The sequence below is a fragment of the Salmo trutta genome, chromosome 15 (assembly GCF_901001165.1).
Source record: "Salmo trutta chromosome 15, fSalTru1.1, whole genome shotgun sequence".
Lineage (NCBI taxonomy): Eukaryota > Metazoa > Chordata > Actinopteri > Salmoniformes > Salmonidae > Salmo > Salmo trutta.
In genome coordinates, this window is record NC_042971.1 from 10,042,037 (window position 1) to 10,186,215 (window position 144,179).

The 144,179-nt window shown below is 43.1% G+C and overlaps 3 protein-coding genes and 2 long non-coding RNA genes across 10 annotated transcripts; 2 read left to right on the forward strand and 3 right to left on the reverse strand.

Annotated features, from left to right (window-relative positions):
- Positions 1-13,416: 13,416 nt before the first annotated feature.
- On the reverse strand, positions 13,417-68,792 carry zzef1 (zinc finger, ZZ-type with EF hand domain 1). 6 transcript variants are annotated; one of them, XM_029690346.1, is made up of 56 exons: positions 68,226-68,792; positions 67,219-67,363; positions 66,795-66,989; positions 66,403-66,586; positions 65,823-66,022; positions 64,991-65,201; positions 64,462-64,578; positions 63,614-63,792; positions 62,983-63,084; positions 62,775-62,866; positions 62,440-62,585; positions 62,083-62,188; positions 60,077-60,295; positions 53,512-53,582; positions 52,999-53,231; positions 52,677-52,810; positions 52,481-52,551; positions 52,231-52,345; positions 51,833-52,001; positions 50,967-51,088; positions 50,558-50,680; positions 50,107-50,276; positions 49,769-49,850; positions 48,518-48,719; positions 48,169-48,287; positions 47,734-47,983; positions 45,992-46,071; positions 45,674-45,767; positions 44,993-45,551; positions 44,610-44,774; positions 44,304-44,423; positions 43,912-44,073; positions 43,442-43,574; positions 42,390-42,528; positions 42,101-42,266; positions 41,723-41,856; positions 41,452-41,580; positions 41,165-41,334; positions 40,775-40,979; positions 40,252-40,445; positions 39,667-39,953; positions 38,963-39,137; positions 34,462-34,594; positions 34,024-34,271; positions 33,494-33,808; positions 33,156-33,256; positions 32,771-32,906; positions 32,482-32,667; positions 32,033-32,206; positions 31,711-31,854; positions 28,870-29,038; positions 28,452-28,550; positions 28,007-28,172; positions 26,933-27,083; positions 20,749-20,820; positions 13,417-15,564 (listed from the first exon to the last, which is right to left on the reverse strand). In XM_029690346.1, exons 1-56 carry the CDS (start codon positions 68,637-68,639, stop codon positions 15,484-15,486), a joined length of 9,258 nt encoding a protein of 3,085 aa, XP_029546206.1. In that variant the 5' UTR covers positions 68,640-68,792; the 3' UTR covers positions 13,417-15,483. The 6 variants fall into 6 exon arrangements, with proteins under 6 accessions (XP_029546206.1, XP_029546204.1, XP_029546205.1 ...); XM_029690344.1 differs by having other exon boundaries at positions 53,512-53,603; XM_029690345.1 differs by having other exon boundaries at positions 60,068-60,295.
- Positions 68,793-69,079: 287 nt separating this feature from the next.
- Positions 69,080-71,536, forward strand: LOC115148448 (uncharacterized). The gene is made up of 2 exons (XR_003866676.1): positions 69,080-70,340; positions 70,727-71,536. It is a non-coding gene; the product is annotated as an uncharacterized LOC115148448 (long non-coding RNA).
- A 2,294-nt stretch (positions 71,537-73,830) lies between these two features.
- On the reverse strand, positions 73,831-113,477 carry LOC115148449 (rabankyrin-5). Its single transcript, XM_029690347.1, has 25 exons — positions 113,424-113,477; positions 109,252-109,468; positions 108,814-108,932; positions 108,400-108,535; positions 108,008-108,131; positions 105,302-105,451; positions 102,514-102,679; positions 102,011-102,215; positions 101,707-101,775; positions 101,317-101,522; positions 101,030-101,127; positions 100,591-100,804; positions 100,360-100,458; positions 99,086-99,239; positions 98,642-98,810; positions 98,261-98,379; positions 88,634-88,790; positions 88,148-88,348; positions 87,089-87,265; positions 86,397-86,544; positions 86,018-86,108; positions 85,703-85,827; positions 79,747-79,893; positions 76,561-76,651; positions 73,831-76,017 (listed from the first exon to the last, which is right to left on the reverse strand). The coding sequence occupies exons 1-25, from the start codon at positions 113,431-113,433 to the stop codon at positions 75,885-75,887; spliced, it is 3,525 nt and encodes a 1,174-aa protein (XP_029546207.1). The 5' UTR covers positions 113,434-113,477; the 3' UTR covers positions 73,831-75,884.
- A 7,961-nt stretch (positions 113,478-121,438) lies between these two features.
- LOC115148450 (uncharacterized) lies at positions 121,439-127,022 on the forward strand. The gene is made up of 3 exons (XR_003866677.1): positions 121,439-121,487; positions 126,149-126,254; positions 126,416-127,022. It is a non-coding gene; the product is annotated as an uncharacterized LOC115148450 (long non-coding RNA).
- Positions 127,023-128,843: 1,821 nt separating this feature from the next.
- On the reverse strand, positions 128,844-137,733 carry LOC115148451 (ubiquitin-conjugating enzyme E2 G1). Its single transcript, XM_029690348.1, has 6 exons — positions 137,528-137,733; positions 133,586-133,688; positions 131,523-131,620; positions 131,090-131,268; positions 130,498-130,621; positions 128,844-130,264 (listed from the first exon to the last, which is right to left on the reverse strand). The coding sequence occupies exons 1-5, from the start codon at positions 137,571-137,573 to the stop codon at positions 130,535-130,537; spliced, it is 513 nt and encodes a 170-aa protein (XP_029546208.1). The 5' UTR covers positions 137,574-137,733; the 3' UTR covers positions 128,844-130,264; positions 130,498-130,534.
- Positions 137,734-144,179: the final 6,446 nt, after the last annotated feature.

Consider the following 144,179-nt stretch of genomic DNA (forward strand, 5'->3'; position numbering starts at 1 on the left):
TCCCCCCCCTCTCTCTTGGGTGAACAGTGGGTGAGAGAGTTGGGATGAGGAGGGGGGAGATGGTGCCAGAGCACTGATTCACCCCTAGTGTGGGGCTATATTGTGTGTGTGTGTGTTTTGCAAAAGGGCAGTGAATCACCCCTCTGGAACCATTATTGAATATTTCCTCCATTTTATGTCATTATCGCCCGGACGATCATCATTCCCATCATCACCGGTGTCCCTGAAATTGTGAATCGTGCAGACAGAAGCGAAAGAGAGAGGAAGAGAGCGAGAGGTAGAGGAAGGGAGAGAGAGAGAGAGAGAGAGAGGTAGAGGAAGGGAGAGAGAGAGAGAGAGAGAGGTAGAGAGAAAGTAAGAGGGGAGCAGCTGGCCTGTGGACAGAAGCGAAAGAGAGGCATGGGAAAAAAGAGGGAGAGGGGGAGAGAGAAAGAGAAAAGAGAGATGTATAGAAAGAGGGAGCAAGAGGGAGAGATAAAGAGAGAGAGAGGAGGGGAGCAGCTGAGGTAATACTGAACGAGGTAATGACCTTCTTCCTTCACTTTAAAGGCTGAGAAATGAGTTTAATTAATGTTAGGAAGTTGCATGTCCTGCCAAGACACAAAGAAAAAGGACAGCAGATTTCTAGAAATGGAATGGCAAGATAGGGCTCCAGATTCCAGAAAAATCAAAGAATGGTTACTTGGAGGAAAATGGGGGAAGGTCATGCTTTTTCAATTTCAGTTAAGGGGAGGGTTTAGTATTTTTTAAATCTAGTCATGTAATTTGTAAATTATGACATTTCTACATTTCTCAGTGTTTGATTCTCCGCTGGTCGTGCAATATCAAGTGTGCCTATAGGCTATTTAGTGTGGTTTCAATCAAATTATCCATAGCCTATAGGCTACAAAGTGCATGCTCAGAGAAGCACATAGCAAAGTTATAGTCTAAGATAGCTGCTGGGATGGTGTAAATACAACTAGGCTGCATTACACACTACAATGGATATTCCAACCCTGAGCCCCGGTCTGCTCTGCTCTTGCTAATCAACAACGTTTTTGTCTGCTGCCTAACCAATGGCTGTGCTGTGTAGACCTACAGTGGCAGTTCAGGAGCAGAGTCAAAGGCTTCTTCCATATTTTTTGTTTGATTAGGCCTAGTCCAAAAAATGTTGCGCGGTCTAGCCTATAACCTATGTTCTGTTAAGTTTGAGGAGAGTGCGAAGATGAGAAGAAGGACCGGAGGTCAACTTTGATAGCTTGCTACTACTATGTTTCTTGCCCATGATGTATTTATCAGAGTAAGACAGATTCGAGTAACTTACATTGTGGCGCTGAAACTTGAAGCAGCAGCCGCGGCACAATCAATTGGAAATGGACAGCTTGTGTTGCTGAAAGTAGACAAATTTGAGTAGGCATAATTCATTTCAACCGTCTACATTTTAATTAGACTTTAACAACAAGAGGGCTTTGTGTTGGAGCCTATTTCTTCCTATTTAAGAAATAATAGGTACGCCTACCTGTTTTACAGATTAAATTAGGCTATAAGCTGCTATATCCATAGATTTGTTAGTCAATTCCTCCACCCACAATGCACTCTTTAAATAGCCTACCTCTGTCAATGAAGGGCTGTTAAGTTAAAACCAAGACTAGAATTGAGGGTGTAAGAGAGGGTATGCCATAGGCCTACGTTTTATTAAAGAACATTTCAAAAAAGCACAGGCCTACCCCTTGTTAGCTTAAGATTTTAAAGAACAGAAAATGGATCCGATAATATAAAGTGGTCAATCACAGCGCTTTGGTCCACGATACTTTATGTTAGAAACCACCTGTAAAATACCTGGGAAAGACTCAGAAGCAAATGGGGATATTTGTTTAGTTTCTTAAACATTCAGAGGCTGAGCTACAACCTTCGATAGCCAAGGAGCCCAAAAATGTGCTTTGCAGGTAAAATGGTGCCGACAGATAGGGCTGCCGTGCTTCGAGCTCTTAGGAAACTTTGCAGTATTTCGTATTTTTTTTCTGTATTATTTCTTACATTATTGGCCAAGGATTTTTTTTTGTGTTATTACATACAGTCGGGAAGAACTTTTGGATATCAGAGCGGCGGTAACTCACCAGCATTACCAGCATTACAACCAGGAATACGACTTTCCCGAACCTATGTTCGTATCCCCCAGGGCAATTGAACTGATCCCAGAGGCTGTTCTAAATCTCAGCCAGCGGAAAAGAGGCACTCGGAGCTGACTTTAAGTCCGACTCAGGAGGCGCGCACACAACCCACCACTTCCGAGTATATTACTCGCTAATGTTCAGTCTATGGATAATAAAGTTGATGAGCTCAGGGCAAGGACTTCATTCCAGAGAGACATCAGGGATGGTAACATAATCCGTTTCACGAAAACATGGCTCTCTCGGGATATACTGTCTGAGTCCGTTCAGCCAGTTGGGTTCTCAGTTCATCGCGCAGACAGGATAAATATCTCTCCGGGAAGAAGAAGGGCGGGGGTGTATGTTTCATGATTAACTACTCATGGTATAATTGTGATAACATAGAGGAACTCAAGTCCTTTTGTTCACCCGACTTAGAATACCTCACAATCCAATGACGACCGTATTACCTCCCAAGAGAATTCTCTTTGGTTATAGTCACAGCCGTGTATATTCCCCCTCAAGCCGATACCACGACGGCCCTCAAAGGACTTCACTGGACTTTATGCAAACTGGAAACCACATATCCTGAGGTCGCATTTATTGTAGCTGGGGATTTTAACAATGCAAATTTGAGGAAAATGGTACCAAAGTTTTATCAACACATTGACTGTAGTACTCGCACTGCCAAAACACTCCACTACTGCTACTCCAACTTCCGGGATGCCTACAAGGCCCTCCCTTTGGGAAATTTGATTTTGCTCCTCCCTTCCTATAGGCAGAAACTCAAACAGGAAGTACCTGTTCTAAAAACTATTCAACGCTGGTCTGACCAATTGGAATCCATGCTTCAAGATTGTTTTTATCACGCGGACTGTGATAAGTTCCAGGTAGCCTCCGAGAACAATATAGACGAATATACTGATACGGTGTATAGGAAGTGTTTAGAAGATGTGGTACCCACTGTGACTATTAAAACCTGTATGTGGCAGGGTCTACAGACAATCACAGACTACAAAGGAAAAACCAGCCACGTTGTGGACACCAACATCTTGCCTCCTGGACAAGCTAAACACCTACTTCGCCTGCTGTGATTGATTGTCTGTAGACCCTGCCACATCCAGGTTTTAATAGTCACACACATTGTTAGTGCTGGGCTGGAATAGAATCCTGCACACTCAGCATATACATCCAGGAGAAGGATTTGCCTGCTACAGTTGTAATACATTTGTAGCCTACATTGTGTGTGACTTTAAAACGGTATTGTTGTACAAAACATTTGCTAACATAAGTACACATACTGTACAACCCATGGCATACAAGGATGTGTCAGCAGTCTCTTGGGGCATTCCCTGAGACCTCATCTGCAGACAGGCTTTCACAGCTCTCCATAGTCCCGTGTGGCTCAGTTGGTTGAGCATGGTGTTTGCAACGCCAGTGTTGTGGGTTCAATTCCTACGGGGGATCAGTACGGGGGGAAAAAATTTATGAAATGTATGCATTCACTACTGTAAGTCGCTCTGGATAAGAGTGTCTGCTAAATGTAAAAAATGACAGACATCAAAGAAACCAGCTTAATTGTATTACAAGTAGTCAGCCCTGACTTTTATCTCTCTGTCATAGTTTTCCTCTTTAGGGACTAAAACTGGAGAATATTTTCATAATGTCATCCCACAACCTGCCCTATATTAACCAGGACACCTACTCCCTTTTTTGACAGCTGGAGCAGGAAATCCTTTCACCCTCCTCCATTGCTGATTTCTACAAATGCATTTGGAGCATCAGTTTTTAATTTACAATGATAAATAGGCCTATATCAAGATAACAAGCTAACATGAAGTTAGCTAAGTGAAATATCATCATCATTAGCTAACAAGCAGCTTATTAGCCTACACACAGTAGTAGTCTGCTGTAGTTAGCCAATAATACAGTTTCTTTTTAATGTGAACATGTATTTACTTACTTAAATAGGTTCACGCCTATGCCCACGAAGCAGCCAATCTTTTGGAGAGGTGGCACCGCTTCTGGTTGAAACGTATGGTAAAAGTGCTGCCAACTCCAAGCTGAAGCCATGTGAGCACTGCTTTGATCCCAGCTGCCTGGAGAAACACAGCGAGATCAGGGCCCGTATCCACAAAGCATCTATGACACCACCAAGCTCCGGCTCAAGGGCACCGACCTGGCCGGCTACATCAAGCGATCCGTGGTGTGATGCACCAAGGGACCTGGCCTGGGTCTGTCTGAAAATTACCACTCTTGTAATTTTGATTGAATAGACTGACAGACAGACAAGTGGAATTAGACGGGACAGAGGAAGAGCAGTGGGGATGGGATTCGAGAACATGCAAAACAAAGACGTGCATTACACATGTAATACACAAGATGTGTAATGTTGTACCGCTTATTCACGAAATTCATGCTAATGATGGGTTTTTCAGCTAGCGCTAAATTGTCTCCAATTCACTCTTTGAAGAAGAGTTCGCCTTGTCACAGAATTGCACAGAATGCAATGTGCGGCACATTGACGACACATGGCAACGTACATAATGTACACAATGGGCGTTAATACGATTCCAATGGAGTTTACCATCTCCTCAAAATAATCTCTGGTACTACTAGGAGGCAGTAGTATTGTATCTAGAACCATAAAAATTGAGTGTGTTCAGAAGTTCCTCAAATCCACAGAAACACCTATAGTTCTTTAATAAAATAATAAATCCAAATAACTCAATGTTTTCATTCAAATTTTTGATAGTGACAAGTAGAGGAAATTCAATTATAAGGGAATGTATTTGTCAAATTTAAATATAAAAGTATTGTGTTTTCATAGGATATGTAAAAGTCAACAACAAAAAATGAATTGGATTTTTTTTTTAAAAGATTAATAAAAGAGTATAAACTAACAAAATCTAATCTAAGTTCCTGGTCCATAGTCTCACACTATGTACTAGCGATCCTTCTGTATATGTTTTTACATTTTTTTTAACTTGGCAAGTTTGTTAAGAACACATTCTTATTTACAATGATGGCCTAGGAACAGTGGGTAAATTGACATCTCCAGTTCAAGAACACTGTTGCAATATGTTTTGAATAATGTATCATTTAAAATAGATGCCCTCTTTAACAGTGTTGGTGTTGCCAACTCCGCAGTAAAGGAAAGTAGCTATTGGCTGTCCTAAAAGTCGCTAGAAGTTGCTAAATGACGTCATCACCTAATTTACATAATTGGCCATGTAATTGTGATGGACGCTGAAGAAGAGAGGAATATCGTCGTGGGAGAGACAAAAAGTGAGTAAAAAACACCCTAAATATGTTTAGAACTACAAATGAGAAAGCTGCAGAGAGTGGCACACACAGCGAATAAGAACCAGATATTTGAGGCCATACTCCTCCTTCAGCACTTTATGGACCCCATTGTTAATCTCCGTCATAAAAGAGGCATTGTCAGTCCCTATCCCCAGGAGTTTCTCTTTTTTTAAGACAACACTTCTCGAGGAAAGCCACAACAGCACAGGCTATAGATTTGGCATCTCCTCCCTCCAACTCAACAAGCCCCAGAAATGTTGATACAATTGTCTGCTTGGTGTCACTAAAGTACCTTATCACAACCCCCAGGTACTTAGAAACACTTACATCCATGGACTCATCTAGGAGGAGGCTGAAATGCTGGTCACCCACATCTGCAACCAACCATATACGACCATCTGCTAGAACACCATTAATCATTTCTGTGCACTTTGTCCTGTGCATTTTGAAGTGGGTAGCAGCAGTGGAGTCTGAGAAAGCAGCTCTACATGCTTCTCCAATGTGATCACATGCCAGCATGGAAGAGTGTTCAGCGATAGCTAATGCCATGGTGGCCTTAGCGTTTTTTGCAGAGTTAACTTTTTTAACCATAAATGGTATGAAATGTATGCATTCACTACTGTAAGTCGCTCTGGATAAGAGCGTCTGCTAAATGACTAAAATGTAAATGTAAAATGCAGCTTGTTTTGGGTGAGGCTTTGCCTTTTGAGTATGTTTTGAGTTGTCATGTGTTTTTTTACATCACTAAGTTTGGCGTAGTAATCAGCCTTACAATACAGGCAGTATGCCTGTGTATCATCTCCAATAAACGGCTTCAACCAGCCTTTGAATTCAGGGTTTGATTCCCACTCCTTTCTGTATTTTTAAGTGTACAGTTTAGACTGAGACATGATGAGCTAGCCAGCTAGATGTTTAACTTACGTCACAGAGAGGCACACACACAGTGAGTAAGTGACTGAGACTGTGTGAGTCAAATGCAGTGATTTATTTTAGACAAAGAACATTTTACATTTACATCCCGCCCTGAATGTAAGCCAGGGCGGGATCAGCCAGCGGCGGCTTCCCGCATGCGCGATTCATTTGCAGTCTGGACACGGAGGGGTGAACATCTCCTGCTCTGACTGCAGCTGGGAGGGACAGGGCCGCCTGTGAGTGCTTTGGGACAGGGGTGGGGCCCACGGCCGCACCCGCTGCTTGTTGAGAAGAGTAAGAACGATACGTGCTTTCACGTCAGTCTCCAAAAATCTCCACTAACACCAGAAAAAGTCGCTAGATAAGCCGCTAGTCAATTTTTTGAAAATGTGTCGCTAGAGGGGTCTGAATACTCGCTAAATATAGCGGCAAAGTCGCTAAGTTGGCAACACTGCCTCACATAGTATATGCACATGTGCATGGGTTTGCTTCACGTGGTTCAAAGCATGGTAGCCAGGCCACTAAAACAGCGGAGAAGTTGAGCCTTGCGCTTCAACGCTCTTAGTTGTTGTGGAAATTGACCCACTATGCTGTTTACATCTACATCATATCGAGTCTACCTGTTAGTCCTTTTTCACAGTTACTTGCGATTGAAAAATGTATGCATTTAACATTTTTGGCCTCCCATCCTATTCTAACCACCTCTCGCAGCTTTGTTACCTGATGAAATTGCTGTACAATATGATCTTGTTGCCATCTGATGCGCATTCAGATGTCATAAATCAGCACTGCAGAGCTCTACCTGTTGTATTACTGTTGATGATATCTGGAAATGTGCATGTACACGCTGGCCCATCTACAGTTGCTAGCCCCAATTCTGACTTCTGCTGTGATATCTGCTTTACTGATTTCTGCTATCATAAAAGCCTGGGTTTTCTGCACGTTAACACAAAAAGCGTATTACCTAAAATGGATCAATTGAAAGTGTGGGTTCACAGGTCCAATCCAGATGTGTTGGTCATTACTGAGACGTGGTTAACTTCTTTGGGATAGGGGGCAGTATTTTGACGTCCGGATGAAAAGCGTGCCCAAAATAAACTGCCTGCTACTCAGGCCCAGAAGCTAGGATATGCATATAATTGGTAGGTTTGGATAGACAACCCTCTAAAGTTTCTAAAACTGTTAAAATAATGTCTGTGAGTAAAACAGAACTGAAATGGCAAGCGAAACCCTGAGGACAAACCATCCCCCCCCCAAAAAAATCATCCTACCACTGATTTCAATTGCTGGCACTTTTATAATAGGGCGAAAATCGTGCCCGATTGCAGTTCCTAGGGCTTTCACTATTTCCAGTATTTATGCTGCGGTAGTTTATGTGTCGGGGGGCTGTAGTTTATGTGTCGGGGGGCTAGGGTGTTATTGTCCTACTGTTGCTGGGTGCTATTGTCCTCCATCAGCACCAGCCTGTACCCTACCTGCCCTAAGCTCTCTCCTGGCCCCTTACACTAAGTCTGAATTTGTCCTGCTAGGTGACCTAAACTGGGACATGCTTAATCCACCTGACCTGAAGTCCTAAAGCAATGGGACTCCCTAAATCTTTCTCAGGTTATTACCAATCCCACAAGGTATGACTCCAAACACCCAGAAAAAGCTACTCTCCTCAATGTTATCCTCACAAACGATCCGGACAGGTATCAGTCAGGTGTTTTCTGTAATGACCGTAGTGATCACTGATTCTTGAGGTAGAGTAACGCTGCAAGATCACGATCGAACCAGGGGCTGAACCTGTTTTTAATTTAAATGTTCTTTATGTGGGCGTGTTTGTTAACAATACCACTGAAAATATAGAGCACTACGGTTCATAATGGCTGCTCAGTGAAATGACCTGTCCTGATTTGTCATAGACGGTTGCTAAAAAACTTTAATGAGCATGAACTGGCCTCTGTAAAATGGTATAGAATCAGCTTGATCCCCTCTGTCGAAGATGCTTGGACCTTCTTTTTTAAATTTTCAGTGGTATTGTTAACAAACACGCCCACATAAAGAAAATTAAAATTAAAAACAGGTTCAGCCCCTCGTTCGATCGTGATCTTGCAGCGTTACTCTACCTCAAGAATTGCATTTGGCGAAAGGCTCGGCACACGTATACTCAGGCTGACTGGCTCTTGTTCAGGAAAATGAGAAATAAGTGCACTCAGGCTATCTGGAAGGCCAAAGTTAGTTACTTTAGGGAGTGGCAAGTCAGGGTCAGCAACCGAAAGGTTGCTAGATCGAATCCCTGAGCTGACAAGGTAAAAATATGTTGTTCTGCCCCTGAACAAGGGAGTTAAACCCACTGTTCCTAGGCCGTCATTGTAAATACGAATTTGTTCTTAATCAACTTGCCTAGTTAAAGAAAAAGGAGCAGTTCTCTCTCTGTGGATTTAACCCCAAGAAGTCCGGGAAAATGGTAAAAGATCTGGAGAACAAACCCTCCTCACAGCTGCCCATGTCCCTTAATGTTGGTGATCTGGTTGTTACTGACAAGAAGCACATGGCTGAGTTCTTTAAGTAAGGATTCCTATTTGATGCCTCCTTGCCCGTCCAACATTTCCTCATCTCCCACCTCTTCTAATGGACTATCCCTGATGCTCCTCCCTCTTTTTCCCCTGCCCCGCTACAAAGTTTCGCCCCGCAGGCATTCACTGAGTCCGAGGTGCTAAAGGTGTTGCTGAAACTTGACCCCAAAAAAAACATCTGGGTCAGATGGTTTAGGCCCTTTAAGGTTGCTGCCCCTATCATGGCCAAGCCTATCTCCAACCTTTTTAACCTCTCTCTCCTTTTTGGGAAGGTTACCATTGCTTGGAAGGCAGCCACAGTTCATCCTTTATTTAAAGGGGGAGATCAAGCTGATCCTAACTGTTATAGGGCCATTTCTATTTTGCCCTGTTTATCAAGTGTTGCAAAACCTTATCAATAATCAACTGACTGGCTTTCTTGATGTCTAAGGTATTCTCTCTGATATGCTTAGGTTATATTTCAGCTTAGGTTATGGATGTGTCACCGCAACCTTAAAAGGTCCTCAATGATGTCACCATTGCCCTTGATTCTAAGCAATGTGCTGCTATTTTTATTTACTTGGCAAAAGCTTTTGATACAGTAGAACATTCCGGCTAAGGAGTATTGGTGTCTCTGAGGGGTCTTTGTCCTGGTAAGTGACCCCAAACTTTTGAACGGTAGTGTATATATATTTTTTTTATCCCCCGTCCCCGCAGGAGGCCTTTTGGTAGGCCGTTATTGTAAATAAGAATTTGTTCTTAACTGACTTATCTAGTTAAATAAAAGAATACAAAAAAAAAAAAAATCCAGTGACACGGAGGCTGTAATAATGTGGTATGACAGCTCCAATTTAATGCTGCCGAGTCTGACTTGTCTCAGAAAATATTTCAAAGTTTAGTTTCAAAATAAGTCCCTATTGAGTAGAAGCATCTAAGACAGAAAAAAAGACAGAGACAAACACGTCCCGCATCAAAATTGTGTTTTAATTAAAAACGGATAACAATTCAATCCAAGCAGTACTCCCCCCCCCTTCTCCAATGTGCCACTCATACAAAACCAAAAGAATCAAAGTGTCTAGTCTTCAGAGAACAATAGAATATATTATAATTCTTCTTTGTATGGGGGTTGATATGAAATACTTTCCTCTTTTTCCCCTGCATTATTATTACTATGTGCAATTAACAATATTCACAACTATGTACATTCAAACCAAAGTCAGTTTCAAATAAACTTCACCAACAAAAAAAACAACAAAAACCTTTAAAAGTAAAAAGATAGAAAAAAGCTAAAATTAAACAATATATTTATCTTTAAAAATATAATTGAAGACATTTACAATAATATGAGAGTTCAATTATGATTTCTTCATTTTTTATTTTACTGTAGGCACATTGTAGATATACTCCCCTACATATGTATTTGGACATTGAAGCTAAAAACGTTTAATTTGGCTCTATACTCCAGCATTTTGGATTTGAGATGAAATGTTATGAGGCCACGTCACCGTTTTGAGAGTATTATCCTACATATCTGTTTTACAGTTTATAAATGAAAGCACTTTATGTATCCAGTGCCCCCATTTGAAGGTGACATAAGTATTTGGACAAATTCACTTACAGGGTACTCTTTAGCTGACAACCGCTTTGCACTGTTTTACTATGGCTGTATTCATCAATCTAGCAAGACGACCCAGAAAGCTATGGCCTTTGGCTTTTTTAAAAACTTTTCAACCCATACGATCTAGTAGTACATAAAAGTATAATAAGCCATATACAAATATGATGATATCACAGTAAATTCATGACATGTCAATGAATAATAATTTTCATACGTTATAATCCATCTATACATAGTTAATCAGTTTTAGGAACATCTACCCAAAATATTTCACCTTTATTACTTTACCCAAAATATTGTGACATTAGTGATGTCTTACCAACATTTTGGCCATTTAAACGGCACGCGTCCTCCGTATCAACAAGGGGAGATTCTCTGCAAAAAGGCATTTTTATTGGTTTTACTGATGTGCTTTGTGTCGGTCTTCGACATAAAAAAAACTGTTTAACTCATTTTAGGTTTAAGGAAGTGTGTAAGTCGCATTCTTTATCATACAGCTATATATATATATATGACTAATTTCAGGAAACTAGGCATATGTCACGCATCACTACTTAACAGGAGAGCCAATTCAACGTAAGCAAAATATTATTTACAACCATCTGCTCGATAGGAATCCAGCGTTGTCCGTGTCATGAGCAAGTGAGGTCGGGCACTGACGTTGAGCGTTTAGGCCTGGGTAACAGTAGACGTTCCAATTCATCCCAAAGGTGTTCGATGGGGTTAAGGCCAGGGCTTTGTGCAGGCCAGTCAAGTTCTTCCACACCGATCTCAACCAACCATTTCTGTATGGACCTCGCTTTGTGCACGGGGCATTGTCATGCTGAAACAGGACAGGGCCTTCCCTACAAAGCTGCAAGCACAGAATTGTCTACAACGTCATTGTACACTGAAGCATTAAGATTTCCCTTCAGTGAAACTAAGGGGCCTAGCCCGAACCATGAAAAACAGCCCCAGGCCATTATTCCTCCTCCACCAAACTGGCACTATACATTCGTTGGCACGATGCATTCGGGCAGGTAGCGTTCTACTGGCATCTGCCAAACCCAGACTACCAGATGTTGAAGCGTGATTTATCACTCCAGAGAACGCGTTTCCACTGCTCCACAGTCCAATGGCGGCGAGCTTTACACCACTCCAGCTGACGCTTGGCATTGCGCATGGTGACCTTAGGCTTGTGTGTGGCTGCTCAGCCATGGAAACCCATTTCATGAAGCTCGAGACGATCAGTACTTGTGCTGACATTGATTCCAGAGGAAGTTTGGAACTCGGTAGTGAGTGCTAAAACCGAGGACAGATGATTTTTAAGCGCTATGCCCTTCAGCACTCGGCGGCCCCGTTCTGTGAGTTTGTGTGGCCTAACACGTCGCAGACGAGCCATTGTTGCTCCTAGATGTGTTCACTTCACAATAACAGCACTTACAGTTGCCCGGGGCAGCTCTAGCAGGGCAGAAATTTGACGAACTGACTTGTTGGAAAGGTGGCATCCTATGACGGTGCCACGTTGAATGTCACGATGCTATTCAGTAAGGCCATTCTACTGCCAATGTTTGTCTACGTTTGCATGGCTGTGTGCTCAATTTTATACACCTGTCAGCAACGGGTGTGGCTGAAATAGCCGAATCCACACATTTTAAGAGGTGTCCACATGCTTTTGTATTTATAGTGTATAAAACGATGGGAAATCAATAAAATAAGTCATGTTAATAAGTATTATCAGTAATTTCTTGTCTTAGTATTTGGTCCCATATTACTAGCATGCGATGACTACGTCAAGCTAGTGACTACAAACTTCTTGGATGCATTTGCAGTTTGTTTTGGTTGTGTTTCAGTTAAGGTTGTGACCAAGAGAAATTCATGTAAATAATGAACTGTGTGATTTTGGAATCACTTATTGTAAAAAAAGAATATAAAATGTTTCTGAACACTTCTACATTAATGTGAATGTGACTATGATTACGGATAATTATACATTAAATCGTTAATAATGATGAGCGACAAAAGTTACAGAGGAACAAACATCATACCACCAAAACATGCTAACCTCTCACCATTACCAATAAAAGGGGAGTTAGTATTTTTGGGGGAATATAATATTGGTGCCTCTAATTTCTTATTCATGATTCATTCACGATTATCTGTAATCCATCATTAGTGTGTTCAGAAACCTACTCTATTCTTATTTACAATTAAAGTGAATTCATTACTCATAATAATTCATTATTTACCATTCATTTCTATTGCACACAACAGAAACAACCTAAACAAATTGTAAACGCATCCAACACATTTGTAGAGTCACAAGCTTGATGTAGTCATTGAGTGCTAGGAATATGGGACCAAAGTACTAAACTTCGGACTACTTTAATACACTAAGTGAATTTGGCCTAATTTGTATGGTATTTTCAAATGGGGCAGATGAGATACATTAAGTGCTTTCATTTCTAAACGGTGAAACAGATACGTATGAAAATAATCTCAAATAGAAGGTGATATTCTGTACTGTCGCCTCATAAAACATTTGATCTCAAATCCAAAATTCGGGAATATAGAGACAAATTAAACTTTTAGCTTCCCTGTCCAAATAAAGATGTTCGGGGAGTGTACGTGAGGCGCTGTTGAACTGGATTCTCTGGGAGGGAAGAGACGCCCATGTCGGCGGTCATCTTGGTGGCCATGTGACGGCCATTTTTAGATGCTCAACACTGGCTGACGCTCATGTAAACAAAAACACTGGAGACCCAGCAGCCTGTGTCATCGTCAGCTAGCACCCAGCTAACCCTCTCTAACCTGTTCTCAATAACAGTACAGGACATCCAAAATAAAAGAACACATCTTGTAGGTTTCCTTCCTTTCCCCTATTTCCACACAATACAGAGCAGTTATGTGATAACACATCCATAAAGTGCTCTGGTTGGAAGAGATATCATATCAGACACATTTAATGATTTGACAAAAAGGGTATTCTTTGGCATCCGTCGTCTTCCCTATTAAATTATGCCACACGCATAAAACAAAAACAAAAATAGAACTCTGAATATTGCAATGAATTTCCATCACCATACTATATAACACTGCAATAGAATCGTCGATCCAATTCACCTCAAGGAAGCTGTTTTAAAATAAAGGGCTTTCGTCTTTTAATCTATTTGATCAGGAGAATTTATCAAAAGGAAAAAAGGAATAAAAACAAAAAATAAAAAAACTAAAGATCTAAAGAACTAAAACAAAAACAATTTAATTCTAAATGTGATCATGAAACATTAGAAGTTCATACGTTTCTGATAAGAACCAATCACACTCCAGAAAGCTCACACACCTATCTGACCACAACCAATCACATCCCCACATCAATATCTCAATCTGGCATGTCATTCAGGTCAAATACTCACTATTTAATAGAGAGGTCCACATACTGTATGTGTTATAGCCAATTCTCAAGTAGTTTTAGCATGACAATGAAGGAACACAAGCTAGAGGTTGGTTATGGCACATTAAGCATGGACCGCCAGGCTACTATAATAAACTAGCCACATTATACGGTGTGTGTGTGTGTGTGTGTGCGCGTGTGTTTGCTGTACAATGGGCTTCATATCACACAGCTGACTGACCCTGTTCTCCCTTAGCTTTGAACAGAAATGTCAAGAACACACTTTTCCCTCATGTGTGTCCTTATAAGCTACAGTACAGTATAAAGCCAGCGTGTGAATATATAATATAACACCATCAATACATGACCAGTGTCATGCAGACAACTCTACAGTGGTGCGTGGTGGTGGAGCATTTCACTCGTGTCATAATTAGCCAACACCAGTGACTGTCGACAAAATTGAGTTCCCCTGTTAACCATTGGTGCCATGTCCATGCACTGTGTCATTTTACCATGTCAACAGGTGCATATACCTATAGTCTGTGTGAATATACTGAAATCCAATATACTGAAATCCAATATATAGTGGAACCTAGATTACAATTTCTCCCATTACATCGCTGCGTGAAAATACTGAAATCCAATATACTGAAATCCAATATATAGAGGAATCTAGATTGCAACTTCTCCCATTCTGTTTCTGAGTGAATGAGACTAGGAAGTATGACAACATGAGACTGTTTCCAGAGTAACCTGTATGACCCTCTAAATGAAGTACTGTGATATAGACAGATGACACTGGGGCCAAAAACAGTTGTCCTCTATGTTCACAAAAAGGAGGAAGCTGTGGAGAAAACACAGTGGAGATGTTAGGTCGGAGCTCAGTTCTCTATCCCCATGGTGACAAATCTGAGGCTCAGGAGCCTAAACAGAAATGTTCTCTCCTGTTCTGGGTTGTAGCTGTATTTTTAGTTCTGCTCTACATTGTCCACAGAGAGACAGGGATTCAGGGAGCTAGGCAAGGTGACCCGCTTTCTCCATGAGCGACTGATTTTCTAAAACCAAGGTGGCTTTTGTTTAAAAAATAAAAAAGAATAAACAGAAAATAAACAGAAAATAAACTTATATTTCTCCACAGAAAGGTGACAAATTTGGCACACTTAATTTGCTTTAGCACGGCATCTTAATCCTAAACAAAGAGACACAGCTAGGCCATCTTCTTTCTCTGAAACCCACACGATGCTGATACATTGTATTCACCTAAGGCAAAAAGGATTGTGATAGAGTGATGTGTTGTAGTCGAGTTAGCCCCCCTTCTCCCCAGTCAGTAGAAATAGTACAAAGAGATGGAGAGGGAAAACAGGGGGATTGAGAGAGGATAGAAATGGGGATTGAGAAAGAATAGAAGCAGGGAAGGAAGGAGTGAATCCCTTTTACAGTTCTGCTGTTGTAGGAAGACATTCAGAGGGTGTTTCTTCCTTTCTCTCCATCCCCTTCATCCCTCTTTCAGAGCTGGCAGAGACAGGATGTGAGGATATCCACCCCTCCAAGTCGCTAGCTTTAATTTTCTCTTCTCTCTCTCCACTGTTCCGTCTCTCTCTCTCTCCATTCTCAGGGGGATGTATTGAGCAGCTTGGTGGATTTATTGGGGTAATTGATAGCCAGACTGATGGCTGCGATGTTCTTCAGAGCCTGTGAGATAATAAAAAAAAGAGAGGAGAGTGAGTGAATGAGCAAGTGAGTGAGAGAGGAGGGGATGTGGAAGTGAGAGAGAGCGAGTGAGAGGGGAGGAGTTGAGCAAGGAGAGAAGAGTAACAGTGCATTCGGAAAGTATTCAGACCCCTTGACTTTTTCCACATTTTTGTGACGTTACAGCCTTATTCTAAAATGTATTAAATTGATTCATCAATTTACACACGTCACCCCATAATGACAAAGCGAAAACTGGTTTTTAGATTTTTTTGCAAAAGAACCCAAAATACCTTATTTACATAAGTATTCAGACCCTTTGCTATGCGACTTGAAATTGAGCACAGCTGCATCCTGTTTCCATTGAGCATCCTTGAGATGTTTCTACAACTTGGAGTCCACCTGCGGTAAATTCAGTTGATTGGACATGACTTGGAATGGCACACACCAGTCTATACAAGGCCCCAAAGTTGATAGTGCATGTCAGAGCAAAAACCAAGCCATGAGGTCGAAGGAATTGGCCATAGAGCTCTGTGACAGAATTGTGTCGAGGCACAGATCTGGGGAAGGGTACCAAAATATGTCCGCAGCAATGAAGGTCCCCAAGAACACAGTGGCCTCCATCATTCTAAAATGGAAGAAGTTTGGAACCACCAAGAGTCTTCCTAGAGCTGGCCGCCTGGCCAAACTGAGCAAGGCCTTGGTCAGGGAGGTTACCAAGAACCCGATGGTCACTCTGACAGAGCTCCAGAGGTCCCCTGTGGAGATGGGAGAACCTTCCAGAAGGACAACCATCTCTGCAACACTCCACCAATCAGGTCTTTATGATAGAGTGGCCAGACAGAAGCCACTCCTCTGTAAAAGGCACATGACAGCCCGCTTGGAGTTTGCCTAAAGACTCTCAGACCATGAGAAACAAGATTCTCTGGTCTGATGAACTTTTTGGCCTGAACACCAAGCATCAGGTCTGGAGGAAACCTGGCACCATCCCTACAGTGAAGCGTGGTAGTGGCAGTGTCATGCTGTGGGGATGTTTTTCCCCATCGGCAGGGACTGGGAGACTAGTCAGGATCGAGGGAAAGATGAACAGAGCAAAGTACAGAGAGATCCTTGATGAAAACCTGCTCCAGAGCGCTCAGGACCTCAGACTGGGTCAAAGGTTCATCTTCCAACAGGACAACGACCCTAAGCACACAGCCAAGACAACACAGGAGTGGCTTTGGGACAAGTCTCTGAATGTCCTTGAGTGGCCTAGCCAGAGCCCAGACTTGAACCCGATTGAACATCTCTGGAGAGACCTGAAAACAGCTGTGCAGCGACGCTCCCCATCCAACGTGATATAGCTTGAGAGGATCTGCAGAGAAGAATGGGAGAAACTCCCCAAATACAGGTGTGCCAAGCTTGTAGCGTCATACCCAAGAAGACTCAAGGCTGTAATCACTGCCAAAGATGCTTCAACAAAGTGCTGAGTAAAGGGGTCTTAATACTTATGTAAATGTGATTTCAGTTTTCTATTTTGAATAAACGTGCAAAAATGTATACAAATCTGTTTTTGCTTTGTCATTATGGGGTATTGTGTGTAGATTGATGAGGTGAAAAAACTATTTAATACATTTTAGAATATGTCTGTAATGTAACAAAATGTGGAAAAAGTCAAGGGGTCTGAATACTTTCCGAATGCACTGTATAACCTTCCAGTGTACCTACCTAGCTAATCCAAATATATATTAGCATTTATTGATTAACCTCAGCTTGAATTCATGGTTCTAGCAGCTGCACATAATTGGTTTTTAATGGACATAAATGAGCACGTGAGAGCAATAAATTATAAATGTAATAAAAACTGTTGCACCTACAAATGTAGTCAATCTGGCATTTAAGTCCAATTGTCACTTTAAGGAGGCTATAGTCTTGTTTTAATCCGATGTCTAAAATTTTAGCTAGGTAGGCGCAAGAAATACTCTTAAAAATTAATTGCTAACGACCCTGTCAAAAAAATCTGGTATGTGGTTCTCGGTAATGGCCGGACGGTTCATGACGAGAGACGGGAGTGTATTGTGTACCTCCAATCAAGTTGATTTGCGAATTTTAATCAAGATTGGTGTCATATTGGAATAGATATGATGGTAGGGAGATTTGAATTGAACACTGAGCTTTCAACCAATGCCGATAATAGACTAAGATCAATGAGGTTTTAGACATCTTTAGACAGGTAAACCCTTCTCAGCTCTGACAATCAGACATTATAATTTTAATCGTGCATCTCCCACCCCCAGAATCCCCCCACCCTTCACACTGCTTGCCTGCTGCCCCCTTGCACCTCTGCCCTGTTCGGGATCACAGCATAGCGGGGCGGAGATGATGTTCGCTAAGCCACGCATGATAATGAGGGGTAATTACCAGATACATTAGTACAGAATGCAGCAGCAGCCCACATACAGAGCACCGGAAGGGGTTTGTGTGTGTGCAGCCTGCTATGTGTCACTAGCATTATGATTCACCATTAGAGGAGGAAATGAAGAACAGCTGAATATCATAACTAAAGACCACCGGTATTCTCACTCTGGGACTCATCACACCCTGATTGACAAATGTGAAAACAGATCAAATCAAATTATTTGTCACATGCGCCGAATACAACAGGTGTAGACATTACTGTGAAATGCTTACTTACAAGCCCTTAACCAACAATGCAGTTCAAGAAATAGAGTTAAAAAAAATATTTACTAAATAAACTAAAGTAAAAAATAAAATAAAAAAAGTTACACAAAATAACAAGGCTATATACAGGGGGTAGCGGTACAGAGTCAATGTGCGGGGATACAGGTTAGTCGAGGTAATTTGTACATCTAGGTAGGGGTAAAGTGACTATGCATAGATAATAAACAGTGAGTAGATAATAAACAGCAAGTAGCAGCAGCATAAAAACAAAGGGGGGGGGGGGTGTCAATGTAAATAGTCTGGGTGGCCATTTGATTAATTGTTCAGTCGTCTTGTGGCTAGAAGATGTTCAGGAGCCTTTTGGAACTAGAACTGGTGCGCCGGCACCACTTGCCGTGCGGTAGCAGAGAGAACAGTCTATGACCTGGGTGACTGGTTTTTGAAAAATTTTTGGGCCTTCCGCCCAAAACACCGCCTAGTATATAGGTCCTGGATGTCAGGAAGCTTGGCCCCAGTGATGTACTGGTCTGTAGCGCTACCCTCTGTAGCGCCTTACGTTCGAATGCCGAGCAGTTGCCATAACAGGCGGTGATGCAACCGGTCAGGATGCTCTCGATGATGCCGCTGTATAACTTTTTGAGGATCTGGGGGCACATGCCAAATCTTTTCAGTCTCTTGAGGGGGAAAAGGCGTTGTCATTCCCTCTTTACGACTTTCTCGGTATGTTTGGACCATGATAGTTTGTTGGTGATGTGGACACCAAGGAACTTGAAACTCTAGACCTGCTCCACTACAACCCCGTTGTAGTGTTCGACCATCCTTTTCCTGTAGTCCACAATTATCTCCTTAGTCTTGCTCATGTTGGAGGGAGATCAGGCCTACCACTGTTGTCAGCAAACTTAAATTATGGTGTTGGAGTCGTGCATGGCCACGCAGTCGTGGGTGAACAGGGAGTACAGGAGGGGACTCGGCATGCACCCCTGAGGGGCCCCCGTGTTGAGGATCAACGTACAGATGTCTTGTTACAAACCCTTACCACCTGGGGGCAGCCTGTCAGGAAGTCCAGGATCCAGTTGCAGAGGGAGGTGTTTAGTTCCAGGGGTCCTTAGCTTAGTGCCCACAAAGCTCATCACTATGGTGTTGAACGCTGAGCTGTAGTCAATGAACAGAATTCTCACGTGTTCCTTTTGTCCATGTAGGAAAGGGCAGTGGTGAGTGCGATTGTATCATCTGTGGATCTTTTGGGGCGGAAGAGGAATTGGAGTGAGTCAAAGGTTTCCGGGATGATGGTGTTGATGTGAGCCATGACCAGCCTTTCAAAGCACTTCATGGCTACCGACGTGAGTGGTACGGGCAGAAGTCATTTAGGCAGGTTACCTTAGTGTTCTTGGGCACAGGGACTATGGTGGTCTGCTTGAAACATGTAGGTATTACAGACTCGGCCAGGGAGAGGTTGAAAATGTCAGTGAAGACACTTGCCAGTTGGTCCACGCATGCTTTGAGTATACGTCATGGTAATCCATCTGGTCCCGCGGCCTTGTGAATGTTGACCTGTTTAAAAGTCTTGCTCACATTGGCTACGGAGAGAGTGATCACGCAGTCATCCGGAACAGCTGGTGCTCTCATGCATGCGTCAGTGTTGCTTGCCACAAAGTGAGCATAAAAGGCATTTAGCCTGTCTGGTAGGCTCACGTCTCTGGGCAGCTTGCGGCTGGGTTTCCCTTTGTAGTCTGTAATAGTTTGCAAGCCCTGCCAGATCTAACGAGCATCAGAGCCGGTGTAGTAGGATCCAATCTTAGTTCTGTATTGACGCTTTGCCTGTTTGATGGTTCGCCTGAGGGCATAGCGGGATCTCTTCTAAGCGTCCGGATTAGTGTCCCGCTCCTTGAAAGCGGCCGCTCTAGCCTTTAGCTCGGTGCAGATGTTGCCTGTAATCCATGGCTTCCGATTGGGAAATGTACAGTCACTGTGGGGATGACGTCGCCGATGCACTTATTGATGAAGCGCCATTGACTGATGTGGTATAGTCCTCAATGCCATTGGATGAATCCCAGAACATATTCCAGTTTGTGCTCGTAAAACAGTCCTGTAGCGTAGCATCCACGTCATCTGACCACTTCCGTATTGACAGCAGTCTTAAAAGTGGTATGTCAACGTCATTTGTATAGCATGGATGGAGTATGTTTTGGAATATTATGGAGATCTGGGTCTGGAGGCACAGTGAGAATGTTATCTAACCTATATGTTTGAGCCCACATTCCAAAATGCATCATTCATGATATTGATAACCATCTAGGTCACAGAGTAGTCCTAGGCAAAGTGTAAGTACTTAGAAGATATTTGAAATAATAGTTTAAGCATTACCATCCCGGGTGAGTAGAATATGTAGTTACAGCTCTAAATCTTTATATGAGATGAAAAAAGAATGTCGCTTTCTACATTGCTAGCATCATGATTCTGGTGGTCAATCCCTGTCTTCAACATTACCAAGTACAAAGTGGTGCAAGTCTAACTGTAAGTTCTTACCAGTGCTGTGCGGGCTAGGAGCTGCTCATTGGTGGTCAGGGCTAATAGGTACTCCTGGAGAATGCCTTCCTCCTGGAAAACAAAGACAATGGTTTGTAGTCCTTCTCAATAAGACCTTGTTCATCCGTCCTTACATGCTTGCTACACTGTGACTTCCACTCACAGGACATACATTGAGCAATAAAACTGAGATACAAACAGTGAATATGCTATGGCTTTCAAATCATTGATTTCTGCCAAAAGTGCCCATACAACCTACAGTACACATTCACTGGAAAGAGTTCATGAAACATTCCAGAGACAATCTCATTTGTCACTGGGAGAGTTTCTGACCACTTAACTCAAGAGTACTGAGAACAGCTTTCTGTGGTATGTAGAATTTAGCGTAGGAAAATCCTTCAAAATTACTAACAAATAAAATAGAGCTTCCAGCAGAAGAAGCCAATTCTGAGAAAGAATAACTCTGTCATGAAGACCTGGGTTCAAATAGTATTAGTTTTCTGTCAGATACTTCAGCTGCGCTTAATTGAGCATGTCTGGCGCAATGGAACTCATGTAATCGTCCCCAGAAGTGCAACTCCAAACCTCGCCCACCTGGCACTCCAGACAGGCTCAACCACACTCTGGAATTAGACAAAAAAACAAATCCTATTTGAACCCAGGCAGGTCTGGTGTTACTGTTATTATGTAACCGTGGAGAGAGAGAGAAGAGTTCCAGAACATAGATAAGACTGTGACTGGCCAAATGGAGCTTTTATGGTGTAGCTAGTAGGAGAGGGAGACACAATCCAGACCCTCATACCTCCATCCCTCAGTCTCGCAAGCTGCTAAATGTGACCCTATTCCCGATTTAGTGCACTACTTTTGACAAGGGTCCATAAGGCTTTGGTCAAAAGTAGTGCACTATATAGGGACTAGGGTGTATTTTGGGACATATCCTCACTCTCCCTATCCCAGCCTGCTGTTTATACCAAGGTAACATCTTAGACTATATGTACAGCTGACAGTGCACGACCATCCCTGACATATATACTTCAGGAGATATAGGCGAATATAACTAAAGGATCCATTTGATGATGTTAGAAACGCCTTTATACAAGTCACTTCCTGTCTGAAGTACATTGTGTGCGTACCAAATAGCACCCTACTCACTACATAGTGAACTGCTTTTGAAAAGCAAAAGTAGTGCACTATACAGGAAAAAGGGTGCTATTTGGGATGTAACCTATGTCTTAGAGATTAACATCTTCCCAAGGTGCTCTCATGCACATAGAACAAACGTCTCGGAAGTTGGGAACCCAGACCCAAATCTCCCATGCACGCCAGCCAGCTCTGTCACGTGACACTACATAAGACACTGTTTGGGGATGCAGCAGAAGTGACTGTATATAAACCACTGAGCCTTGGCAGTTCATACAGTATGTCTACTGGTTCTGGATGATAAAGTCCTGCACCAGATAGACCAGACAGGCTACAGTTGACAACTAGTCAAGCTGGCTTTATTTGGCACATTAACAGACATGTTGATTCAGGTCTATTGTTTCTGTCAAATTAACCTCAAATATGAGGAGCGTGCTATTTGGGAGGCTTACATAATGTACTTGGGTCCTCCTTGTTTGTTTTTTTGAAAACCTAATAAAGTAAAGGCTCTGAAACCTGACGCGTCAACATGTTCAACAGCACGCCATGCTCGCTGCATCAGTGTCAACATGGAACTGTGAACTACGCTGAATGTCATCACCTTACTGGGAACTGCCCCATTCGTCAACACACTGACAAAGCAGATTCAATGCTCATAATTATTTATAGGACAAAAGGTGACGACATATCTATTACACCTTCACAACTCCTGTAGTCTGGTCTGAGCATAGACATCTGTATAATATATTGTCAGGATGTGTGTGTGTGTGTCTGTGCACGCGTGTGTGTCATAGGACAGAGTTCATGAAGTCCATCGTGATAATGTCTAAGGTTAAGACACACACACACAAACTAGTGCATGCTGAGGCTATGGTCAGTGTTTCCCCTCTGATTTTTTCAGTGGTAGTGGCAAGGGAAGTGGGGGTCATTTGGGACACACAATAGTGTGCAATATGTATGACAAGGCCCTGCACACCTCTGGTATGCCCCTCCTCCTCTGTTCTTTCGCAGAACACAACACTTCACTACCCACCAGTTCAGATATGGAGAGTGAGTCAGCAGTAAATAGGCTTTGCAGCAAACAAACACATTTAGGTGTTTGTGAGAGTGTTTGTAAAAAAACAAGTATTTTTCTGTGGGTTGATTATACAGAGAGAGATGAATTATATACAGTACCAGTCAAAAGTTTGGACACACCTACTCGTTCAAGGGTTTTTATTATTTTTTACTATTTTCTACATTGTAGAATAATAGTGAAGACATCAAAACTATGAAATAACACATATGGAATCATGTAGTAACCAAAAAGGTCATAAACAAATCAAAATATACTTTATATTTGAGATTCTTCAAAGTTGCCACCCATTGCCTTGATGACAGCTTTGCACAATCTTGGCATACTCTCAACCAGCTTTATGCGGCAGTCACCTGGAATGCATTTCAATGAACTGGTGTACCTTGTTAAAAGTTCATTTGTGGATTTTTTATTATTTTATGCATTTGAGCCAATCAGTTGTGTTGTGAGAAGGTAGAGGAGGTATACAGAAGACAGCCCTATTTGGAAATAGACCAAGTCCATATTATGGAAAGAACAGCTCAAATAAGCAAATAGAAATGACAGTCCATCATTACTTTAAGACATGAAGGTCAGTCAATACGGAACATTTCAAGAACTTTTTGAAGAAAGTTTCTTCAAGTGCAGTCGCAAAAACCATCAAGCGCAATGATGAAACTGGCTTTCATGAGGACCGCCACAGGAAAGGCAGACCCAGAGTTACCTCTACTGCAGAGGATAAGTTCATTAGAGTTAAATGCACCTCAGATTGCAGCCCAAATAAATGCTTCACAGAGTTCAAGTAACACACATTTCAACATCAACTGTTCAGAGGAGACTGCGTGAATCAGGCCTTCATGGTCAAATTGCTGCAAAGAAACCATTACTAAAGGACACCAACAAGAAGAAGAGACTTGCTTGGGCCAAGAAACACAAATTTGAGATTTTTGGTTCCAACCGCCGTATCTTTGTGAGACGCAGAGTAAGTGAACAGATGATCTCTGCATGCGTGGTTCCACTGTGAAGCATGGAGGAGGTGGTGTGATGGTGCTTTGCTGGTGACACTGACTGTGATTTATTTAGAATTCAAGGCACACTTAACCAGCATGGCTACCACAGCATTTTGCAGCGATACACCATCCTATCTGGTTTGCACTTAGTGGGAATATTATTTGTTTTTCAACAGGACATTGACCCAAAACACACCACCAGGCTGTGTAAGGGTTATTTGACCAAGAAGGACAGTGATGAAGTGCTGCATCAGATGACCTGGCCTCCACAATCCCCAGACCTCAACCAAATTGAGATGGTTTGGGATGAGTTGGACCACAGAGTGAAGGAAAAGCAGCCAACAAGTGCTCTGCATTTGTGGGAACTCCTTCAAGAGTGTTGGAAAAGCATTCCTCATGAAGCTGGTTGAGAGAATGCCAAGAGTGTGCAAAGCTGTCATCAAGGCAAAGGGTGGCTAATTTGAAGGTGGCTACTTTGAAGAATCTCAAATATATTTTGATTTGTTTAACACGTTTTTGGTTACTACATGATTCGATGTGTTATTTGATAGTTTTGATGTCTTCACTATTATTCTACAATGTAGAAAATAGTCAAAATAAAAACACTTGAATGAGTAGGTGTTCTAAAACTTTTGACTGGTACTCTATATATACACACACAGTATATCCAACAAGTCAGTTGGTCAAATGTCTGCCCTGCTAGAGCTGCCCCAGTCAACTGGAAGTACTGTTATTGTGAAGTGGAACCGTTTAGGCGCAACAACGGCTCAGCTGCGAAATGGTAGGCCACACAAGCTCATGGCCCGCTGAGTGCTTAAGCGCATAGCGCGTAAAAATCGTCTGCTCTCAGTTGCGACGTTCGATGAGCAGGTGTGCACATACTTTTGGTCATGTAGTGTATATAGTTAGATAGATAGATGGATGGATGGATGGATGGATTCCTCTTAGGTGAATCAGTGTCTGTGTGTGGACTGCGTGTCGATCTCAGGCCATCACTATGGTACCCAGTGTAACTGCGTGAGTGCTAGTGAGAACTCCTACTGCCCCCTGCTGGTAGAACCACATAACACTCCCACATGAAAACAAATCAACCTTAGTTTGAAGCCCACACACTAACACACACACACACACACACACACACATCAACAACAAAAACAACAGCAACACATCCACCATAGGCATTAGCCCAAACCAGACAGACAGACACCCAGACATACTCATTTCCTCTCATCTCCCCAACAGCCAGCGGTGGAGATCCATCTCTGTGACAAGTAAACAGATCACTCATTTCAGTCATTTCACTGTTGGACTGTCAGCTTAAGCCTCATTCATTCAGTGGGGAGAGGAGAGGGAACTGGTCTAGTCGAGAGCCTTTATAGCCAGTCAGGTTGAATGGGTATCTATTTTTAAATAAGTAGACGTGACGGCTCCGTCTGCACTAGCTCATTTTAAGAAAAAAAAAATGTCTCCACCTGTCAGAAGACAATGTAGATGTGACTGGCTCAATTTAAGGGACACCAAGCTGGAAGGATCATTTCCTGCTGGACTGCAAAGCACATGCACTCCTTCATTCAGAATTCAAGGCAGATTAAAGAGCGACTGGTCACCCACGCACCTATTGAAGGTTTCAGGTGGGCATCTCTCTCTCTCTCTCTCTCTCTCTCTCTCTCTCTCTCTCTCTCTCTCCTCTCTCTCTCTCTCCTCTCTCTCTCTCTCCTCTCTCTCTCTCTCTCTCTCTCTCTCTCTCTCTCTCTCCTCTCTCTCTCTCTCCTCTCTCTCTCTCTCTCTCTCTCTCTCTCTCTCTCCTCTCTCTCTCTCTCTCTCTCTCTCTCTCTCTCTCTCTCTCTCTCTCTCTCTCTCTCTCTCTCTCTCTCTCTCTCTCTCTCTCTCTCTCTCTCTACACTCTCTCTCTCTCTCTACACTCTCTCTCTCTCTCTCCACTCTACTCTCTCCACTCTACTCTCTCCACTCTACTCTCTCCACTCCACTCTCTCCACTCCACTCTACTCTCTCCACTCTACTCTCTCTCTCCACTCTACTCTCTCTCTCTCTCTCTCTCTCTCCACTCTACTCTCTCTCTCTCTCTCTCTCCACTCTACTCTCTCTCTCTCTCCACTCTACTCTCTCTCTCTCTCTCTCTCCACTCTACTCTCTCTCTCTCTCCACTCTACTCTCTCCACTCTACTCTCTCCACTCTACTCTCTCCACTCTACTCTCTCCACTCTACTCTCTCCACTCTACTCTCTCCACTCTACTCTCTCCACTCTACTCTCTCCACTCTACTCTCTCCACTCTACTCTCTCCACTCTACTCTACTCTCTCCACTCTACTCTCTCCACTCTACTCTCTCCACTCTCCCTCCCTCCACTCTCCCTCCCTCCACTCTCCCTCCCTCCACTCTCCCTCCCTCCACTCTCTCTCCCTCCCTCCACTCTCCCTCCCTCCCCCTTTCTTTCTCTCCCCCTCCCAGGCTCCATCCCTCTCTCTCCACCATCAAGCTAGAGAGATAATAAATAGTGGTGTGCCAGCCAGGTAGCAGGTGCCAGGGGCTGTGTTGTGTGACAGATGGCAGACCTGCTGCTCTCTGCCTTGGGCCTGGACTGGGCCCAGCAGGTGAACAGGTGGGCTGAATAACACACTGTGGGGTCAGGGCTATGTGACAGTGCTATATTAACCTTCCTAGGTGGAGACAGGCAGGCTAGCTGACAACACAGATTATCACATGTTAACACACACACACACACACATATATTGAGAAGAGCATTAACACAGCTAGAGTGCCAGCACTATCCATAGACTGGTAACTGGTTCTTCACATTGACATGTCTGATAAAAAAGGACGAGCTCCTTCGGTATTAGTAAACTACGTATGAACCTGTACAACCTTTTACTTACTACCCTCCTGTCATAGAACGTTATGTCCTCTAATTGGACAGCAGCAAGCGTGTCTGTGTGTGTATGCTGTGTGTGTGTTTCTCACCATGGCCCTGGCTTCAGCAATGAAGAAGAGCTCAGTGAGTGCTCTGTGTAGGGGCAGCAGTACAGTGATACTGGTGGGGTCCTGACTCAGACCACTCTCCATGGTCATGAACAGCTGCCATAGAGGCCTCAGCAGGGTCAGCTCACAGCCCCTACACACACACAGAGATATAAGAGTTAGAGACTAGCACACACTCAAACACACACACACACACAGTTGTTTACTTGTTCAGTGTTTTTCCAGTGAGATGTGAACCTGCAAGTTGGGTCAAGTTAAGCTCCGTTAGTTCTCACCATTAGACGACAATCATACATCTGTAGGATAGTGGGTTCGGTTCCTGGGATTACCCATTCGTAAAATGTATGCATGCATGTCCGGAAGTCGCTCTGGATAAAAGCGTCTGCTAAATCACATGTATTATTATTATTATTATTATTATTATAATAACACACTGTATATTCTATTTAGTCAGGGTGATGTCACTACGGCCAGACCGGGGCCAGCGGCATGGAAAATATGCAAATCCTCCAATAGATATGTGACCTCATCTCCATGGCAACTATCAGGACATTAGGCTTCTCTGGAATACTCTTAAGCAAAAACTCTTTTCTCTAGCTCTAGGGGGAAACACAGACGCAGAGGATATTCTCTCTCTAGGGGGAAACACAGACGCAGAGGATGTAGATGTGTTCGTAATCTTCATACGGAGCCTTGAAATTGGGTACAAAAAGGGTCACCAGAATATCATCCTAGGAAACGATTAAATGGTTTCAGCTGCTAATCAGTAGGTTTTACCAATGTTTCAAGTATAATAGTGTACCCCAATATTTGTGACAAGTTTGCTTTATGGTTCTAGTAGGCAAAGAGTGCGGTTGAGTCGTGTGTTTGGGAGTGTGAATCCTGCTTGTTACTTTAGGTACCTGATCCTAAACTAGGTAGTGCCTGAAGTCCCTGAAAGCCTTGAGCAGGTGACAGAATGAGGTGTGTGTGTGTGCATACTGTGTGGATATACAGTGTGTGTGTGTATGCGTTCAAGATGGATGCGAGAGACAGGGACACTGGGCGGAGTCTCACCTCTGTGATTGACACTGCAGGAGGCGGAGCAACAGATGGATGGCCTTCAGTCTTTGGTTCCCGGTCTGGCGGCAGGCCACGCCCACCTGCCACTCCCAGATGTCAGCCAATGGGAGGTGGCTGAGCACTTGGTCGTCAGCCAACATTTGTTTTAGGATCTCAAAACCTGTTTGAGGAAGAGACAAAGAGAGATTTAGACGTGAAAGGATAGTTTCTATTTCCCTCTATGATCAGACAGAGCACTCAGTAGCTCTTTTTCTCGTGTGTCTGTGTGTGTCTGTGTGTTCAGTCAGCTGCATTAGACTCCCATTATAAAAGCTTAACCACATGTGACAGGTCCTCAGCTGATGCTATCCCCGGCCCACTTCGTTCATCAGTCTCACTCTCCCAATACCGCTGCAGTGTGTGTATGTAAGTGTGCGTACATGCGTGTGTGTAGACCGACCTGTCTGGAAGCGGCCCCTGTGTCCCCCGGTGACAGTGAATTTGTATCCCCACTCTGTGTTGCTCATGTCTGAGATGAACCTGTAGTGCAGAGTATCCCCTGTGGAGAAAACAGAACACACATCAGTAATCAACAGATCATGAGACTACACACACACACACACACACACACGGTGAAACTATGTAGATAGAAACCACATTGTGGAAACATCTTTAATACCAACCCCGAAGCGATTCACTTAATTGGGTGACATACTTACCCCTAGTCCACTCTCCCTCTCCCAGCCCCTCTCCTAGTCTCCCCACCACCTCTCTTCCAGACCCCTCTCTCTCTCCCTGCCCTTTGTCCCTGTCCCAGCCCCCTCTCCCCCAGACAGTCCCTCTCCCAGCCCCCTCTCTCCATGCCCCTGTCCCCTCACCAGGGATCTCGAAGTCAGTCCATTTCTGTGGGGAGCCGCTGAAGTTGTGCAGGTCCTGGAGAAAGTCAGAGCTGCTGCCCATGATAAGTTCATCACAGCCCTCCTCAGTGTAACAGCGGGAGTCAAACTTCACAGATAGGTAGATGGCCCCCGGGATGTGCACCTTGTCCTACAGAGAGAGAACGAGAGAGAGAGAGAGAGAGAGAGAGAGAGAAGCTCTACAACGTCATTGCTCGGCTGCAGAACAGTCAGTCCAACGCAAGCTTCCTCCAGTAAGCCACACAGGAAGGCCACAGTACATATCTGGTGTGGAATTATCTTAATATCAAAAGAATAAAAACCACTTCCACATGCTTATATTTGAAGTTATGTATCATTTTCTTGCAAATGCTCATTGATACTGATATACAGTTGAAGTTGGAAGTTTACATACACCTTAGCCAAATACATTTAAACTCAGTTTTTCACAATTCCTGACATTTAATCTGAGTAAAAATTCCCTATCTTAGATCAGTTAGGATCACCACTTCATTTTAAGAATGTGAAATGTCAGAATAATAGTAGAGAGAATGATTTATTTCAGCTTTTATTTCTTTCATCACATTCCCAGAGGGTCAGAAGTTTACATACACTCAATTAGTATTTGGTAGCATTGCCTTTAAATTGTTTAACTTGGGTAAAACGTTTCAGGTAGCCTTCCACAAGCTTCCCACAATAAGTTAGGTGAATTTTGGCCCATTCCTCCTGACAGAGCTGGTGTAACTGAGTCAGGTTTGTAGGCTTCCTTGCTCGCACACGCTTCCTCAGTTCTGCCCACATATTTTCGATAGGATTGAGGTCAGGGCTTTGTGATGGCCACTCCAATACCTTGACTTTGTTGTCCTTAAGCCATTTTGCAACAACTTTGGAAGTTTGCTTGGGGTCATTGTCCATTTGGAAGACCCATTTGCGACCAAGCTTTAACTTCCTGACTGATGTCTAGAGATGTCGCTTCAATATATCCACATAATTTTCCTCCCTCATGATGCCATCTATTTTGTGAAGTGCACCAGTCCCTCCTGCAACAAAGCACCCCCACAACATGACGTTGCCACCCCCATGCTTCACGGTTGGGATGGTGTTCTTCAGCTTACAAACCTCCCCCTTTTTCCTCCAAACATAATGATGGTAATTATGGACAAACAGTTCTATTTTTGTTACATCAGACCAGAGGACATTTCTCCAAAAAGTACGATCTTTGTCCCCATGTGCAGTTGCAAACCGTAGTCTGGCTATTTTATGGCGGTTTTGGAGCAGTGGCTTCTTCCTTGCTGAGCGACCTTTCAGGTTATTTCGATAGGCCTTGGATGATTTCTTTTGATTTTCCCATGATGTCAAGCAAAGAGGCACTGAGGTTGAAGTTAGGCCTTGAAATACATCCACAGGTACACCTCCAATTGACTCAAATGATGTCAATTAGCCTATCAGAAGCTTCTAAAGCCATGATCATTTTCTGGAATTTTCCAAGCTGTTTAAAAGGCACAGTCAACTTAGTGTATATGTAAACTTCTGACCCACTGGAATTGTCATACAGTGAATTATAAGTGAAATAATCTGTCTGTAAACAATTGTTGAAAAAAAAAAAAATTACTAGCCGACTTGCCAAAACTATAGTTTGTTAACCTTCGCGCGCCAATCCCATTAACGGGATTGATTTGACAACATCCAGTGAAATAGCAGCGTGCCAAATTCAAAAACAGAAATACTCATAATAATAATTCATAAATCATACAAGTGTTATACTTCGGTTTAAAGATGAACTTCTTGTTAATCCAGCCAGTGTCAGATTTCAAAAAGGCTTTACGGCGAAAGCAAACTTTTATCTGAGGACAGCACCCCATCAAACAAACACATGACATTCATAATTCAACCCGCCAGGCGCGACACAAAAGTCAGAAATAACGATATAATTCATGCCTTACCTTTGAAGATCTTCTTCTGTTGGCACTCCAATATGTCCCATAAACATCATAAATGGTCCTTTTGTTCGATAAATTCTGTCTTTATAGTCCCAAAATGTCCATTTATTTGGCGTGTTTCATTGCGAAAATACACCGGTTCCAACTCGCGCAACATGACTACAAAGTATCTAATATAGTTACCTGTAAACTTGATCCAAACAACTTTCCTAATCCAGCTTTAGGTATTTTTAAACATAAATTATCGATACAATTTAAGCCAGAATAAACTGTGTTCAATACAGGACGAAAACAAAGTGGAGCAAGCTTTCAGGTCGCGCGCCCCAACCACAACAGTACACTTGACTCGACCCTCGTTCTGAACAGCCATAGTTCTAAAGACTGTTGACATCTAGTGGAAGCGATAGGAACTGCAAGCAAGTGCCTTAGAAATCTAGATCCACATAGAAAACCCATTGAAAGGAGAGTGACCTCAAATTGTTTTTTTCCTGGATGGTTTGTCCTCGGGGTTTCGCCTGCCAAATAAGTTCTGTTATACTCACAGACATAATTTTAACCGTTTTAGAAACTTTACAGTGTTTTCTATCCAAATCCACCAATTATATGCATATCCTAGCCTCTGGGCCTGAGTAGCTGGCAGTTTACTTTGGGCACGCTTTTCATCTGGACGTGAAAGTAGTGCCCTCTAGCCTTAAGAAATTTATGAAGAAATTTGTGGAGTGGTTGCAAAACGAGTTTTAATGACTCCTACCTAAGTGTATCTAAACTTCCAACTTCAACTGTATATCCTATATTGAGAAACTTGTAGACTTTCTAGTGTGCCTGTAGAAAGTGAGATGTGGTAAGAGTTCTCAGTGGGGAATTAGATCTATGTGGTACCCACCTCAAAATTAGTGTTGTTGTCGTAGGGGTGTTTGGACTCCCTGACTTGCACGGCCATGCCAGGCTCCTCCATGAACTGACACGCTGTCAGAGACAAACTACCCAGCATGCTCTGGCTGCAGCCAACCAGCACTTTCTGTAGAATCTGGTGACCAGAGGAATGAGTTAACCCACATCAACATGTAGACACCCTACACACTTCCATACCACTCACTCACACACAAATTTGTGCACCCCCTCTCACCCATTTCCAGAGTGGAAGCTCAATAACTCCCAGTGTGAAACATCACACACACACACACACACACACACCACACACTTACCCTCTCCCAGAGTGGTCTCTCTTCCAGCTGCATCAGCATGTCCAGGATGTAGGCCATGTGTGATGCCCCACTTAGCTCCAGAGCCTCCTCACTCAGTGGCGCCCCCTGGGGCCAGTCAGCCAGCAGCGACGCCAGCACGTGGCGGGCATACAGGGTGGCGATGGCCTGGTTCACCTGAACATAATGATATCATCATATCATTTAGAAGACCATTTTATCCAAATCCACTTGCAATACAGTGACTGCATACATCTTGAGAAGGTACAGATTAAGACAAGTCCTGGCCTAAAAAAGCATGTTCAATGGCTTAATATGTGTCCGGGAAACAAGCCTGTTTAGTAAACGTGATCCTTGCAGGAATCGAACCCATAACACTGGCATTGCTAGCTAATGCCATGCTCTTACAGTACCAACTGAACCAGACAGACAGGACCTCCACCTCCACCTACCTTGACTAGGTACTGTCTGACAGAGCGGTTGCTGCGTGCGTCAAGCTCCTTGTGTAGCAGGGCGGAGGACTTGGTGCGGCGCTGCTTGGCGTAGCTCAGCTGGAGGTCAGTCTCCGTGTTGGTGATCAGCTTTTGAGTCACCACCGTGGTCTCCTCCGTAGCCTTCTCACAGTGACTGGGCTTGGACTGGGAGAGGAAGGGGGAAGGGGAGTGGGTTATTTATCAACTTGTTCTATTATCTTACTGACACCAATTCTTCAAAGTACGTCATATGTAATGCAGTGCTCACCACACAGGGCACGACGATCATGTCAGTGTCCACAGCCTTGGTGCTCCTCTCCTCAGAGCGAGGTCTCTTGGTGGGCTGCCACTTCTGAGCCAGCGTCCTAATCGTCTCGTCCGTCTTTATCACGTCTCCATCAAACCTGCGGGTCGTCAACCAAGTCAGCCACCACCACGCAACGTCATAGCAAAACATTGTCTGGGATGGATGAAAGCTACACAAGTCAGGCATGAAAATGACATTGGTGCAATGGTATTCAAAACACATTCTTTATGAAGCATATCTTTTTTTATTTCTGTAAAGTGTGTTGTGACTGTTAAATGCACTTTAACTCAATTGTGATTTGATTTGTATGGAAGAATGTATGACAGGAATGTGATCTAATTCTCACCTCTTCTGCACCTCCAGAAAGAAGGAGTCCGTTCTCTTCATCTGCAGCTCGTACATGGCCCGCAGGATGTGCAGGGGCGCGTTTAAGGCATCATGGGTAATCTGAAACAGACACAATTCAGAGAGATTGTTACAATCCAGAGAGAGATAGATCGTTACTTTCTCATCCAAGTGGTTTAGTGCTATTAAAGCAGTGGTTAACAAGTTTGCCTACAGACTGGAAACCCGGGTTTGAGACCGGAGATCCAAGGGGATGTTGCCCTTCGATACATTAGAGTCAAAAGAACGATTTAAAAAAAACTAAAACAGTACAATGAGGATGTGGGCATCCCTGCTGACCTGGAAGCAAATCTTAGTCTCTTCGTCGAGCCCCTCCAATGGGTCAGGCCGGTTGGGGTCGGGGTCATCGGCACAACAACTAGAGTGGTCCGAGTCATGCTCCTTGTCTTGCTCCTTCTCCTCCCTCTCCCCGTCCTGGCCCTGGGCCATGCTGTGGATCTCTCTCTTGGAGGAGTAGAGCATTATGGAGAGGATCTCCAGGTCTCGGAGCAGCCACAGCTTACTGAAGCCTGTCCCCTTACTGCACTTCCTCACCAGAAGCTGGGTCAGACCGGATTGTTGGATGGCCTCCTGGGCCTCGGCAACACCGTGCTTCTACAGGGAAGGAACACAACAGGAAATGTTAGACAAAGTCTTCAAGGTCAACCACTAGAGGACGGAAATGGACATTCAATAAAAAGACTAAAAATCTAGAAGAAAAACACAGCACAGGTGATTAACATAAAATGTCATATTGAAAAGAGAGAGAAAGGGACATACTGTAGAAGTTGAGTGATGATAACCAAAAGGTGGCTTTGTTTCTGAGGTACCTTGAGTGTGTTGTAGAGGCCCTTGAGGGCCAGTGAGACGACCCAGGAGGCCTCCACAGCGTCGGGGGTGCTGCTGTCCTGACTGCTCTGCAGCAGGTGGCTGATGATGGAGGTGAAGTTACTGAGGTAGCGGGTTAGCTGGGCCTGGGGGGGTCCCTGACCCTGACCTACGCCCTGGACCTGGGACCCTGGGCTGTGGGAGCCTGTAGCACTGGAGTCCTGCGGCTGGATCAGCTGGTAGTCCTTCACTGTAAGGACAGGAGAGGGGTGGCATACAGATTCAGAAAATCTTTATTGCCCCGTTGCTGGGCAATTTGGTTGCAGCAGTATAAAAACATCAAAACATACACACAAATGTGTGAGGGTTTAAAATACAGCTCTACTGTGTGCACCATGAGCAAAATGTATGAAATTAACTTTGACAGTCCGTCCTCTCACCTGTCTTTCTCTTGCGGGTCTTGACATCCACCACAGCAGCGTGGTTCTTCTCGGTGAAGTGCTTGAGTAGGATCATATGATGCTGCTCGTTGGCATTGTCTATGAACACTGACTGGGTGCCCATACACAGCACCTAGGATAGCAGAAAGAGCCAGGGTCAGACAGAGGGCACAACAGTGCAGGGCAGGTCTACAAGCCCCTTGAATGGTGGACTACTGGAGGAGACAGCAGCAGGTTGAGTGATGCAGTATGAAGACACCAACACCATCATCAAGTTTGCTGAAGACAACGGTGGTAGGCCTGATCACTGACTACGCTGAGACAGCCTATAGGGAGGTCAGAGACCTAGCAGTGTGGTACCAGGACAACAATCCCTCCCTCAATGTCAGCCAGACAATCGCGATGATCGTGGACTACAGGAAATGGAGGTACGAGCACGGGTCGGGAGCTTCAAGTTCCTCGATGTCAACATCACTAAAAGATCTATGGTATCATGGTTCACACAAGCCAACACAGTTGTGAAGAGAGTACGCTTCTTCTCCCTCAGGAGGCTGAACATTTTTTGGCACGGGCCCTCGGATCCATAAAAAGATCTACAGCTTCACCATTTGAGAGCATCTTGACTGGCTGCCTCACCGATTGGTATGGCAACTACTTGGCATCTGACCGCAAGGCACTACAGAGGGTATTGCTTACAGCCCAGTATATCACTGGGGCCGAGCTCCCTGCCATCCAACCCAAGTCATAGACTGTTCTCTCTGACACCACACAGCAAGCAGTACCGATGCACTAAGTCTGGAACCAACAGGACCCTGAACAGCTTCTACCCCCAAGCCATACGTCTGCTAAATAATAAAATAGTTTACCCATACTAACTTTTGACTCATCACATACAGTGTATTTGGAAAGTATTCAGACCCCTTGAGTTTTTCCACATTTTGTTACGTTACAGCCTTATTCTAAAAATGATTTAATAGTCCCCCCCCCCCCTCAATCTACACACAATACCCCGTAATTACAAAGCAAAAACATGTTCTTAGAAGTTTTGGGAAATATCACGTTTACATAAGTATTCAGACCCTTTACTCAGTACTTTGTTGAAGACCTTTGGCAGCGATTATAGCCTTGACTCTTCTTGGGTATGACAATACAAGCTTGGCACACCTGTATTTGGGGAGTTACTCCCATTCTTCTCTGCAGATCGAGTTCAAGTCCAGGCTCTGGCTGGTCACTCAAGGACATTTAGAGACTTGTCCCGAAGCCACTCCTGTGTTGTCTTGGCTGTGTGCTTAGAGTTGTTGTCCTGTTGGAAGGTGAACATTTGTCCCAGTCTGAGGTCCTGAGCACTCTGGATCGCTCTGTACTTTGCTCCGTTCATCATTCCCTCGATCCTGACTAGTCTCCCAGTCCCTGCCACTGAAAAACATCCCCACAGCATGATGCTGCCACCACCATGCTTCACCGTAGGGATGGTGACAATTTTCCCCGAGACGTGACACTTGGTATTCAGGCCAAAGAGTTCAATCTTGGTTTCATCTGACCAGAGAATCTTGTTTCTCATGGTCTGAGTTTCCTTTAGGTGCCTTTTGGCAAACTCTAAGCAGGCGGTCATGTGCCTTTTACTGAGGAGTGGCTTCTGTCTGGCCACTCTACCACAAAGGCCTGATTGGTGCAGTGCTCAAAGATGGTTGTCTTTCTGGAAGGTTCTCCCATCTCCACAGAGGACCTCTGGAGCTCTGTCAGAGTGACCATCTGGTTCTTGGTCACTCACTGACCAAGGTCCTACTCCCCCGATTGCGCAGTTTGGCCGGGCGGCAACTAGGAACAGTCTTGGTGGTTCCAAAGTTCTTCCATCTTCCACTGTGTTCCACTGTGTTCTTGGGGACCTACAATGCTACAGAAATGTTTTGGTACCCTTCCCCAGATCTGTCCCTCAACACAATCCTGTCTCGGAGCTCTACGGACAATTCCTTCAACCTCACGGCTTGGTTTTTGCACTGACATACACTGTAAACTGCGGGACCTTACATAGACAGCTGTGTGCCTTTCCAAATCATGTCCAATCAATTGAATTTACAGGTGGCCTCCAATCAAGTTGTAGAAACATATCAAGGATGATCAATGGAAACAGGATGCACCTGAGCTCAATTTCGAGTCTCATACCAAAGGGTCTGAATACTTGTGTAAATAAGTTCTGTTTTTTATTTTTAAGAAATTTGCAAAAAAATCTAAAACCTGTTTTCACTTTGTTAATATGGGGTATTGTGTGTAGATTGATGAGGATTTGTTTTTATTTAATCCATTTTAGAATAACGCAACTAAATGTGGAAAAAGGCAAGTGGTCTGAATTCTTCCCGAATACACTGTTTGCTGCTGCTACTGTTTATTATCGATCCTGTTGCCTTGTCACTCTATTTCTAGTTATATGTACGTATCTAATTCAATTACCTTGTACCCCTGCACATAGACTTGGTACTGATACCCCGTGTATATAGCAAAGTTATCGTTACTCATTGTGTATTTATTATTACTATTCTATAATTTCTCAAGTTTCTTTCTCTCTGCATTGTTGGGAAGGGCCCGTAAGTAAGCATTTCACTGTTAGTCTACACCTGTTGTTTACAAAGCATTCAAGGAATAAAATTAGATTTTAGATTGAGTTCCAGTAAATTATTGTCAATAGTATGTAGGTATATAGCATTGGATGCTCCTCAGAGGACCAAATAAAAATGAAAATAGTGAAACATAAAAAAAGTTATCCTTTTTAGAGATATATATATAGTTTTATTTAAGCCACCAAATAATTGATTCAAACACACTGTTTGCAATGAAGGTCTACAGTAGCTTCAACGGCACTCTGTAGGGTAGCACCATGGTGTAGCCGGAGGACAGCTAGTTTCCGTCCTCCTCTGGGTACATTGACTTAATACAAAACCTAGGAGGCTCGTGATTCTCACCCCCTTCTATAGACTTACACAGTAATTATGACAATTTCTGGAGGACGTCCTCCAACCTATCAGAGTTCTTGCAGCATGAACTGACATGTTGTCCACCCAATCAAAGGATCAGAGAATGAATCTAGTACTGAAAGCATAAGCTACAGCCTACAACTAGCTAGCACTACAGTGCAAAAAATGGTGAGTAGCTGAAAGATAGTCGAACAGTTAACAAATGAAATTCTTCAAAAATTAAGGAGAAGCAATTAAGTTAGCTGTATTTTGTTGTATTTTTCACAATTTCAATTAGCTAGCGAATGCAGCGAGCTAGTTCAGCCTACTCAAACACTCGACTCAAACAGAGAGGAATGTTATGTTAGTTAGCGGGATATGGCTATCCAACACTGGAACTCTTCCAAGTTAAGGTAAGCTTTTGGTTTTATTAATTTATTGCCACCGGGGGCCCCTGCTGTAGCTGTTAAACTGCTTGCTGCTGACAGTACACTGTACTGCATGATTGTAGCGGGTTTGCTAACGCGTTAGTTCTAGTAGGTATGTTGACAATGATTGTAATAGGGTGACAACAATGTAGGCTGTGTGTAGCGATTATGATGAAGGTTTGGCTTGGAAAGGTTTTGCGCCTGGTCACAGACAGCTGATGTGTGGTGCACTGAAGTCCACAAGTGACGGGAAAAGGTGAGAGGAGAATAGCGCATAGATGCGAGAAGGAATTATACAAGTCAAAGGGATCATGCTGTTTGTATGTGGCTGCTATGAAAGTCAACTGTGTTTGTGTGTGATCAGGCGATTCTGTTGAAAAACGTTTCTTAAACAGAAGCAAACGGAACGAAACAGGGATAAACATACCTGAATTTGTCCAATAGAAACTCATGTTTGCAACTGTTGGACTAATGATTACACCCTACATTGGTACCATATTCCTCTCACGCAACTACTACATGAAGCTTGTGACTACAAACTCATTGGATGCATTTGCAGTTTGTTTTGGCCTATGTTATCCCAAAAGTCTTACAAAACCGATTAACTAGCCTGCTAATATTGTTGCACTTGGCTATGTCTAGGAGTCTTAGGCCTAGTTAACTGGTCTGTAACCTGAATACATTTTTGAATTCATGTGAGAAATCAGCATTTGCGGACCGTGTTGGATGCACATGTGCCCAGGGAGACAGCAACCTTACCTTAGGTCCGGGGACAGCTTTGTCTTGACTCTTTGAGTCGGCGAGCCCAAGCAGATTATTATGGTCAGATTGTGACGGAAACAAATATATGCAAACAGGAAAACTACAAAACAGGCTAATAAAATCGAATAAAAGGTCTCATAGCCAACAAACAAAACCAGCAGCCTCACGGCTTGCAAGCTGGGACACTGACAGACGATCACCCTAATTGGCAGCACCTGATGTGCTTATCAACCAGGCTCAGCACCTGGACAAGGTTGCTGCTGCCCCCTGTGGGAATGGAATGTGGCCGCGATAGTGAGCTGTAGCATGCTGTCTAAACTACCTAACCTATTCCATAAAAATAGTAACTGAATTAGTCAGTACCTCAGGGAAGCCGACCAGCACCAGCAGGGTGAAGAGGTTGGTGCGTTTGAGCGTGTGTGGTAGTTGCCGGACACAGTGGTCAGTGAAGGCTGCTATGACAACACTCCACTGGGGACAGGCGTTCAGGCTCCGCAGGATATCAGCCACCGAACACGCCCAGTCCAGACCTATACGACTATATTTCAAAAGAGAGAGAAAATATATCTAGTGACTTCATCATAACAATGACTGTCAAGCAACCTCTTTAGATATGTCCTATATGACAAAGAATGGCGTTAGAACATTTCAGTTGAACGATTTGAATTAACAATCCAAAATGTTACTATGAGCTGCAAAATAACTCCTTTTTGGAAGGATTGCTGTGGCTTCTTTGTGGCAATATTCTAGGACCTAGTACATATAACAGACATCCTACATGGCCACCTGATTATTTACAGCTTCAGTTTAGACCGAAACAAACATTTACATTCGCCACACACTACCTTCTATACTGTTTGCTAATGCTAGCGAATGTTGGTGGGTAACACAAAACAAATGGAATATGTTAGCCAACATTAGCTAACGTTTGCAAACTATTTCCCTCATTGAACGCACATCTAGATGGATGTCTACTGGATGTCCTTTTCCACTCTCCGGTTCACTGTGGTTTACAACTCATATATAAACACAAACAGTGAATGCATGTCTATGGTGCCATTGTTTACCTGTCCAGACAGACAGCCCCCAGGCTGAAAAGTAGCTGGGTGGTCTTCCAGCCCTGTGTGTCAGCCCCGGAGGCAGCCCCCTCTCCAGGGGTGAGCAGCTCGTACTTATCGGCTAGGGCCTCTCTGACGGCTGCGTCCGCCTCCAGGGGTGGTATCCTCAGCAGCAGCTGCCCCAGCAGACCCAGGGTCAGGTGGTAGGTCTCGTTCAGACACCCGGCATTGGAGATGACCACCCTGAAGAGCTGTGGCAGGATGGGGCTCAGGCTGGACAGAGCAAGGGTGGAGCCCTGGGGGAGGGGGGAGATGCAAGAGGTCAGATGTCAATGGATAAATAGTTACAGCGGTAACTACACTGTTTGTGTAACTGTAGTAACAATATTGCATTAACATGTAGTTGCATAGTAACCGTTGTTAGTTATTACTGTGTAGTTACATAGGGCAACTTAAGTGACCGCTTGAACTTAAAAAACGGTGTATTGGCTCTGAGCCCCCTTGGCTATTCAGAACAATACAACTGAAGGCACTTCATAGACTCAGTATGGACTTCCTAGCTTCTCCTGCTCTCTTGTAGTACAACTATCTTACCGGTTTGGCTGGAGGCAGCATGGCAGCTAACAGTCCCAGGATCCTCTCTCTGGAGCACTCTGCAAACACATGCTCCTGGATGGGCACCTTGGCCATCTTCTCCATCTTCTCATCCCTCTCCTTCATCATCTCTCTCATCTCTTCTATGTCCTCAGGCGTTGGAGAGGTGATGGTCTCTGAGCCCGACTCCGGAGCTGGGGGATACAGGGAAACAGGCAAAGGTTAAGGCAAAGGTTAACTTAGCTTCATCTCCAGACTAGACGCAACAGTCATGGACAAAGATGGATGGATGCTATGATACAGACCGACACACTCATTCAAACAGGTCGGTGGACAGGATGACTTAACCAACATTCAATTCAGCTATAAGATATGCGCAACATTCTTGTACCATTTCACCAATTGGTGATGAAAGCTAACAATGGTCTGACACGCACTCAATTGAATTGAATTCAAAGCGACTACTAAATTCCATGCGGGGGGGGCGATTAGAAAAGCACAAGGCTGGTCCTTCCCTCCTCACCTCTGACCACAGGAGAGAGTGTTCCCTCGCTGGACAGAGACGGGGTCTGGCTGAGGCTGGACGAGTCTAGGGTGTCCTGTTTCACCAGCTTCTTCTTCCCCTTCTCCTGTCCTCCTTCTCCCTCTGACGTGGAGCACACCTCCAGGGCAGCAGGGGGAGACTGCACCTCCTTCTCCTTCCCTTTCTCCTTCCCCTGGGCTTTACTCTGATGGACAAACAGAAGAAGGATCGTCAGTGTGCGGTGGTGTATTGGAGCAGTAGAAGTGAATAGCTGTAGGGGGAAATTGATTTTGAAGCAGAATCATATCGGTAAAAACAGACATTTTACAAAGAGTAGGGACACAATATGGAAGCCGAGGCCTGGCTCCAGCCCAGGGTCTAGTAACTCACCTTGTCCCTAGACGGCAGTGGTGAGCAGATAGCAGTGGTGGAGCCAGACAGAGAGGAGGTGTCTTCTGTGGTGGTGTTGATGCTGAGCTCCTGGGAGGGTGACTCAGGACACAGCTCGCTCTCTGACTCATTAGAGGCCAGCAGGGACAGCAGGGCAGAGGACCGCAGACCTGCACACACACAGGGATGGAATGATTCAACAGAAACCCTAACAAGTTGCGATATGTAACTGTATAATTTCCCCCCATCCCCATCACTACAAGATATGCAGGTGCTGTGAGGCCTACCTTTGCCAGTCTGTCCCTTGAGCAGGCACTCGGTAATGAGCTGTGAGCAGCGTGTCTGCAGGACGGAGGCCTGGGTCAGGGTGTCTGGCCCCAGAGGCTCCCCCTCCTGCTGTCTCTCGCTGCTCAGGTCTGAGGTGTAAAGAAAAGAAACAAATACTTTTCAATGACAATTACAACTCCATCAAGTTGAGTGCTGGTCCCATTTTGTCATTGTTACGTGACAGACTATTGACTTTTTTTATGCCAGAGGATAAGAGTTGAGCACATTTACCTGAGGTGTACAGGGCCAAGGCAGCAAACAGCAGCCAGGAGTAGTTGTGGATGTAGGGCTGGATGAGACGGTGGCGGTCACTGATCCTGATGGTCACCATGGGACAGACGGTGATCCGATGGGTCGGGAGGTGACTGGAGGACGACATGAAGGAAAAACAAGAGACAGGGTGAGAGATAGTAAGCTGTTGCAGTACCTGTGCATTACCACCACAGTCAATTCTACTGAGGAAGACGTATCAGCTTTAGCAGGTTTTAGACAGATTAGATAGAGACATAACATATAATAAGCCTTATTACAAGACATTATAAAACCTCATACACGCTTTTAGCGTTTTACCTAAAGTGTTTCTGAAACAAAAATGTCTTAGTATGTTACCTGTCGGGGTATTTCTTGGCATTGTAGCAGCCGAAGCAGAGGTCAAAGTCTTCACAGACATTACAGTTGATCCGGCTGCCCACAATGAGGCCCTGGCAGTGGTCACACGCATACTCCATGTTCACCATCTCATGGTCGTCCTCGTGACCCTCGGGTTTGGCACCACCTAGATACACACAGACGGTCGAGGTAGTTTTGAGGAAAGACGCAACTGTTTCACGTTCTCACGTTGAAGCTTAAACAAGACACTTCAGGTCCAGCTAGGTAGGGTGTGTGTGTGTGTACTCACTGAGGAAGCAGGTCTTGCACAGGTCCATGTCCATACACTGCAGACAGCGGTACCGGTGCCAGGGGGCCATCCTCTCACAGCCATCACAGGAGATCACCACGTTTAGCAGGTCACAATAACGAGCTATGAACATGTGCATCTGAGGACAGGAAGGGGGTTAACTACCTCAGCATTTTGGACAATATCATGGACACGGTTGGGGTCAATTCCATTTCAATTCAAGAGGTAAACTGAAATTCTAATTCCAATTGTCCTCAATGCATTTCAACGACAAAAATTGTAATTAGAATTGACATTTATGTTAAATTCCTAACTTCCTCACCATGGCCATTCTGTATCTCTGAGGTCCTGAAAGAACCCTGTTCAGGATAAGTGTGTACACCAGCGACGTATTATTTACACGGCAACTTTCCCTTGCTATTTTACAAGTGACCACATAATATATCAGCGATTAGGAGATGGTTCTCAGAAGACTATGAGTAAAGGTTTGCCAAATAATTATTCAAACTGCAGAGATCCTGGATGTCTTTGAGGATCAGCTGCTGCCTTAAAATACTGACTCACTCAAATATCATGGGAGGTTATGGCAGAAGGGGTTGTCTGTTTTTATTTGACTAAAATAAGGAACTTAGCACATTACCACGCAGTAGGGATGTTAACAGTTAAATTTGACCAGTCATGCTTATCAGTCTATAGGTTAATTTGCATAATTTGACCCGTCTGTATTTACGTTAGTCATGCATCTTATTTATCCCACATGACACACACCCTGTTTGACAACCCTGTTTCGAGGCTTTTAAATTATATCTAACTCAACCGTTTATCTTTTCAATGTTTTGGCATTCAGTTCCAGAAAGTCACTTTCTGACAACATCTACCATTGCCAAATACGTATAAAATGTTTAGTTCAAATCCAAAGCGGAGCGGTCAAAAAGTGATTGAAATCAAATGGAACGACCCTTGATCCAATCCTCTCAGATCTACACAAGTGCCGAGGGGGTAAAGACTAGGGATTGAGTATTAGGGATTAAAAAGGTCTGAGTCCACTCTACCTTTCTCCTGTCCTCCATGGAACCCTCCTCGTCAATCTTGTCATACCACTTCTCAAACATCCCGTCCACACACTCGTCCATCCAGTCCCGGTTCTTCTTGTAGTCTGCTATCTCATCCTCCTCCGTCCACTGACTGGGGACAAAATCAGACAGGGTGGAAGATGAGACGGCCATTTTCTCACATTTAGGTAGCATGTTAACCTTCAGGTGATATCCTACCCTTTTTGTCTGGCTAATATCTAACAGAGCATGGTCTTCAAATAAAAACTGATAGATATTTTTTACAGGCCACAACACTCACTCTTGTATTGCATGAAGAAGGCTGTTGTGTCTAATGCAAAAAAAATGTACGTTATGTGGCAGATATTATGAAGATAGAGTAGTTGAACCCTTGGTGAAATGCTACTAAACAGCGCCACCACTCCACACCACTAGTTGGCACCATTCCTCTGTCTCTCCTCAGGCAGTACCTGATGGCAATGTCGTGCACGCTGATGTTCTCCTGGGACATGGTGAGGAGGAGGTCAGGTAGTTTAATCTGGAGGAACAGGGGGAGGTCCTGCACCTCCCAGCTCATGTCCAGGAGATGCAGCAGGCATGTCTGAACACAGGAAAGGGCAGGCAGCAGGACCCTGGGGAGGGGAAGGGAAGAACACATTAGTTATCAATCAGCACATTTAATGGGAGACGGGAGGAGCGAGCAAAATGGGTTTCACTTACTTTCTCTATACTCACAAACGCTGTGTAATAGCTGGCACAGCAACACAGCCGACCAGTATAAATCTTATAACACAGGCTTATAACACGTTATGTCTCTCTATGCAGGAGATTTTCAACTGAACAGGGATTAATGAATACATACTTCTCGTTGAGACTGCTGAAGCCTTGTACTGCCTCCACCAGCATGAGGACTAGTCGATGGTAGGACCTCCTCACCTTCTCTCTCAGCTCCTGCCCACTGCCAGACAACTGGGAGAAATAACTGCCCAGGGAAAACAAACAAACAAACAAACCCTGAATGAGTGTCTTAACAGGAAAATTAGGTGGAAATAGATCATTATATCAATACAAAATCAGTGGATCTCAATCAGACCGTTATGTATGCAATCATGAAGCCTTTATGACAGCTACATTACACATTATAAAATCATGATAGGGTCAGACGGACCTGGTGAAGTCTTTCTGGCAGGCCAGCAGTTCCTGTAAGAACAGAATGCAGGGGGCCTGGAAGAGGTGTGGCTTCCCCAGGGACAGTAAACACTGCTGCACCGTCTCCAGTACCTTACACACACTCTGAGCCTGGGCCTTGTTCAAGGACAGCGTCTGCCGGACACTGCACAGGTAGATAAATATAAATACACACACAAAAACAAAGGCTTAGCAAAACATAAATCACAACATTGGATCTAGAGAGCAATTCTGCTCAATCTAACAGTTTAAGAATGTCAATATAATAACACATCTATAAATGAGTTAAAGGAAATCACTGCTTCCTAATCAACAAAGCCAAACAATGAACCCTTCCAGTGTGTGGATGACAGTGACACATACCTGACAGTAGTCAGTGTCTGGTCCTTCATGAAGTTGATGATGTGTTTTAGGAGAGGGTAGCGTTCCTTGATAGAGGGGGCAGAGCGAGGCTCTTCCACGGAGCGCAAGGAGAGGAGGCGGAGGCGGCCCCGGCTGAAGGAGGGAGCCTTCCGGGGGAAGGTGGATGGGGAGGCAGGCTCTGCTGCCCCTGGCTGGTAGGACAGGCTCTCTGTGGACCCGAGAAGTCCCTTGCTGGATGGGCCCGACCCTGGGTCAGAAGCTGTCGAACCTTGGGGATGGACCCTGAAAGAATGAGTGCAGCCTGGTCCAGGTGCTGGGCCCACAGCTCCAGACCTTGCCTCACAGCCCCCCACCTCAGAGCCTGCTGCCTGGGAGGAATGGGCTACCAACGAGGTGCTGGGCTGGAAGTCCCCCTCTGATATGGAGGTGGAGCGGAGGAGTCGAGGCTGTAGGACAGCGCTGCCCTCTGCTGCCCTGGAGGAGTCGGTGTCCAAGCGAGAAGAAGCACCACTGGGGGGGAATCTCAACAAAAGATAGGCCTTCCCAAGGACCATCTCAGCTAGAGAAGGAAGTGGCAGAAGGGAAAGATTTGAAGCATTTGTCCATAAATATGCATGATTCTAGTTAAGATATTTGTATCAGTACGTTTAAAAATCAAATCAAAAGGGTTGTAGTGCTCACCGAGACCATCCATGGTTACTTCACAGCGGCCCTCCTCCTTCTCCTCCTCAGAGACATTCATTTTGCCCACCAGATACCGCTGCTTCATCTCCAACTGAAAACAACAGAAGAAAACACAACACACTCACACCACTGATAGGGGCCTTTGATTGTGTGTTATTTGTGATTCTTTCTTTTGTCTTCTGTGTGGCTGTGTATGTACGCAGTTCCTAGGTTCATTTCCCCTAGAAAGATAATTGTGTCGTATTAAATTGTATAGCAAATGAATGAATCAAAAGGGATCATTTGAGTTTAATGACTCATTCAAAAGACACTCACCATCCATGTTTTGATGCTCTCAGCCAGTGAGAAGACCTGCACAAAGTCTTCACTCAGACTCGCCTGACCACCCTGGCTGGCTACTCGTACAGAAAGGGGGGAGGGGGAGTGAAGGAACGTATAAGTCAATTCACTATCCAAATTTAACAAATGTGAATCTAGTTAAAACAGTGGATATCAACAACAGCGCTGAACACATAACAACCATGATAGGGATTAGAGTCCTATTCTCACTGGCCACCAGTACGCCTTTTCACGTTTTCTAAACATCCATAGAAGAGCATAGCACAGAACAAAATGTAAAATAAAAATGACTTTTTTTCACCCCAGGTCTGTAAATATTGAATACTCCTCTTGTAATAAAGTTAGTTATGTAGGAGGAAGGAACTTAGCCGAGAGGAAAGAAAACTCTAATTGTCGCGTCCGTCTGCGACACAGCCCAGGATCGAACCAGGGTCTGTAGTGACGCCTCAAGCACTGCGATGCAGTGCCTTAGACCACTGCGCCACTCGGAAGGCCCACCATTTTCATTTTTGCACGTCATCGCCACCTCCCTGTTTAGCCAAAATATGACGTGGACATGACTCTGTCCCCTGGCTGTTCTTCAGGGAGGTGAGATGGATGAATGCAGAATCTTCCATGTTTATGATTGGATTACTTTCCAACGTTAGGGTCTCTAACCTCTGCAGCCCAAAGAAACTGTTCTCTGTAATCTGAAAGATCTTGTTAGTCATTAGGTTTAGGAACCTCAAGTCACTTAAATGTAAAGTCCACAATAGTGATATCATTCCAACCGTTCCAGATTTATCCAGCAACAGAACTGCTCTGCGATCTGAAAGCGTCACAAAGAAAAGTATTTTCAGCCATGTGACAGGACTCTTCTGTGTGTCACAAAGAAAATGTTGAAAAGTACTAGGTGTTTACTAAGAAAACACATGGTGAATTGATAATTGGACGGTAATAACCTATGAATTACTTGTCTGTTTCTTTGGCATCTTCTCCCCTGTCTGTGGCAATGACAGTTCTCCATCGTGTCGTTTGCGCCGCAGAAGGTGACGTTTGAGGCTGGACCTCAGCTGCAGTTCCTGTTCCACTCAGACAGCAGCAACAACGAGTGGGGCTATAAGTTCACAGTGACGGCCCACGGCCTGCCTGATATCACCGTGTCCTGGATGTCAGACCTGTAATACTTTCGTGCATCATTTGAGTGAGATTGTTCAAATAATGGATCAATCTCAGATTAATGGGAAGCTCCTTCACACTGTGGATCTCTGATGACAACATATCACATATGATCAAAAACCACATATACTAGGGACTAGGGAGGGTAATACTTTTGTGTATCATTTGAGTGAGATTATTCAAATAATGGATCAATCTCAGATTAACGGGGGCCTTAACACCAGCATAAAATCTGAAGTTGAGCACCTCAAGCCCTTGACTGTTTGTCATTGCAGATACTGCGTCGTTCGCAGAGTCATGGATTTATCAATCAAGTTCTGTGATAGTCTGTTAAACAGTATTGAGACTAAAAGGAAACGCTCACTGAAAGAAACATAACGCAACTTTGAGATGTTCGAATGCCACAGCGCATTTTGCGTAAGGTTTTTGTGTAGCACATGCGGAGAATGTGAAAAGGCATCCTGCTTTAGAAAACGTGAATAGGGGTGAGGTTAACAGGGTGCCATTTTTGCAATTATCAAATAAATGAAATGAATCACTCAATCTAATTATTCAATTACCATAGATCCTGAGAGCGTGGTTGAGGGCTGGCGTGTGGTAAATCATGGCTGCAAAGATAGCATTCACCGCCATGTCAGCCTTCCACCCCGCAACTATCTCGTTCCTAATTGGCTGCTTCTTGCAGGCCAGCATGAGGCTTTTCATCAACTGAGTCCTGCCGTCTAGTGGCTCCTCTGTCGGGTTCCAGTGACCAAAGTCGTCACAGAATCTCATGAAACAATCAGAACAACCTGGCTGGCATGTCTTCACCTGATTCACAGAGCAAGAGAGAATATTAGAAAGTGCCGTAACCATACATATACAATCAAATACTTTTCTATTTAATTCTGTGGCTGCAACAATATGATGTGACCTGCATTTATGCATTGGCATTCAGCTATGGAGTGAGAGGTATATACAAATATAAACACTGACTCAGTGCGCGTACACCATACCTCATCTGTGTGGACGTGGGGAGATTCAATGAGTCCGTGTCTGAAGACAGGCTTCCACAGAGGAGTTGACAGGACGTGGGCCATTTTCCCAGCAGGAAGCTCCTTCACACTGCGGATCTCTGATGACAACATATCACATATGATCAAAAACCACATATACCAGGGACGAGGGAGGGTAAAACTTTTGGGTGCGGGCCTTAGTGTGAATTAGGAGATTTTTCTCTCTCTCAATATATCTGTCTCCATTGCGCTCTAAACCCCTTTCCTTCTTCCCTCCACCCCCTCTAAATCCCTCTCCCCTTCTTCCCTCCACCCCCTCTAAATCCCTCTCCCCATCCCTCCCTCTCACCGTGAGGTGATTTGAGGGCCATGGTCCTGGAGGCCAGGCGGCCCATGAGTCGGGCCACCAGGAGCTGTAGGTCTGACATCCAGGACACGGTGATATCAGGCAGGCCGTGGGCCGTCACTGTGAACTTATAGCCCCACTCGTTGTTGCTGCTGTCTGAGTGGAACAGGAACTGCAGCTGAGGTCCAGCCTCAAACGTCACCTTCTGCGGAGCAAACGACACGATGGAGAACTGTCATTACCACAGACAGGGGAAAAGATGCCAAAGAAACAGACAAGTAATTCATAGGTTATTACTGTCCAATTATCAATTCACCATGTGTTTTCTTAGTAAACACCTAGTACTTTCTGTAATGTCTCAGGTAGCCGTGGTTACCTGCGCACACTGTTCCTGGTGCGCACAATCACAAAAACAATTTCCGCATCCAAAAACCAACAAGCCAATCACCCTGAAGAGCCTGAATACTTGCTCCTCTGAAGGAGTCATCAAGGCTATCCAGCGCCCTATACATCGGGAAGACCACACGCATACTGAGAACACGGATCACAGAACACAAAAGCTCTATTAGACGCAAGGATGACAACTACCCTCTAGCAGCCCACTTTACCCTGCACCAACACAGTCAATGAACTGAAGTTCTGGGCAATAGAGAAAATGCAGAGGAATGAGAGGGGCTGATTTTGACCGTTTCCTACTACAAAAATATACAGTTACTCCCCACGGACTAAACAACTAGAACTAAACATTTTTCTAGTATACCTAGACGGACTAGTATAGCCTTGTGGATTTTCCTTGTTTATCTTGAGTTTTTAATAATCGCTATAGTCTCTATTTTATACAACGTGTTTTACGCACCAGTGCCTGTACTGTTCTTTACACTCTTCCTTCGAATATATTCCTGTGTGTTATTTTTCATCTTGTGATGTGAAAATGTAGCATATGTGTTTTGTATATAGTTTATTTTCCTGTCATGTGACATTCACTTGTCCCCGCCTCTATTTCTAGAGACACGTCAGCTTCGGTCCACAATGCTGCCTGAGGAAGACTCTAGCAGTCGAAACGCCCTGCAGTCGTGCGTCCTCAAGTACAATGCTGAGCTGCTCCTATAGGTATTATTTTGTAAATATTTTCTGTTTATTGTTCACTAAAAGTTTATTGCAAAGTACTGGCCGCCTGCTGGTCCTTTTTCTTGGATTACCTGCCATTTAGGGGCCTACCTTCCCACTGCCCTGATCTCAGCTGTGGTTACCTACCTTTGGCCATTTCTCAGTCCCGACCTTCATGTCGTAGCGGACCTTCCCTCCTCTGGCGTCTGTGAACTCTAGGTAGTCGTATCTGCCAGGATTCAAGAGAACGCTACATGAGGTAATGGAAATGTAAAGAGATTTCCTTAATCTCTTGATGATATTATGTCACATGAAGAGGAATTCAAATAATTACATGCATGCAAACAGTTGGTCAGATATGCTAAGAATAAGTGTATCTGATAAGACATAATCTTCAATGAAAATAACAGAATATAGAGAGGAAGAAAAGAGAGAAAAACAGAGATAAAGAGAGAGACAGAATGGTGTGTGGATCTTATGCTCACCTCTTCTCTGTCTCACTGCGTTCGTCAAACTCCACCTCGAAGGAAGTGGCCCCGGGGCAGGCGAAGATGGTGGTCTCGTGTCTGCTGTTCTCGTAGTTATGAGGAGACTCCATGTTCCAGGTTCTCAGCACCACCGGCTGCTGGGGCTGCTGGCAGCTCTCCAGGTCCACCTGGCAGGGACACAACACATATCACATTAACATCACATCTAGGGTTGCAAACTTGCAGTAACTTTCCTAAAATTCTGTGGTTTTCCAGAAATCCTGGTTGGAGGATTCCCAGATTTTCTCCATATTCTCTCATATTGAGACAGTTGCCGGAATGTTGCAACCGTAATCAAATCAGACAAAGACAGCATATGGGTTTATTAGGTTCCTTTTACATAAACCATCCAGTTCTTCATGACATCAAACAGTCCCAGTCCTCTACGGTAGTATGAAGGTTGACTGACCTTAGAGAAGATGTCTCCCGTTTCACTGGAGAGGTTTTTAAGCAGCTCAACCAGAGAGGAGAAACTGGTGAGCAGAATACAGTGAGGGATGTCCAGGAAACATAGCTCCAACAAGAAGATCATCTGACAGAGACAGATAGACCCAGAGGGTTGGTATTAGCATTAACATCTGACAGACAAGAAGGTTAGCATGAGCATCTCTCTGGTTCAGTGTGATGGTACGGTTAGCTAGTTCAGTTTAGGTAGAACATAAAGGCCAGACATGCGACAGGTGGATTTTACAAACCGCTGGGTAACTACTACATGTCCAGATTCTCAGAACTGACTATTGAATGAGTGACATAGCACCCAGTAAGTGATAAGAGGCAGGGGAGTTTTTCCACAGTGATAGAAACAAAAGTGAGTGTACCATCTGTCTGGTGGCCATGGCCAGGATGGATCCATTGAGTTTGTCAGTGATTTCAGCTCCACTGTATCTCTGCAGCAGGCCTCCCAGCACTGTCTTAGTGCTGCCCAGGAACTGATCCACATCTACAGGGAGAGAGAAGAGACACACTATTTTTTCGCTGTGGATCTCTAATTTAATTCATTTACAGATGCCCTTCAACCTCACAAAGTGTAATTACAGGAGTGGTTCACTTTTTTTCCCTCCCAAAATCCCTATTGTTTAAGAAAATGGCATGTTAGAGACACTTTTTGGAGGAATTGACTTGGTTTTGAGAAACTTTACCTTTCCGCAATAGACTTCCTCATTGCTTGTTCTGCAGTATGGGAACTACGGATAAACATCCAAAAATACCCCCAAACGTTTTTATTTTTTATTTTTAGAAACGGCAAAGCTCTTAGCAGGTCTTTAGATGCTGCACACATGAAATTATCCGCAAAGTTATATTCCGTTTTGGTGGACTTCAGCGTTGCATTTCCACGTGGGAGCATTTGGGTGCTTTTGGAGCCTTTGTTCATGTTTATCCGTGGCTCCCATACTGCAGAACAAGCAATGAGGAAGTCTATTGCAGGTAGGATAAGTTTCCCCAAACCAAGTTAAATTGCCAAAAAAAAGGTGTTTGGACCCTACTGTAAAAAGCTATTTACGTTGATTTGGTTAAAGAAAGTTCATCAGACCTTTAATTCAATGACCCACTCTAGCATCCATTGACAGCATTGTCCTATGTAACAACAAATCAATGACATGCTGTTTATTTATTCCTCTTCAACTAACTAGGAGAGCCTGTACAAAGGGATATTGAAAGTCAGACATATTGGTGAGACACTTACATTTGAGGAGGATATCTCTGGCCAGGTCTGCAGCGGTGGGGGCTGCAGCAGTCCCTCCTTTGAGTTGCAGGTAACACCAGGAGAGCAGGCTGCCCTGCAGAGCCCAGAATAGAGACAGTAGCACCTTCCTGCTGGCCCCGCCACTCACATCCACCATCATCACCTCACACTGACAGAGAGAGAGACATACAGAAGAGATTACCTACATTAACACAACATTTTGTCATTACAGTTTGGAACGAGGTCAAGGAAACTGCCCAAAACAGGTGCACTGTTGAGGCCATTTGCTCCACTAGGGGCTAAAAGGGATTATGGTTAAGTAAGTAAAGTCATCTCAGTTTGTGTATAACTGTACGAGATGAAAGAAAAAAGGAAGTGGGGTGGGAATGACGACTCACTTCCCGAGTGGCCACCAGTAGCAGGGTCTCCATGACACTGAGGATGGGGCTGATGTCAAAGTCTGAAGGAGCTCCTTTAGGAGGGAGCAGGAGAAGGCCACTGGGATCCTGGTCACTGTAGCAGAGGAAGGGAAGACAACTGAGCTCTAATTCACCAATTGTGTGTGTGTGTCTGTGTGTGTGTGTGTGTGTGTGTGTGTGTGTGTGTGTGTGTGTGTGTGTGTGTGTGTGTGTGTGTACAAATTATTACCTGAAGTAATTACAAAGCGATTCAAACGTCAACTTCACAGACTCTGGCTGATCCTCCTCTGTGATGTTTTTCTGAAACAATTAAAAAGAGAATATCGTGTATAGCTGTTAACAGCAACTTCAACAGAAACAGCACAAAGTTCCCCCAATGCCAATGGTCTGTCAGCAGCAGATGGAGCTATTTCCCAGTCACTCACCATCATGTGGAAGAGTTTGTCTCTTCTGCTTTGTTTGTCTGGGAAGAAGATGGCTGCTCCGCTCAGAACGGCTTTCACTGCCTCCTTCCTCAGGGCTTTGTCCACTGTCCCCTCAGCCTCTGGACCATCGACTACTGCTCAACACAACAACAACTTTAAACCTTCTCCACTTCCAATACTCTTTATACCAGTCTCCAGTAGCTTTTATATAATTTTCTATATTTTACCTTGGCTTCCAAGAGCACATTGCATTTTACGAAAAGTAACAAACTACTGATACACCAGTACCACTGTGTGTCTAATAGATGTACAAGGCCTTTACTTTGACAGAGGTGGGTGTAGAGCTCCCACACTGCCCTGGCAGAGTCTGGCTCGCTACTGGTGGATGTGGACGGGGATGCTGTGGCTGATGCTGAGGTTACTGCTCCATCCTCGGTCCCCCTGCTCTCCTCTAGGCCCCTGAATTCCAGGGGGCTGGGGCTGGGCAGCACGGCGAAACAGTTCTGGAGCAGCTGGAGCACCAGCACTCTGCTCTTCATCACCTCCTCTCCCTCACTGGGAAGACAGAGCGACAGAAGGTTGGTTAGACAGATGTCATACGCCGACCATACTCCGATATCACGGACCACAAACACAGCAGTCCCATGTGTGACCGTGTGATTAGATGTCTTCATCCCGAACCACAATGAGGGGGTCAAAGGCAACAGTGACCTATTCACTGACCACGCCATAATTAAACCAACACAAAACGTTCACTTTATCTATACAGAAAGAGCCATGGACAGAATAGGTAATCATGACTCACATCTAGTGTATAATGTCTCTCTGTACTCACATCTCCCGGAGCTTGTTGTAGAAGCTCCAGAACAGGAGGAGGTTGAGGCCACTGAAATCCAGTAGAAACTTCTGCTTGAACAGGGACACATCCTACAGAGTTAGATACAGAGGAGATAGATCACGTCTTTATCTAGCCATTTGATGCATAGACAATCAACATGATCATCAAATAACATCATTGTCAAAGCAATGTTATTCGACTACCCCACTTAAAATCTGAGAGCTAAAAACGAATACAACAGCTGTATTGAGAACGGACAGACCTAAATTAAGTTCAGTTTAGTTCACTTAATTGGCCTTATTCATTTGTCTCCCATCTTGAGCTTGGATTTAAAAGACAATCAACATGTACAGACCACACTGACATACATAGTGTATAAGTGGGAAAATATAAATGATTATTTTATTTTGCTACAGCAAATAGTATCTTATAAGCCCATTTAGGCTGGGCACCAATAAAGACGCATGACTATGACTGTTGCGGTCATGACATTGTCACAGCCAGTGATTGTCATGCAATTAACTGCAGGTCTCACTGTCATTTTCCGGCAACAATTAACAAACACATTTAGCATCTCCGGGCTTCCACGCATAGCCTACAAGCCACTGATGCTGACCTTTAGAACATTTAAAAAAGTATAATAAATCAATTTAATATAGCCTACACCATCACAATAAATCCAATATTTATTTTAGGCGGGTCTAAATAAACATTATGACATGGGAAAAAAAGTAGCCTATTTGAAAAGAACAGAATAGCCTATTCCGAGTCATCCTTATGTTAGGCCCTGATCTGGCTATGTCATATGGCGGTGGGCTATAGTAGTTGATTTAGCAGGCAAGATTTGCTTATAATTCCAGTGGTATTATTTTATATTATTTTATAGTAAAAACAATACAATTGAACATAGCTGAATAAAAGAGAAAGGATATTTTCTCCAAACAATTGTGGCTATTCTGTGTTGAGCGGTTAACAAAGAAACAGGTACTCCTGCATGCCAAATTGACTTATTTATATAACATTAGTTGTAATACAAAGCTTAGGCTATATGTTTTGATTTTTAATACATTCTAAGCCTGCATGATGCGACTAATAATGATTTGAAAAAAGTTGCATGAAAGGCAATCGCTCTGCTCTGTTTCTTGAGCAGGCTGCACACACTTCATCAGTCTCTCATTCACAATTTGACAAGCACTTGATTATACTCTCACCCATCAGACTATTCTCAATTTAATCTGGTCTTTACATATACTAAATAATATACAGTGGCAAGAAAAAGTATGTGAACCCTTTGGAATTACCTAGACTTCTGCATAAAGTGGTCATAAAATTTGATCTGATCTAAGTCACAACAATTGACAAACAGTGTGCTTAAACGAATAACACACAAAGTATTGTATTGTTCTTGTCTATATTGAATACATAATTTAAACATTCACATTGAAGTATGTGAACCCCTCGGCTAATGACTTCTCCAAAAGTTAATTGGAGTCAGGAGTCAGCTAACCTGGAGTCCAATCAATGAGACAGGTGATGTTGGTTAGAGCTGCCCTGCCCTATAAAAACACTCAAAACGCTATTCACAAGAAATATTGCCTGATGTGAACCATTCCTCGAACAAACGAGATCTCAGAAGACCTAAGACTAAAAATTGTTGACTTTCATAAAGCTGGAAAGGGTTACAAAAGTATTTCTAAAAGCCTTGATGTTCATCAGTCCACCGTAAGACAAATTGTCTATAAACGGATTAAGTTCAGCACTGTTGCTACTCTCCGTAAGAGTGGCTGTCCTGAAAAGATGACTGCAAGAGCACAGTGCAGAATGCTCAATGGTTAAGAACAATCCTAGAGTGTCAGCTAAAGACTGACAGAAATCTCTGGAACATGGTAAAATCTCTGACGAGTCTACTATACGTGAAACACTAAATAAGAAGCCGTTGTGCATGTCTGATCCGCAACTACAGAAAACATTTGGTTGAGGTTATTGCTGCCAAAGGAGGGTCAACCAATTATTAATTCTAAGGGTTCACATACTTTTTCCACCCTGCACTGTGAATATTTACACAATGTGCTCAATAAAGACATGAAAACATATCAATGCGTGTGTGTATTAGTTTAAGCAGACTGTCTGTCTATTGTTGTGACTTAACCGAAGATCAGATCACATTTTATGACCAATTTATGCAGAAATCCAGGTAATTCCAAAGGGTTCACATACTTTTTCTTGCCACTGTACACTGAGTGTACAGAACATCAGGAACACCTTCCTAATATTGAGTTGAACCCCTTTTGCTCTCAGAGCAGCCTCAATTCGTCAGGGCATGGACTCTACAAGGTGTTGAAAGTGTTGCACAGGGATGCTGGCCCATGTTGACTAATGCTCCCCACAGTTGTGTCAAGTTGGCTGGATGTCCTTTTGGTGGTGGCCCATTGTTGATACACACAGGAAACTGTTGAGTGTGAAAAACCCAGGAGCACTGCAGTCCTTGACACACTCAAACCAGTTCGCCTGGCACCTACTACCCTACCCCGTTCACAGCCACTTAAATATTTTGTATTGCCCATTCACCTGGTCAGTTTGTCATGGAAAGAGCAGATACAATTTTTTTAAAAGACATGTAATCCGTATGCACTTGAATGGCGGATGCTTTTTCTGCAGTTAATTTTCATGCCAGCCAGGTAGGCTACTCTGAAGTTAAATACAATGCTCAAAAAAATAAAGGGAACACTTAAACAACACATCCTAGATCTGAATGAAAGAAATAATCTTATTAAATACTTTTTTCTTTACATAGTTGAATGTGCTGACAACAAAATCACACAAAAATAATCAATGGAAATCCAATTTATCAACCCATGGAGGTCTGGATTTGGAGTCACACTCAAAATTAAAGTGGAAAACCACACTACAGGCTGATCCAACTTTGATGTAATGTCCTTAAAACAAGTCAAAATGAGGCTCAGTAGTGTTTGTGGCCTCCACGTGCCTGTATGACCTCCCTACAACGCCTGGGCATGCTCCTGATGAGGTGGCGGATGGTCTCCTGAGCGATCTCCTCCCAGACCGGGACTAAAGCATCCGCCAACTCCTGGACAGTCTGTGGTGCAACGTGGCATTGGTGGATGGAGCGAGACATGATGTCCCAGATGTGCTCAATAGGATTCAGGTCTGGGGAACGGGCGGGCCAGTCCATAGCATCAATGCCTTCCTCTTGCAGGAACTGCTGACACACTCCAGCCACATGAGGTCTAGCATTGTCTTGCATTAGGAGGAACCCAGGGCCAACCGCACCAGCATATGGTCTCACAAGGGGTCTGAGGATCTCATCTCGGTACCTAATGGCAGTCAGGCTACCTCTGGCGAGCACATGGAGGGCTGTGCGGCCCCCCAAAGAAATGCCACCCCACACCATGACTGACCCACCGCCAAACCGGTCATGCTGGAGGATGTTGCAGGCAGCAGAACGTTCTCCACGGCGTCTCCAGACTCTGTCACGTCTGTCACGCGCTCAGTGTGAACCTGCTTTCATCTGTGAAGAGCACAGGGCGCCAGTGGTGAATTTGCCAATCTTGGTGTTCTCTGGCAAATGCCAAACATCCTGCACGGTGTTGGGCTGTAAGCACAACCCCCACCTGTGGACGTCGGGCCCTCATACCACCCTCATGGAGTCTGCTCAAACGGTCAGAAACAGACACATGCACATTTGTGGCCTGCTGGAGGTCATTTTGCAGGGCTCTGGCAGTGCTCCTCCTGCTCCTCCTTGCACAAATGCGGAGGTAGCGGTCCTGCTGCTGGGTTGTTGCCCTCCTACGGCCTCCTCCACGTCTCCTGATGTACTGGCCTGTCTCCTGGTAGCGCCTCCATGCTCTGGACACTACGCTGACAGACACAGCAAACCTTCTTGCCACAGCTCGCATTGATGTGCCATCCTGGATGAGCTGCACTACCTGAGCCACTTGTGTGGGTTGTAGACTCCGTCTCATGCTACCACTAGAGTGAAAGCACCGCCAGCATTTAAAAGTGACCAAAACATCAGCCAGGAAGCATAGGAACTGAGAAGTGGTCTGTGGTCTCCACCTGCAGAACCACTCCTTTATTGGGGGTGTCTTGCTTATTGCCTATAATTTCCACCTGTTGTCTATTCCATTTGCACAACAGCATGTGAAATGTATTGTCAATCAGTGTTGCTTCCTAAGTGGACAGTTTGATTTCACAGAAGTGTGATTGACTTGGAGTTACATTGTGTTGTTTAAGTGTCCCTTTATTTTTTTGAGCAGTGTATATATAAATATAGCAAGCCTATAGAAAACTGATGGCATCTATTAAAAAGAGGAGGATCCCATCAAAACTCTGTAATCTTACACAATTGAATAGCCTATAGAATTTAGAGGTCGACCGATTAATCGGAATGGCCGATTAAATTAGGGCCGATTTCACGTTTTCATAACAATCGGAAATCGGTATTTTTTTTTATACCTTTATTTAACTAGGCAAGTCAGTTAAGAACACATTTTATTTTCAACGACGGCCTAGGAACGGTGGGTTAACTGCCTTGTTCAGGGGCAGAGCGACAGATTTTTACCTTGTCAGCTCGGGGATTCAATCTTGCAACCTTACGGTTAACTAGTCCAACGCTCTAACCACCTGCTTTACATTGCACTCCACGAGGTTACGCGAATGCAGTAAGAAACCAAGGTAAGTTGCTAGCTAGCATTAAACTTATCTTATAAAAAACAATCAATCATAATCACTAGTTAACTACACATGGTTTATGATATTACTAGTTTATCTAGCCTGTCCTGCGTTGCATATAATCGCTTAGGTACACGTTGCTCCAACCATAAACATCAATGCCTTCTTAAAATCAATACACAAGTATATATTTTTAAACCTGCATATTTAGTTAATATTGCCTGCTAACATGAATTTCTTTTAACGAGGGAAAATGTGTCACTTCTCTTGCAAACAGAGTCAGGGTATATGCAGCAGTTTGGGCCGCCTGGCTCGTTGCGAACTGTGAAGACTATTTCTTCCTAACAAAGACAGCCGACTTCGCCAAACGGGGATGATCTAACATCAACGCCTTTCTTAAAATCAATACACAGAAGTATATATTTTTAAACCTGCATATTTAGCTAAAAGAAATCCAGGTTAGCAGACAATATTAACCAGGTGAAATTGTGTCATTTTGCGTTCATTGCACGCAGTCAGGGTACATGCAACAGTTTGGGCCGCCTGGCTCGTTGCAAACTAATTTGCCAGAATTTTACGTAATTATGACATAACACTGAAGGTTGTGCAATGTAACAGGAATAACGTTTTGTTTTCGAGATGATAGTTTCCGGATTCGACCATATTAATGACCTAAGGCTCGTGTTTCTGTGTGTTATTATGTTATAATTAAGTCTATGATTTGATAGAGCAGTCTGACTGAGCGGTGGTAGGCAGCAGCAGGCTCGTAAGCATTCATTCCAAATAGCACTTTCGTGCGTTTTTCCAGCAGCCCTTCGCAATGCATTGCGCTGTTTATGACTTCAAGCCTGTCAACTCCCAAGATGAGGCTGGTGTAACCGATGTGAAATGGCTAGCTAGTTAGCCGGGTGCGTGCTAATAGCGTTTCAAACGTCACTCGCTCTGAGACTTGGAGTAGTTGTTTCCCCTTGCTCTACATGGGTCACGCTGCTTCGAGGGTGGCTTTTGTCAATGTGTTCCTGGTTCAAGCCCAGGTATGAGCGAGGAGAGGGACGGAAGCTATACTGTTACACTGGCAAAACTAAAGTGCCTATAAGAACATCCAATAGTCAAAGGTATATGAAATACAATAGAGCAAGGAACTTAAACGTTAGCTTTTTTACATGGCACATATTGCACTTTTACTTTCTTCTCCAACACTTTGTTTTTGCATTATTTAAACCAAATTGAACATGGTTCATTAGTTATTTGAGGCTAAATTGATTTTATTGATGTATTATATTAAGTTAAAATAAGTGTTGATTCAGTATTGTTGTAATGATCATTATTACAAATAAATAAATACAACTTTTTTTTATATTAAATCGGCATCGTTTTTTTGGACCCTCCAATAATCGGCATCGGCGTTGAAAAATCATAATCGGTCGACCTCTAATAGAAATGTTGTGCAACATGAGCTTATAGGAACACTTATTTCATTCCATGATTCAACCAGCTACAAGGAGCTGTTTCTCGCTGTGCAAAAGGTGAACCTATTGCAATCACACTCTGAATGCCAGGGCTCTCATGAAGTGTTTGATTAGATTATCGATTGATTTTTGCATTGATGTCAGAATGATTAGAGGGACAATAGAGCGCTAGCTGTTAGCAAGTTTGGTAGGCTACTAATGACTATCAGTGGCATCACAGTTTTGGAGAAGACTAGTTATCGTGAATCAAGGGTGAAATGTAATTTTTCTGCAGTCATAACTTGTGACTGCCGGTGTGGTGGTAATACAGTCAACGTAAAATCCCTAAGCATAACACTTTAATAATAAAATAAATCTAATCTTACAGTGTAATGACTGAGGGAACTACTGACAGTGGGTACCATGTCTCGTGTGAGCTGCTGGATGAAGAAGAGGGTCTTCTTGAGCAGGGTGAGTCCAGTGACCATGTCCCCCTCTGAGCCATCTCCCTGTGGGCTCAGGTCGTCCAGATCATCCAGCCTCTCGGCCCCGGGACACAGGTACCCACTGAAGGACAGGGACTGGACCCCCAGACGCTCTGCACTGTCCTGCCGCGCACACAGGAACTTCACCATCAGGAACTGGGGAGGGGGGGGGGAAAGAGAGTCACTTCACAGTTATCAGTGTGAGTGTTATATAAATGTGAATGGTGGGACTATTCTTACACTGTTAAAACCTGTTGTGGATAGGGGGCAGTATTTTCACAGCTGGATAAAAAAACGTACCGATTTAATCTGGTTACTACTCTTGCCCAGAAACTAGAATATGCATATAATTAGTAGATTTGGGTAGAAAACACTCTAAAGTTTCTAAAACTGTTTGAATGGTGTCTGTGAGTATAACAGAACTCATATGGCAGGCAAAAACCTGAGAAGATTCCATGCAGGAAGTGGCCTGTCTGACAATTTGTAGTCCTTCTGTTGCATCTCTATCGAAATTACAGCATCTGTGCTGTTACGTGACACTTTCTAAGGCTTCCATTGGCTCTCTAAAGCCTTCAGAAAGTGGAATGACGTGTCTCCTGTCTCTGGGCAGATAACAGGAGCAGAGTTTGTAAGTGGTCTGCCTGGGGACAGAGAGACTGGAGATGCACGTTCACGAGACCGACATTTTTTTCTTCCCCTCTTTGAATGAATACAACGTTGTCCAGTTGGAATATTATCGCTATTTTACGAGAAAAATAGCATAAAAATTGATTTTAAACAGCGTTTGACATGCTTCAAGTACGGTAATGGAATATTTTGAATTTTTTGGTCACGAAATGCGTTCGCGCGTTACCCTTTGGATAGTGACCTGAATGCACGACCAAAACGGAGGTATTTGGACATAACTATGGATTATTTGGAACCAAAACAACATTTGTTGTTGAAGTAGAAGTCCTGGGAGTGCATTCTGACGAAGAACAGCAAAGGTAATCCAATTTTTCTAATAGTAATTCTGAGTTTAGGTTGCCCCGACGTTGGCGGGTGTCTGAATAGCTAGCCTGTGATGGCTGAGCTATGTACTCAGAATATTGCAAAATGTGCTTTCGCCGAAAAGCAATTTTAAAATCTGACATAGCGTTTGCATAAAGGAGTTCTGTATCTATAATTCTTAAAAGAATTGTTATGTATTTTGTCAACGTTTATCGTGAGTAATTTAGTAAATTCACCGTAAATTTTCAGTGGGTATGCTAGTTCTGAACATCACATGCTAATGTAAAAAGCTGGTTTTTGATATAAATATGAACTTGATTGAACAAAACATGCATGTATTGTATAACAATGTCCTAGGAGTGTCATCTGATGAAGATCATCAAAGGTTAGTGCTGCATTTAGCTGTGGTTTGGGTTTTTGTGACATATATGCTTGCTTTGAAAATGGCTGTGTGATTATATTTGGCTGGGTACTCTCCTGACATAATCTAATGTTTTGCTTTCGCTGTAAAGCCTTTTGAAATCGGACAATGTGGTTGGATTAACGAGTCTTGTCTTTCAAATGGTGTAAAATAGTCATATGTTTGAGAAATTGAAGTTATAGCATTTGAGGTATTTGTATTTCGCGCCACGCTCTACCATTGGATATTTAGCGAGGCGTTCCGCTAGCGGAACGTCTGTCCTCAACAGGTTAATTGATTGATTCACACAATTAACATTACATATTGGGAAACATAGTAATATCTGATTTCTGCACATAGATACTCTTATTTGATTGGTAGATGGGGAGGAGAGGGAGGAGCAGGGGAGTGAGGGGTGTTGAGTGTCAGAGAGAGAGAGTATTGAGGAGTGGTTGAATGAGAGGAGTGAGAAACAATAATATGGACAGGGCAGAGAGTAATAGTAAAACTAGAAATAAATGAGAGATAGAGTGCGCGAAAGAGTGTTGAGTACCTTTGCAACGCGACACGTCTGCAGTTTGATCTCCACATCGTTCCAGTCATCCTCCAGCTCAAACCAGCCAATGGGCTCATCCTCCGCCTGCAGTGGAATCCTCAGACTGCAAGGTAGGTCACATGACAAACCAGGGGTCAGACAGTCATATGGAACTGTCACATTCATTCATATGGAACAGGTCACTATACTGACTGTAGTTCAAGGCCTCGTTTTATACCAGACCTTACGAACATGGGTAGGATGTCTGGTGCATGAGACTACTGTACTACTGACTTACTACCGAGTTAAATCCAGAAGAAAATAAATAGGCAGTTTATCAGGGTTCAACAGGTACCACTCCGGGGAGGTCCTTACTTGTCTTGCACAAACTCCTTGTAGTCCTTGTAGTTCCAGGAGTCATACTTCTTAAACCTCTTGAAGTGTTTTTCTGCATCAAAGGTGTCTCCTTCACTGTAGGCAAACACCAGGCCACACTTTGCTCCAATGGCACCTTTACGGACCTGTTGAAAAACACAGGTAGATTGAAGCAAACAGCGAATGGTAGGGAGCAAAAGTGCAAACCCTTGCTTGAGTGTTAACACACACTATACCACAAATACACTGAAAGAAAATGCTTAATACTCCATGAGAACCCCATTGCTGTGAACACCAATGCACTATTGCAAGATTTGAACACTACACACACTCACTTTAATCTTCATCTGAGTGACCTGGAAGTTGCTCTGGTCTTCTGTAGACAGGATCACGCTAGCTCTCTTCTTACCACTTTCTGTAAGAAACCCTGTACAGAACATTAGAGCAACTGATTAAGCATGCAAACTCAAACATGCACATACTTGGAGAGCGTGAACGAGAGAGAGAAAGAGACAGAGGAGAGAGAGACTGCAGTAACTATACCGTCTCCAGTGGCGGCGGATTCAGTCAGCATGTTCTCTGGTCCCGACTTCTCCTCTTTGCCCTTCACATCACAGGCCTGCAGGTGCAACTGAAGGTTCTTCCCTAGAGTAGGGCACAAGACACACAATCACTTCAGAACAGCCATATCTAAAGGCGATGGTCGCAAACCATTTGTAATCTAACTAGGGTTGCAAAATTCCCCAAATTCACAGGTTTTCTAGAAATCCTGGTTGGAAGATTCCCGGAATCAGGAGGGAATCTACGGTAAATTCAGAATCCTCCAACCAGAATATCCAGAATCCTCAAATTCTGCAACCCTGAAGTTTTCTTGTGTCCCACAAATACATTTCTATCCAGGAACTAGCGTCTACACGCGATTCAAAAAGAATCATGCTTGATCCTGGCCCAGCATATTGGAAACACTGTTCTAAAGCATAATCACAGCACTATAGCCAGAATTGTCTGGTTAGCAGCCCATTGTCTCAACTACTACGGCCATACTGCTTCCACTCCTAATGGTATGGTTGAAAATGACCACTTAACACCTGCATAAGGGACATAGTAGATAAGGTAAGTGGGGTTGGCTGAAGACTGGGACAAGGATACTGTAAGTGGGGTTGGTTGAGTTTACCGTTGCGGTAGAGCAGGCGCAGTCTGACTGAGGCCATGGAGGAGATGAGGGACGAGGCTCTGTACTCTGCCTCCAGGTGCTCACTGATACCAGACAGGGATTGGAGGATCTTAGCCACACTGCCCCGGGCCAGGGCAAAGGCCAACAGGGTCAGTTCTGCATCAGGGGTCACACAGCAACTACAGGGGGATGAAGAGAGAAAGAGGAAAAAAATGGTGTGAGGTTGAGAGTGATTGAGTGCAAGACAAACAGAAAGATGGTGAGTGGGTGTGAGATATACGTAAGATAGAGTGCGCGAGAGAAAGAGAGTAAGCGGGTGTGAGATAGTGTGTGAGGGAGAGAGAAGAGAGAGAGGGTGTGCATGTCTACATGCGAGAAATAGATAGTGAGAGAGTATTCACAAAGAGTCAAGGTAATACAGAGAATATCACCACTCAATCAATGTGCTGATATCTGTACAGACACACTCATACACATGGATTTTGTATAGTAGATACAGTATGTGATGGTAGAGGCCTGAGGGAACACACTTAACGTGTTGTGAAAAGTGTTATGAAATGTAATGTCATGTAATATTTGTAATTGTATATAACTGCCTTGATGTTGCTGGACCCCAGGAAGAGTAGTTGCTGCCTTGGCAGCAGCTAATGGGGATCCATAATAAGTCAAATAAAAAATACAAAATGTCAACATAATCATGTAAGCATAGTAGTCTCTCTGGGCTCTGAGATTATCAGCATAGTGAGGTCAGCGTAATCACAGGATCTATGCATTATTCTGCTCTTCTCATTTCAATGTTTTTATTGTCAGTCATACTCATTATATAGTTATTACTACTATAGACTTACTCTGCTATTCTGAGCAGGAACCCGTCCACCTCCTCAAGGATGTTCATGGAGAAGAACTTGGGGAACTCAGTGGACGACGGCGTTAAGGACAGTGGTGGCATGTGCTTTAAGGCTTTTCTACGAGGCGGGAACAGAAGATAGCAAGCTCTTAGACACAGTGCCACAACAAAAAGTCAAGTCAAAGCATTCAATTACTGGTGACAAAAGTGAAATACTGTAGAACATCTTCATAATCATGACAACTAGGAGTTGTTCCTGGTTAGGTCAAGTGGTCAGAAAAAAACTCCTGGCCCTAATGATGTGCATGCAATAGACCCATTCATAACATCAGAGCCCGTATCCACAAAGCCTCTCAGAGTAGGAGTTTCACCTTTTAGATCATAATGATTAAAAATATATAGGGACAGGTGGGGGGACCTGATCCTAGATCAGCACTCCTACTCTGAGACACTTTGTGGCTATGGGCCCAGACCCCTAAATAAGCATGACATAGCACCCTTCCATAACCCTGTCTCTAGTTGGTACTCACTGTGTGCTCTGTAGGACAGTCTGTGCCAGGACAGGGTTGGTCTCCATTGAGGCTGTGACCAGTGATGTGAGCAGTGACAGGTACCAGATAGCCGAGGCATCTGACACAGACACCTCTTTACTCTTGGTGATCTGGTAGCCCAGGGTCTTCAGCCCGTGGATCCGCGTGTCACAACCATCACTCAGGCACCGCTTGATGTTGATCTGGATGTCTGGAGGCCACAGAGTGGAATGATTTGAATGGCGAAGGATAGGACAGAAATACTTTACTAATCCCGGAGGGTACATGTCTTTAGTTGGCACACTGAACAAAAACATATTAAACTAAAAACTCTGTCACTAATTGGTCACCAGGGGTGGTCTACGGCCTGATGAATTTAGTAATAAAATAAATAAACACATCTAAAACTAGATAGAAAGTATGCAGAAATTATCATGGATATACGTTTTGAAATAACTGCTATTTTTCCCCAATGAATTTCAAAATCCCGATGTGGCCCTTGAGCCAAAAAGTTTGCTGACCCCTGATGTATACTGTATTCAAATTCCAGGGAGAATCGATTTCAAACAGAAGCTTAACCAGTGAAGCAGACTTTTAGCCTCCCCAAAAGACTACCTGGAGGAACTAGATGAATTGAGTAGTGTGTAATACAGTAGGAGCTTTCACATTAGACTCATGATCCGGGTGGATTGCACCCACATCGATCTGCATCATTCTTTTCTGGAGTGAAAGGCCCTAGTGACTGACTCAGAGGTGAAAAGTTAGGTCCAGACAGACAAGCAGACAGACAGGCTGAGAAGAAATGTAGGCAGGCAGACAGCGACTGACTCACAGGGGTGAGTGATGTTGGCGTTCTCCAGCAGGGCCACGTAACCTGTGACGTTGGAGGGGATGCGGACATCCTTGATCTCCTGCAGCGAGCGCCGGTTCTTGCCCACGGCCACCGACACCAGCTGGGGCATGTAGCTGTGGTCGTTGGACGCCACTGCGATGGCCAGGCGACGCAGCACCACGTCCGGCTTCATCTTCAACCTGAAAATACGACGATAAGGTAAAATTAAAAGTAGGGCCCTGAGTTTAACCTGAGAATGTGACTTGATCAGATCAAACTCATTGCCCTAAACATGACACTTTAGCCTGGACACAAGGAAATCAAACAACATTTGAACTCAAAGATAATAGTGTACTCCTCATGCAAATCAAACATTGCACAGAAGCTGGATTAAAAAAAAGGAGCCGAACAAAAAAGGAAAACGTTACATATCTACTTACTGTTTACTGCTTAAAATTTTAAAAGAAATTAAACTACAGAGGTACATTAGAAAGCAGCCACAGCTCCCTTTCAAACTGGTTGTGAACGCTTGGATCTAACCCTGATTAAAAAGCCATGCTTATTAGCTGTTGTCTCTCACCTTATCCAGTGTGAGCGTGCACTGCCGTCTGACTGCCAGAAGGTCACAGTCTCTCCGTTGGTCATCTTGTGGATGTCCGCAGCATTGGATGAAGCTTCTATGAAGTTGTAGCACTGTGTGACCACCTTCACTTTATCCACCTCTGGGTCCCGGTTCAACTCTGCCCTGTACTGGATGTCTAAGTCTGGGAGGAGGGAGAGAGGAGAACCAGAGAGGCTCAATGAGACAGACTGAGGTGTTGTTTCATTGTGAATAAAGAGTAAACTAGTATTACATGACATGCAGGATCTGAACATGTGTGTAATTGTTAGTACAAGGCAATCTCCTTGTGCTACTTTAACAACATTCATGTTCCAAGAGTGTATTCTATCGATATTTTATAATACTTTTACCTTTCTCCTTCTGAAGGAGGAACTCTAGGAAGTCCTGCACCACGGTAGACCTCATGGTACAAATGCTGTTGTATCCCTCTAGAACAGGGAAAGGGATGGCACTACTAGGAATACGGTTCCTGTGGAGGAACTTCAGGATCTTTGAGGCATGCGCTCCCAACCGGTCTTTGGACTTGGAGAATATGTCAACGAATCCTAAAATAAAGAGAGAAGATAAACGTATAAGATTTATCATGCTGTTAGTGAACACAGAAATCCCTTTTACTACATCTTTGCTTATCCGTCTCTCCTCTATGCCCTCCGCCCCTATCCTTTCCCCCAATCTTCCTGTCGCAACTCTCCACAATGTACAGAATACCCACCACAATATAAACTCCCCATTAACCTATAACATACATCAGTATCACATTGGGTCTGTTCCTACCTGGGGTTAGGGTGCATGCCTGGAGTTGTCTGATCACGTGACTCAGCTCTCCCTGTAGATTGGCCCCATTGGAGTTCTTCAGAGCCATCAGCATGTTCTCAACGTCCACCACTCCATCTCCCTCTGCGTCAAACTGACCAAAGGCCTAGAGCAGGGATAGAGAATCATGAGAAAAACACTCAAATTCATAGGGACATAGACATTCAACTACGTAGGTTTTTCACCTCTGCTTCAGTCTACACTAGGACGTCACCTGGGTGAAGGGGTTAGGAGAGAAGCTAATATTTTTGACACACTGACCTGAGGTGGACACATTACCAATGCCTTGACCCCACTGGCCTTTACAACAATCCTCCTAGGAAAGGCCTGACACCTGTCAGCTCTGGATAAAAGTGACATTGACCCTAGAACCAAAACATGGAGCTATTTGATATCTGCCTATGCTGATAATCTGTTATGAGATTACACTATAATGTTTTTTCTCTCTCTGTCAAACCAGACCGGTATACTGTTTCTATGGATTGCGGATGTTACTGTGAGTCAGGATTCCATTGCATTCTGAAGCATGCCTTCCCTGCCACAGGCATACAATGTCCTACCTTGACAGAGATAAAAGGCAAAGCTATTCATTACAGAGCAGGTCCTATTCATATATTAACTCGTGACAGAAAACGTAGCTAAAAGTTCTACAAAAAGAACAATGCAGTTTGTTGTAGATAGAGCAGAAAAGAGGAAGGTTTGGCATCAAAATATCAATGGTCACTGATAAACGTAAGGGTCTGACAACACATAATGTCCCTTTATGGCTCGAGGTGTCGTGACACACTTATTGCTTGGCATGGGTTAGTCAGAGGACATGTAACCAGGCCTACAATGTAAACAAACCACTTTCAGCCACTCAGCTGTGAATCACATAATGGTGGACGCTCGCTCTTTCTATGATAACATTGAGGTATAAGAAATATTGTGGGCTTTATATTATGGTAGTTATCGCGGAAATACTGTACCTCCTCGCACTCATCTCGCGGAGCGTCTCGGCTCTCGAGCATCTCGCAAAACTGTTCCACATTTACAGACTCCTCTCCCCGGCTCAACCGGTCCTCGAGCCACCGCACCAGGACGCCCTCATTCCCGGCCAGGACCGACTCAGGAATGGCGACCCCCGAGTCGCTAATGCGGGCCGCCGCCTCCCTCAGTTTGACTTGCTCTAAAAGCACCCCGGGGGTAGGTGGTCCGCAGCCCGGCACTGGAGGGTTATTCGATCCCCTTCCACTCCTTCCAGAACCAGAGCCTCCACTGTTTGCAACGCCGACGCCCGTGGCCGCAGAGGCCGGACTGCCTTCCGCGAACCCGGGGCTCTCGGCTTCGACATCCTCCTCGTCCCCACTACCACCTCCGCAGCCGCTCTCTGCGTTTCCCATGTTGTATAGCGGCCTCTGGCTTTCCTAAAATTCGTAGAGGTCCGCTTGGAGACAGTTTTGTAAACGGGATTGAAAAATCCACAGCCCTTTCCAACCTGTGTTCTTCCGTTTCGTTCCACTACCGCATTGACGTTCGGTACGTGCCCTACTAGTTCGCTCGCTACGTCATCAGAAACTTTGGACCCAATGGGCGGAGGCGTACGTTCTAGGCCCGGATCATGAAATAGCGTAAATGCATATACAAAACACTATTTGATGTAGGCCTATTCTTATATACAACTATTCATGATATAGCTGCAGTACAAAACTCTCATATTCCATATTATACCGTGCATTGCTGAACGTGCGGACACCAAGCCAAACCAGGGAGCTATATAAGCAGATGGTTTGTAAATCTGCACTGATGTGAGCATGCGCTGTGGATTAAACGCATACCCGGAAATAAAAATACAGAAACGGCGATTATTTTTTAAACATGTTTAAATAATTGACAAAATGTAACGGCACATGACAAGGAATAGCTGAGGTGCGAAGGCATCGGCATAATGCTAGGGTTTAACATTTCATTTATTTGTGTATTAGTGGCAATACTAATACCACCGATAGAACAATGAGAACATCTTTACTATTACTACACCAGGACTGGGCCCACATCACTGACGATGCACCACCTGTGCAGCGCATAACCAAAGAGGAGTTATCTCTGTACAGCGGAGAGAACAGCAGGGGCCTTTACCTGTCCATCCTATAATGTTAACATATTTTGCACAACTCATTTCATATGTATATACTATATTATATTCTACTGTATATTAGTCTATGCCGCTCCGACATTACTCGTCCAAATATGTATATATCCCTTTCCTTGAAATGTGTGTGTATTGTTGTTTAATTGTTAGATCTTACTTGTTAGATATTACTGCACTGTTGGAGCTAGAAACACAAGCATTTCGCTACACCCGCAATAACATCTGCAAAACATGTGTATGTGACCAATACACTTTGATTTGATCCTAGGACAGGTGTTCGATGTAGAAAAAGGGATGAAGCACTATGGACCTAGCGGTGGTTATAATTTCTTTAGAGGTGATTTTCTCTACCGAGCTAGCTAACATAGTTGACTGCATAGGCTAGCCAAAAATGACTCCATTTGAAAGTTGCATCATCTTATCCTTTAAGGCTTTAAAAGTGTTCTTACACTGAGTTTTGAACATTCAAAGCAACTGGGACGCATCCGTGGCAGGCATTGTTGTCACCTTAGCTTGCAACATAACTTTTCGTGATAGGAACCCTGAGCACCACCAGCAATCAGTCTACACCACTGAGCACACACCCGTTGTTTCTATGACAACTGACTGCTGTCTGAACACATGCAAATCCAATTTGTTACTTGTCTCTTGCTGTTTCGGACAGTCAGTATTCCAAAACGGATTTAAAAAAATATTTGAGCTTTAAGGCCTGCAGTGAGAACAAGCATTAAATGTACATAAAAACATGCACAAGATTATATAACAAATACACTTCAAAAGATACACACAGATTTTGGCAGACTTGTGAATTCATTTTATGCTGCATCTCTGGCCTTTGTCACTGGGGACTTTACAGATACCAGTCTGACTGATGATGTGTCCAGTCTGACCTCTACTCAGGTGGTGTCCCTGTAAGACTGGCTGACCTATCACAAGGACTACAAGCCTATGGGTGGGTATCAATGCCTGTAGGCCATCGTATCTTCATACAAGGGTCCCATGCATGGTCCATTTGACCAAGGAACTTTTGTCATTGATACTAGCACAGTTGATATTATTGCACTCAATACTAGCCTGGGTACCAGTCTGTTAATGCAGTCTTGCCAACTCCTTATGGAATTGTGATGCATTTGCAAGCAGTGGAGTGCAATGATACTTATTGAACAGATGGGTACCCAGGCTAGTTCATTACATACGTGAAAATAAGGTTCAAAGGCCCTCGCATACAACCCGAGAACCGAGTTTGGAAAACCATGTGTTAACCCAAAAGGGCAATAATATGCAGAGAATCCTTTGACAGTTGTGAGATTCAAGTCCTCCCTCTGTGATATGCTGCAGGCAGACTGGTGGGGGCAGTTCTACAGTGACGGTGGAGAGCCCACAGAGGCCCTACTGCAGGTGGAGGCAGCCCTCAAGGACCAAGCCCAGGCTGAGGAGTAACACCTCCCAGCCTGCAACTCAGAGTGGAGTGCTGCCAGGAGAGGACGGGTCTGGTGCTCCACCAAGAGGTACTGACATCATGATGCACAGAGAAACTTTGTGCATGTTTGACATTGCAGTCGGCAGTGCAGGCGACTACCGACTGATTGATCTACAATTCACCCTGAATCATAACTACTCTTTTATTATTTGTAGATCAGTCAGTAACAATCAACAATATACCATGGATTTGATGTTCTCGACCACGGCCATTATATTTACTAGCCTTAGGTTGATGGTGGCAATGTGTACAGGCCCTAACATGCTGAAGGATATCATACACTAGGTGGCGCTAACGCAAGCCTAAATAACGTTAATTGTTGCCTCCTATCAACTAGTATGGACAGAAGCATTCACAGCCATCATAGAGATGGGCTCTGTGAAGGCTTGGCCATCTCACACAAGGACTATCTACAAGGGCCTATATACTGTTATCTAAAACTTCAAGAGTTCTGAATTAGAATTACTGGGTATCTGATTGTCAGTTTGAAGATAACCTCTGTTGAATGGTTTCTGTTCTTTATGCATGTACATTTTAGTTCAATTAATATGCAATATGTCAACTAATTGCAAGTGCAAATGGCCAAATACTGTACACTCAATAATTAGGAATAGAAGGGAAATGTTTAATACCACACTGAACCAAAATAAAAATGCCACATGTAAAGTGTTGGGCCCATGTTTCATGAGATGAAATAAAATATTCCAGAAATGTTCTATGCACAAAGGTAACGCATCCACCTAATGCCAAGATAATCCATCCACCTGACAGGTGTGGCATATCAAGAAGCTGATTAAACAGCATGATCATTACACAGGTGCAACTTGTGCTGGGGATAATAAAAGGCCATTAATGTGCAGTTTTGTCACGACACAATGCCACAGATGTCTCAAGTTTTGAGGGACCATGCAATTGGCATGCTGACTGCAGCAATTTAATGTTAATTTCTCTAGCATAAGCCGCCTCCAAAGTCATTTTAGAGAATTTGGCAGTATGTCCAACCAGCCTCACAACCGCAGACCACATGTTTGGCATCTTGTTGGAAAGCGGTTTACAGATGTCAATGTTGAGAACAGAGTGCCCCATGTTGGCGTGGGATTATGTTATGGGCAGGCATTAGCAACGGACGAGCACAAATGCATTTTGTCGATAGCAATTTGAATGCACATAGATACTGTGACGAAATCCTGAGGACCCTTGTCACGCCATCACCTCATATTTCAGCATGATAAAGCACGGCCCCATGTCGCAAGGATCTGTACACAATTCCTGGAAGCTGAAAATGTCAAAGTTTTTCCATGCCCTGCATACTCACCAGACATGTCACCCATTGAACATGTTTGGGATGCTCTGGATAAACAGCATGTTCCAGTTCCCGCCAATATACTTCGCAGATACATTGAAGAGTGGCACAACATTCCACAATCAACAGCCTGATCAACTCTATGCAAAGGAGATGTGTCGCACTGCATGAGGCAAATGGTGGTCACACCAGATACTGACTGGATTTCTGAGCCATGCCCCTCTTTTCAATTCAGATAATAAAAATGCATTGGTCACATACACATGGTTAGCATATGTTAATACTAGTGTAGTGATATGCTTGTATTTTTATTTGGGGGGGGGGTCTGAACAACAGACACATATCTATATTCCCAGCCATGTGAAATCCATAGATTACAGCCTAATGAATTTATTTCAATTGACTGATTTCCTCATATGAACTGTAACTCAGTAAAATATTTGAAATTGTAATGTGTATATATTTATTCAATACGCCACACACAAAAAGAAACATGTTTTATAAAACATGTTTGTACTTCAACTAACTGGTAATTGTCAGAGGATATTCATTTGTGGTTAAGACAAAGGACAGGAGCGAACATGTGTTATGAAGTTGTACTAAAACATGTCTTGGATTAGCTGATTTTAGCAACACGGGTGTATTTAAATACACTAGCATTGCTCCCAATTGTAATAGTTTGCACAAAAACAGTCCCCGGGAAGCTAGAAGCTAAATACAATTCCATTTAAAAACTTACTGTACCGGTGGGCAGGAAAGTTGGTCATTATGATGGGTGAATGAGACAATAGCTCGAGGATCGTATTATTAAACAGACTTACCGATCACTGTACCTGTACACAGCCCATCTGTAAATAGCATACCCAACTACCTCATCCCCATACTGTTATTTATTTTTTTGCTCTTTTGCACCCCAGTATCTCTACTTGCACATCATCATGTGCACATCTATCACTCCAGTGTTAATGCTAAATTGTAATTATTTCACCACTATGGCCTATTTATTGCCTTACCTCCCTAACCTTACTACATTTGCACACACTGTACATAGATTTTTCTATTGTGTTATTGACTGTACGTTTGTTTATCCCATGTGTAACTCCGTGTTGTTTTGGTCGCACTGCTTTGCTTTATCTTGGCCAGGTCGCAGTTGTAAATGAGAACTTGTTCTCAACTGGCCTACCTGGTTAAATAAAGGTGAAATTAAAAAATACATTAAAATTTTTTAACAGACTTGCCAAACGTGGGTCTGTTGTAGACCCACTTCCTCTCTGCTAACCTCATGTCAAAAATAAAAGTCCCCCAAAATGTATTCCTTTATTGTCCACATGGCATATGTACATGACTTTTATTCTGACATGACGTAAGCAGAATGGAAGTTGGTCAACAAGAGACCCATGTTTGGAAAGTCCTTTTGATAATACGATCCTTTAGATATTTTCTCAAATTAACCCCATCATAATGCCCAATCATCCTGCCCACCGGCATAGTAAATTGAAATGGAATTGTATTTAACTTCTGGCTTCCCACTTACTGTTTTTGTGCAACCCAATACAATTGAGAGAAATGCTAGTGTATGCTAAATACACTCACGTTGCTAAAAGCAGCTAGTCTTGGACATGTTTGTATTTAAAGTACAGAGCAAAAAACAAGATCCTGTTCTTATTTTGATTACCTTTATGTAAACTCGACCTCCTTTCGCAAGGAAGAAACAGGCTAGATATCTGAGCATACATAAACAATGTGCATAAAAGATTAACAGAGGCAAATATTTCAGTTCACAATTACAAAAAAAGCTAACTGCATTAAGTAAAAAACAGTTGTAGTGGTCAAAAATATTATACATTTATCTGTACAATTTAACAATACCTAGAGTGGACCACCGACAGGCCAGTGGCCACCACCAACTCCTCTCACATCCTTTCCCCTTATGATCAGAAATGTCATGTAATCTTGATAAAGTGCACCTGTAAGGTTTTGAAATCAAGAAGCACAAAAAAATGGCTTGTTTTCTTGACACAGATTAATAAACCTAGTTCTGGACTTGAAGGCATTAACATTTTCATTGAAAGTGCTTTTTAGTCAAGGACTTCGCTTAATCTGGTTCGGGGAAACCAGAAAGGTAGGTCAAGACAACACCTGATTTGAGGCAATACCAATTGTTACATATAACAAATCCCCAACAAGAGGACCTTACTATAGGCCTGGATTAAATGGAATGTACATGTCGGTGATCTGGGTGACAAACATAGTCCTCATGAATTATGATATTATAATAAAAAATGTATACGCTACAAATTAAATGACATGCATAGACAGGCATTTTTTTACTTTCAATGAAAATGTATAATTTCATAGCGAGGATTATTTTGCATTTGGGACTAACAAAACCTTAATGGTAAAGGTTCTCAACCTTTCCAGTTCTCATGGAAAATACATTGATTACACTTAGTAGTTGAGTGTCTCGTCCCATTTATCGATTAAGTTATACATCTTTTGACCGTGTGGTCTATAAATGCTTATGAGGTTGTTTTATGCAGTTAAATTGAAAATCATGTGAATATAATCTTACTTTCTTTTTTTTTCTCTCTTTCCATTTTTACAAGCAGAGAGCTCACTTCTTTAACCAGTGACAGAGTTAAAATTGAGTGTTTCATTAACATTTTAATCATTGAATCAAAAATGTAATGTTGAAGCATTGATTAAAAAATATATATTATTTTGTGTGTGAAAAAGCTGTAGTCCCAACAACAAAAACATGAGCTGCTTCATAGTAACTCAACTCTATTCCCATAAAATCCAACACACCGGTCTCTAGTTCTTATTAGAACCAGCCACACAGCCAACAGTAAAAAGTGGAGGGCAAAACAACAAAGTGATTATCTTAAATTGACAGAAGTAGAACAGAGATGAACACCTGTAAACACTACAACAGAGGGGGTAAACCCAGCCCTGCATCCCAATAATTTGTCATTTCTACCAGTGGGCACTGGTGAAATTTTTATTGCAGTCCTTTCTTTAAAATCCATGAAGGGAAGTCGGGAGAAATGACAGGTTGTGATGCAGGGCAGGTCTTGGAGAGCCGCAGGTGTTTTGCTTTCTGTCTCAGCAGCACAGTGCAGTGATGGATTCATTTGATGAGTGGGCCAGTGAGTGGCTGCTACTGGAGAAATACTCTCTGTTCCTTCTTCAGCTCCCAACAGAGACCAGAGTCTAACCGCTCCTGCAATCTGATACCATTACATGTTCATCACTGATTCTCATGATTCCTTCAAACACTTGATAAATTATATCTGGGGTCAAAACCATGATCAATCCTTAGTAAGACAATCTGAATAACATCTCCCCTCCCAACTAGCCCAGTCCTGGAGTCACTGAGCCAGCAAGCAAGCGTTTCATTTTATCCAATTTCACATCATGATTACTTTGATCAAAAAAACACATTTTATAAATTCTACTTCATAAGTCCTGCTAGAACTTTAACATATTTGTATAGACTGGAATGACAAGTACAGAGGTTGTGGTCCGTCCGTAACTCTGTCCAATAACTTTCCCGGAAGTTAGACCTGGCTGCTACTGCCGTGAAGCCACCTTGCCTGGTGTTGCCCAGCCCAGAGTGCCACGGTGGTGAGCCAGGCACGACTGGCACCCCATAACGGGAAGATGAAGGGAGGGAGGGTCAGATGGATGGAGGGGCATGCTGTCCAGTGCTGTTAGGACACCCCACCCAGAGTCAGCACGTCGAAGCAGATGTCACAGACCCTCACAGGCTTGTTCAGGTCAAACTTAATGATGGGGATTTCCTTTATGGAACACTTGTGGCAGAGCAAGCGGCCGCAGTGACGGCTGGGTGGAGACAGGAGAGAAGGAGGGAGACAGGGAGCGGGAAGGAGATGAGTAAGAAGAAAAGAGTGGGGGAGACAGAGCGTTAGGTAATTAAGGTCAACAGGACAGACTCAAATTCAGATATAATATTTGACAAAAACGTTTTAAAACCTTGTGTGAATACTTTGGAAGAGATTTACAAAACAAAAAAAATTTAAATCACATGGAGCTGATTTGCTGGTGTTTTTATAGTCTTATGTCCCCAAAAAATAAATAATACAATCACCCGCGAGTCGCCAGTTGGGGAACCCTGCTATAAAGTATTTGTTTATATTTACATTGTTTACAATGTAAAACATTGGAGTAAAACAAGCTGATATTTTGGCTTCTGAAGTTCAACCAAGCTCACGGAGGCATCAATAGTGCTATATTACTCAAGAATCAATGGCTATACCATTAATTCATTTATAAGTAATTATTTTTTTTTAAAAGTCACAACTGCAGATTGCCCCTTTAAAAGGACTGAAGCAGTCTTTATTAGGAAACAGTTTTTCCTGTTCTTACCAGTGATGTTTTCTTGTGGTGACTCCAAACTTGGCAGCACATTCATAACAGTTTGAGCCATCACACCACGGGGGCTCTTTGGACAACATATCTAAAACACACAAAAGGTAAGGTTACCTGCGTAACCCTGGTTATCTGCGTAACCCTGTTTATCTGTTAATATGAGTGAGATGTATCATGTGGGGTTTGCTAGGACCGCCTACTCTATTGGAAGTACCTATCAAAAGCTTCTCTGTTGTAGACAGACTGGTAGCGCCGAATGAGAAGAGATCCTCACTTCCATAAAAGGAGCCACTTTCCCGCCCTCTGGTTATCCTCAAGCATGCTTCTCTTTCTCACGCTCTTGCAAACAGGAGAATGCGGGATACAGCTCAGTCATTATCAAAGAACCGGAGTTACGCAATTAAGTTATCTTTCAAATGCACGTGGGGATATGGCCTACTCCGGTTTGGCAAAGCATCCTCTCCGAAGCCAGGGTAGTCCCAACATCAGCACCCCTCAGGTCCCAAAACTATAGGAGTATGCACCGAGAAGGTGCAGGGACACAACCCATCGGGGAAAAACATCAAAGTGAGGGAAGCCCAGTACATGCCGCACAAAAACATTGCCCAAGAGGTACATTCGTCTGCAGGAGTGCGCTCTTCAAGGCCCCTCCGAAGGCCATCACCCATGCCATTATAAATAAATATAAATGGTCTCCATGATCCGGCAGGATATAGTCAAAAAGAGAACGATTAGGTTTCCCCATGCCTTGTTGTATAGAGTAGCAGCGCCCTCTGTCGGGAAAACTGGAGCGGTGCATACCAAAACTGGCTAGACTGGCAGTCCGCACCATAGCAGTCAGAGGCAAAAGGCCATAGGCACGGGGGAAAAGAGCCACAGTGGATGGCGAAAGAGATTGCCTTACTGCTCCATGTGTCGGTGAGACCGGAGGGAGTGCTGACATGCAGACTTCTGCCACTGGCTGAAAACCTGAGAAGGCGCTGGGGGGAGAGCTTGAGGGAGGCAGGCACTCGGGGGAGGACACACAAAGTGCATCTACTCCATTCTCTCATATAAGCACGGTCATAAAAGTGAGCTTCTGCACAGATACGTTTTTTTTCTTAAAGCAGCTCTGCATCCCCACTGCTGTGAAACTCGGAGTGGAAGGAGTAGCAACCGTTAAACCCAAAGAGAAAGAGGGTAGGGTAGAAAGCCGTAGACCCTGCACACCAGCTTCCTCAGCCACAAGGGCTGCGCCCTAGGTTGGCCGACCCTTACCTTCCTTACAAGGGTTAGAGGGGTGGATCCTTGATGCTGCTGCAGTGTAAAACTGCTTCCCTACAGGTTTGAACTGGTTCAGGGCCCTAGCCTGAGTTTTAGCAGACTGTTGTGTTGCAGAGGATCTCATTCCCCCAAGGCCAGCTCTTTGTTCCCTGCCAGCTGTGAGCAAGATGCAGGAACCAACAGGCTGCCACAGGGGCCCAGGTCTGTGGGGCAGCAGAAGTTGAAGGCTTCGCCACCTTTCTCGCGCATTTCACACTTCTGCCACATGGCGGCAACTTTTGTTGTTGGCTATGACTGATATGTACTTCTGGAGGCTGTGCTATTAGGCACGGAGTGGAGACGGTGCTTGTTGGCGACTAACATTTAACTCACTCAGCCTTGGTTTGAATCTCAAAAAGGCGCAGAGGGCACAACTGAACGTTATGTGAACCATACCAGACAGCCAAGTGGTAAAGCCAGCCTTGCCCCGTTAGCTAGCTGTTTCAAGCCATCTCGTGGACCGGATCACCACCTAGCAGGGCCGGCTCATTAAGCACAACGCAATCAATGCTAGGCAAACTAAATACCAGTGCTAAGCTAGCAATTGCCAGACTGGTTAGCTAGCTGGTGTTAGCAGTGAGGACTAGTAGACTGGCCATGCACAGGCCGATACTCAGTAAAATCTCACTCGCAGGACTTGTTAGAGAATTTCCCATTGCAGGGGCCATAACTCTGGTGGAAAAGCACTGCATAACCGGGTTGTGTGTAATAGTCAACGCTTAGCCATGAGGCTTTCGGTGTTGCTAGCTAGTGTTCACTCACCTAGCTGGTGAATGGCCGAGCTAGCCAGAACCATGTTAGCCAAAGACAACCGAGTGAATAGCGTTGTTTCTTCGGGTTTGAGAGTCTCTTTTTACCATAGGACTGTAAGGTGTTGCTGGTCAGTTTAGCCAATGAAAGCGAGTGAACATTAGGTGTACTAAAACGAGAGAAGCAAGCTTATCAGCATTGCTGCAAATTAGCCTTGACAGGCGTGAGCTACTTCATTAGATGCCTCGCGGCTAATGGCTAGCTGAAGTGAGCACTATGTATGAATGCTATAGCCGTGAGGCTAGTGTAGGCGTTAGCTAGCTAGCAACCACCTTGTGAGGCTAAGGGTAATCTACAGCTAGTATAGCGCTATCCGAAAGGAACAGCATGGGTGCATTGTTCGAAATCGGCCTGAAAATCTCCACAACCATAATGCCGTGAAACTAAACCAGTCAGTCGAGTCAACACAAAAGAGTGAACATAGGTTGTACTAAACAAGAGAAGGTAGCTAGCAATGCCACCATGTTGCAGGTAGGGTATTCTAGTGAGGTTAGCTTACCTCTCAGCGAGCTAGCCATCTTAGCCTTGCAGCGTGGGCTAACAGTCTCAATAGCTAGCCATGAGACAGAAGTAGAAAAGGAATTTCTACATGAAAAAAAAACCCTTAAGGTTAAACCAGCGATATCAATCAGCGATATCCTTCACGGTTATCTTGTAAGCAGATTAAGAAGGCAAACAGGTATCCAGCCGATATGAGGAGAGCTAGAGTAGTGAGGAAGAGAAGCAATAAAAAACAGAGGGTGGGAGAGTGGCTCTTTTTGATAGGTATTCCCAAGAGAGAAGGCAGTCCTAGCGATACATTGAAACGAGTATTTGAAAGCGAACATAATGACAATTGCACCCCTTCTTCTTAAAAAGACCTATTAAAATTGTACAGACCGTGACGATCATGATTAATGCATAGATCAAAAGATCAAATAAACACTTCTCTATGCTTAACTACTATATAACTACTGTAAACTACAGACTGTATTCTTATGAACTGTACTCTATGCTGAACTACTGTACAACAAACCAATTGCAATGAATAGCATATCTATTCAAGGAGTACACCAGGACCAAGCGTCTCACCTAGAAGGCGGAAGAGCAGCTGCTTGGTGGCTACTTGGTAGTTGAAGATGTTGATTCCCTGGTTGTTGTTGAGGCCCATACGAGCTCCAGACCTCACAATGGCACGGCAGAGGTTAGCATTGCCCTTCATGTAGGCCAGCAACAGAACTGAGGAACAAAAATGTTTGATGTTATTCTTTAGAACAGGGGTGTCAAACATATGGCCAGAGGGTGGTTTGAGCAAAACATTTATTTTCTGCCATTGAAATGACTTAAACCATATTGAAACGGTGTATAAATGATAAATGGATCTACCTACATTTATAGTCTTCACTCTGTCCAACTTGCTAAGTGTCATCAAAACAAAAGCTAGACAGTCAGGGAGCATCAAATCCCAAAAGCGAAGGAAAGAGGACTATTTATAGCTCATTTTGACCGTGAGGAAATATAATACATTTTATGTTTGAAACCACTGTTCTAAAGAATAACATCTTAACATCAGTAAGACGAAGAAAGAGGAGAGAGAGCACACCCCCCATCCACATCAACGGGGCTGTAGTGAAGCGGATCGAGAGCTTCAAGTTCCTTGGCATCCACATCAGTAAGGAGTTAACATGGTAGACACACACCCGCACAGTCATTAAGAGGGCATGACAGCGCCTCTTCCCCCACAGAAGGCTGAAAAGATTTGGCATGGGCCCTTAGATCCTAAAGAAGTTCTACAGCTGCACCGTCGAGAGAATCTTGCTTGGCTGCATCACCGCTTGGTATGGAAAATGCACCACCCTCGACTGCAAAGCGCTACAGAGGGTGGTGCAGACAGCCTCTTACATCACTGGGGCAGAGCTCCCTGCCATCTAGGACCTCTATACCAGGCGGTCCAAGTGTAAGATCAGAACAATTGTCAAAGACTCCAGACAACCAAGCAATAGACTGTTGACTTTGCTACTGTCCGGTAAACAGTACCGGACAGCTTGTATCCCCATAAGACTGTTAAAATAGCCATAAGACTATTAAAAATAGTTAAAAAGGTAGAATGTGTAGAAATCGTTAAGAAATGTCCTTGTTGCTAAAATTCTAATAGTTCACCTAATTTCAATTTATGCGACAAAACAAGCAGTCGTGTAGAGAATCATTGTACCATCTAAGCTGCTGTGAAATATATTTTCCATAACCAAAAATATTATATTTTCAGCTGTTTGAAGCTGGTGTACAAAACCGATAGTAAAAGACGCAAAAATGAAACAAGCACGGGAACCATAGAAATAGCGCACATTGAACAGATCTACTGCTTCTTAGACTTGCCTTCATATAAAATGACAAATCAATAAATCACATTCCTATGTGAATTTGGTCGGGTCGCCCAAAAAGTTACATATTGCAGCGTTGATTAATGGTTACCCGGACTATCTGCACTGACCCTATCTTGCAGTGACTATGCACACTAACAAGACTATATACAGTGCCTTCAGAAAGTATTCACACCGCTTGAGTTTTTCCACATTTTGTTGTGTTACAGCATGAATTTAAAACCGATTAAATTGTGTCACTGATCGACACACAATGCTTCATAATCTCAAAGTGGAATTTCTTGATAAATGTGTGAATTGAACCATTTTCTGTCCTTCTAAGCATTCAAAATGTAACGAGTGCTATTGGGTGTCAGGGAAAATGTGTAACGTACATTATTTTCTTTAAGAATGTAGTGAAGTAAAAGTCAAAGTTGTCAAAAATAAATAGTAAAGTACAGATACACCAAAAAACGAATGAAGTAGTACTTTAAAGTATTTTTACTTAAGTACTTTACGCCACTGAATGCCTTTGGACAATAAGTATTCAACCCCTTTGTTATTTTTATTTTACCTTTATTTAACTAGGCAGGTCAGTTAAGAACAAACTCTTATTTTCAATGACGGGCTAGGAACAGTGGGTTAACTGCCTTGTTCAGGGGCAGAACGACAGATTTTGTACCTTGTCAGCTCGGGGATTCAAACTTGCAACCTTTCGGTTACTAGCCCAACGCTCTAACCACTAGGCTACCCTGCCGCCCTGCCTTAGTCTCCAGGTGTGTAAAGCTCTTAGAGACTTATGGGAAAGTTTTCATACATCATTTAAAAAAAACATGTTTTCAATATGCAGGCATGGGCAATTCCAGTCCTCAAGGGCCTGATTGCTGTCAAAGTTTTGCCCCAGCTAACACAGCTGACTCCAATAACCACCTAATCATGATCTTCAGTTTAGAATTCCATTTAATTAAAATCAGCTGTATTTGCTAGGGATGAGAAAAGGTGTGACACCAAATCAGGCACTCGAGGACTGGAGTTGCCCACCCCCTGCACTATTTTTTTTAACTTAGTCTGTAAAAACAACAAGGGGTGTTAACACTTTCTGAAGGCACTGTAAATGTCATAAAAAATGACTTACACAAGTCAGACATTTGAGACTAAGGCAGCTGTTAGTAAGGACAGAAACACTCAACCCAAAGGGCCTTGATCCAGCCAGTCAGATAAAGATTACCTCAGCACCCTGCTCTCCTTCCTACCGGTGTACAGGGCTGGGTGAGATATGGCCTGAAAATCATATCTAGACTTATGGTTGATTCATGATATACATCTCGATTTTAAAAGTTCTCTAAATAAGCTTTGTTGTACAGTCGTGGCCAAAAGTTTTGAGAATGACACAAATATTAATTTTCACAAAGTTTGCTGCTTCAGTTGTCTTTAGATATTTTTGTCAGATGTTACTATGGAATACTGAAGTATAATTACAAGCATTTCATAAGTGTCAAAGGCTTTTATTGACAATTACATGAAGTTGATGCATAGAGTCAATATTTGCAGTGTTGACCTTTCTTTTTCAAGACCTCTGCAATCCGCCCTGGCATGCTGTCAATTAACTTCTGGGCCACATCCTGACTGATGGCAGACCATTCTTGCATAATCAATGCTTGGAGTTTGTCAGAATTTGTGGGTTTTTGTTTGTCCACCCGCCTCTTGAGGATTGACCACAAATTCTCAATGGGATTAAAACCTGTTAGGGCTAGGGGGCAGTATTTACACGGCCGGATAAAAAACGTACCCGATTTAATCTGGTTACTACTCCTGCCCAGTAACTAGAATATGCATATAATTATTGGATTTGGATAGAAAACACCCTAAAGTTTCTAAAACTGTTTGAATGGTGTCTGTGAGTATAACAGAACTCATATGGCAGGCAAAAACCTGAGAAGATTTCATGCAGGAAGTGGCCTTTCTGACAAGGTGTTGTTCTTCTTGTCTCTGTTTATTGAAGACTGAGGATCTTTGCTGTAACGTGACACTTCCTACGGCTCCCATAGGCTCTCAGAGCCCGGGAAAAAGCTGAACGATATCGAGGCAGCCTCTGGCTGAAACACATTATCGCCTTTGACAAGTGGCCGATCAGAGGACAAAGGGCTTAGGCGCGTGCCCGAGTCGACCCCATGCTTTATTTTCTTTCGTCTGTTTACCTAATTGCAGATTCCCGGTCGGAATATTATCGCTTTTTTACGAGAAAAATGGCAGAAAAATTGATTTTAAACAGCGGTTGACATGCTTCGAAGTACGGTAATGAAATATTTAGAAATCTTTTGTCACGAAATGCGCCATGCGCGTGACCCTTATTTACCATTCGGATAGTGTCTTGAACGCACGAACAAAACGCCGCTGTTGGAACATAACTATGGATTATTTGGGACCAAACCAACATTTGTTATTGAAGTAGAAGTCCTGGGAGTGCATTCTGACGAAGAACACCAAAGGTAATCAAACTTTTCTAATAGTAAATCGGAGTTTGGTGAAGGCTAAACTTGCTGGGTGTCTAAATAGCTAGCCCTGTGATGCCGGGCTATCTACTTAGAATATTGCAAAATGTGCTTTCACCGAAAAGCTATTTTAAAATCGGACATATCGAGTGCATAGAGGAGTTCTGTATCTATAATTCTTAAAATAATTGTTATGCTTTTTGTGAACGTTTATCGTGAGTAATTTAGTAAATTGTTAGTAAATTCGCCGGAAGTTTGCGGGGGGGTATGCTAGTTCTGAACGTCACATGCTAATGTAAAAAGCTGGTTTTTGATATAAATATGAACTTGATTGAACAAAACATGCATGTATTGTATAACAATGTCCTAGGGTTGTCATCTGATGAAGATCATCAAAGGTTAGTGCTGCATTTAGCTGTCTTCTGGGTTTATGTGACATTATATGCAAGCTTGAAAAATGGGTGTCTGATTATTTCTGGCTGGGTACTCTGCTGACATAATCTAATGTTTTGCTTTCGTTGTAAAGCCTTTTTGAAATCAGAGTGTGGTTAGATTAACGAGAGTCTTGTCTTTAAAATGCTGTAAAATAGTCATATGTTTGAGAAATTGAAGTAATAGCATTTCTAAGGTATTTGAATAACGCGCCACAGGATTCAACTGGCTGTTACGTAGGTGGGACGATTTGGTGCCACCTACCCTAGAGAGGTTAAGGTCTAGGGAGTTTCCTGGCCATGGACCCAAAATATCGATGTTTTGTTCCCCGAGCCACTTAGTTATCACTTTTGCCTTATGGCAAGGTGCTCCATCATGCTGGAAAAGGCATTGTTCGTCACCAAACTGTTCCTGGATGGTTGGGAGAAGTTGCTCTCGGAGGATGTGTTGGTACCATTCTTTATTCATGGCTGTGTTCTTAGGCAAAATTGTGAGTGAGCCCACTCCCTTGCTGAGAAGCAAACCCACAAATGAACGGTCTCAGGATGCTTTACTGCTGGCATGACACAGGACTGATGGTAGCGCTCACCTTGTCTTCTCCAAACAAACTTTTTTTCCGGATGCCCCAAACAATCGGAATGGGGATTCATCAGAGAAAATGACTTTACCCCAGTCCTCAGCAGTCCAATCCCTGTACGTTTTGCAGAATATCAGTCTGTCCCTGATGTATTTCCTGGAGAGAAGTGGCTTCTTTGCAGCCCTTCTTGACACCAGGCCACCACCAACACTCACACCCGTGTTAACAAGAGAATCACTGACATGATGTCAGCTGGTTCTTTTGTGGCAGTGCTGAAATGCATTGGAAATGTTTTTTTTGGGGATTCAGTTCATTTGCATGGCAAAGAAGGACTTTGTAATTAACTTCTTGTAGCTGGCATTATAGAAAATAAACAGGTCTCAAACAATCTCTCAAGCACAAGCCCATGTGCTAGTCAGTAGCCAGCTAATCTTTATAATTCAAGTTTAGCCAAATTGGATCCATTTGCTAGCTAACAAGGTAGAACAGTTGAATTGTTATGAAAACACTCTTCTGTCCGTCTCCAACTGAATGTAAAGCATGCTACCGTGTGCACTTTGTTCAGATGTTGAAATCTACCTTATTTCTCAGTATGAGAACGAGTTGCCAATTCCTTATATAAATTGTGTTTTATGCTTATTGCACATTTATAAAACAAACTAGACAGCCAATATCACAGTCTTTGGCTAAAATGCTGCCAGCAGTACCGCAATGCTGCGTGCGGCAAACTGAGAATACATTTTCCAGAATCAATGTTCTTAATACTCCTGTTTTAGTAGTTTCTGCTCTGCGTGCAATTTGAGTAGTTGATACATAAAAAAGGTATCATTAGAAAGATTAACTCCTCTATTACAGTAAAATAATGTCTCAAAGTCTTTCGGTGTCCATATGATCGATACTGTTGGACCAAAACTCAAATAGTGAGTTGAAACCGCTTGTCAGAGAGGAAGAAGTGATCTCAATTTTTTTTTATTGTGAGTGGCAGGGGAAGGGGTTTGGTGTGTATGTGTGTAAATGGGAAGGTGTACAGTCACAGCAGAAGGAGCGAAGGAGATGAGACCAAAAAGAAAACAAGTGGACATAAATGCTCATAAAAACAAAAAACTCGATTTTTGCAATACAGGTATCTGGAATATCTCCCTAAAACATTACATTTGAATTAAATGTGATATATTACTCAGTCCTACCTGTGTTCCCTTCATTGTCCGGTTTGTCCAGAGGGTACTCAGGCATACATTCCAAGAACAGTTCAAAGATGGCCGCCGCATTCTCTTTCCCATATTGCCCCAGAACGTGCATTGGTGACTGGCCCCTACAAAACAAACAAAAGCTCAGTGAACAAACACATTAAACCTTTCTCTTTGTCCTTCAACATCTTGATCTTACTTGGTGTTTTTAATGTAAGAGCTTCGGCGAGAAAGATGTCCAATGTATTTTTACATTAAGTAAATCAATTTGAACTGTAAAATTGAACTGAAGTACTGTTGAGAGAGGGAGTGTACCTGAGATTGAAGGCCTCCGCGTCAATGTTGGACTCTGTGAGAAGGGCACGCACGTTATTAAGGCGACCCTGCATTACGGCCAGGTGCAGGGCTGAGGAGAGAAAAGACAGAAGAAAACCTGAGTATTAGCACGAGCTAAACTGAGATGAGAGACAAAGAAACAGTTAAACGAGAGTGCAGGGTAATGGTACTGCATAGTAGAATTTCAAACGAATTCAATTTCAGGAGTTGGAAATTTAATCTAAGCTGAAACAGCCCCATCTACGGTTGTGTCCCAAATGGCACCATCATCTCTACTTCCCTGGTCAAATGTAGTGCACTATATATAGGGAATAGGGTGCCATTTGTGTTACAGCCTACATTACGGCTCAGTCAGTACCGTTGTTGCCATTCTCATCTACAGCAGTGAAGTCCACTCCGTTCTCCAGCAGCACAGAGCAGATAGTAGCAAGGTCCTGCTGGGCTGCCAGGTGTAGAGCTGTCTGTCTGTGTTTGGTCAGCTCATTCACTTTGGCCCCTGCCAGCAGCTGCAATGGACATACAAGAGTCAGATAGGAGTCAAAATCAGACACACAAGCATCTCAGACATGCACACAGACATTGGTTGCATTCCAGGTTGTCTCTTTCACATTTGAGTAGCGTATCTCAGAACAGCATATTAAATGTGGTTCCTGACATTAAACACTTCACAATCTGATCATCTGCACACCATGACTGCAATTATGATGGAACATCCTTGACAGACAATTGGGGCTCTATTTTGCTGGGTTTGGATAATACCACCACACAGTTACAGTATTAAGCCACGGAGCATGTTGATTGGCCAGTGAGTGGTCAAGCCCATGTCACACCTGTAAGTTATTAATGCATCAAAAGCCAGCCCTTTCTTGCCACAGCCAGCTACTGCGCCATTGATTCCCACTGTGCTACAGCGCCACGCAAGAGCGCCAAGATCGACTTAGGCGTGTTAAAATAGAACCCAAAGACACAGGTATTCACACAATAACAGCTTATCACACTGGTGAGAAAGCCGCTTAGTTACTGGTGAGGAGGTAGGGTAGGCATCATTACTAGGTTGCGGACGATGATCTCCGAGCCAGCCTGAACAGCCAGGTGTAGAGGAGTCTGCTTGGCAGCGTCCTGCACCCGGGAGTTCACGTTGGCCTGGACACTGATCAGGAACAGAACACTCTCGATGTCAGAGTTCTGCACCGCCACATGCAAGAAGTTACGCCCTTTGTTGTCCACCTGAGAGGAAAGAGAAGGATGGTGGGGGTTAGACTTCTTCATACACAATGTGTTTGGCGTTAGTAACAAAGTAGGGATGGGCACGGTTATTTAAATATCCGAACGGACGTTAGGATTCGGCCTATTTTAACTCTTTACACTCGTACCTGTATACGGACTCAAAATAGCAGATTTGAAAACTGATAAGCACCTAAATTGGAACACAGTGGCTGTACAGTAACACCTTATACATTATGTCAGAGCTCAAGGTCTCCGCTTCACAGCGAAGTATTGTTTTGACTGACAGCGGATCTGAACTTGAACTCCGCGAGAAAAGAAGTGGCTCCCATCACTCCCGCTAATTGGGCGACATTGGAAATGTTTTGTTGTCGGAGCGAGGGAACTGCTTTAAATAGGACTCAATGTATTTTGAAAGAGGAGGATTATAATAATTACCGCTTTGATGTCAAACAAGCAATCCAAGCACCCCCGTTAGTCCAAATGTGCACTTCACATATCCAGATCATAAAACTCATGTCATACACAGTGTCAATGTTTATGATCACCATGCTTGATGTAAAGCTACAAGATGACATAGGATCATACGTTGGGTTGTTCGGAACAGAATGAGCCTGTTTGTCGTATTGTGAAAAAAATTGGCAGGGAACACGACTTGAATGCACCGGACTATTCTAGGCGCACTTAAATTACGATCGTATTTTGTAACATGTTGGCAATAGAACACCCTTTCAAATGATGGCTCTATCCCGAGAAAGTCTCCAATTTAGTTTAAAATATATATAAAATGTAATATTTATTTAGATTATGCAGATATACCCCCCCAATTATATAATTTGAATAGTGAAATCATTTCAAATGCCCATACCTGTGTATGTCTCTCACCTGTTCGGCAGCCCCGGGCTCTCTCTTGAGGATGGACTCTGCAGCCTTGTTGTTTTTGTGTGTCATGGCGCAGGCAAAGGGGGTCATGCCCAGCCGATCACGCGCGTTCAGACGTATGTCCGGGTGGGATATGAGCTGCTGGATGATGACATTGTGCTGGCTGCTAATGGCAACATGGATAGGCGCTCGGCCCTCTGCGTCCTGGGTAGACAGCTCATATTAGCCACAATAAACGAGGTTTGATGGGACAGACACGAGATACTCCTCACTCACTCATTAAGCATGCTTTTGGATCACAACTCTCAAAGTGGAGGAATCTATTAAAAGTGAGTAGTGGGAGATGCCTGTGCTTAGAGGAGTGACTGCCTGGTGAAACTGACCTGTGGATTGACAGACAGTGAGACTGCATACGCTGAAAAACTGCAGTAGATTGATTGCCTAGGCTCCAGGAGGAATAAAAAACCTAAGTAAGTAAGTGAGACATACCTGTGTGTTGACATTGGCCCCAAACTCCAGAAGGCACTGCACCACCTCCTCCAGCCCCCAGCTGCCTGCCAGATGGAGGGGTGACTGTCCGTCCCTGGCTTCCTCATCCCCCTCTCCGTTAAGACCTGGACGCCGAGGGCTGTTCACATCACAACCACTAGAGGAGAGACAGGGTTAGATTAGACACAGTCATTAGGCACAGATCACACTGGTTAACCATGAAACTACTTCCTCTTGCTGACTCATTTAGAACCAAGATGGATTCCTCAACTATGCTGAATAAAAATATTTAAAAAAACGCAACCTGCAACAATTTCAAATATTTGACTGAGTTACAGTTCATATAAGGAAATCAGTCAATTTAAATAAATTCATTAGGCCCCAATCTATGAACTTCACATGACTGGGCAGGGGTGCAGCCATGGGTGGGCCTTTGAGGGCATAGGCCCAGCCTATCAGAATATGTTTTTCCCCCACAAAAGGGCTTTAATACAGACAGAAATATTACCCCCCAATGTGGTGGTCCTGGGCTGGCTTGGTTACGCGTGGTCTGCAGTTGTGAGGCCAGTTGGACATACTGCCAAGTTCTCTAAAATGACGTTGTAGGCAGTTTATGGTAGAGAAATGAACATTAAATTCTCTGTCAACAGCTCTGGTGGACATTCCTGCTGTCAGCATGCCAATTGCGCACTCCCTCAAAACTTTAGACATCTATGGCATTGTGTTACAAAACTGCACATATAGGATTGGCCTTTTATTGTCCCCAGCACAAGGTGCACCTGTGTAATGACCATGCTGTTTAATCAGCTTCTTGATATGCCACACCTGTCAGGTGGATGGATTATCTTGGCAAAGGAGAAATGCTCACTAACAGGGATGTAAACACATTTTTAGACAACAATGTAAACAACATTTTTAGAGAAATAAGCTTTTTGTGCCTAAGGAACATTTCTGGGATTTTTTATTTCAGCTCATGAAACACAGGAGCAACACTTTACCTGTTGCGTTTATGTTTTTGTTTAGTGTAGATTCAACTCAACTGGAATCTGGAGAATTATCACTCCACAAATAAAGAATGGATAAATGGGAATGCTGAAAGGTGCTAACATGGCAGCTAGTGTAAAAGTTAGCCAAACTCTATAGGTGACTGTGTAAAAGTAAATAAACTGTTTAGCCAAACAACAATACACTAATACATGCACTAATAAGCGCCCAAATTGGAACGTAGTGGCTGTACACTAACGTGCCCCATCCCTCACGGTAATTGGGCAACATTTGCAAATGTTTTGTTGTCCAAGTGAGGTTAATACTGTAAATTAAGATGAGGCATTGAGGATTATAAAATCAGGGATGCAAACTGGCGAGGGCCCAAAAAGATGACAAAGATATTTAGCACAGAAACACGCAAAAAAAATCGGTGTAAATTGCAAGAAAATGTGCCTATTTTCAGAGTGGGGTTGTCGCAATACCAACATTTTACTAATGTGATACCAGGCCAAGTATCACGATACCGAGTAGTATAGTGTCGTGACTTTACTTTCATTAAATCTAATTACCTATTTAATCCACAAAATATGTTTAATTGTTAACCAATTAAATGAATGATGTTACAATTAACTCATTAGGATTTGGGGCACCACGGAAGAAGTTGTTTAGAGTTACCATCTCCAGAATTAAACTTGAAGGTCCCATTTCATCGATAACAGTCACCTTCATAATTATTACCGATCATCATCATTCTGACCATTCGAAAACTCCCTGGATCTGCAAAAACCCCATCCTACCTCATTATTCAGAACTACACATACTGGTTTAATTATTTATTTACTCGCTTACTAAATAATAACACAATACACATACACCCTTTACATGAGAAAGGTCCTTAGTGGACCGACAAGATATGACTGCTTGTTACAACAGATACAGTTGAAGTCGGAAGTTACATACACCTTAGCCAAATACATTTAACCTCAGTTTCATAATTCCTGACATTTAATCCTCGTAAAAATTCCCTGTCTTAGGTCAGTTAGGACCACCACTTTATTTTGAGAATGTGAAACGTCAGAATAATAGTAGAGAGAATGATTCATTTCAGCACATTCCCAGTGGGTTAGAAGTTTACATACACTCAATTAGTATTTGGTAGCATTGCCTTTAAATTGTTTAACTTGGGTCAAACATTTCAGGTAGCCTTCCACAAGCTTCCCACAATAAGTTGGGTGAATTTTGGCCCATATCTCCTGACAGAGCTGGTGTAACTGAGTCAGGTTCGTAGGCCTCCTTGCTCGCACGCGCATTTTCAGTTCTGCCCACAAATTTTCTATAGGATTGAGGTCAGGGCTTTGTGATGACCACTCCAATACCTTGACTTTGATGTCCTTAAGCGATTTTGCCACAACTTTGGAAGTATGCTTGGGGTCATTGTCCATTTGCGACCAAGCTTTAACTTCCTGACTGATGTCTTGAGAAGTTGCTTCAATATAGCCACAATTTTCTCTCCTCATGATGCCATCTATTTTGTGAAGTGCACCAGTCCCTCCTGCAGCAAAGCAACCCCACAACATGATGCTGCCACCCCCGTGCTTCACGGTTGGGATGGTGTTCTTCGGCTTGCAAGCATGCCTCTTTTTCCTCCAAGCATTACGATGGTCATTATGGTCAAAATTTCTATTTTTGTTTCATCAGACCAGAGGACATTTCTCCAAAAAGTACGATCTTTGTCCCCATGTGCAGTTGCAAACCGTAGTCTGGCTATTTTATGGCGGTTTTGGAGCAGTGGCTTCTTCCTTGCTGAGCGGCCTTTCAGGTTATGTTGATATAGGACTCGTTTTACTGTGGATATAGATACTTTTCTACCTTTTTCATCCAGCATCTTCACAAGGTCCTTTGCTGTTGTTCTGGGATTGATAAGCACTTTTCGCACCAAAGTACGTTCATCTCTAGGAGACAGAGCGCGTCTCCTTCCTGAGCGATATGACGGCTGTGTGGTCCCACGGTGTTTATACTTGCGTACTATTGTTTGATTTTCCCATGATGTCAAGCAAAAATGCCTTGAAATACATCCACAGGTACACTTCCAATTGACTCACATGATGTCAATTAGCCTATCAGAAGCTTCTAAAACCATGACAGAATTTTCCAAGCTGTTTAAAGGCACAGTCAACTTAGTGTATGTAAACTTCTGATCCACTGGAATTGTGATACAATGAATTAATTAAGTGAAATAATCAGTCTGTAAACAATTGTTGGAAAAATGACTTGTCATGCACAAAGTAGATGTCCTAACCAACTTGCCAAAACTATAGTTTGTTAACAAGAAATGTGTGGATTGATTGAAAAACAAGTTAATGACTCCAACCTAAGTGTATGTAAACTTCCGACTTCAACTGTAGATAGCGAATGAGAGAGAACGAGAGAAAGGACACTTATCATGGATACATTCTAGGACTGTCCTCATATTAATCATATAACTTGCACACGAACCGGAGCCAGTTTGGATTAAGAAATCATTAATGTATTTACGTGTGAAATGCCTTCATTCATCGTTTATCTCGGTCGGAACCAAGCCTTCTCTGAAATTTGTTGGCCTTCCCACTGTATGGCTCTGATTGTCCGAAAGGGGTCTCCACTTTCCCGTCTTCTACTGTTGTTCACTCTGGAAGATAACCAGCCATGTCGACGGTTTCCATTGGTGATGAGGGTAGTACGATAGTCTCACTTAGATTCGCTTTTCTCGATATCTGACTTAAGACAGCTATTCAGCTGTACCAGTGATTGTCTGAGGTGAGCTTCTCGCCTCTTCCTCCTCGTGTTGGTATTCAGGATTCAGACAACGATGTACATAAGCTACATCTCTTCGTCTCTCTGGTCCAAAGGAAGGCGAGTTCATTTCTTCACCTCGTGTTGAGGTTCAAAGCATCAACCATTTCCAACATGAAGATTACCCGCCTCACGTTTCAAGGTTGAAACCTGTTCCAAGCCTTTATGCACTCTTGGTCAAAAGGTGCATTCTGTCATGCTGACAAGCTCTCTGACCTCACCTCGGGGCGTGGCTACTTAAATGTGCAAAGGATATGATTACAAGTTATCTTAAGACTCCTAAATTCACATTCCTATCTTAACAAAATTACTTTCATAATTTGGCATATTGTATGCACCACATATTGGATGAAAACTTGACAGATAAAGGGAGTATCATTTCCAAGTTACAGTATTTGGTCATTACAGTTTTTACTGACATCACAAATGGCAAAAAATCAAGTTTGTTTTCTACATCTACCCACTGACCATTCCCCACGTTCTTCTGTTAGAAATATTGTTCCGATATTCACTTTTTGGACATTAGAGTTTTGGGTGGGCAAAGGTCTCTCTAGACAAAGGCTTTCCTTTGGTTGATACTAAAACGGAGATAGAGAGAGAGAACGAGATCTCTCCTGCTTAAATTTACGACCGGGTATGAACGGTCAACCATCCAGCACCCCCCTCTCCCCTCTGTGGCAGAAAGAGAAGCCTGGTTACTGTCACAATCCCACCAGTCTGATCCTCACAGGACAGTCATGACAATAGTGATACCACAGGGTTTGCCACGCCAATAATTAAACAAATATAACAAACCCCATCACTGTCTGCACACCCCAGCTTGCCATCATGTCTAAATAACATTTCAAAACTGATGGCGATGCGCAGAAAGAACGGACGATGAGAAGCAGCTGAGTAGGCTAATGGCTGGTTAGGGGGATGCGACTGGCTGCTCACAGCTGTCACACAGGATATTGGATGAAGCACCCATTCTGATAGAACATATCTGACATCACGCTCTGAACTCTGATACTATATTTGTAGGGCAAGGATGCATTCTTTGCTCAGTCATTAATTTCGAAAGAGAAGGTAGTGATCACACAGGGAATAGATCTGTTCGCGGCCCTCTTTTATAGCTCAATGGGAGATACACTCTGCTTCTGCGCACTTTGTCAGACCCCCCTCATGACTTTCTATGCGCACCAAAATTACGATCCGTTTCTCTGAATTGTCTTGTGAAAGCTTAGCACTAAGACCGTATTTTATAATTTATCTAGTCATGTTGGCAATGGAACAAGCTTTCAAATCATGCCCACCTTACCCAGATTGCGATTTATAATACACCGTTTTTGGATTGCCTAAAGAGTAATTGTGTGATGGCAGGGAAGCAGGGATGTGTTCCAAATTAACTTAAAGTGTGCTTGCTCTAGTTCCTAAACAGCCCAGCTAAGAGAGCTCCAAAAAGTACCTTATAGTTGAAGAATCTTCTTTGAGTCAAAAGTGCATTGAAATTGCTTAGGAACTGTGTACACTTTGGACAGGTGTGTGGCCACTTGGAGACACCAGTTAGTCCTCATTCAAACCCTTGTAAATGTTTTGTTTTACAGTATGGTTGCACCTAGCCCACATTTTCCAGGAATAGTCTCATGTTACTGAATGTATCCAGAGATAGGGCTGAGCAGTGTACCCAGGGGCGGAAATCCCGGGGGGGACACAACCCCCCATCCTGGGAAAAATATGATTTGTCCCCCCCAATATATCACTGAAACATAACTATGTAATTTAAATAATATTAATAATACGCAATGAAAGCAATTGTGCTGATTATAGACACTTAATAGCGCGTTTTTAAGTTTCAAAAGATTGCAACCCCCCCCACCCTTTGCCTCACAATGGTTTGATCCACTGCCAGTTCCTTAGCTTGCTAGGTAACAGAGAGGTCGTATCTACTGTCTGAAAGGCACGCAATGCACGTAACTGACGTGAGGTTAATCCAGTCAATCGCGCACACACACTAGCTGAATATGCAGAGCTAGCGCGCAAATATTAACTATTAAGCTAGCTAGTACCTATTCCATTTATGTGGCGTCGTCAAAGATGGAATCAGCATGCAGATGATGTAAGTTAGTGCTTCAAAGTCCCTGTGATAATGTTAGCGATAAACTGAAATCCAAACTGAACAGAACTACACTCTTCTACCATTGTCTTAAATATATTTAATGGTCTCGTTGCAAAAGCTAAATTGTCGCAAGGGAACTTTTATTTATTTCTTTTATTTCACCTTTATTTAACCCGGGTAGCAAAGATTATAGCAAACACCACTGAAACTGAATTGGTGCTCGCTAGCTTTGCAAATTCAGCTATTGTTGGAAGCCAGCCAATATGAAACAAACTATTAAAATTACAAAAGGTTGCAGCATATGTTGTGTAAATGGTGAACTCATACAGCTGTCAACTCTTGTCACTTTAATCCGTTTCACATTTGCTAGCTACCTTTTAGATCGAAGCCCAAATAGAATGATTGAAGATGATAGAAGCCCATCTCCTACTGTAAATAACCTACACACTGTGTGTGTAGCCAGCCAGGTAGAAAAATGGCAGAAAAATAAAAGACTGACATCAGAGTATTTTTCAATACACCAAAACGCATAGTAAGAACCCTAGTAGCCTAATATCTCAAAGACTAGTTGATAAAATGTTCATAAGAAAGAAATGGAAATTCTAATGGAAATGTTTCAAAATTATGTCATTAGGCAGAGCAGGCAACAGATGGCACACAGATAGCAGAGTTGGGGACAGATATGCAGGGACAGACTGGCAGAGACAGGGAGTCTCAGGTAAGTTTGTTGAGTCTTTGTTTGGCAACATTATGAAAGGTTCTCAATTTTTTTGACTTGTAAAATAGGAACATAATTGGAAAATGTCATGGATACCCCCACTCTCAACTTAAACTGGTGACTGAACTAAGATTTGTTAAAGGCAATGGTATTGCTGTTGTGATTAGTTGTGTAGTTTTGGGTACCGGTAGTTAGGAGTACGGCAAACACCTTATTTCTTTGGTTCCTCAATATACATTTACCATATTACAATGTAGGCTATGTGTTATAGCACTACTTTTGTTGTCCCCCTCAGGAATTGCTCTTGAGAAAATGTCATGTAATTGTCCCCTCCAAAGTTGATATCAGATTTTCGCCCCTGGGTGTACTGTATTTTTCTATATACCGGTATTGATGCAAGGACCAGTTTGGGTTTTTACTTTACCTTGTATTACGGAATTTGAATGTTTGGTTTGTTAAAATGTGATATGCCGTGTTTTACGTACATCTTTATAGTTTACACCACTACTTGAGTCATCTAACTCCACTCTCTCTCTCTCAATGCCACTTTCCACACAGACCTAGCCCTGCCCCATCACTCAAGGAGCACATTTGCTGTTGCTTGACCAGGGGGGGACTTGTGTTCAGTCTGCATGGTCAATGCAGCACATGCAACAATGTTGATGACAACGATGTTTCCACTTTGCTTATTAATATAAATCCACAAGCGTTCTATAAATGCACTATTAGTTTGTGTTTCTTACTTCTGCAAACAGCTAGTTTGTATTTTCTTAGCAAGTTTTAGCTAAATTGTGTTAGCTAGCTCGCTAATAAATCTACTGAGTCAGAGCTATGCAACCTGATACCCATGATGGCATAGGCCTAAATCAGCATATTGTTTGTGCAACAGTATCTTCTAAATCAAAGAGGAATAGCCAAAGAAGAAACATTTCATGTAGCCATTGATTATACAGTCCCCTAGAAAAACCACTGACCAACACTTTGGTTCCTATCCAGTCAGAATACCTCCTCCTTGGCATTTTCATTCGTTGTCATGGCACACACTGTATTCAAAGTGCCCTCAATTACTTATATTCTAACTAACGAATTTCATTGATTCCAACAGTTCACCCAAGTGTTTTGATCTAAATTGCAAGTCAAATAGCAATTGCAACATTAGGTTAAAAATAAGGCCTCGGTTTTTTGCCCATATCGTGCAGCCTTAAGTGCTAGTGTGAAAATTCCCTCAAATCAGTGCAGGAAATTAAGAAATTGATTAAAATATGGGGGGGGTTGACGTTGAACAGTATAAAACAATCAGAATGGAGAAAGACCCATTGAAATCCCTTAGAATGTATGTGTTGCCACCCTAGGGTCCGCACAACTCATAAAGCAAAATGTGTAACTTTTATTATTCAAAAAACATGACACAGCGTCAAAGATATGAAAAAATATTGTGATACTATATTTGGCCCTAATTGCCAAGCCATATCCAGAGTATTTTCAGATTTAGTTATCAACAAATGGCGCAAAAAGTACAGTAAATGTAAAAGGCACATAAAATCAACAGTGTAATGTTTGGATTCAGCCTTGTGTCAGATGAACTGTTGTGTATTCACCTTTGGTCTAATAATTTGTATACAATTGAAGACGGAAGTTTACATACACTTAGGTTGGAGTCATTAAAACTCGCTTTTCAACCACTCCACAAATTTCTTGTTAACAAACTATAGTTTTGGCAAGTCAGTTAGGACATCTACTTTGTACATGACACAAATACATTTTCCAACAATTGTTTACAGACAGATTATTTCACTGTATCACAATTCCAGTGGGTCAGCTTTTTACATACACTAAGTTGACTGTGCCTTTAAACAGCTCAGAAAATTCCAGAAAATGATGTCATGGCTCGAGAAGCTTCTGATAGGCTAATTGACATCATTTGAGTCAATTGGAGGTGTACCTGTGGATGTATTTCAAGGCCAACCTTCAAACTCAGTGCCTCTTTGCTTGACATCATGGGAAAATCCAAAGAAATCAGCCAAGACCTCAGAAAAAAATTGTAGACCTCCACAAGTCTGGTTCATTCTTGGGAGCAATTTCCAAACGCCTGAAGGTACCACGTTCATCTGTACAAACAATAATGCGCAAGTTTAAACACCATGGGACCACGCAGCCGTCATACCGCTCAGGAAGGAGACGCGTTCTGTCTCCTAGATATGAACGTACTTTGGTGCTAAAAGTGCAAATCAATCCCAGAAGAACAGCAAAGGACCTTGTGAAGATGCTGGAGGAAATGGGTACAAAAGTACCTATATCCACAGTAAAAAGAGTCCTATATCGATATAACCTGAAAGGCCGCTCAGCAAGGAAGAAGCCACTGCTCCAAAACCGCCATAAAAAAGCCAGACTACGGTTTGCAATTGCACATGCGGACAAAGATGGTACTTTTTGGAGAAATGTCATCTGGTCTGATGAAACAAAAATGTAACTGTTTGGCCATAATGACCATTGCTATGTTTGGAGGAAAAAGGGGGAGGCTTGCATGCCGAAGAACACCATCCCAACCGTGAAGCACGGGGGTGGCAGCATCATTCAGACAATAGATGATTTGCAGTGATAAATAAATTAATAGGGAAACTTTAGGTGTGCCGCAGAATTGTATATGCCATCAAGATGCCACAAAAAAATGTAATGTTGGAAACCACTGCTGTGTAGCTCAGTTGGTAGAGCATGGCACTTGCAATGCAAGGAATATGGGCACATTGAGGGATAAGGGCATTAAAAGGTGAGGTGCCACTCAGATATAAAAAAGCAGTTTACATATTTGCTATAAAGAGGGATGAGTTTAATTTGCTGTGAGACCACAGTAAGGAATGAGTGCAGCCACCCGTTGAGGGATGAGTGCATTAGAAGGTGAGACGCGTCGGCAACACTCGCTCCATTATACAAATATGTTAATTTGATCAAGAGGAATGACTGCGTTGTGAGGGATGAGTGTGATCAGACAGACCTGCGGATGAGGAAGCAGGCGGTGACCTCGTTGTTCTCATCCACAGCCCTGTGGAGGAGGGTCTGCTGACAGCCTGAGGGACCAGAGCTCCAACTGGTGGCGTCACAACCGTGTCGGACCTACAGTAGCAGAGACAAGCAGACAATCACATACCAATCCCACTCAAAACTAGGACCAGCCAGAAGTTCTCTCCTGACCTGGATGACTCCTGGCCCTACTCATGACATGCACGTTATTGACTAGAATACTTGAGGCTCTCACATACAACCATCACGGGATTACATGGTCACTTATTTACATTCACCTGTGAGCTCCCATTTCCACAACCACCCCCTTCCTCTTCCTCCCCCCCAATCGCTTTCTCCTTTACCCCCCTCTTACCAGTGTGGAGGCGATGTCCTCGAGACCGTTCTCCAGGGCCAGCCACAGAGGGGGGTGTCCCCTCTCGTCCACCACGGACATGTCGGCCCCCCGTGTGCAGATGGCGTCCACCACCAGGGGGAGTTGGTTACTGATGGCCAGCTGCAGCGCCGTCTCACCCTCCTGGGTTCTGCAGGGAGAGAGACGCGTTGTTTTTTACACCTACTAAAATAAACACCTCACAGGGATACTCAGCCAATGTGTAACATTACAGATCATATCACCTATGGCTTGTGCTTCCATACATTTTTGCATTGTTGTATAAAATGGGAGACTGCTCCACAGTTTCTTTATGATACGTTATCTAACTTTTAAGATGGCAAATTAAAATTCCCCTCGAGGGGAAATAAAGAACTGAGAAATGCATCTGCTGGTTTATGAAGCTCCTGATCTGAGTCCTCCTACTTGACATTGATGTCAGCCTGGTGCTCCAGGAGGAACAGGGCACTCTTGCTGTCCTGTCTGCGGATGGCCATGTGCAGCAGGGTCTGACCGTTGGACATGGTGTCGTTGATGGACGCCCCAGAGCCTAGGAGTTGGGCCGCTATGGTGTGCATACCTGAGGGACAGACGAGAGGACACAGACATACTGAAAGCTGTGGATCCCGAATGGCACTGAGGTTGAACACTTGATCTGATGCAGATCAATGATCCGTGAGACCAAACTACCCTTTTAAAATCCTATTTAAAATCCTGTCAATTGCACTCCACATCTCCACTGTTAATTTGTTCGGTATCTTGATCTAAGAGGGGGAAAAGTCCAAAAGGAGCAGGTGCAAAGCACAGGCAAAGCAGTGGAGCACACGGCAGGATCCAGAACTCAATCTGGGATAATCTGTAAGGGGAACTACAGCTCGACTCCAGCGAGGACTACGTCTATAGCAGCGGTTCCCAACCTTCTCCTTTCCGGGGACCACCAAATTAGTCAAAAGCTTGAGGACCACCATTTGCAGAGTCGAAAATAATTTTAACAAAATCTCTTCGCGGTCAAATTTAGTCCATTTTAGCAGTGAAAGGCCTATTATTAACAATTTGCATTGTGAAAAGTAAATGTAAAAATTGCTTAAAATACTATAGTTTTTACAGGAAGTATCAATAGTAATTAGGAAGAAAACAAGTTTAAAATGTGTGGACCCACAGGTTGAAAACCACTGGTCTATGGACTTTGTTTTAGGTTGGACTATCACGTTTGGCTGCACATACCTCCTCTGTTTGTCTCGCTATCCATGGCATGCGAGACTGGAAAAGGAGGAGGAAGTGTGAAGGTGTGAGCCCTACAAGGACATTAAACTACTCCGTTTTTAAAGTGATACGCCGCAATTCTGGCAATTAAGTCATCTTTCTACTTACCCAGAGTCAGATGAACTGGTGGAGTGGAAGTCTACAGGTAGGTACATTAGCATATGCTAGCGTACCTGTGGAGTTCGAGTCATTGCGCTTACGCTTGTTAACATTGGCTCACAAAATGACCTCTAATTTCTTTCATACTGCACGCAGAAATATAAAAATCGTGTCCACAAGTTAATCTGACTCTGGTTATGTAGACAAAGGCCATAATCTCACAGTATCCCTTTAAAAGCATTTTAAATTGATAGAGCGTCGGCAGGCTCTTTCACACTGACATAGCTAGTAGCTACCCATCTGATGAGTAAAGCGTTTTTGTTGTTGGTGAAACCTACCTGTCCAAAGGGCTAGGCCCAACACCGTCTGGTCCATGGAGTCTTTGAGGCTGAAGTCTGGGATGATCTGCAGGTTGTTGGTGGCGTGAAGAGCATTGGCTGGAAACACCAGGAAATGAAATTGTCAGTATGCAGGTTACAATTCCAATTTTCCCTCTGGGTGTCAATCATGTTCATTCATCTCCCTGGGCTGCTTGACATGGAGATGCTGCCCACTGTCCACTAACCTACCTTTCTGCTCCAGGATGACTGACACCACGTCGGGGTGGTTGTGTATGATGGCCATGTGGAGCGGGCTCTGCAGGGACACCCCCTGGGCCAGGGCCAGGGTCTCGTCGGGGAGGGCCTTCTGCGTTTGCAGGTTAGGGTTAGCCCCCTGATGGAGAAGCTCTGCCGTCAGGCCAGCCAAACCACAGCGACACGCCGTGTGGAGAGGGGTCTCACCCTATGGGGGAGAGGACACACACACACAGAGTCAGACATACAAACAGACAGGATGGGGGGGGGGGGGGGGGGGGTTAGCTTGTATGACGCAGTAGTTTGTGATGCAGTGCAGTTTCAAGCAGTATAACTTATGATTCACTATTGCACTGTAGTGTCTGAAGTAGTAATTTGTGATGAACTGGCAGAGATGATGTTTCATGTGATCCTGCAGTACATCGTTACATACCCATTTGTTGGCATGGTTGACCTTTGCCCCGTGTGTGGCCAGGAAGAGGGCAGCAGCCTCACTGCCTACACCCGTTGCCCTCTGCATGAGACAGTTCTCTGAGGAGGAATGGAGGGAATATGCGAGAGAAAGAAAGGGAAAAAGAAAGTAAGATTCAAAAACATAATAGTGCACTGATTTCCGTATTGTTTAATACTTTATTTTATTGCATCATATTCATCCAAGTTACAAATCATACATAAACATGTATACATTTTAGCATGTTCCCTTCAAATCAGACATTTTACCTGTGGCTGTGTCTGGTGCGTCTGGGTTACTGCCTCTCTGGATGAGCTGGGCAGCAAAGCTGTTTTCATCAAACAGTGTTCCATTCTCCACCACCGGAGCATCGTCCTCAAAGGGGTTAACGTTGGCGTCAGAGGACACGGTGATGTACTGCAGGGCCAGCCACAGAGCTGTGCTCCCCTCATGGTCCTTCAGCTCCAGGTCCAGCCTCGGGAGAGAGGCACAGGAGGGAAGTGAGGAGGAAAGAGCAGAGGAAAGAGGGAGGGACGAGAGGAAAGATGACAGAATTACACCAGGAAATAGAGGCTACTCCATCGGCTGTTTTAAATATGGTCAATGGGGAGTAGGACCCAGGTCGTTGGTTTAGTAAATGGTTTTCTGTTTTAACTCACTGTTTACACTGTAGGAGCTGGTTGAACACAGGCTCATTCCCCGACACCACCGCTTCATGTAGGGGAGTTCTGGGAAACAAAAAACGTATAAAGTCACAGTATCGGGATCATGACAAAAATACGTCATGTAACACAAACAAATCAAAGTATTGGAAGCAATGGCAGATTTTCTCTATAAAGTTCAGATGCTGATTTGAAGTCAGAACAATCAGTCGAAACATCAACTCCCATTTGAATAGACCGTTGCTATATCACACCAGATGGGCTCAATGGATCAGAGGGATTGCCATATAGTATTACCCACCTTCCCTTGCTGTTCTGCCTGTTGGGGTTGGCCCCTGTCTTGAGCAGGGCCTCTGTGATGTGGGCCATGCCACTCATCACCTCCCCAGAGTGCTTCTTGGGGCTAAAGGAACACACCAGGTGCAGGGGGGTCTCTACCGCCCCGACTGTGGCCACGTTCACCTGGGCCAAGTGGCGGATCAGGAAGGTGGAGGCAAACTCATCACCTGCGGGGGCGGAGGGAGAGAAGGGGCCAGGGGAATCATGATCTGTCTCTCCATTCTCCACACTTTTCCATTCCATGACTGGCTGTGTGCAGGTGCTGTAGTAGTGCGCACATCAGGAGACGTGTGGAGAATTAGGACGCACAATGGGGTGTATCTTTACCCTTAATATTCAACACGGTTCATCTCTAGCCCAGCATTGAGTTTACATAGGGAGGGCTGTGTTGTTGTGGATAACGCAATGTGCCTGAAGCCATATAGTACGTGACATACTGTTGAGAGAATGTGCGGCACCCCCTACCTCTTTGGATGGCTTTGTGAAGGAGGCTCCAGCCACTCTGGTCCACCATGTCCACGTCTGCTTTGTTGTTGACCAGCGTGGTGGCGATACTCTCCAGTTTACGAGACAGAGCCAGGTCCAGGGCCAAGTCGCCATTGTTGTCCAGTTCATTCAGCTTCCCAGGCAACTGCAGATGTGGAGAATACAAGATGTATATAAAATAAGGGAAAAAAAGGTATAGTTGGCTTCTCAACACTGGTCTGTAAACTGATCCTTTATCAGCACTCCTCATATATCCAATTCATCTTTTAGCGCCATGTTCCAAATTGCTGTATCGCAAGAATCAAGGTTTTTATATTTTTTCATTTTTGTCTCTTCTTCGCTCCTTCCCACTTGCAGACACTAAGCTCCTCCCCCTGCCACTCGACAATGACAAAATATCACTTATTTCTCTCTGACAACAAGCAGTTTCAACTCGCTATTTGCATTTGAGTTTGAGTTTTGGGCCAACAGAAATCGGTTGATTCCCTTACCCTTTTTTATGTATCAACTTCCAAAATTTAGCAGAGCAGACCCTACTAAAACGGGAGTATTAATGATTGCGGAAAATTACGCTGAGTTTGTCACACTGCTAGCAGCATAAAATGTATTTATATAAGGAATTGACATAGCAACTCGAGAAATGCTTATCTTCTTATCCAGGTAGGGCACTTGATTTCACTTGATCTAAACAAAGTGAACAGGCTGTTGTTCTAACAGTTGGAGGTTGGAGACAGGAGGGTGTATAACGATTCAACTATTCTACCTTGTTAGCAAGCAAATAGATCCAAGTTGGCTAAACTTTAAATATAAAGATTAGCTGGCTACTGACTTGCATGTGGGCTTGTGCTTGAGAGATTGTTTATGGTCATTATTAGTGAATGTGCATTATGCATGGTTCTGGTAAAAATTGTAACAAAAAGGGCATTTTCATAGACAGACTTGAAAGCCAGATCCGTGACTATTGAAATAAAAGCAGGTTTAACCTGTCTGGGGTATGTGGGACGCTAGCGTCCCACCGGTGGGACACACTGACGACAGCCAGTGAAATAGCAGGGTGCCAAATTCAAAACAACAAAAATCTCATAATTCAAATCTCAAACATACAACTATTTTACACCATTTTAAAGATGAACTTCTCGTTAATCCAACCACATTGTCCGATTTCAAAAAGGCTTTACGGCGAAAGCATCGCATTAGATTATGTTAGGACAGCACCTAGACAAGAAAAACCACACAGCCATTTTCCAAGCAAGGAGAGGCGTCACAAAAACCAGAAATACAGCTTAAATGAATCACTAACCTTTGATGATCTTCATCAGATGGCACTAATAGGACTTCATGTTACACAATACATGGATGTTTTGCTCGATAAAGTTCATATTTATATCCAAAAACCCCATTTTACATTGGCGTGTAATGTTCAGAAATGTTTTGCCTCCCATAAATGTCCGGTGAATGAGCACATCAATTTACAGAAATACTCATCATAAACGTTGATAAAATATTAAACTGTTATTTAAAGAATTATAGATACACTTCTCCTTAATGCAACTGCTGTGTCAGATTTCAAAAAAACTTTACAGCGAAAGCACACTTTGCAATAATCTGATTACAGCGTTCAGACAAAACCAAACGCGCCATTTTGTGGAGTCAACAAAACTCTGAAATAATATTATAAATATTCACTTACTTTTGATGATCTTCGTCGGAATGCACTCCCAGGAATCCCAGTTCCCCAATAAATGTTCATTTGTTTCGATAAAGTCCATATACATGTCCAAATACCTTCTTTTTGTTTGCGCGTTCGGTCGAGTACTCTGCGCTGTGCTCACGCATTAAATTCAGACGAAAAGTCTAAACAGTTCCATTACAGTTCGTAGAAACAAGTCAAACAATGTATAGAATCAATCTTTAGGATGTTTTTATCATAAATCTCCCATAATATTCCAACCAGACAAGACCTTCGTCTTCAAAAAAGAAAAGGAATACAGCTAACTCTCACGTGAGTGCGCGCCTCCGAGCTCATGTCATTTTCTCACTCATCTACTTCCAGGAGCTCTTATTCTCTCCCTATTCACAGTAGAAGCATGGAACAACGTTCTAAAGACTTGACATCTAGTGGAAGCCTTAGGAAGTGCAAAATGAACCCTAAGTCACTGTATACTGTATAGGCAATCACTTGAAAAACTCCAAACCTCAGATTTCCTCACTTCCTGGTTGGATTTTTCTCAGGTTTTTGCCTGCCATATGAGTTCTGTTATACTCACAGACATCGTTCAAACAGTTCTAGAAACTTCAGAGTGTTTTCTATCCAAATCTACTAATAATATGCATATCTTACCTTCTGAGCCTGAGTAGCAGGCAGTTTACTACGGGCATGCCTTTCATCCGGGCGACAAAATACTGACCCCTACCCTAGAGAAGTTAAACTATTTTGATAAAATAATGTCATCATTAGTGGGTCTTATGGTTGTTCAAGGCTTATATTTAGCCTAGATATATTTTTTTACAAGGCCTAAATTCATTAGAATATCCCTAACTGTTTGAAATAAAGTGTATTGACCTTTAAATTGCGCAACAAAGCTTATTTAAAGAAAAAGTTTTAGAAAATATATATAGTGAATCGGCCATCATAAATTGGCGGGGCGGGGTATGACTTTTAGGCCATATCGCCCAGCCCTAATTTGGCCCTGCTCCAACTGAGATAACAGCATATTGGTCTTCAGTGAAATTACTTCTCAGAGGAAAACCTGTGAAGCTCTCTCACCTGCGAGTCCATCTCAATGAGGTAGAGGAAGACCACGTCTTCCCTCTCGACTTTGATGGCTTTGTGAAGAGGGAAATCTGTTTTAGACTTGATCATCTTGAAGAGCAGCGGAGCACTCATAGTGCTGAAGTCCTCTTTCCTCAGGTCATCCTGTTGAGACAAAGATAGGAGTTTATTAAAAATGATATGAAAAAAGCTCTGTAATCTGGGTCCTAGAAATATTACTAGAACAGACATTCCCATTGAAAGTGGTCTTAAGGAGGGACTTTTTACCTTCTAGAAATTCTATGATCTAGGAGGTGTTACAATTAGACAGGTGGATGCATTTTTATTCTATATTTAAATTGTACTATTTTCTTTTGTCTTTAATGAAACCACCTGACAGTGCCAAATTATATTCATATTGAAAATCAGTTCAATCTCCTTCTCAGTCCAAACCTCTAATCAAAGCCTACACCAGAGTAATACAAGTATAGTGAAACAGCAAATTGGAGGCTTCAGGAGCCACAGCAGTCAGTCAGACAGAGTCAGCAGCAGCACTAACAGGAGTCAGTCAGATGAAGAATGATGAAAAGTAATTTCCTCGGTCCTAGTCATTAACAGAAACTTGAGAATCACAGGGATCTGGCCTCTGAGCACGGGATTAATGAGGTGATAAGACGATGGGCTCCTTGACACGCAGAGATATAACTCAGGTATGGGCTCAGGACTTAAAATACATGGGATACACCCCACAGACTGGACACAAGGAGACAATACAGATGACCAGTTGCAGTGTTTCCCCTACAATTTTTTTCAGCAGCGATGGGAATGACCACTGGTCTGGTCTCCGACCTACATTTTTGGAATCTGTCCTTTTAGACAAAATGTTGCTGTTTAAAAGAAAATGTTCTGTTCTACACATTTTGCCATGGGCAGAGAAAAGTACAGTTTTAAAGCAGGTTTCCTGCAATTTTACACATTTTGTCATGGGGCTGAGAGAAGAAATGGCAGTTTCAAAGCTAATTTCCTGCAATGCGACATTTTGCCATTGCTTATGCCGTGTTCTTATGCTATCGGAGTGACTTAAAAACAACAACAACAAAATCCATGGCCCATGGAATTTTTTATTCTCCCTGACTGTCTAGTTTATTTTGGTGATTGTTAGTGCTCAATTATGATATTATTTACAAACATATTGATATATTATCTTTTCTAGATACTGCCTATCCTGGTTTCAGTCATTTAAGTTTACACTGACAACATTATACCATCCAGAAAATTGTAAAAAAAATAAAAATAACATTTTTTCCTCTCTCAAAAAAGTTATCATACAGTATCTTTTGCAGTGGCAGCCTGCTGCTGCTGAATAAATATAGGGTAATCACTGTGGTTGCTATGGGAAACTAGGTAGTGATACCATAGAGATTCAGCTGTTGAGTACAACTTGGCTGCTAGATTATTGACTGGATTGATTTTAATTTTAAAGAAGGACAGGTTGCACGATATATTTCCAAAAATCTAACAGCGTAGATGGAATATAATCTATTTAAACGCTCTATTTGCAAAAGTTGTGTGTCGGAGGACGCACGGCTCTCGACCATCGCCTTTCCCGAGTCCGTACGGGAGTTGCTGCGAAGGGACAAGACTAACTACCAATTGGATACCACGAAATCGGGGAGAATTTAACGGTCAAATACCAATCGGATTAATGTCATTGTTCATGTCTTTATTTTTGCTGAACTACCTGGTCATTATTGGCCAATATAACATGCAGGATATCATGGAAGGCAATGTTTGTGTCAGTAATTATCCCTGGATTTACTACTGCTAGTAGTAGCACTCAGGTTGGCACGTGGCTAGACATAGCTACCATCGGCCAACAACAGAGTTTTAGCCAGTTTGGTTATAGACGTTTAATGTCTACTATGATGGTAAAGGTTTATCTTGATTTTGTGTAACAGTACAAGAAATACTGATGTGCTGAATTGCTAATAAGTGATGTGTTTCCAGGCTGCTAGTGGTTAGCTAGTAGGGGGTAAGCCAACGGGTGGAAAAGGGTCTATACTAAAAGCCTGCGCACTGTGTAAGATTTTTTCCCCCGATACAGAACAATGAAATTAGAGGATATGGTCAGATGATAAATTGGCTTTTTTTAATGTGCCAAAATATTTTTGCAAAAACAATAGGACTCGTTCTTTACCGTCTTATGTGGACAGTGGTTTGCGTCACTCCTGCTTGTGTATTGCTCCTCTTTACGTCACTTTTCCAAACAATTTTCCGATGTTACTTCGGTCAAATTCACATAAAATAGAAGTTTTTCCCAAAATACAAATGTCAAGTGATATGTCACATTGGGACTTTTAGTTTGAAGGATTAAACAAATTAGAATGTTTAACAGCAACCTAATCCTGCAATCTTCACTTTAAAGGTGTTTTGAAACAGAGTTTTAGATGAGGTTAAGGAGAGTTAACAGGTCATCATGTAACAGATCATCCAGATGGGAGCTAGAGAATAATCAATAGCACTGTAAATTGAGATCACACTATAGTGATGCATCATCAGGCCGAGCACTTCGGGACGTCAACTGAGAGATTAAATGGACTGTGTATTGATTCAAGCCACTTCAATCTCAGGCATGACTTTCCCATAAACCCGGAGACATTCTTGTCCACAGTTGGATGGTCAGTTGAACAGTTAACAGTCCGTTGGACAGTGGAGACTCACCCAGTGGCTGGCGATAATCTCTCCACAGTAGTTCATGAGTGTTGTGGCGTCCAGCTCCTCGGCAGTCTGGTAGAACCGGATACAATTCCTCACATTCACAGATGACATCACCCCTTTCTCACACCTGTTCCAAGAGAACAAAAGCACTGTTTGAGAACACTGATGTCACTGGGAAATATTGGACCATGCATTTATAGCTGCCCTAGAGGAAAGGAAAAACACAAAGAGCACATGTGCCCTTAGGCAGTAAACACACCATTTGCCTTTAGAACAACTTCCAACCCCCAGAGTGTGTGTGCGCGTGTGAATGAGATGACAGTCGGTAACAGATCAGTGACTAAGCTAAATTTGATGCTCTCAAACACAGCCAATGTGTTTCAGCCCCTGCCTACCTCTCTCGGAGCAGCTGCAGCTGGAAGCGGTTGGCCAGCTTCATCAGGTCGATGAGGAAGGCATCGTTCTCACTGAGCTCCAGATCATCTGTGTAGGCCCAGCGCAACATCGCCATGGCAACCTCCGGCTTGGCATCTGGAACACCCAGCATGGGAGAAACGGTGTTAACTACCCAGAGTGGAATGAAAGATAACGTCAATGAACTAACGCTACAATATGAATGAACTGCTTTTAATGCAGTTGTTGGAAGGAACCATTTGTGGTGCATTTTCCCAAAACTGTGAACACAACGGACTCGAGGGTGGAGACTTCGTTTTTGAGCAGCAAGTTCATGGCGTAGCAACCCAAATTACTGCGAGATTTTACTTCTGGGTTATAGTGACATGAGTGTGACAGTAGTGAGGGTAGCTCACCAGACAGGTCCAGTTTGGAGGTTGAGGCCAGGTTGGCCAGGCTCCAGGCATCACTGCGAGCAGCCAGGACAAACTTGTGAGCGCTGAGCGTCGTCTCTCCAACCGTCACCTTCAGATCACTAGAAACATGAAAACAACCACAACATAAGTGAGAAAGAATATATGTTCATAGCTAAAGTAACTAGTTAAGTATTGTATAATTTCGCAGGATTTCTGTAGATAGCTGTGAATCAGAGAATCTAAGACAGGCTTGGTATAATCAATGTGATTTTGAACAATGATATTACATCAAGTGCAATTATTTTCTTGTTCTTGGCTTTCCACCTCAAGAAAAACGAAGGAGCAATGGCAAAGCAGGTCCTCTTCCCGGGTATAACCATGACAGTATGTCGCTGCATACATCACAAACTACATGCCCCCACACACACCTCCCCTCACCTGTACTGGTCCTGCTGGTAGAGCTCGGCCACAATCTCCAACAGGCGGCTGATGAAGGTGTCTTCTGACCTGGCTACGGAGGCCTTGGTGGAGCCCTGGACAGAGGCCTGAGCAGCCAGCATGGCACAGCGCCTCTCTGTGTCAGCCAGCTTCTGCTGCATCTTCACATACTCCTGCCTCAGCAGGGCTAGGTGCTTCTGCAGCTTGGCCACCTCCTCTGTCACAGAGAGAGTAAAGAGATAAAGGAGGGGAAGAGAAGAAGAAAGCTGGTTAAGCATCAAGTTAATACCGTGTACTTTCACCACCATGTGAAGTTCATCACTTATTTCATCTAGCCTAATAATTCGATATGATGGTTATTAAATAAATATTAGTGCATAAAGAAGTTTCCGTCACCATTTCTCCCATAATACATTTTACAAACACAAAAATATATCCCACCATGTCAAATGAACAAATGACCTGTCGGCATTTATAAAAATTTTACCAAAACTTCCTGTTTCCATCATAGCGGTTGTGATTTATTTTATTTATATGGTATGACATTACTCACATAAAAACTGGATGGATACGTGGTTATTTTCTCTTGCCAAAGTATCCCTAATTGAAGTTGTATTGTTTAAAGAAGACCTAGTATTTTGCAAGGCAGCTTCTTGTCTGGATATAGGCTATGGATGTTTCACATTAGGGTTTAGTACACGTCTGAGCCCACTCAGCCCAGAATTGCACTTAACTTCCCTCTCCCACTTCCCTCTCCCTAAATTTGAGTGAAGACAGAATGCTGAGGCGGCACATAACTTTGCCCTCCCTCGGGTCAGAGTGTAAGGCTAACACTAGCTTGCTGGCTATAGTCATGGGTAGAGGTCGACCGATTAATCGGAATGGCCGATTAATTGGGGCCGATTTCAAGTTTTCATAACAATCTGTAATCGGTATTTTTGGACGCCGATTTGCCGATTATTTTTTGCCAATTTATTTTTTTATAATATATTTTAACTAGGCAAGTCAGTTAAGAACACATTCTTATTTTCAATGACAGCCTAGGAACGGTGGGTTAACTGCCTTGTTCAGGGGCAGAACGACAGATTTTTACCTTGTCAGCTTGGGGATTCAATCTTGCAATCTTACGGTTAACTAGTCCAACGCTCTAACCACCTGCTTTACATTGCACTCCACGAGGAGCCTGCCTGTTACGCGAATGCAGTAAGAAGCCAAGGTAAGTTGCTAGCTAGCATTAAACTTATCTTATAAAAAACAATCAATCAATCAATCATAATCACTAGTTAACTACACATGGTTGATGATATTACTAGTTTATCTAGCCTGTGCTGCGTTGCATATAATCGATGCGGTGCGCATTTGCGAAAAAAGACTGTCGTTGCTCCAACGTGTACCTAACCATAAACATCAATGTCTTTCTTAAAATCAATACACAAGTATATATTTTTAAACCTGCATATTTAGTTAATATTGCCTGCTAACATGAATTTCTTTTAACTAGGGAAAATGTGTCACCTCTGCAACAGAGTCAGGGTATATGCAGCAGTTTGGGCCGCCTGGCTTGTTGCAAACTAATTTGCCAGAATTTTACGTAATTATGACACAACATTGAAGGTTGTGCAATGTAACAGGAATATTTAGACTTAGGGATGCCACCCGTTAGATAAAATACGTAACGGTTCCGTATTTCACTGAAAAAATAAACGTTTTGCTTTCGAGATGATAGTTTCCGGATTCGACCATATTAATGACCTAAGGCTCGTATTTCTGTGTGTTTATTATATTATAATTAAGTCTATGATTTGATAGAGCAGTCTGACTGAGCGGTGGTAGGCACCAGCAGGCTCATAAGCATTCATTCAAACAGCACTTTCGTGCGTTTTGCCAGCAGCCCTTCACAATTCTTCAAGCATTGCGCTGTTTATGACTTCAAGCCTATCAACTCCCAAGATTAGGCTGGTGTAACCGATGTGAAATGGCTAGCTAGTTAGCCGGGTGCGCGCTAATAGCGTTTAAAACGTCACTCGCTCTGAGACTTGGAGTAGTTGTTCCCCTTGCTCTGCATGGGTAACGCTGCTTCGAGGGTGGCTGTTGTCGATGTGTCCCTGGTTTGAGCCCAGGTAGGAGTGAGGAGAGGGACGGAAGCTATACTGTTACACTGGCAATAGTAAAGTGCCTATAAAAACATCCAATAGTCAAAAGGTATATGAAACACAAATCGTATAGAGAGAAATAGTCCAATAATTCCTATAATAACTACAACCTAAAACTTCTTACCTGGGAATATTGAAGACTCATTTTAAAAGGAACCACCAGCTTTCATATGTTCTCATGTTCTGAGCAAGGAACTTAAATGTTAGCTTTCTTACATGGCACATATTGCACTTTTACTTTCTTCTCCAACACTTTGTTTTTGCATTATTTAAACCAAATTGAACATTGTTTCATTATTTATTTGAGGCAAAATTGATAGTATTTATGTATTATATTAAGTTAAAATAAGTGTTCATTCAGTATTGTTGTAATTGTCATTACTACAAATAAAATAAAAATTGGCTGATTAATCGGTATCGGCTTTTTTTTGGGGTCCTCCAATAATCGGTATCGGTGTTGAAAAATCATAATCGGTCAACCTCTAGTCATGGGTAAGGCAGTACCAACTGATCAACGACCACAGGAAAGGTTCACTTATGAAATAGCAAGACAGGCTGAGCTGTTGAACAAAAAAAAAAACTGTTCAGGGCCACAATCTAAATGCATGCTTTACCCCAGTGCCACTCATAGCTGTCACACTTCATTCATAATATTCCTTTCATTTTGAAGAGAGGATATGAATGCATTTTTTGTGTGTGCATGTTTTAAGCTTATTACCTTCAACTCAGCACTTACGGGCATCATTAGAATACACTTTATAGGGGCAATAAAACTATAGCCTTATCCAACTGTACGCATCACTTGGGACTACAAGTGAGTGACAAGCTTATGAAATCTAACGTTTGCTTGTGAAAAATGATTAGCTGACTTAGCATGACAAAAGGGGAAAACTTTTAAAAAAATCAATCCATGCAAGTTTTAGGCAGCACAAACACTAGCTGACTTTACTCAACTCCACGACGTGCTAGAGCTACACAAACACCTGCTGGTGTAGCATTAGAATTGACACCGAGTAGTTAGTTAGCATGTACTGTAGGCCTACTGTATATGCACTCTTCAAGGAGGCTGCCACACAGTTGAATGAGCAAAAAAAATAAACTGGCGGTAGTCACATTATTCAAAACATTTTCACCGTACTGACAGCGCTGTGTCAAATCGGGTAAATATGTTGCTGACTCGAGTTACATTTATCTTCAGTCGAGATGAATTGCCATCTATCCCACAAACTCATACAATCTAGGTAGCTATACGTTTAGCTCACTAGCTACAATAAAAACAAAAGCGTTCAATAATGCAACACCAAAATGAGTAACTAAAGTTCAGTAGCCAACTAGCTAGCTACATTTTAACGTTATTCTCGACATAAATTGACTCTTTGTGGGGGTCGAGTTGTACAGTTAGTTTTAACTACAATATCGACAAAAGAAACGAACGTAAGAAGTGTATCATCACTTCCCTTAGCCTTATGCATTCTGCGTTAGCAAATTCGGCTTTCTTAAAATATACCAATCCAGTTAATTGTGTTCAAACACCCCGCGAATTAAAGAAGTGTCTAGCTACACAAGTATTGCTGGCAAGATGCTTTCTCCGCCCAACCCACACCATCAACACCAGACCACCTTACCAGCTAGCTAAGGTTTCCACTAGATAGCACAGGCACTAAGTTAAAATTGGCTATATCGTAACAATTCATGAACAATAAACGTAGCCTTTTGGTTAATTTAAGGTTATGGTTAGCAGTGTGGTTAAGGTTAAATTTCAAATAGCATGTTAAGAAGACACATTGTAGAAATGGGCGGGGTGTAAGACTTTGTGGCTATAGTAACTAGTTACGACCCCTAGCTAGCTGCAAATTAAAATAAGCCGCTAACTGCACAAGAAAAAGACAGTCGTTTATTTTTTTTAAGCACTGCAAATCCCCATGAAATCAAATCTCGTATAGTCATTCAGCGATTCCTGTAATACATTTAATTCGCACCTAGCTAGCTAATAAAGAAAGGGCGTAAAAATACATATACCTTCCGCCATGTTGGTTCTGTTGCTTTTGGTTTGCCAGCGTTTTCTTCTTCTTTGGTATAATTGCGATCGCAACAAGAATATGTGAATTCCGCCACCTACTGTGCGGGTGGATATTAAAGATCCGAAAGTTGGCGGGGACAGTAAATTCTAGCTCAGTATCTTCTTCATAAAATATATATTGGAGAAAATGAACAGTGAGTTGCTTACACCGCCACCTACTGTAGTGGATTGTGAGGCCGGTTACTTCCTCCCTATTCATCCATTTACAGTTGAAGTCGGAAGATTACATACACCTTTGCCAAATACATTTAAAACTCAGTTTTTCACAATTCCTGACATTTAATCCTAGTAAAAATTCCCTGTCTTAGGTCAGTTAGGATCACCACTTCATTTTAAGAATGTGAAATGTCAGAATAATAGTAAAGAAAATTATTTATTTCATATTTTCATCGATTAACAGTCACCGTCACAATTATTACCTCTTATCATCATTCTGACCATTCGTAAACTTCCTGGATCTGCAAAAAACCCAGCCTACCTCATTATTCAGCACTACACATACTGGTTTAATTATTTATTTACTCGCTTACTAAATAACACAAACATACACCCTTTACATGAGAAAGGTCCTTAGTGGACTGACAAGATATGACTGCTTGTTACAACAGATACAGTTGAAGTCGGAAGTTACATACACCTTAGCCAAATACATTTAACCTCAGTTTCAGAATTCCTGACATTTAATCCTCGTAAAAAATCCCTGTTTTAGGTCAGTTACGATCACCACTTTATTTTGAGAATGTGAAACGTCAGAATAATAGTAGAGAGAATGATTTATTTCAGCACATTTCCAGTGGGTTAGAAGTTTACATACATTCAATTAGCATTTGGTAGCATTGTCTTTAAATTATTTAACATGGGTCAAACGTTTCATGTAGCCTTCCACAAGCTTCTCACAATAAGTTGGGTGAAGTTTGGCCCATTCCTCCTGACAGAGCTGGTGTAACTGAGTCAGGTTTGTAGGCCTCCTTGCTCGCACACACTTTTTCAGTTCTGCCCACAAATTTTCTATAGGATTGAGGTCAGGGCTTTGTGATGGCCACTCCAATAACTCGACTCTGTTGTCCTTAAGCCATTTAGCAACAACTTTGGAAGTATGCTTGGGGTCATTGTCTATTTGGAAGACCCATTTGCAACCAAGCTTTAGCTTCCTGACTGATGTCTTGAGATGTTGCTTCAATATATCAACAACATTTTTGTTCCTCATGATGATCTATTTTGTGAAGTGCACCAGTCCCTCCTGCAGCAAAGCACCCCCACAACATGATGCTGCCACCCCGTGCTTCACGGTTGGGATGGTGTTCTTCGGCTTGCAAGCCTCCCCCAGTATCGAAGAGCCCTCACTGCTGCTCGATCATCCTATTTTTCCAACTTAATTGAGGAAAATAAGAACAATCCTAAATTTCTTTTTGATACTGTCGCAAAGCTAACTAAAAAGCAGCATTCGCAAATGGAGGATGGCTTTCACTTCAGCAGTAATAAATTTATGAACTTCTTTGAGGAAAAGATCATGATCATTAGAAAGCAAATTACGGACTCCTCTTTAAATCTGCGTATTCCTCCAAAGCTCCATTGTCCTGAGACTGCACAACTCTGCCAGGACATAGGATCAAGAGAGATACTAAAGTGTTTTAGTACTATATCTCTTGACACAATGATGAAAATAATCATGGCCTCTAAACCCTCAAGCTGCATACTGGACCCTATTCCAACTAAACTACTGAAAGAGCTGCTTCCTGTGCTCGGCCCTCCTATGTTGAACATAATAAACGGCTCTCTATCCACCGGATGTGTACCAAGCTCACTAAAAGTGGCAGTAATAAAGCCTCTCTTGAAAAAGCCGAATCTTGACCCAGAAATTATAAAAAAAACTATCGGCCTATATCGAATCTTCCATTCCTCTCAAAAAATTTTGAAAAAGCTGTTGCGCAGCAACTCACTGCCTTCCTGAAGACAAACAATGTATACGAAACGCTTCAGTCTGGTTTTAGACCCCATCATAGCACTGAGACTGCACTTGTGAAGGTGGTAAATGACCTTTTAATGACGTCAGACTGAGGCTCTGCATCTGTCCTCGTGCTCCTAGATCTTAGTGCTGCTTTTGATACCATCGACCACCACATTCTTTTGGAGAGATTGGAAACCCAAATTGGTCTACATAGACAAGTTCTGGCCTGGTTTAGATCTTATCTGTCGGAAAGATATCAGTTTGTCTCTGTGAATGGTTTGTCCTCTGACAAATCAATTGTACATTTCGGTGTTCCTCAAGGTTCCGTTTTAGGACCACTATTGTTTTCACTATATATTTTACCTCTTGGGGATGTCATTCGAAAACATAATGTTAAATTTCACTGCTATGCGGACGACACACAGCTGTACATTTCAATGAAACATGGTGAAGCCCCAAAACTGCCCTCGCTAGAAGCCTGTGTTTCCGACATAAAGAAGTGGATGGCTGCAAACTTTCTACTTTTAAACTCGGACAAAACAGAGATGCTTGTTCTAGGTCCCAAGAAATAAAGAGATCTTCTGTTGAATCTGACAATTAATCTGGATGGTTGTACAGTCGTCTCAAATAAAACTGTGAAGGACCTCGGCGTTACTCTGGACCCTGATCTCTCTTTTGAAGAACATATCAAGACTGTTTCAAGGACAGCTTTTTTCCATCTACGTAACATTGCAAAAATCAGAATCTTTCTGTCCAAAAATGATGCAGAAAAATTAATCCATGCTTTTGTTACTTCTAGGCTGGACTACTGCAATGCTCTACTTTCCGGCTACCAGGATAAAGCACTAAACAAACTTCAGTTAGTGCTAAATACGGCTGCTAGAATCCTGACTAGAACCAAAAAATGTGATCATATTACTCCAGTGCTAGCCTCCCTACACCGACTTCCTGTTAAGGCAAGGGCTGATATCAAGATTTTACTGCTAACCTACAAAGCATTACATGGGCTTGCTCCTATCTATCTTTCCGATTTGGGTCCTGCCGTACATACCTACACGTACGCTACGGTCACAAGACGCAGGCCTCCTAATTGTCCCTAGAATTTCTAAGCAAACGGCTGGAGGTAGGGCTTTCTCCTATAGAGCTCAATTTTTATGGAATGGTCTGCCTACCCATGTGAGAGACGCAGACTCAGTCTCAACCTTTAAGTCTTTACTGAAGACTTATCTCTTCAGTAGGTCCTATGATTAAGTAAAGTCTGGCCCAGGAGTGTGAAGGTGAACGGAAAGGCTGGAGCAACGAACTGCCCTTGCTGTCTCTGCCTTGCCGGTTCCCCTCTCTCCACTGGGATTCTCTGCCTCTAACCCTATTACAGGGGCTGAGTCACTTACTGGTGTTCTTCCATGCCGTCCATGGGAGGGGTGCGTCACTTGAGTGGGTTGAGTCACTGACGTGGTCTTCCTGTCTGGGTTGGCGCCCCCCCCCTTGGGTTGTGCCGTGGTGGAGATCTTTGTGGGCTATACTCGGCCTTGTCGTAGGACGGTAAGTTGGTGGTTGGAGACATCCCTCTAGTGGTGTAGGGGCTGTGCTTTGGCAAAGTGGGTGGGGTTATATCCTGCCTGTTTGGCCCTGTCCGGGGGTATCATCGGATGGGGCCACAGTGTCTTCTGATCCCTCCTGTCTCAGCCTCCAGTATTTATGCTGCAGTAGTTTATGTGTCGGGGGGCTAGGGTCAGTCTGTTACATCTGGAGTATTTCTCTTGTCTTATCCGGTGTCCTGTGTGAATTTAAATATGCTCTCTCTAATTCTCTCTTTCTCTCTTTCTTTCTTTCTCTCGGAGGACCTGAGCCCTAGGACCATGCCTCAGGACTACCTGGCATGATGACTCCTTCCTGTCCCCAGTCCACCTGGCCATGCTGCTGCTCCAGTTTCAACTGTTCTGCCTGCGGCTATGGAACCCTGACCTGTTCACTGGACGTGCTTGTTGCACCCTCGACAACTACTATGATTATTATTATTTGACCATGCTGGTCATTTATGAACATTTTAACATCTTGACCATGTTCTGTTATAATATCCACCCGGCACAGCCAGAAGAGGACTGGCCACCCCTCATAGCCTGGTTCCTCTCTAGGTTTCTTCCTAGGTTTTTGGCCTTTCTAGGGAGTTTTTCCTAGGGAGTTTTTCCTAGCCACCATGCTTCTTTCACATGCATTGCTTGCTGTTTGGGGTTTTAGGCTGGGTTTCTGTACAGCACTTTGAAATATCAGCTGATGTACGAAGGGCTATATAAATAAATTTGATTTGATTTTTCCCCATGTGCAGTTGCAAACTGTAGTCTGGCTTTTTATGGCGGTTTTGGAGCAGTGGCTTCTTCCTTGCTGAGCGGCCTTTCAGGTTATGTCGATATAGGACTCGTTTTACTGTGGATATAGATACTTTTGTACCTGTTTCCTCCAGCATCTTCACAAGGTCCTTTGCTGTTGTTCTTGGATTGATTTGCACTTTCCGCACCAAAGTACGTTCATCTCTAGGAGACAAAACGCAAATCCTTCCTGAGCGGTATGGCGGCTGCGTGGTCCCATGGTGTTTATACTTGCGTACTATTGTTTGTACAGATGAACGTGGTAGCTTCAGGCGTTTGAAAATTGCTCCCAAGAATGAACCAGACTTGTGGAGGTCTACAATTCATTTTCTGAGGTCTTGGCTGATTTCTTTAGATTTTTCCATGATGTCAAGCAAAGAGGCACTGCGTTTGAAGTTAGGCCTTAAAATACATCCATAGGTACACCTCCAATTGACTCAAATGATGTCAATTAGCCTATCAGAAGCTTCTAAAGCCATGACAACATTTTCTGGAATTTTCCAAGCTGTTTAAAGGCACAGTCAACTTAGTGTATGTAAACTTCTGACCCACTGGAATTGTCAAACAGTGAATTATAAGTGAAATAATCTGTCTGTAAACAATTGTTTGAAAAATTACTTGTATCATGCACAAAAGTAGATGTCCTAACCGACTTGCGAAAACTATAGTTTGTTAACAAGAAATTTGTGGAGTGGTTGAAAAATGAGTTTTAATGACTCCAACCTAACATGGAACCCAAACCGGCTGTGCGCATGCGCAATCGCGCGCTATTGTGCATAAATTCCTTTTCTCCCCCTACACCAAACGCGATCACGACACGCAGGTTAAAATATCAAAACAAACTCTGAACCAATGACATTAATTTGGGGACAGGTCGAAAAGCATTAAACGTGTATGGCAATTTAGCTAGTTAGCTTGCACTTGCTAGCTAATTTGTACTATTTAGCTAGCTTGCTGTTGCTAGCTAATTTGTCTTGGGATATAAACATTGAGTTGTTATTTTAACTGAAATGCACAAGGTCCTCTACTCCGACAATTAATCCACACATAAAACGGCCAACCGAATTGTTTCTAGTCATCTCTCCTCCTTCCAGGCTTTTTCATCTTTGAACTTATATGGTGATCGCATCTACACTTTCATAGTATTACCACGACAACCGGCAAAACAGTTAGTCTTTCAATCACCCACGTGGGTATAACCAATGAGGAGATGGCACGTGGGTACCTGCTTCTATAAACCAATGAGAAGATGGGAGAGGCAGGACTTCCAGCGCGATCTGCGTCAGAAATAGAAAGGAGTTCTATTTTAAACCTTGGCATCGCAGACGCTCGTTGGCGTGCGCGAGCAGTGTGGGTGCAATAATTGAATAACATGGATTTCTAAATTTATTTTGCGACGGTTGCACACGCGACGTGTCCGGTCTGGTCAGCATGTAAGTGTATGTAAACTTCCCGACTTCAACTGTATACAGTTAACACACACAACCTCTTCCACTGGTACTACACAATCATTTGTCTCATGCCCTCCTGCACACTTCTCACATGTATGAATCTCCCTCCTACAAACTGCTGCAACATGACCATAAGCTTGGCACCTAAAACACTGTAATGGGTTTGGGACAAAAGCTCTCAAGGCACATCCTAACTTAACTTAACTGGCACATCCTAACTCAACTTTGCCTGGTAAAGACTCTGCATACAAAAATCAGCAAAACAGACAATGTCTTCTCTTTTTCACCACGATCTCTACCAGGTTTACGTCGCAGCAAACTGGGGACATCACAGACACCGGGAATCTTCAATTTCAATTGCTCCTCCTCAACACGTAATGCCATTCCAGTTATCACTCCTTTCAACGGCGCCCTGCTCCGGAGAGCAAAGCAAGTAATAGGACTTGTCCCTATGTGCTTGGTATGAATCGCCCACTCCCTCTGGATGGTACAACCACAAAAAAAATCATCACGAGTTTACTTCGAGTTACTTTCACCAACTCAACAGTCCCCGACCTCTTCTCCACTGTACCTGACACCACATATGGATCCTCCAGACTGCAAGGATCCATTCTCTCCAAAAGTCTCACTCCCACTTGGCCAGAATCATCATTGTCATCATCAGGATGAGACTCAATCTAAACAAATGTCCTAAAAAGTAAACTACCCACACGGAGATAGATAGAGGACTCATCTTTGTATCTCTGCCGTTATAGCGTCTGTGACAGCATGGGCAGATTCATTTTGAAGAAGTCCATTTTCTTCTTCACGATTTGGCTGATCCCTCCTGATGACCCGGTTGGACACCAACAGGGTCAACAGGAGCGATCAGCCAATGAAGTTTGAAGTCCCACCCAGTTGACTACATTAACATGGTGGAAGCCCTCAATGGCGTTGCCAATGCTAATATGGCCTTTTTTGCCAGTAGAGGCATCTATCATTCTCCATGAGTACTCCTTCTTGAGGCACATAGAACAGGGCGGGGTCAGCTGTGGGCGGGGTCGTAGCCTGCGGGGTGATACATCAGCACGTACATGGGACTGATTAGCTTGTTAGCTGGCTAACATTATAGGTTTACGGAGTCGCGTCTAACATTAAAAATCATTGTTTTCTAATACATTTTTGAGTTAGTAATTTATGTTGCCTGTAAATAATTTTTATGCATGTTTATGGGGATATAACATACACTTTTTTCATAAGTAGAACATTTTAGTTTACTCTGTTGCTATGGTAACTGGCAGCTGTCATCTCGTGTGTGTTTGGGGGTTCACTTTCAAAATAAAAGTCCCAAATTGACAGTGATGCAAACGGACACAAATAGTGGAATCATGCCATATTTGGACTAGATAATGCTAAACAAGATTGTAATGTATGGAGAACCAAATCTGCAGTAATTAGAAATAAATCAATGAAAAAATGCACACATAAATAGATAAATAAATGGATGAATGAATGCACACATAAATAGATAAACAACTATTTCAATAATTAATCACACTTTCTTTCATTTTATTCATTTATATTATTTCTTCATTTATTTATTTCTGTATTTTTTCCTCCAATATGATAATAAGGGGGTGTCAAACAAATATGTGTGGGTGGTATCTAACACACCATTGGTTGATCAATTCCACATAGCGCATTGATCGATTGCATTTGCCTGGGCTGCGTTCAGTTTGACAGAACGGTGTTCAATGTTTAAATGCTATGTTTCACATAAGCACCCCCCCAAAGGCGGGGGAAATGACAGCGAGTAGTGCGGACGAAATGGAGGAAATGGAAAAAAAGTTGGTGAAGCAACTGCTGTGCTGGAATAGTATGGGTGTCAATTCTGATGGTAACGAGCGGGAGAAAGAGGGTCAAGAACCGGAATGGTCGGTAGTGGAAAGGCATAGGAAGAAGAGAGATCATGATACAGAAAGTCCGTGAAACAAAGAACGTTACAATCTCTGATGTCTCTCTGGAAGGCAACCCTTGCTCGGATTTCGTCTACCTTGTTGTCAAGAGTCTGGACGTTGGCGAGTAGTAAACTCGGGAGCGGTGCGCCTGTCTACGGAGCCTGACCAAAAGACCGCTTCTTCTGCCCCTTCTGCGGCGCCGTTGTTTTGGGTCACCGGCTGGGACCCGATCCATTGTCCTGGGTGGTAGACCAAACAGAGGATCCGCTTCAGGAAAGTCGTATTCCTGGTGGTAATGTTGGTAAGTTGACGTTGCACTTATATCCAATAGTTCCTCCCGGCTGTATGTAATAAAACTTAAGATTTCCTGGGGTAACAATGTAAGAAATAATACATAAAAAAACAAAACACTGCATAGTTTCCTGAGAACGCGAAGCGAGGCGGCCATCTCTGTCGGCGCCGGATTGAGTGGAGTCATCACTGTGGTTCCAATATCTATGTCCATAGATGATATTAAAGAAAATGTGAAGGGAGGCAGAGTGATTGAGGCCAAAAGGTTGATCAGTATGCAAGAGGGTCAAAGAAGTGAAGGCTTATCAGTGATGCTGAGGTTTGAGAAAGTCTTGCCGGAAAAAGTACAGACAGGATTCCTTAGCTTCATTGTTAGAGAATTTGTCCCATCTGCACTGCAGTGTTTTAAATGCCTAAGAATGGGACATGTAGCTGCTCAGTGTAAAGGAAAGAAAATATATGCCAAGTGTGGAGGGGCACATGATTACGGTGAATGTGGAAGCAATGTGATGGTTAAGTGCTGTAATTGTGGGAGAGAACACAGTGGTGCATTTGGTGGATGTCAGGTACAGAGAGAGGCTCAGACATATTGGCTCATGATGTATCGTATGCAGAGGCCTTAAAACAGATTGGCAGAAGTACAGTGCGGACTGATGGAGCTTACATGGATGTAAAAAAAAATATGAAAAATAAAACATGAATATATCTTGATTAGATAAGTATTCAACCCCCGAGTCAATAAATGTTAGAATCACCTTTGGCAGCGATTACAACTGTGAGTCTTTCTGGGTAAGTCTCTAAGAGTTTTGCACACCTCGATTGTACAATATTTGCACATTCTTAAAAAAATTCTTCAAGCTCTGTCAAGTTTGTTGTTAATCATTGCTAGACATCCGTTTTTAAGTCTTGCCATAGATGTTCAAGCTGATTTAAGTCGAAACTGTAACTAGGCCACTCAGGAACATTCAATGGCGTCTTAGTAAGCAACTTCAGTGTATATTTGGCCTTGTGTTTAAGGTTATTGTCCTGCTGAAAGGTGAATTTGCCTCCCAGTGCCTGTTGGAAGGCAGACTGAACCAGGTTTCCTCTAGGATTTTGCCTGTGCTTATCTCTGATCTGTTTCTTTTCATCCTAAAAAAAATCCCTAGTCCATGCCAATGACAAGCATACCCATAACATGATTGCAACCACCACCATGCTTAAAAATATGAAGAGTGGTACTCAGTGATGTGTTGTGTTGGATTTGCCCCAAACATAACACTTTGTATTCAGGACAAAAAGTTAATTTCCTTGCCACATTTTTGGCTGTTTTAGTTTAATGCCTTATTGGAAACAGGATGCATGTTTTGAAATATTTGTATTCTGTACAGGCTTGCTCCTTTTCACTCTGTCAATTAGGTTAGTATTGTGGAGTAACTACAATGTTGTTGATCCATCCTCTGTTTTCTCCTATCACAGCTATTAAACTCTAACTGTTTTAAAGTCACCATTGGCCTCATGGTAAAATCCCTGAGCAGTTTACTTCCTCTCCGGCAGCTGAGTTAGGAAGGACGCCTGTATCTTTGTAGTGACTGGGTATGTTGATACATCATCCAAAGTGTAATTAATAACTTCACATGCTCAAAGGGACATTCAGTCTGCTTTTCTTTTTTGTTTACCAATCTACCAACAGGGTCCCTTCTTTATGAGGCATTAAAAAACCTCCCTGGTCTTTGTGGTTGAATCTGTGTTTGAAATTCACTGCTTGACTGAGTGACCTTAGAGATAATTGTATGTGTGGGGTACAGAAATGGGGTAGTCATTCAACAATCACTATTATTGTACTATTATTGCACACAGTGATTCCATGCAACTTATTATGTGACTTATTCAGCACATTTTTACTCCTGAACTTATTTAGGCATGTCATTAAAAGGGGTTGAATACTTATTGACTGAAGACATTTCGGCTTTGAATTTTTAATTCATTTGTAAACATAAAAAACATAATTCCACTTTTACTTTATTGGGTATTGTGTATAGGCCAGTGACAAAAATGTTCAATTTAAGCCATTTTAAATTCAGGCTGCAACACAAAATATGTATGCCCCCAATGGAATTATGCAGTCGAATACATCCACAGTGGGATTTCAACAGTTTTTTCTGTTTATTGTCAAACTAAATAATTATTGTATTTAATCTTAAATTATGTAACAACATTCTGACCCGTGTGTTATTATCTACTCCATATATGGCACGACTCCACTATTTGCGTCACTTTCAATGACAGACGTTTATTTTGAAGGCAAACCGCAAATTCCACTATTGTGGGTAATCGTTATTGTGGCTAGCTTCACATACATAGGGAAGAGCGGGTACCAGGGCCGCGTTCAGCAGGAGGACGGATCAAAGTTCAGACAGAAAAGATTTACGTAGAACAAACATGCCTCTCTGATTCTAAGGAATCATGTCAGTTATATTCAAGGCATTTCTATCTGTAATGTTTTAAAACTGAACATGCCCAGGCGAACCCACTGAGCAATACAAACCCCCCTCGCTTGTTTGTCTGGAAAGCATCCACAAATAAAAAACGTGTGCTGGGCGAGGTCAGCGCTTCTCTAAAAAGTGACTGGCATCTTTGAATGCAGGGCCAGTCCTTACGCCCTAAGCGAGATTTGGTTGTGGGGCGAGGGAAAAATATTGTAGTGCTCCCGTTGACCGCAGAGAGAATAATTGTAGTTTAATTTTGCCATGGGGAGTAGAGAAAATGTTGCAGTTTTAAATCAAATCAAATTGAAATCGATTTATATAGCCCTTCTTACATCAGCTGATATCTCAAAGTGCTGTACAGAAACCCAGCCTAAAACCCCAAACAGCAAGCAATGCAGGTGTAGAAGCACAGTGGCTAGGAAAAACTCCCTAGAAAGGCCAAAACCTAGGAAGAAACCTAGAGAGGAACCAGGCTATGAGGGGTGGCCAGTTCTCTTCTGGCTGTGCCGGGTGGAGATTATAACAGCACATGGCCAAGATGTTCAAATGTTCATAAATGACCAGCATGGTCAAATAATAATAATCATAGTAGTTGTCGAGGGTGCAACAAGTCAGAAACTCAAGAGTAAGTGTCAATTGGCTTTTTCATAGCCAATCTTTGAGAGTATCTCTACCACTCCTGCTGTCTCTAGAGTTGAAAACAGCAGGTCTAGGACAGGTAGCACGTCCGGTGAACAGGTCAGGGTTCCAGCAGGTCTGGGACAGCAGGTCTGGGACAGGTAGCACGTCCGGTGAACAGGTCAGGGTTCCATAGCCGCAGGCAGAACAGTTGAAACTGGAGCAGCAGCACGGCCAGGTGGACTGGGGACAGCAAGGAGTCATCATGCCAGGTAGTCCTGAGGCATGGTCCTAGGGCTCAGGTCCTCCGAGAGAGAGAGAAAGAAAGAGAGAATTAGAGAGAGCATATTTAAATTCACACAGGACACCGGATAAGACAGAGAAATACTCCAGATGTAACAGACTGACCCTAGCCCCCCGACACAAACTACTGCAGCATAAATACTGGAGGCTGAGACAGGAGGGGTCAGGAGACACTGTGGCCCCATCCGATGAAACCCCCGGACAGGGCCAAACAGGCAGGATATAACCCCACCCACTTTGCCAAAGCACAGCCCCCACACCACTGGAGGGATACCTCCAACCACCAACTTACCATCCTGAGACAAGGCCGAGTATAGCCCACAATGATCTCCGCCACGGCACAACCCAAGGGGGGGCGCCAACCCAGACAGAAAGACCATGTCAGTGACTCAACCCACTCAAGTGATGCACCCCTCCTAGGGACGGCATGGAAGAACACCAGTAAGCCAGTGACTCAGCCCCTGTAATAGGGTTAGAGGCAGAGAATCCCAGCAAACGTTATGCAATTCTACACATTATGCCATGGGGCGGAGAGAAGTTTAGCAATTTTATAAAACATTTAATGCAAATCTACAAATATTGTCATGGGACAGAGAGAAAAAACATACAGCTAATATCCTGCAATTCTACACATTTTGACTTATGCCATGTAAATTATATCTGAGTGAGAGTGACTAACAAAATCAATGGGGGCCCCCAGGAGGTCAGGGCCCCTGGGCACATGTACTGTCTGCCCAGTCGCTATTCGGCGATGATTACTACAAGTTTAGATTGCTGGCAAGACTAGTAAAAAAATTTGGACATTTTGGGTAACTGCATACGTGGAGTGTCTGAAAGTGGGTGTTGCGAAATCAGTGGGAGGATCAACATAAGTAGGTGTATGGAAACAGCTAATTGGGCAGATTGATTGCCACTCGAGACCGTTTTGTGTGGCTGCTCACTGCTTCCTTGTAGCATGTTATCTAAGCCGGTTAGTAGAATTAACTCATCAGGTTAGGATCATTAAACATGGCAGGTTGCTCTTTTGCTCCTAGCTGGGTTCATCATCTTTAAAGTGAATATAAAAAATCTTGCCTATTTGCATTTGCACAAAAAATAACCCGAAGCTAGTTTTAGTTTCTCTTTGTCTTCCTAGGGTTACCTCAGTGGAAGCCAACAATCTTTTACAGTTGGACGGTCGACCATATTAAGCTTTGGTTGACATTTGAGAAAGCAAGAAATGGTAGTTATGCTGAGCTTATAAAAATGTGCCTCTTCAATTTACCTCTCCAAATGACTTTAGGACGAAGGACTGTCCAAGCCCCCATGAGGTATCCTATCCACCAGAACCAATGAGTTTGGATCAGTCTGATTGTCTGTGCTCCGAGTCAGAGGGGGACCATCTTGAGGTAGGCTATAACTTCCAAAAGTGTTGAAAAGTACATATCCCCCATTTATAACACTGCACTAATCCATCACATTTTCTCACAGTAAAGTGTAACCTGTGTGTTTACTTGTTAACGTCTCTGTCTCCTACCCTGTTCCCTTTAACTCTGCTCCTGTTCTGCAGGACCTAGGGGTTCTGCCCAACACACATGGATGCACCTGGTGTCCTCCATTACCAACCACCCTCCAACTTTTCATTACATCATCTACAGCTACTGTTGTTGTCATTATCTGCAAATATATACTTTTTGCTCTATCATCCTGGGCACATAACATGTGAGATACACAGATTAACTCAGAACAAAGAGAGCAGCAGTGCCTGGACTTTTCAGTCTCCCTCTTCAAGTCCCCCTTCCGAGACTGGCTGGCTGTTGAGAACAAGTGACAGGCAGAACCTCCCACCCACACAGCAACCACCTTCTATATTCCACACACCAGAATTCAGTATTTTAGTCTGATTGCCATGTGTGTACAAAAAATCTGTGAAAATAAATTAATGACACAACTGTACCAAAAAATATAAACATTTATGTATTAAAATCTTAAATATTGCCAGGTTGGTTTTCCCAGCTGTTTCATAAGGTGTTCATTATTGTAAGAGGTATGGTGTCCTATGATGGTATTTATTTGTTCCACATTATTCATTGTTGTATCCTAGGACCTACAATAGATACATACATATACACATACACATACATATATTCATTCAAGGGTATATTAATGAAATATGCGAGATAGGAAAAAAAAATCATAATAGAGGACTTTTGAAATTATATTATTTCAGTGTAGATAAGGGAAGGGCAGGTTAAAATAAAAACATGAGTCAGACAAGCCACTGTATGAATCAAACGGATTTGCCTATGAATGGAGTGGAAATTAGCTGACTTAGTGATCTGTAAAAAAAAAAAAAAAAATGTAAACATGTATTGTAAATGTTTATCAGCACAGCATTATGACAGCATTTTCTAAACTGCACGTTTTCTTTGCCATTTCCGAAACGTAGCAACGTTTAAGACATGGATTTCATGTTGTAATGTTAATAAGGTACCAAAAAGTAGTTAGAATTCATGTTTTCATTTTATTAGCTTAACAAAACTTGTTTCAACAAAATTGTCGCGGAAATCAGCCTTGTTTGCATAGCGATGATGAAAATTACATAATTTAGGCTGTGATACCTAAAATTCAAATCATTAGGTCATCACACCGTTGCTATAGCAACAGACGTGAATAGTTTATCGAATCCCATCGTGACGTAGAATTTGGCATGGCAGGCCCCCTAGCAGCCAGGGGCCCAAAGCGACCGCTGATGTTGCTTAGGCCTGGAGCCCTGTTTGACTGAAATGCATTGTGAAATACACAGTAGGTGCCTAATCTTCATTGACTGTGTGTGAGAATACAAGTGGTTATCAACATTGATAGAGGTGGTTGATATTGAATGGATGGACAAAGATAGTATTTTTTTTTCTTAGAGTCAAACTAAAATATTAATACTCTACCCTGAATATTGTTTCAGATCACTTCCACTTGTTCAGAGTTACAGAAATACACGCATTAGGAGTTTAGCTATAGTACAAGTCAAACATTTGGACACACCTACTCATTCAAGGATTTTTATTTGTACTATTTTCTACATTGTAGAAAAAGTGAAGACAACTAGGAAATAACCCTTATGGAATCACGTAGTAACCAAAAAAGTGTTTTACAAATCAAAATAGATTTTAGATTCTTCAAAGTAGCCACCCTTTGCCTTGATGACAGCTTCGCACACCCTTGGCATTCTCTCAACCAGCTTCAGAAGGAATACTTTTCCAACAGTCTTTAAGGAGTTTCATTGAATGAGTAGGTGTCCAAACTTTTGACTGGTACATGTTATAAATGATCATATTATTATTATTATTATTAAGTGGTTGGTTGCAGAGGGTGAGACAAATGGTCCTTGCCTAGTCTAGACTGGAGCCTGTTCTTGGCACAGCTCCCTGAAACCCATCCAAAAATAGACAAATCTGCTCTCCAAAGATCTCTGCCTGGCCAATTGTTCATGTAGGATAGGGATAATTGTGAGACAACTCGGAAACTCAGTTAAAATTAGCATACACTTTTTTTACGTAGAGCTACCTATTGGTTGATTCTGAAACTGAACAAATTTTTCAGAGTTTCCAAGTCAGAAATTTCAGAGTATTCTTGAACGCGGCATAAGTCTGTGGCAATCAAAACACCAACACCTCACTTGGTGTAATGTTGTTACATGGCTTTCTTCTGAATATGGGACACTACTGTACACAGAATACACTTGACCCATATAATATTCTCACCTTTGTGCCAAATGACAGTATCCTATCACTAACACTTGTTAAATCTAGCGTAATGTGTTGCATGACAAGTACATGATATGTTTCACCTAGGGGCCAGACACCACATGATAAAAGGCAGGGAGCTTTGGTCAAGACCAGGTAATGACATGCTAGGAAAGAAGATAGTGTGTATCAATCATGCCTGATTGTATGACAAAACACTGCGGATATGAATTTCATTAAAAGAAAAAACACCAGCAATTATTGGGAAAAAAAATCTTATTTTAGAAGAACTCACTACATAACACAGAAAATATACATTAGTATTTTGTCTTTGTACATTAGGCAAGTAAACTGCAATAGTCCATCAGAGACAGAATAAAATAATAAACCAGGGGAAAATTGAGGATCAGGGGAATAGAGGGTAAAGAAAAAAGGGCACGGGCGCACACACTCTTTCACACATTTTAAATCAAAACCCCAAAACTACCAGCAAGAAAACCTAAAGTTAAAAGCATGCATAACAAATCCTACCTAGGACACTACACAATTCATATCCTTCATCAAGGTGAATACAGGAGAAATAGGTCTCCACACCACCCGAATATCAGAATTAAAAAAAAAAAATAAGACGGTACACCACACAGAGGGGAAAGTTATCGCTAAACCAAATTTTAACCAATATTTGAATTACACATTGTCCTGATGTTATAGAATAACTGACACGTTGTACAAACTTACAGGGTGTTTTGCAATTTCTCATATTTTTCTGAAACACTGGTTCAATACAGGGGGCAATTGCCAAGCAATTTAAGAGGAGGCACTTTTGGAAAAAAAATAGTAATTAAAAACTTACCTATGACTTCAATTTGTGCATGCATGACTTGTAATGGTTATGTCCATCTCCGAAGAAACACACCTGAACTTGACAAATTGGGTCATGGTAGGGGGTGCACCGCATGGTGTTCAAATCCAAAATAAAGACTTGCATTTATAACCTTTTTCATATGTTAAATGGTGACTTACAGCAACTTTTCCTGAAGTGCTGAGGTGAATGAACCCAACATGACAAGCAAGCTACAGTACATGTAATGCACCCTTATGTCCATCTGCCATAAATGCAAATTCGGCCTGATATTTCGGTCATTCTAGAACCAAAGCAGCTCTCCTCCAATAGAGGGATTCTACAACAGCATTGCATTCTTACCATTCTGCTCCCTACAAGGCCTCCTGTCCGTCAAAGCAACCTGTAACAAAACTGAACTCATGCACACAAGAGCAGACGTTGAAGAAGGGGGAAGTGGAATAAAAACATAAGAATCTATAGGACTCAGATTCTACCTACAGAAATGCTATTTATTTGGTACTAAGTGTCTTGCTGGATGGATAGGGACAATTGATATATTATCCAGTTTTATGTCTGTGCTATATACAGGTCTTTACAATATCTTCCTGAAAAGCAGTTCATAGACTTAAAAAAAAAAAAACTTGGTTATTCATCTTATGCTTTGTTGTTGTTTTTGAGTTGGCACTTGCTTGGCGGTTTTCAGTCAGGATCTGGTAACAGCTGTTATGTTCTATTGCAGCCTGTTGTTGCCAGACGGTTTCTGACAAAGTCAATGAAGACCAGCCATGCAATAGAGTGCAGGAAAACATTGCCATGTTGTTTCTCAATTGGCGACCTGTGTAAGACAAGAACAGGCAACTTAGCACATATTGGATATACTGTAAAAAACTTCCGTCATAGTCTTTCAGAAACTTCAAGAGGTATGAATGAACCATCTACATATTTAATTTGAAGTGTGAACAGTGTAATAAGTTACTCAGAGATGCCATATAATAGCATAGGGACCTCCTCAAAATCACAACACTTGGTTTGTAAAAGATCCAAGGGGCAAAAGTCCACAACACTTACCCTGAAAAAATGAAGCAAGAAGCCGCTTGATAAATAATCACTCAAAGGCAGTCTCTTGGCTCTTTCTTACACAACGGGCCACTTTCCTTTTGAATTCCCCATGTCGGTCTTCCCTCCACTCTTTCTGCAGGGGGAACAATGAAGGGGGAAAACATTTTAGCTGAAAGATGACAGATTCTTGCTCTCCAAAGGCAAATATGATGTTTGGGAACCTGGAACATTAAGAATTCTGTGCACTACAGGATGGAATATACCATTAAAAGGTCCAATTCAGTCGTTTTAAACTCAATATCAAAAAAATTCTGGGTAACAATTAAGTACCAAACTCCATCCCACCAAAAAAGGCTGAAATTTCAGGTGGTCTTTTCAAACAGCTCTTACACGAAAAGGGCAACATCAGCATTTCCACAAAATTATTATAACCTCAGTGTGGAAATGTATATAAAACACAGGAAATCATGTTTTTGACTGCACTGGGCCTTTAACTCCTTTTGTCCTAAATAACCATCCACAGATTGTCGATTTATAAAGAACAGTAATCAGAGTGAGCTCAAACCCCTGATTTGGCCCCTCAGGTGAAAATGAGACTTACTGCAGCGTCTACATTGGCAGGCGAGTCTCCGTTAGGGTCCGCCAACATGGAAATAACACTAATCATGATGGTTTCCACTGTGTGGATGGGCAGCCAGCGCTCCTCAGGCTTCTCATAGCCGTACTTATCTTCACCAGGCTCGTGCAAAATAGATATACATACGTCACCGTTCTTGTCAACTGCAAACAGGATAAAAGACATGAAATTAGAACAGATTTATTTACTTGTTTCTGTGTGCATGTGTGTGTGCATGCGTGTGAATAACTGCCAGAGTAAAGGATTTTGGTGGGTTCCAAAAAAGTATTACTTTACTGAGAAACACTACTGGTCCTCCTGAGGGATAGCCTACATTTATTTCCCCAACAGTAAACAGACAAAAAAGTGCTAATAATTTCAAGAGAAAACATACCCAGTGCAATACACTCATACTTACCATTAGGGTGCCATATATCTGTGATAAATTTCATTTTAGGTGGCCTGAGAGGGTAGTCTTTGGGAAACGTGAGATGTGCTTTAAACACACCGCCTTCACTGTGGCAGAGAGAAATATGGTTCATTATGGTCAAATATCAGGGGTTGGAATATAGGGATCTGACAAATGGAAAAAGTCTAACGTTTAAACAGCAATTAATTATTTATTTTTTTCTGTTAAAACAATAAGAAAAATTCCTATAATTCCACGTGATGATCACATTTTGTCCGGACCTCTGGCAGTCTCTATGAGGGTGCCACAGGGTTGAATTATCGGATCGACTCTTCTCTCTGTATATATCAATGATGTCGCTCTTGCTGCGGGTGATTCTTTGATCCACATCTATGTAGACGACGCCATTCTGTATACATCTAGCCCTTCTTTGGACACTGTTAACAAACCTCTAAACGAGCTTCAATGGCCTCCAACTGCTCTTAAAACGCTAGTAAAACTAAATGCATGCTCTTCAACCGATCACTGCCCGCACCCGCCCGCCGCCTAGCATCACTACTCTGTACGGTTCCGACTTAGAATATGTGGACAACTATAAATACCTAGGTGTCTGGCAAGACTGTAAACTCTCCTTCCAGACTCATATTAAGCATCTCCATACCAAAATTAAATCTAGAGTCAGCTTCCTGTTTCGCAACAAAGCCTCCATTCATGCTGCCAAACATACCCCCGTAAAACTGGCTATCCTGCCGATCCTTGACTTCGGCGATGTCATTTACAAAATAGCCTCCAACACTCTACTCAGCAAACTGGATGCAGTCTATCACAGTGCAAACCGTTTTGTCACCGAAGCCCCATATACTATCCACCATTGCAACCTGTATGCTCTCGTTGGCTGGTCCTCGCTACATATTTGTCGCCAAACCCACTGGCTCCAGGTCATCTATAAGTCTTTGCTAGGTAATGCTCCGCCTTATCTCAGCTCACTGGTCACCACAGCAACACCCACCAGTAGCATGCGCTCCAGCAGGTTTATTTCACTGGTCATCCCCAAAGCCAACACCTCCTTTGGCCGCTTTTCCTTCCAGTTCTCTGCTGGCAATGACTGGAACGAATCGCAAAAATCATTGTAGTTGGAGACTTACATCTCCCTCACTAACTTCAAGCATCGGCTGTCAGAGCAGCTTACTGATCGCTGCAGCTGTACACAGCCCATCTGTAAATAGCCCATCCAACCAACTACCTACCTCATTCCACATATGTTTTTTTTCTGCTCTTTTGCAAACCAGTATTTCTACTTGCACATCCTCATCTGCACATCTATCACTCCAGTGTTAATTGCTACATTTTAATTACTTCGCCACTATGGCCTATTTATTGCCTTACTTCATTTGCACACACTGTATACAGATTTTTTCTATTGTGTTATTGACTGTATGTTTGTTTATCCCATGTGTAACTCTGTGTTGTTTTTGTCGCACTGCTTTGCTTTATCTTGGCTTGGTCGCAGTTGTAAATGAGAACTTGTTCTCAACTGGCCTACCTGGTTAAATAAAGGTGAAATTAAAAAAATTAAAAACCATTGCAGATGGTCTAGAGAAAATTGTATAATCTATGCTGGAGTTGGAAGGGGACAGTTATAGTTATGTAGTTTGAATTAGTCTAGCTGACGTTAGCTAGCTAGCTTGCTTCTCTCAGTTTGATGCAGTCAAGACAAAATACTATGTAATCAGATGAGATGCTAAATAACTAGCAATAAGGTAGTCTACCAGCACAAATCAACTTGGTTGCCCTGTCTCCCCCTCCCTGCTCCCCTCCTCATTCACAGATGCATACCGCACAGTTCCGCTTAACAAAGTAGCAAAAAAAAGAAAAACATTTCTGATCCCAATTTCGTTTCAACGTTCACACTAATTGTAATATAGTTGAAAAGATCACAAAATCTTTACATGAACGGACAACTGCTGTATATGACAAATAGCAAATTCCTCCTCACATCCACATACTCCCCAGCTGGCTTATCAACCAACCCACACAGCAAAATCAGAGTGGAACTGTGCTGGCAGACTTACTAGCATGTGTCTGGTGGGCCGATGATTAAGACTTCCCATCTGTAGAGGTCATTATCGTCTATCAAGCCTGCTGAGAATCCCTCCACTGGGTTCTTATTCAGCTCTGGTAAATCAAGAGAAAACATTTTAACATCATTTGGTTTTTCATCAGAACTTCATCCAGTCTATAAAGTAAGAAGTACATCTCACAAATCAGTTGTGTTGGAATGCTGGATTCAGCACTCAGATTTAAATGTTCCTCTCTGTGAACATAATAAATCTGTTGATCTTTAAATAATTTGTATCCCTATTAAGTAGCAATTTAAACAACTCAAACATTTAAACTGCTAACTCAAAAGTGCAATGTGGTTTAAATGTGCTGTTACACTGGCAGCCAGTCCCCTGCCATGCTAAAACAGCAGCACAGTCAAAGGACTGCACCCATCTGTCACACAATGGGTTCTGGTCTATTTCATTTCCTCTCGAAACAACCATTTCAAAAGTGAAGTCTACTAAAAGAGACATGTGAATGGTCCCAATAACGCACCTCTAACTGTATAAGTAATTGGTGAAGCAAATATTCACTAACTTGATCAGGCCTTGTGCAACTCAAAGCACAGGAGCAGTGACCACTACTTCTGCTGTTGATGGGGGTGAGTGAGGAGTCAAATGACTACTGCAGTAGTAGGTTACACACCCTTTGAACAGCAACCCTGACATTTTTTACATTTTAGTCATTTAGCAGACACTCTTATCCAGAGTGACTTACAGTACTGAATGCATACATTTCATGCATTTTTTGTTGTTGTACTGGCCCCCTGTGGGAATCGAACCCACAACCCTGGCGTTGCACACACCATGCTGGCGTTGCAAACACCATGCTCTACCAACTGAGCCACAGGGAGACTGAGGACTGCGTTTAGGTTTTCATAGTTACTTTTAAATCATATTAGCACATTTATTCAAGCAAATGTTTCATTATTTTGCATAGACCAGATCAAGTTAATCTAGTTAAATTCTAAGTACTCCAGAATTTGTAGGGAGGGAGGCTTTGAAAGTGTGTCAATGCAAAAGAGAAACTGGTAAATATGAGTGGCGCTTTTAAGTCACATGACCAGTAATCAATCCAGAGGAGCATTGTCAAGGAGGTCATAGGTTCAGAGAGTTCATGGAATGTGTGAATCTCAAGGCTTCCCCTTTTGAGAAACAAAGCGGCAGGGACCAAGAAAGGCCTCTGGGACACAGCCACATAGGGCTTTAGAACAAGGTGTTCTCCCTCCGCTGAGAACTTGGCAAGGAGCCGCAGTAATAGGGTCCTGTAAAATCGGTTTTATTTTCTGCCTGATTCTGTTTCTCCCCCAAATTCCGTTTTCCCCGCTTTATTTTTTCGAAGTTTTCGTTTCAGGTTTTCACTCTCAACATTACACCTGGTATAATAGAAAAAAAACGAAATGTTCTAAGTCCACAACAACATTTAAACCACATCAGGAGATGTCTAGGGAAATTGATTAATTTAGAAAAAGCCATATCTCAGACTGCCCCCCCCCAAAAAAAATTATTAAGATGTGCAAAAGAACACAAGACACATCCCGGAGTTGCCTCTTCACTGTTGATGTTGAGACGGGTGTTTTGCGGGTACTATTTAATGAAGCTGCCAGTTGAAGACGTGTGAGGTGTCTGTTTCTCAAACTAGACACTCTAATATACTTGTCCTCTTGCTCAGTTGTACACTGGAGCCTCCCACTCCTCTTTCTATTCTGATTAGAGCCCGTTTGCGCTGTTCTGTAAAGAGAGTAGTAGCGCAGTGTACGAGATCTTCAGTTTCTTGGCAATTTCTCGCATGGAATAGCGTTCATTTCTCAGAACAAGAATAGACTGACGAGTTTCAGTAGAAAGTTCTTTGTTTCTGGCCATTTTGAGTCTGTAATGAAACCCACAAATGCTGATGCTCCATATACTCAACTAGTCTAAAGTAGGCCGGTTTTATTGCTTCTTTAATCAGAACAACAGTTTTCAGCTTTGCTAACATCAATGCAAAAGGGTTTTGTAATGATCAATTAGCCTTTTCAAATGATAAACTTGGATTAGCTAACACAAAGTGCCATTGGAACACAGGAGTGATGTTGCTGATAATGGGCCTCCGAATGGAATATCTACATAGGCGTACAAATTCAGCCATTTCCAACTACAATAATCATTTACAACATTAACAATGTCCCACCCCCCACCACCACCCGGGGTGCATGCTTTGTTTTTTGCCATAGCACTACACAGCTGATTCAAATAACCAACTCATTATGAAGCTTTGATGATTTTGAATCAGCTGTGTAGTGCTCGGGCAAAAACCAAAACGTGCAGGAGGGGGCCCCAAGACCGAGTTTGGGAAACCCTGCTTTAAAAACACCATAATGTTTCATCTGTATGTGCTTTAAATTTAAAAAAGTGCCATATGAAGCGTTATCGCTTTCTCTGTAATATGAGTAGTATTTTGAGTTCAATAACAATTTTCTTACATTAATTTATGAATATAAAAAAAATATAAACATGAATATTGAAAATATACACTTTCTGATTGGGTTCATTCTTCAATATGAACATAATATACTCTACAGGCACATCAATGTTCCAGAGTGGGATCTCTGCTAGTTTTAGAGTTGAAGTTTGCACCCCATATTTTCTTGCTCCATTGTTTAGGGGGCCAAGTGGACAGAAGGCTGTTTGGCTCATCTCAGTCACGAAGAGGAACAATTTAAATCTGCCGTTCTGCCCTTGAGCAGAGAGGTTGGGTTAAACGCGATAGACACATTTAGGTTGAATGCATTCAGTTGTGCAACTGACAAGGTATCCTAATTTCCTTTACCAATGCAGGTGGTAACATTAAAATAAAACCCAGCCCTTAAACGAAACAGGTTGAAAATAATTTGTATGTCATATCATAGGAAAAGATACCACATTCGCACAGATTTTCACAAAGTGGGCAGTTCAGATTTGTCACTTCAAGCCCAAATATCATACTTTGACTAAAACGATGACTTATTGATTTAAATAGTTGTGCAACATCATGGGTAAGCTCTGGCCATCGTCTTGGTGTGGCCGTTTAAAAGGATGCCTGGGTAAAGCCAAAATGCCACAAATGTAACCTTTATTTAACTAGGCAAGTCAGTTCAGAACACATTCTTATTTACAATGACGGCCTACCCCGGTGCCACCCTACGGAACTCCCAATCACAGCCGGATGTGATGCAGCCTGGGATCGAACCAGGTACTGCAGTGACGCATCTTGCACTGAGATGCAGCGTCTTGGAGTCCTTCCTCCAAAGGTCCCTTATATGGATTCAATTTCGTAAAAAATAAGAACTATCGTAGCACATGTCAAATAACGTTACTTAACAGAATGAACACATTTAGCTAACGGGTGGTTCAGTTAAACTCACGGCTCCGTCTTCCCCAACGTTAATATAAAGTCTGACAATTGTGCATCAATGGCTACAGTTGACATGTGTCCGCTAATGTTAGCTAGACATCTAAATGACGTTCAAAACAAAGGGGTAACAAACGTTAACTAGTAAGCTACCGGTGAGTCGTTTTGCGTCCACAAAACAAAACCAATATAGACCTACAATATAAACATAACCAAAACATACATCTAGCGTTAGATGGCTTGGCATCGAACTATTTTATCAACCGAAACTTTTGTACCTATGTTTCCACAAAGTGTCCTATATCAACTGTCTGTAGCTAGCTTCGTAACTGCCTAGCTCGCTGCCACTGGTGGGCTTACTTTACTGTATTCAACTATCAAAATTAAGTAATCAAAGATGACATTTCACACCATAGTCCATACATGACAGTATATAAACGCCGGAACAAAGATTAGTTAGTTAACGTTCGCTAGCTAGCATAGCAACCCGACAAGCAATCAGAGCGTTAGCCGGCTACGTTAGCCACCAGTTTATAAATTACCTGCCAGCTGTCTCCTGAGTAACAGTGCTGCCTGAGGCTCCGTCATGTTTTACAATTTGGATTCTAAAATGTTAGCTAGCTAATATTGCGAGGTGAGAGAATTAGCTAGCAACTTTCAATAAATAATGCCAGTGCTTTTTTTCTAGTCTGTTTTGCTCAACATTCTCATTCTGGGGCACATGCGCACTAAAGAAAACAGTAACGCTGCGTGAAGGCAATTATCAGTACGCGCAACAGCACTTGTGACATCACCTTCTTCTTCGGTGGAATTTTGACAGCCTCTGCATATGAAATCTTCTGGACGGCCCTGACTTTGACAACCTCATTTTCACCACAGTTGCAACACTTCAATGCTCAAAAAAAGTAAAAATGCTCACTAGAGGCAGTTGATATGATGTACATTTTGAAATTTGAATTATGAACGTTTTTCAGTTTGAGCACCTGCCCCCTGAAAGGTCTGTGTATGCCCCTGATCGAGAACTGCCCTACTGAATGGTCTGTGCACAGCCCTGATCTTCTTCGTCTGTGGATTTTATATGGTGGTTGGCAATTAACTTTAAAGTGCATTACACCTGTCAGCTGGACTGGAGTGTGGACCAGAGACAGTGAAAGTCTAAATCCTACCCAATATTGATTTCTCCCTAAGGAAACAAAATACATAATTAAATACTACATCCCCTGAACATAGCTGCGGGAAGTAGGGGTACAGATTAAGTATTGGATGCCATTATAAGACACATCATTGCACAATGTATTAATCTCTAAATTGGCTGTCAGGGTGGTGACAAAGAACCCAATGTTCACTCTGACAGAGCTCCAGAGTTCCTCTGTGGAGATGGTAGAACCTTCTGGAAGGACAACCATCTCTGCAGCACTCCACCAATCAGACCTTTATGTTAGTGGCCAGATGGAAGCCACTCCTTTTTTAATGTAAAAAATAGGGACCGCAATGGAAATAAGTCCCGCCTTTATTTTTATTATTATAATTTATTTTTTTAAACTTCTTTGAAGGGGTGGATCAGCTTAATATTGTGGAAAGATTGTTGCTTCCATCAATGTAATTGTCTGCATCATTTCCAAACACCCATATATTTTTTGGGTAAATATGTATATTTTATACATACACGTATGCATACTTATACACATATATACATACACATACCTATATAGATATACATACTTTTTAAAGAATATACCTTTATTATTCCCCACAAAACCTACCACACTTCCCCCAATTGGAGTAAACTAATAAACACTTAGGGTTCTACCTTAAGTTTACACATTTTATACACATATTACATACACAATTTATTTTACAATAGTTATATTTTGTTTGTTTTTAGTCCTTCCTCTATTTCTGATGTCCATCCAGTTTGATTTCTATTTGTAACTGTGCTATTTCACAACATTTCTGAACCTGTATGCATTTTACAGACCCCGTATGTTTTACATTGGTTATCTTGTTATTAGTCCCACTCTTCAGCTCCATTCAACCCCTCCCATCTATCTCTCAACATCATCCATTTTGGATTTCTATTTGCCATATATTTTTCAACTGTGCTGTGATGCAACTGTGCTGTGATAAAGTCCCCGCCTTTATTGTGGAATCCTAGTCACTTAAAACATTATTTTGTGCTGTGTGTAAATGTATGTTTTTTAACTGACAAATCAAATCAATCAATCAATCCAAACTGTGCAGCGGCCATTGGATGAATGGAAGGAGACATCTGTTGCAAAACACCAAAAACGTTAATGACATTCAGAGATTGTCAAGTCGAGCTTTCGGTACTGGGTAGGCCTATAAGGTAGGGAGGGATGTATTTTCTGTGTGTCGAGATTGACATGGTCTATTTATAGTGGTGTTAAAAACACAAACCATGATATTGAGGCGCCCAAAGTTGGAATGCTTGTTTATTGGTTGTGTGGTGCATTAGCACAGAAACCTGTTGGTGGAAAATTTGTTGCAAAAATATTAAAGAATTATACATATGTTATGAAAATGTAAAAAATCTGATTTCCAACTTTGAACTAATGAAACAGGCAGGAAAAGTGAGCTTGTTAGTGGTGGTCAGCAAACCCTCAACGTTCTGGCCCGTACTGCGTGGCATCGACAGTGCCACAAAAGCATGTTGAAGTGGCAAAGTTGATATTCGCGTTTATAAACACAGGGTTGCTACAGTTATTGTTATTTGTGGTTGTAAACATTATTTAGAGTTAATTCTGTGAGGAGGAAGGTTATGCAATTGTTTTTACAGTACAAGCGGAGGGTAATGTGAAGAGGAAAACAATAAGTTGGGGAGGGGGGTGCATTTGGTTTAAGGACACATGCAACCCCCCCCCCCCTCCAAACTCATCACCAAGATAGGGACCCTAGGACTGAACCCCTCCCTCCACATCACTAAGAACTTAACATGGTCCACACACACCCACACAGCTGTGAAGAGGGCACGGCCGGAGGCTGAAAAGATTTGACATGGGCTCTTGGATCCTCAAAAAGTTCTGCAGCTGCACCATAGATAGCATCTTGACTAGCTGCATCACCGCTTGCTATAGCAAATGCATCGCCCTTGACCGCAAAGTGCTACAGAGGGTGGTGCGGACAGAGGGCGGTGGGGCCAAGCTCTTTGCCATCCAGAACCTCTATATCAGGCGGCGTCAGAGGAAGGCCAGAAAAATTGCCGAAGACTTCAGCCACCCAAGCCATAGATTGTTCACTCTGCTACCATCCAGCCAACGGTATCGGAGCATTTGCTCTCAGAACAACAGACTGCGAGACAGCTTCTACCCTCAAGACATAAGACCGCTAAAAAGCCAGACTGCTAAATAGTCAATTAATGGTACCTGAACTATCTGCACTGACTCTATCTTGCACTGACCCTACGCACACTCACTAGACTATATATACACACTATATACACACTCACTCACACACACTACATTGACACTCCCACACAAAACCCACACACATTCACATAGACTACATGCACACACACTTTTACACTCATCATTTGCTGCTGCTACTCTGTTCTTTATTTTACTCTTATTATTATCTATCCTGATGCCTAGTCACTTTACCTTCCCTTCATGGACATATCTACCTCAAATACCTCATACCTCTGCACATTAATCTGTTCTTGAGTATTTTATTTTATTCCTCGTCGTGTTACTATTTTACTATTATTTTTAAACTCTGCGTTATTGGGAAAGTCTCGTAAGCAAGCATTTCACAGTTGTATTCGGTGTGGGGGCTAAACACCCTTTTCTCATCTGGACTGACCACCGCAATCTGGAGTACATCTGGGCAGCGAGGAGACTGAACCCTCGCCAGGCAAGGTGGGCCATGTTTTTCACCGGTTTTGTTTTCACACTTTCTTACAGACCAGGTTCCCAGAACGTGAAGGCAGACGCACTGTCCCGGCTGTATGACACAGAGGAGCGGCCCATGGATCCCACCCCCATACTCCCGGCCTCCTGCCTGGTGGCACCGGTAGTGTGGGAGCTGAACGCGGACATTGAGCAGGCGTTACGTGCAGAGCCCGCTCCCATCCAGTGTCCCGCTGGGCGTCTGTACGTTCCATCTGCTGTCTGTGATCGGCTGATCTATTGGGCCCACACGTCACCTTCCTCTGGTCATCCAGGCATTGGTCGGACGGTGCGCTGTCTGAGTAGGAAGTACTGGTGGCCCACTTTGGCCAAGGACGTGAGGGTTTATGTTTCCTCTTGCTCGGTGTGCGCTCAGTGTAAGGCTCCTAGGCACCTGCCCAGAGGTAAGCTACACCCCTTACCCGTTCCACAACGGCCATGGTCGCACCTGTCGATCGATTTCCTGACCGATCTCCCCCATCACAGGGAAACACCACGATCCTGGTCGTTGTGGATCGTTTCTCTAAGTCCTGCCGTCTCCTTCCTCTGCCCGGTCTCCCTACCGCCCTACAGACTACGGAGGCCTTGTTTACGCACTTCTTTCGGCACTACGGGGTGCCTGAGGATATAGTGTCTGATCGGGGTCCCCAGTTCACTTCGAGGGTCTGGAGGGCGTTCATGGAACGTCTGGGGGTCTCGATCAGCCTTACCTCGGGTTTTCACCCCGAGAGTAACGGGCTGGTGGAGAGAGTTAACCTGGATGTGGGGAGGTTTCTGAGGTCTTATTGCCAGGACAGGCTGGGGGAGTGGGCGGTGTTTGTGCCCTGGGCAGTGATGGCCCAGAACTCGCTCCGCCACTCCTCCACTAACCTCTCCCCCTTCCAGTGCGTACTGGGGTATCAGCCGGTTCTGGCTCCTTGGCATCAGAGTCAGACCGAGGCTCCTGCGGTGGACGACTGGTTCCGGCGCGCGGAGGAGACATGGGACGCCGCTCATGTTCACCTTCAGCGCGCCGTGCTGCGCCAGAAAGCCAGCGCAGACCGTCACCGCAGTGAGGCCTCGGTGTTCGCACCGGGGGACCGGGTCTGGCTCTCGACCCGAAACCTGCCCCTCCGCCTGCCCTGCCGGAAGCTGGGTCCGCGGTTTGTGGGGCCATTTAAAGTCCTGAGGAGACTGAACGAGGTGAGTTACAGGTTACAACTTCCCCCCGATTACTGTATTAACCCCTTGTTCCATGTGTCTCTCCTCAGGCCGGTGGTGGCTGGCTCGCTCCAGGAGTCTGAGGTGCGGGAGGTTCCTCCGCCCCCTCGATCAAGGGGGCCCCGGCGTATTCCGTTCAATCCATACTGGATTCGAGGTGTCGGGCGAGGGGCCTTCAGTACCTCGTGGACTGGTGAGGGGTACGGTCCGGAGGAGAGATGATGGGTTCCGGTGGAGGACGTGTTGGACCCTTCAATGCTGCGGGAATTCCACCGTCTCGTCCGGATCGCCCTGCACCTCGCCCTCCGGGTTGTCCTCGAGACTGGTGTCAGTGCGCTGCTGGAGCCGCGCATCAGGGGGGGTACTGTCACGACTTCCACTGAAGTCAGTTCCACTCCTTGTTCGGGTGGCGTTCGGCAGTTGGCATCACCGGTCTTCTAGCTATCGTCGATCCACTTTTCATTTTCCATTTGTTTTGTCTGGTTTTCCTACACACCTGGTTCTCATTTCCCTCATTAAGTGTTGTGTATTTAACCCTCTGTTCCCCCCATGTCTTTGTGTGGAATTGTTTGTTGTTTCGTGTATGTACACGCTAGACTGGCTTGCACTGGGTTATGTCAACCCATCTTGTGTTTAGTGTTCTTAGTGCCGTGTGTTTGTTCGCCGAAATAAAGGGCTCCTTTGGCTACCCACTTCTGCTCTCCTGCGCCTGACTCCCTTACAGCCAGTTACGCATACCTAACAAGGTAGTTGTGAAATTGCTAGATTACTTGTTAGATATTACTGCACGTCAGAACTAGAAGCACAAGCATTTCGCTACACTCGCATTAACATCTGCTAACCATGTGCATGTGACCAATAAAGTTTGATTTGATTTGATTACTGCCACTAATGTATGATATTTGTTTTTTTCGTTTGCTCTTTGGGGTCTACATTTGATTGATTGATGCGCTCATCTTGCTCTCATTAGGAGCTGCTTAGTAAAACACATTTGAACAAACATTATGTTGACCATATGTTGTTTTTGATGCCTGTAAATGTCTAATTTTCCTCAGGGGTTCATTGGGAAGACTATATTATCACTGAACTGGGCCATTCTAGCTGATATCCTCCTGGTTAGTTTGATTCACTGCAATTTGAAGAGTCACACAATATCAAAATGCATTAACCAGTCAGTTTCAGTGAGTTAGCCATAAGTTCTTGCAGGGGCCACATTCTGAAATAGCAATTTTGGCCCCCCACCCAGTTTTATCATTGGAATGTGACACCAAACGATGTGCTTTAGGACCATGCGGATACCTCAGAGTGGTCAGGTAGGGTGTTTGGAGTGTTTATCCGACTGGATATCTACAAATATATAGTTATGCCCCACCACTTCTAAAACCAAAGTTGTTACACAAGTTGTGTTCTTGTGTAACAAAGTTGATATGGCTTTCCAACCCTGCACCCCCAAAAGATTGTTGAGCATGCCGTGCTCTTGATTCTACTTATCTGCCCTGAAATACACTCAGTGGCCAGTTTAGTAGGAACACCACCCCGTTCACGAAAAGTGTTTGTTCCTACAGACAGTGAGTCATGTGGCCATGGCTTGCTATATAAAACAGGCAGACAGGCATCAAGGCATTCAGTTACAATTGAACAAGTGTGCAAAACTACTGACCTAAGCGACTTTGAGCATGGTATGTTCCAGTATCCCCGAAACGGCCGGCCTCCTGGGCTTTTCACGTACGACAGTGTCTAGGGTTTACTGAAAATGGTGCAACAAACAAAAAACATCCAGTCAGCGGTAATCCTGTGGGCGAAAACATCTCGTTGATGAGAGGTCGAAGGAGAATGGCAAGAATCGTGCAAGTTAACAGACAGGCCACAAACAGGCAAATAACGGCACGGTACAACAGTGGTGTGCAGAACGGCATCTCGGAATGCACAACTCGTCTGTCCTTGTCATGGATGTGCTATTGCAGCAGACGATCACACCGGGTTCCACTCATATCAGCTAAAAACAAGAAGAAGCAGCTTCAGTGGGCACGCGATCAACAACACTGGACAACTGAGGAGTGGAAAAACATTGCCTGGTCCAACGAATCCC

Bases quoted from the DNA above. Each gene is read 5' to 3' on its own strand.
- zzef1 (XM_029690340.1), bottom strand. From the start codon at position 68,639: ATGGGAAACGCAGAGAGCGGCTGCGGAGGTGGTAGTGGGGACGAGGAG. The intron at 66,587-66,794 runs GTAAAAGTATTA...CCCTCCTCCCAG, and splicing joins CCTCCTTCAGAAGGAGAAAG to ACTTAGACATCCAGTACAGG. The intron at 66,023-66,402 runs GTGAGAGACAAC...TCGTATTTTCAG, and splicing joins GCACGCTCACACTGGATAAG to GTTGAAGATGAAGCCGGACG.
- LOC115148449 (XM_029690347.1), bottom strand. The intron at 108,933-109,251 runs GTGAGGGGAGGT...TCATGTTTCTAG, and splicing joins TACCAGCAGGACCAGTACAG to TGATCTGAAGGTGACGGTTG. The intron at 98,811-99,085 runs GTAGGAGGACTC...CTCTCCCTGCAG, and splicing joins CAGGCTGACATCAATGTCAA to AACCCAGGAGGGTGAGACGG.
- LOC115148451 (XM_029690348.1), bottom strand. From the start codon at position 137,573: ATGACGGAGCCTCAGGCAGCACTGTTACTCAGGAGACAGCTGGCAG. The intron at 131,621-133,585 runs GTAAGTCTGCCA...TCTCTGCCACAG, and splicing joins GGCCCACCAGACACATGCTA to TGAAGGCGGTGTGTTTAAAG. The intron at 130,622-131,089 runs GTAAGTCTCATT...TTCCCCCTGCAG, and splicing joins CTGCCAATGTAGACGCTGCA to AAAGAGTGGAGGGAAGACCG.